Below are 138,863 nucleotides of genomic sequence, written 5' to 3' on the forward strand. Positions count from 1 at the left end.
GATGTTTGGGTTGGCGTTGATGGCTTTGTGAGATTTGGGCTTTGAGTGTTGAAGGGCCCAGGCAGGGGATTTTGATTATGGGCTGGGTGGGCTGGGCTCAGTGAGAGGTCTTTGATTCCTTGGATTTTAGTGAGTAGAAAAATAGTGGGTCTGACTGAGTTTAGCAGGGAATCTTTTGCTAATTTTGTGAGCTCAATTAAAAAAAAAAAAATGTAAGATTAATTGTAAACTCAAACCCACATTCAATGTAAGCTCAATTAAAAAAATATATATATATTCTACCAATTTATACTTGTAGAAATAGAAATCTTTTGTTAATTTTGTGAAGCAGATTGAATTTTTTACGAAACTTTTAAGAAGCAACGCAAGGGTTACTTCTTAAAGAAACTGCAGCATCTCAATATAAATAAATAAAAAGTCATTTATCTTTTAAAAGGCTCAAGCCTCCCAAACTGATCCTTAAACAAAACTACAAAAAAAAAAAAAAAAAAAGAAAAGTCAAGAAGTCACACACATCCATTATCATCTTTGTACAAATACAAAACAATAAGATGTTAATGTCATAAATGTTTCATGTTTGGATTGTTTTTTATCTCCTCACCAACTGTGTATATATACAGAGAAGACAAAAAAAAAAAAAAAAGAAGGAGGAGAAACAAACAAATTGGGGCCGGTTCATTTATTATGAGTGGTCATGGGCTAATAGCCTGTTTAGAAACAGCTTCAAAAGTACGTATTTTTATTAAACACGTAGCCTAAGATTTCATGTAGTACCATATCGTTGACCGACTTATTTAAAGAGCACATGTTCTTGTTTCGTGTATTTGTCGGCAATTAATGCTACTTAATAAATTATTATATAATTATTTTATAATTTGATGATACGATAATAAAAATTATTATTTATATCGGTTAATACTTATATTAAAAAAAATAAAAAATAATAATTTTTACTGTCACATTATTTTAATTACGAACAGTTATACTACTAATATGTCAGATTTAACATTCACTTGGCACGACTTAAGTGGATGGGAAGTGCTGTTTGTGCGTATTCAATGAGTTACGATGCTAGATGTGAATTGTCAACACACCTCACATGGGCATGGTGTGAAAAACAAATCTAATAACAACATTTCACGTGATTTCCTCTTCAGTTTCTCACTTTCTTCCACCACGATATCTTGTACCAAATTTACTTCTCTTTTGTGGTTCCACAAGTTGCATCACTATTTTAATTTTTTTTTAAAGATTCTCTATTAAAATGGAGAAAACCTAATAAATTAGAGAATAACTTTAATAAGGACATGGTGTAAACTAGGTACTTTACAACCACCAATAGTATTAGGCCACATAAGCTTGTTACACCAACATAGTTCAAGTTAAAAACACCGGATCATGAATCTTCTCTCAAGACAACCGACATCTGAAACTCATCAATCAAAAGAACACCGTCTCTCTCTATGTAAGAAACTTCTGCGACTTCGACCAAGCCGCTGTATACTCATTTCTGACATTAAAAAAATTCCCTCATCAAATCCTGGCCTTTCTAATTTCTCCTTTCATGGTCATCTACATAAACGTAAAAAGCATATAGCTTTTCTTGAATCTATTACTATCAATTCCCACCCTTTTCCCTGCAAAATTTCAAGAATCGCTTGAATCCAAAATATAGGTAAATATATTTGATTAAGATTAGATTACACTTGAATAATTTCAAATTTTTTGTAATTAGTTTGTAAGCTTATATTATGTCCTAGTACGTACTTACCAGAAGAAAGACACTAATGGATATATATATATATATATATATATATATATATATATATATTTTTTTTTTTTCTACAAAAAAAGTCTCGTGATGATATAACATAAAAATGAAAAGTGGTTTTATATTTTTAGGAGTGTTTTGAGTTGTTTAATAATGTATTTATCTTGAGAAAAAAAAAAATTCAAACAAACATAATTATTATATCTTGTTAGAACTGTTGGTGGTCGTATTTAAAATAAAAACAAAAAACAAAAAAAAAAAACGTGTTTGTAGTCATTGTTAGAGAATATATTCTCCATATAATTGTGATTGGATATAGTACAAGAATATATGAGATTAATTTTATTGTAATCAGATTTGATGTTAATCTGATTTGATTGCCATACCTATATACCACAATTCTCTTATAAATAAGAGTCTCATTAATTGTAAATATATATATCAAGAGAAATAAAAGTATAATGTAACCATTTATACTTTATCTTGTAGATGCAGGTCATAAACTAAACCACGTAAAATTGTTTATCTCTATTTTATTATTTTAATTTAATTTTCTTTATATTATATTTTCTTTTAGTCGTAAGTACCCGATTCCTTGGTGAGGATCTCAATCTTCATTGTTACTTCTTTATTTTCCTTTTTGTAACGTATTTAATATAAAAAATATATATATTCAACTTTCACCCCTTGTGTATGATTAAGAAAAGGAAGTGTTTTACTTTAAAAGAAAAAAAAATAAAAAAAGGAATTTTTTTTTTGGTTGGTCCAAAGATTCATGTAGCTCCAAGCTTTACCCAAATGGGTCCAAGCTTTCTTGGTAATTTATACTAGATAACTAGAGGGTGTCGAAAAATGCACATGAAGAAAGGGCATTGAATCAGTGTACTCAACCATGTGTCAGATTTTGATTGGGTGGTGCAGTCTCTTTCCTACCAAGCAGAGTATGGCTAACACCAATATTCTTCCTTCTTGGGTTTAGGGAAAACTGAAAAGAGATGGGCATTCAGCTTTCTATAATGTCAACAGATTAGTATTTTATATATTTATACCGATTAATTAGTTGTTTAATTAAGCAGATTATTGTTATAATGATTAATAATTAATTGAGGGAGGGTATAGATGCAGAACCTCAGCCTCGTAGCAGCTGCCCAAAAGTTAGGATCCTATGAACACAGCTTTAACTCTGTGCTTCCAAGGTGTACATAGGCCTCGGATAAAGTCAAATATAATTGGCATTTTCCCACTTCCTGTTGACTTGAAACCCTTCTTCAAAAATCATGGATCTTTCATTCTCCTCCATTGAATCAACTTGCTTCTAAAGTTTGAATGAGAAGAAAATAATTTCTTAATTTTGACCCAAGTAAATTAAAGTAATCCTATAATGAGTTTGAAAAATGCTATATGTACTCAAAATTTTACTCCGTCAGCCCTATACCCTGACGTGACATCAGGTTTACATTGTTTCAACCTAGCAATAAGGGATTAGAAATGACTGCTTGGGATAGTAGAAACTTGACTTGACAGTTGCTACGTTAGGGTGTAAGGACGATGAAGATAAATTTGGCTCTGCCAGCCCTATACCATGACATGACATTAGGTTTCCATTATCCCAAACTAGCGATAAAAGATTAGAAATTGCTACTTTGAATAATAGAAACTTGACTTGACAGTTGCTATGTCAATGTGTAAGGGCGATGGAGACAAATTTGGCTCCGTCAACCCTATACCCTGACGTGACTTCAGGTTTCCATTATCCCAAGCTAATGATAAGGGATAAAAAATTGCTGCTTGGGATAATAGAAACTTGACTTGGCAGTTGCTACGTCAGGGTGTAAGGACGATGGAGATAAATTTGGAATACATGTAGCATTTCTAAATATGTTTTAGAGCGTGTTGTTTTCTAAATAAAAAATAAAAAATATTTTGATGTGATATAAAGGTAAAAAAAAAAAAAAAAATGTGTTTTTAAGAGTTTTTCTATTTAAATTGTTTATTAATACTTTTAAAAAAAAAAATACAGAAACGTTAACAAACAGAGCCAAATGTTTCATTTGAAATCATCCAACAAGAAGATCACTCCAAATGAAAATTCCAAAAATTTAATTGAGCAAACCCAAAATAGTGTCATAATAATAAACATTTTTTCAGTGCCATTAAATACTTCAAAATTTGGACAGGAACATGTACATGGGAACTAGTGAAATCTGGAGCGTATCAACGGCTGTGACATTAAAAGAAGCAGTACAAGATGATCTTGATGTGGACGATGAAAATGATTTGAGGGTCTGCAGGGGAAGAATGGTGTGGTGACATCACAGAGGGACACAAACTTGTACTGTTTGAACGTGCCGGCCTCTACTGTGAATCACAGAGATTAATAATTTTTATAAGGAATGGGCCCTTTTCCGTTTTCCCACTTCGATCCCTACTCTTCTCTCAATGTCACCCTTTTAATTCTTTTTAGGTCACATTTTCTCTTTCTACTTCTACAACTAGGGGCATGCAATTTCCCCTTTACACCCCTTGCCTCTAAGGCTTATTTATTTAGTTATATATTTATTATTACTATTATTATTTGGGTCATTCTATAAGAAGAAGGGCTTTAACAATATTATTGTAGAAGGTGATTTGCATGTTGATTTTTGATTTTTTTTTATTTTTTATATTGTTGGCTCTTCTTAAAACTTCTTTTTATTTGTCAATGAACAATTCTAAATATTGAAACAAGGAATTCTATAAAAAAAAATTCTTTAAATTTTGAAAAATAATCTCGCATTTTCTATTTTGAAGAACCACTTTTTAAAAAAAATACTCTACATCTTATTTTTTATTTTGGAGAATGACTAATTTTTTATTCTTTCTTTATTTTGGAAGATGGGCCTCATGGAATGGGGAATCATTGAGAGATGGGAGGAAGTTTAGCTTTTTATTAGGGTAAATGAGAGAGACATAAATCAAATATGATAGAAATGATGAACAATGATCCTTCATATACGAAAGATTACTATAATATATCCTTTAAAATAAAAGATGGGAAAATTGGATTACCTTAAAAAAAAAAAAAAAAAAAACTAAAAACCAAAAAGAAGTAAGTTTGAAAACAAATTAGAGTTAGTTTTTTTTTAGAAAAAAAATACAAGGAGTGGCTGAAACAATGAGGGTGGTTCAGCTACCCCTTTTGCATTTTAGGGGAGGCTCGAGCACCTCCATAGTCTCCCATAGTTTGTGGGGATGGTTTGACCATCTCATTTGCTTGGATCCGAAAAGATCAATCAATATAGAGTCATAGATTATGAGGGTGGTTTAATTACTCTTATTTTGAATTTTGGAAAGTAATTGAACAACTCTTACAAAATGTGGGAATGCTCGAACCACCCTATTTTTGCTTTTGGATAAGGGTGCTTAGGCCACCCTTTATTTTTTATTTTATTTTATTTTATTTTTTAATTTTGTTTTTGTTTTGTTTAATTTTTATTTTTATTTATGTTTTTTCCTCTAACTATCATTAGGTTAAAAGTAACATATTCAATTAATATTTGGCATTAAAATGGACAAAAAATCCCTCACATACATCACATCGATTCACATGTCACTCTTTTTACATTTAACTTCTTAAAATACCTTTAAAATTATTAAGTAAATAAATAAAGTTGTATTAAAAATAAAAGGAGTGACCAAGAGGTAGTTCAGCTATCCCATAACCTTTGGGGGTGGCTGAGTGAGACTGCCACCTCCTTTTACATAACCTTTGGGGGTGGCTGAGTGAAACATGATATACTCACACACCTTATACATTTCTAAACTTTAAAATTATAATTGCAAAAACGCGGAGTTTGGAGAGTTATAATATCTAATATATAGTTTTCAAGGGATAGCTCAATCGGATGGAGACCACGCCTCATGAAGCGGAGGTTACTAGTTCGAATCTTCCTTCCCTTCTTGTGTGGACATGTAAAAAATAATAATAATAATAATATCTAATATATATAAAAGCAAGGATTCTTTACTAATTGCAAATTGACATTTAGTACGGACATGAAAAGACAAATGGCATTGACGAAATAAAAGCCAAACGGAAGGGCAATTCCACTCACCCCAGCTCCCTCCCTATATATCTCCCATCCTCATTAACACAACCTGGTCTTCCCCACACAAACAACACAATGGACGGCAACAATGGCGAACCCTCGAACCAAGACCCTCCAAATCATACCGATGGCGAAACCCATAACACCCACGAACCCCAACCCACTTTCGAAGACATTGATAGCTCTTGTTCCACTCCCTATGTCAGTGCTCCCTCCAGCCCCGGCCGTGGCCCTGTCACCGGCTTCTTCTACAGCGCCCCGTCAAGCCCAATGCACTTTGCGCTGAGCATAGCTTTAACAAAAACACCACCTCAAACTTCATCAATGGACGACTTTGAGTTCTCTGCGAGGTTCGGGTCAAGTGGGTATGGGACCGGGTCTATGAGCTCCGCGGATGAGCTGTTCTTGAACGGGAAGATCAGGCCCATGAAGCTTTCCACCCACCTGGAGCAGCCTCAGGTTTTAGCGCCATTGCTGGATCTCGTAGCGGAGGTGGATGAGTATGACGCGGATCAGCTGGGCGTGAGAGGCAGAGATCTGAGGCTACGAGATAAGTCTTTGCGCAGAAGAACCAGATCTCTTTCTCCGCTGAGAAACACGGGGTTTGAGTGGGCAGAAAATGAGGGTGGAGATGAAGATATGAGCTTAGCAAACAAGAATGGTTGTTTGGATGTGGAAGATAATGAGAGGGAAAAGATTGAGGGTTTGTGTTCAGATACTACTACTCCTTCGGCTTCTGCTTCGTCTTCAAGATCTTCTTCAGCTGGGAGGAGCTCAAAGAGATGGGTTTTCTTGAAAGATTTTCTCAGGAGCAAAAGCGAAGGAAGAAGCAACAACAAGTTCTGGTCTACAATTTCGTTTGCTCCCACCAAGGAAAAGAAACCCGGAAACCAAACGCTTCCAAACCTCGTTACAAAGGATCATAAGGATAACAAGCTTAACAACTCGGTCTCTGCGCCTTCAGAAGCGGCGAAAGGCAAAGGAAACGCACACGTTTCGACCAAGAAAGCGGCCGGAAAGCCGGCAAATGGGGTCGGAAAGCGGCGGCACGTGCCACGGTCGCCGCATGAGTTGCATTACACGGCTAATAGAGCTCAAGCCGAGGAAATGAAAAAGAAGACTTTTTTGCCTTACAGGCAAGGGTTGCTTGGGTGCTTGGGGTTTAGTTCAAAGGGGTACGGGGCTATGAATGGGTTTGCTAGAGCCTTAAACCCAGTCTCCTCCAGGTAAATATCTTTGTGGGGATTCAAGGAAAATTGTATAGATTTTTTTTTTTTTTTTTTGAGCTTCTTCTATTTAGGACCTGTTGATTATCTATGTATTTATTATCGGGTCTTCTCTTTTCTGTTTAAAAAGAGAAGATGTCCCTGATTTAAATATTGGGGTTGATGAATTATGGGGTGTTCTTTTATCCCCATTTGCAGCTTGACATGCTACTTTCTCTCGGACATAGAGATTGTTGTAAACCATGAGAGAAAGATAAATGGTCAAAATCTTGTTTCTTATGGTTACCCAAGTAACAGCTTCATGAAGTTCAATCAAAGTTAATGTAATTATTGTGCCAATAATCTGCTGCTTATTTTTGGAGTGTTCTTATGAGAAACTAAATTGCATTATTGTGATGCCAATAATGTGATCCTCTCATGTGGTGGACATAGCCAAAATCCTGTTTGGTAATGAAGGCCTCCATAACTACATGCCCCCACAGTACCAACACGTTTGTATCTTCCTGGCTCAATGCATGAAATTCTAGTGGTACTTTTTGCAATTGGATGAGACTGAGGCCAATTTGCCTCTTGTGTTACTAGTTTTGGGGCCACCAGAAGCTACTTGTTCATGTTTATGCAATGATTTTGCTTTGGTTGAGATCTAACTTCAGATGGGGCATGGTGTCGCCTAGATTTGACATAAAAGAGTGTGAGATTATGAAACATTTGACTTGTTTTTGTTAAGTGTTGTTGTCAATCTAATCAAAATAACAGAAGCTGGGAGACATCTCTTTTTGGCTTCTTCTTTCTGGGTCTTTTCCTTTGTTTCCCATATGAACATCAAACTATGTAAATATTACTTAACAAATGTGGTTAATTTTTTTTTTTTTTTTGGTTTATCACCACAAAAGTGAAAGTGTTTTGACTTTTTAGGCATTGTTAAAAGATTGAGAGAGGGCAATGACTACCGGATAAAGATAAGAGGCCCAACATCATTAATTTCAACAAGCGAAAAATAGTGGCAAAAGAAAATTATGGTCCCATTGCCATTATTGTTCATCTGTTCGTATTCAAAATTTTTACGTTATTCCAAAGAATCAACAATAATGATAACATAAAGTTGGTTGTACTATAAAAAGATGCTGTTTGAAAATTCCACACTGTTCGATCAAAGTCTACCTGGTGTTGGAAATGTTGGTTGATAGGGGTCTGGTCCCGTCTCTAACAATCTCTCTTCAAGTTGAAATCAATGACCATTCACCAAGCCCTCCCCCTCTAAAACACAAAAAATTGCCACCTTTTCTCCTCTGATTTTCGCAACTGCCCTAGTGCCCTGCTACATTTTACTAATACACTTCTTAGAACATCTTTAGCATGTCCCTTCTTATGGCTTATAATAACTATATATATAACATCTTCATTCATTTTACCGTATTGAAATTTTACTGTAACACCTTTTAGGTTTTTTTTTTTAAAAAAAAAAATTATTTTCTCCCCTATTTCACCACTCTCAGATTTCACGATAAAAAATACAGTAAAAAAAAATGATATTTAAAGAGAATAGAGAGAAAATTTGTTGGAATTTGTATTGAAAAACCAATAGATAAAATAGAAAAAAAAAAAGTATTTTGAGTAGCTTAAATAACCACTATTGCTAAAGATGCTTTAAGATGGAGAACTTCTAAAATATTGTAGTAATTTTAATAGTGAAAAATAAAAATAAATTGAAAACACTGCGTGTGCTTGGTAAGGTGTTTTACGTGGCTTTTTTCTCTTTTTCTTTTTTTTAGTAATAAGATGTGATCAATGTGATATAAAGTAAAAAGAAATTTTAAATTTTTTGTAAGGAAAAATGAAAAAGTTAAATTTCGTAATAAGTTGTGTTTGAATAGTAATAAAAATTTATTGATGTGATACAAAAATAAAAATTTTAAAATGAACTTTTGAAGAAGAAAGTAAGAGATAATGTGAGGCCGTGAGGGAGGTTTGCCAAAATAGCGTCTTCGATTTTGGTCCTGTTCAGTAACCCTCATCCCTTATTTTTACTTCTTTCAAAAAAAACATAAACTTCAAAACATTTTGAACTTTTTGTACTTTTTATATCATATCAACAATTTTTTATTATTATTTAAATAAAAAAAATTCACTACAATACAAATTTTTTTTATTTTTCTATATAAATTTTTTCTACTTTATATCACATCAATTATTTTTTATTTTCACTTAAAAAAAATTCTCACATAAAAAAAAGGAGAGAGATTATAAACCCGGCTAAAGGAATGTTGCGTATGTACAACAATACAAGACACAAAATAAAAGTCACATCAGTAATTATGAACAGATGTGTGTCAAATCAAAGCCAACTTCATGAAATAAAGGCTCTTCTATTGATATAGGAAAATGTTAGATTTACAACACCAATACAACAACGGTACAACAATCCCTCACATGAAGATGGGTTTCACATACTGAGGCCCACTCTCAAGTGAAGGATTGTTGTGCAATTATTGTATTAGTGTTGTACAAAAATTAAATTTCATATATATATATATATATATATATATATATATATATATATATATAATAAAAATCTAATAAAGCAGGTTACCCATTACCCAACAAAATCATTTTCCTGAACTCCTTGTCCTCTAGGTATTATTATGACACTTGGATGGTTGTTGCTCTGGTTAACCTAAATCGAACCCTCAAATCAGACATTTTTTTTTGATGATTCATAAGGCTGGCTGTACAAGACAAGGAGTCACGGAAGTTTTTCAAAGACGAATTAAGACATTTTTTTCAAAAAGAAATTTATGAGCAAAGATATATGGGGTTTTCAATTCGACTGACTGAAAGGAAAGGAAAGGAAAGGAAGAGGGTGTACGTAATAATAATGTGGAAAGTGAAGAAAGGTGAAATAATGCAGTGGGAGTTTACCAAGGTTTAGGTAAGAGAGAGAGCATAAGAAGTTGTCATAGTTTCGACAGCAATCTACAGGTTTCAGTATTGAATGATAAAGGGAATCTAGCTAGTCGTATATAGGGAGAGAGTAGTAGTAGTAGTAAATTCTCTCCAGCCAGGCATGAGGCAACATCCCCCAAGAACAGTCCCTGTTGCAATCACATCCTCATTTCATCTCCCCCCTCTGTCTCTCTGTCTCTCTCTCTCTCGAGATGGGATGGTGTGAGTGTGAGAGTAACCCTGTTTTGTCTGTTTCCAGATCGATGTGATTAAAAGGCTCACATGAATCACCAAACGCTCCACAGTCCCATACTGCCGCCGTGGGCCTAATGCCAGGGGCCCGGGGCACCACTTTCTGATTGGATTGTTTTAGGTCGTGCGCTATGCCGCGATCCATGTGATACTTTTCAGAGTCCTACCGTACGCATAATGCATGCTATCTTAGACGTTCTACAATTTTTCTGCTAAGTCTTCGTTTTCAAACTATATAAATATATATAGTGTAATGATTAAATATCGTTTAAAGGTACAATTTTTTACTACTGTGCCTATAAGATAAGGTGGTCCTCCGTTATTTTTTGAGTTTTTTTATTTTTTAAAAATAAATTAAGGTAGAGGACCACCTTGCCACATAAGCAAGATGGTGAAAAGTTGTATGTTGTATTTTTGAGTGGTATTCAATCATTACTCATATATATATGAGTAATGATTCACTACCACCTAAATATACAACTTTTCACCACCTTGTCTATGTGGCAAGGTGGTCCCCCACTTTAATTTATTTTTAAAAAATAAAAAAACTCAAAAAGTAGTGGGGAACCACCTTGCCACATAGGCAAGGTGGTGAAAAGTTGTATATTTAGGTGGCATTGAATCATTATTCTATATATATATATATCCTTCATTTTCATTTTAGGGTTAAATGCTTTTCTATTTTTATTATTATTGATAGTAACCGTGGTTTGACTAGTTCGTTTCAAAATTTAATGGCCTCTGACGTCAAACTTACTGGCAACAGTCACATGTTTTATATGCCACATTAGTTTTTTTTTTTTTGGCCTACCCCAATTTTTTTTCTTTATTGTTTTTGTTCTTAATTTTTTTTTTAAAAAAATAATACTAATATGGCATTTGGGACACGTGGCATTTACTGATAGGTTTTTTTTAGACATGACAGCCGTTAAGTGTTTAGACAGAAAATGAAAAAGAGTATCAACTACATTTATAAAATGTCCACACGTACCATTTGTAACACTTTAGCAAATTGAGTCAGCTATTTGATAACGAGGGAAAACACATGTATTAGAAAATTATTTAACCTTCTTTCTAATCCGAATTGTGGCTCATTTTGTTAATACTTTTTATTTTTTTGTTTGAAAAAATATTGTCATATAACATAAAAGTTAAAATAATTTTTAACGATTTGGTGAAGGAGAGTTCTATAACCCCGCAAAAGGGGGTAGGGTAGAACTCCACACTCTCACTAGTCACTAGTCACTACCCTCTGTTGGGATGGATACTAAAGGTAGGGCTAAGAGACTTACCTCCCCCACCTCTCATGAAGGGAAACCAACCTCTACTTTTATCATTTCAATGTTCATCACATGTGACATTTAGAATTCAAATTCTAAAATATCCTTATTTTTCTTTCTAATTCTTTGCATATTACATGTAATAAAATATTAAAACGACAAAATCTTACTTATTTCATTTAAAAACACTCTACACGAGAATTATACACATATTTTAGAAAATCCTTATCCTCCAGAGATACATGATACGGTCCTAAATTGATCATCTGCAACGACTGTATAAAATAATTTTTTGGCAGTGAAATGTGTTATTAGGCTAAGAGAATGGTCGGTATTGAAGCTTGCACATTTTCTATGTACTGTATCTACCACATCTCCAGTTACCTTTCACATCAATTTTTGGCAGTGGTCCTGCATATCTACGTGCCATGCGTGCAAGAGAAAGACAGCACTAGTCATCACGATGTATTGAAAAACAAAAAAATAGTAATAATAATAATAAATAACGGGACAATCATTACGGAAACAGTATTGGAGTTGTACCTTAAGATCCTCTAGGAGGTCTAGTGTAACAAACACTGTCAATGCTTTTAGTGGTCCCAACTATTGTACACAAAGGCACATGAAAGGGTGCACTCTTCGCAGTAGTTTGGCTTGGAGCACACATGAATAAAGTGAATAAGAAATATTCTATAACAGTCCTCAATCTATGTATGCCTTGTTAGGCCAACAGGAACTTACGATGATCACTAGTACTGCCTTTTTTTTTTTTTTTTTCTTTTTTTTTTTTCTCTCTTTCCAAATCAAAAAATTAACCCAAAATAGGAAATACTGAAAACTACTTTCACTTTTATATCTTGTTAACAAAAAAAAACACAATTTAAAAAGCATTAACAAACCGAGCATACTTTTTTTTTTCTTTTCTTTTCTTTTTTTAATTTTATCCTCTACAATTATAACAGTGTAAAAAGTGAAGAAAACCAACCCAGGAACTGCGTTGCTGATATCTCCTAGCCAAATGAATGACTCCTGAGGATCAAGCAAAGGTAGATAGGATATTCTTCTTGAGAGTGAGCTCATCTGACTTTGCTGGGCTGATAGGCTGCACCAACAATACACAAGATACAAGAGAATGTGTTTAAGTTTGTATGCAGATTGTTCGAGGTGCCAACAACGAATGGCTTCCAGGATAGTCCTCGTAACAATCAATAACAGCAAAATAACATTTCACATCTGTTATATCCAGGTATTTACTATTGACAATTTGACAAATATCTGGCTTCCACAACATCTTATCACCATTACAGTAGTAATTTCCTAGACAGATGACCACCAGACTTTCAGGCCTGATGGAAATTTAAGCTTTCTTGAGTTGTTGCATTGAGATTGTCTTATCAAAAAAAAAGAAAAAAAAAAAGATTATTTTGTAACTTTTCCTATCCTATATGAAAGGCATACAACAGCTTAGCATGGATACAGTACTACCAAGCACTTCTTGGCAAGCTTCAAATCAATTTTTTTTTTTTTTTTATATTGGAATGGGTGATTCCATGTTTATAGTTGAAAAGAAAAGGTCCAAAGAAATGCTTAACAGCTAGGTGTTGTAGCCCTCCAGGATGCATGTGATCTGGCTAGTTTTGTAGTGTTCTACATGATTGGTGAAAGAGAGAACGAAAAGAGAAGATATGAAAATGTGATATCTAAGGACAATGACGACACAGAAAATAAGTGTATCATGCAGTTATTAAGAAGTATTTGTTGGTTTACACAAAGCAACCAGAGGGCCAAACTACCCGTAGGAATATGCTAAGGTCTCTCTCTCCCTACCATCATCTTTTTTTCTTTCTTTTCTCTGGAGTGCCAAGTACTATTGAAGAACCACAAGTTTTTCTGAGCTATTACTGTGTAGTCCTAAATATCTGTCTTAACTCTTAAGCTTGTGTTGCTTGGGCAGACAAAATCTGATATCAGATGGAAATGAACCACAAAAAAAAACTTTTGGCCCTTAAAGAAACAGTGAAACGAAGAACAAGTTTTGCAATGTTGCTGCCAAAAAGTTGAGAGTAATTCATACTAGTGTGATATGAAGCAATTATAACATGTAATTTATATAATTAAGAAGCAGTATGGAACAATAGACAAGATTAACACTCATTATCCCAGTATCATCTCTGCAACTTTCAACGATATGATATATGTTTCAAGTATATCTTATCCGCATGAATTTATTGCCAAAATGATGAAAATATTACCTTCTCAAGAATGCGCTCAAGCCGCTGGATTTCATTCTGGGCATAATCCGCACCTTTCTCCATACAGTTCTTTGCAGCTTTCAAGTACATCTTGCCATATCTAAAAAGATAATCAAGAGCTAAGAATTACAAGACAGAAAGTCAACTTTATGAATTTGGATCTCACAAACTTTAGACTTTTACTAAAACAATGTCCTGTGGTTTCATTAAGAAAGTCATACATAGCAACAGCCTGTCACCATTAATCATTTCAATTCTAAAAGATGGTTTGAGTAAATTTTATGCAAAAACTCTTTGACAGAAATACAAAGTCATTGTTATAACCTGGTTGTTGAACCCTTGAGTTTCTCAACTTCATCTTCTATCTGGGTAAATACTGGCTTCTTCTCTTCACTTCCAGCACTCACAAACTCTTTCACCAGGTTACCCAAACTTGCAAGTATACCAGCCTACATCAAGAAATATAAAATTGATCAAGAAAATAATATACGTTATATTGTGATCCTCTTACAAATATAGATATCTCACTAACTTTGGATGTAAGTTGTCCTTTCCCATCACGACTAGTGCCACTTTTCTCATTAATGAAATTTACGAAGTCATCTAAATCTCGGCCAGCATCATAATCTTCACCAGCCTTGTTGCTCTTTGGGAAAAACTTTAATGTGGGATATCCAGTGACACCATACCTGCAAAAGCAGCATAATTGCATCAGGCATATTCAATTTCTTTACAGAATTTTTTTTATTTGGTTTTATTGGATTTCACTTATGAGTCCTATTTAAGTCCATGATTATTAAGCACAGAAATCTGAAAGTTGATAGCACACACTACAAGTAAAAAAAAATAAAAAATCATATTGTACTCCTGGACTCACTTTTCAGCCAAATCCTTGTACTTGTCAGAATCAAGATTAGCAATTACTACATCTTCCTCCCGTTTAAATGCTGTAGCGACCTTTTCATAAGTCTAGAGAACAGACAGCAGACATAGATCAAGATAACCATTGTTTAGGCACAAGATAAAGATCTGCACCAATAATACTATCAAGTAGCAATAATATACTTACCGGAGCAAGGGATTTGCAATGGCCACACCTGCCACACACACGCAGGCCAAAAAGGAAAAGACAATTTAGAGATGCAACATTTCAAGTAAACTAAAAAAATAAAGAAAGCCTTTTCCCCTCATATGGACTGAGAATAGCTTAATGATTTGACAACATTAATATAGCACAGCAAAGGAAGAGAATATTACAGAAGAATTGAACACATAAACTTACCAGGGTGCATAAAACTCAACCAGAACATCTTTTGTTTCATCTAGGACAATCTCATTAAAACTGTCTGCCGTTAGTACCACTACATTTGATGGGGTTGCGGCTATTTTGACATTGGTCCCTGGAACAAAGCAACACTTCGGTGTCAATGTATAAGTTGACTAAAGATACATAACGTGTTCACTAGAGCAGCTAAATTCAGCTCTGAAGTAGTGAAGGTACTTGTTAATTAAGCCATGACTCAATTGTTAACAAAATACGTATGTGATGAGATTACGTTTTTACAACACAAGCTTCATTTGATCTCCATTAGTCAGAGGAAAATGATAGATCTTCAAACCTCACAAGAGCCACCCGTTCCAAAGTGTCTCAAAATTACAAGTTTACACCAACCCATGTCTAGTCAGCAATTAAAAGAGTAAAATTGGAAAGAAATTCTAAACTTGATGAGGTTAGCCAAAAGGCAAAGTTACTGCACCGGCAATATTATGGTCAATCCACTCAAGCAGAATTAATATAAAACATGTGAATATTCCATTGAAAGTTAAAAGGACAATAAGTCAACATAGTCCACTGAAAGTATTCATACTCTCACTGATACATAAACAACAAGAAAGAAGTGGAGCAACCAAAATACAAAGACAACAACCCAAAAAAAAAAGGACGGAGAAAAAAACAGATGGAGCAACCAAAACATCATGCAAGAAATACCAAAAAAAAACTTCTTCGTTCACTAAATTCAATTAAACTAAAAATATATTAATACCTCCTTCTGTGTTTACGAACTCAACAAGGGCTTCGGCAGTACGAGCGCCTTCATACCTAAGACATAGAATTTGATGAAATGTTTCTAAGTTACTATTCTTAATAGCTAAAAGAATGGTCGAAAAATGTTCTACAATGTTTAGACCTTAAAGCGTGCACGTGGATTTGGGAAACGTTCTTATTAGAGAGAAATGGATAGAAGTTTGGGTAATGGACGGCACTCACTTCTTGGGTTCTAGGGACCCTTTAGGAAACCATTGAATTGTGGGGTATCCAGAAACTCCATATTTAGAGCATAGGTCCTTGTGCGAATCACAGTCCACCTACACCAGAAACCATCAGATGAAGGGAAATAACTTGTCATTTGATTGCCATTGGCCATAAAAGTAGAAACGTATTGAAATAAAAAGCCCATTGTCTGATTTGAGATAAGTAGAGACAGTTTTTAAGACCAATGTGAGACCCAAAAGAGCAATAACTCATGATAATGTGATTAAATGGTCCCATTAGTTTGGCAGCCAGAATAATTACTCAAGAATCATACATTGAGCAACACGGAACTATTAGAAATAAAAAGAAACAAAAATAATAATTAAAAAAGTAAGAACTCAAGGAGCTGACCTTCCCAATCATAGTAGATTTTGCTTTCTTAAAACTTGTGCCAAGCTTCTCATACTCTGGAGCAAGCTTTTTACAGTGCCCACACCTGCCATGGGAAAAAAAATAGTTAATATTTTACAACTGACATCCCCCTAAAGTTTTCACAAAAACGGCATTGCAATGATAGAATAAAATCAGGTGTTGCGAACGCAGCGGAACCTAGGTGATAACTCATCAAAAATAGAAAAACAGATATACAGTAGGTAAAGCGCCTAATTGCATTAATGAACCACCAAACATTCATATAATCCAGCAAGAACTGTAGCAAACAGATACCGAAAAACAAAGGTCCTCCGACTACCAAAGTACCATCGTTTGCCGTTCTGATCAATACATGCAACACAAAATAGGTGACAAATGCCTTGATCCAATCAATGTATCACCTGATTATCAATTATGTTGAATTCACAATAACTTTACTTTATAACAAACACAATACGAAGATACCAACGGTACAGATTCCTCATTGCTCAAAATAAGTCAATGTCCAATTTGACCATTACAAAATAAGAAAATGGACAAGCAAGTGATAGGCTAGCTTCAGTCCAAATTAAACCTATTAAAGACTTGGATCAAAGACCAGAAAAATGCACATTAATTTGTAAAATCATTCTAGCAACCTCTTATATTTTAGGATTTAGCAAAATCAATATAATTCTCTACGCCAATCAGATAAATTCTCAGATTTAAATAGACCAATAACGATTCAGATATAGCGCTATCGAGCACCAAAACCACAGATCTCCTATCACGCACAGACAATATCATCAAATTCAGACAAATCAACAGTCTTAATTGGAGCTCATAAAAAACTGAGCTGATCAGTAACACGCCGATTGCTGAAATGAACGTAAAAATATCAATTACATAAAGCAATACGTAACTAACGCTTATGTAGCTCTTGTTTGCTTCCCGGGAAAACTAAAGCTAAAAAAGAAAGGAAACCATAACTCCTACTTAATATTACATTTCCTCAGCCGAGTAACAAGGAATTCAGAGGGGAAAGTACTGATTGAATGATTATTTGTACCAGGGAGCGTAGAACTCGACGAGAGCGCCACGATCTTGGCCGACCTCCTTATCGAAGTTGTCGTCGGTGAGCACAACAACGTCTTCGGCGATAACCGACGAGGCAAAAAGTACCAAAGCTAGGGCGACCGAGGGGAACCAAGTCCTTGACCTCGACATTTCTGTGCTTTTTCTGCTTCGCTGTTTTGCTTTCTTTGCTTGGTTTTGAAAGTGGTGGAAGAGTCGAAGACACTACAGAAAACTCGGAAGAAGGAATTGTAGCATTCCTCTATGTGTATATGTACGCCGACATGCCGTTTGCCTCCTGACTTTTTGTTTAAATGGTGAAATCCACAACTTAAAATAACCCTGCATTTAATTTTTGTCCACCTTTAATATTAAATAAAATGCTATAATAGTCTAAATTATTGTGGATCATTTATATTTTATTTTATTAATTTCTCTTTCTAAACTTTACTTCTCTGTTTAATTATTTGTTCTTTAAGGGTAAATAAAATAAAATAAAATAATTAAAAATACTCATTTTCCAAAATAAATAAATAAAATTATTCTTCAAAATTCGAATAAAATTTTAAAGGATCCAATGTGATGTTTTTATTATTTTTTTGATTAAAATTCATTGTGCAATTCATTTATAGAATCCATAATTAGATTGGTGTTTATGCACTCTGTTAAAACAGTTTTCGGTTTGGCGATACAGGTTCTAAAAATTGGTGATAATCTCCTTCTACAAAATTAGAGAAGCAATAAGAGTGCTTGCTGGGGATGCCAGCTACTTCCGTTCTGATACTTAAATCAGTTTTCTTTTGATATAATGAGGGTATAGTCTTAATAACAATAATTTTAGCTCTATAATACCTAGAGATTGATCTGTATTTATATTGAAGGGTTGAGACGATTAATCCCTTAAAATGAGGGAGAACGTCTTTCTGATCATAGTCTGTGGATTATTGCACGTTGCGAAACGTGTGCCTTTTAATAATCCGGAACGTGGGCCTCTATGTTTGGATTGGGAGCAGCTTTATGGAACATGACCTAAGCATTCGAGATACGCCCGAGTATCGAGGGTTCTCACGGCTTCAGGCATATAACTGGAAATGGGCTAGGCCTTACTTGAATTAGGCTCGATTGACGGGCCTTCTTCTTGTAAGACAATGAGTCTCAGCCGATGAGCATTTTCTTCATTATTTATAAGTTCTGGGTGGGCTCTAATTGGATTTCCAGGCCCATCCGCTATTTATTAGGGACATTTCAGATTCTTAGCATTGTGGAATCGAGTTTATCTGGATTGGGTACATTAAATGTTGTGGGTTTATTTTGGCCGAATAAACTGTTTGAGCTCAAGATTCTGTGACGGGCCTGTTTGGGCCTTCAAGATGATGATTTTTTCCAAAACACCCCTCTAACGGGGGTCCATTTTATGAAATGTTCGCTCGCATGTATATATGTTTGATAGATATTTTTATATGTATATAAGTTTGATTGAAACTTAGTGTGATAGTTGGTGACAATTAATGTACATCTAATTTTTGCACATCCTTCATATTAAAGAAAATGCTACATATAGACTTTTATCTTTATTTTATTAATTTATCTTTCCAATCTCTACATCTCTTTTTAATTATTTTTCTTTAAGCATAAAATAAATAATAAGAAAAGAATAAAGACAGAATAAAAAATGAGTTATTCTCCAAGATAAAGAAATAGAAAAAGTGGGGTTGCTCTTCAAATTTTTAAGAAAAATCTAAAGGATCTAATGTGAATGCCCTTATTATTTTTTGAATAAAATTCATGATCTAATGTGGATGCTCTTATTCTAATGGGTTTGCACATTCCAACTCTAAAATTGTACATGTCTAAACCAAAAATATCAAAATTGGACTTTCAAAATACAGAAATTTGGATGATTACCCAAATGACTCTTGAGGGGGCACCCCTTCTAGCTCTAACTCTTTCCCAAAGTTTTTTAAGGAAAAAAATAGCTTCATTTTAGAGGCTCCTTTCTCCGCCCTATATCTATAGAGAAAATTGATTATTGTATAATCGTAGATATAATTTTTATCCAACTTTACCACGTGACAATTTATTTTTATTTTTTTTCAAAAACGATTAAACCATTATGAAAGAAAATGCTAGATCATTTTTTTTGAAAAAAATAAACAAACTGCCATATAAATAAAATTGAACAAAAATTATGTCTATGATTATACAAAAATCATTTTTTCATTGCCAAACGAGAGATTTTCAAGTAGGGATCGAGCAAGTTAAGAAAAAAAGGCAACATGGGGGCATGGGGCAAAGAGGAATTGACTTTCCAGAAATTGTCAATTTATCAGAAAATATACGAATATAATTTTTTTTTTTAAAAAAATAGTAGGTAAGAAAACTGCTTGGTTTTCTCCCGCGAAGACGGTAGGGGCGTTGCGAGAATCGAACTCGCGACCTCTCGCACCCGAAGCGAGAATCATACCACTAGACCAAACGCCCGCTTGTACAATTTTTTCTAATAATTTATTATTCGTTTATAATGCTTAAGCCCTTGATTAATTTAATAATTCGTCCATCATCGTTCCCTTCGTTTCTTCCCCCTTTTCTTCCACTTCTCCGACTTCAAAATCAAATTGGTTTTTTTCTTCTCAAATTTTTCAATTTTCAGATAATTCAATCACAGTATTGGGGTAGTTTTTGATTGATTCAATAGTTTTAGTTTTATATCAATGGCCCATAACAGCAACGATGTAAGTTCAACTGATTTAATACTACTTTCTAAGCCCTTATAATTTTATCACATTTTTCTGTTTGGTTGCTGAGAAAATACGAGGAAGAGAAAAACTAAATAAACCAAATAAAAACTCGAATCTTATTTTTTCTGTTCACGATTGATTTTTCGAACGTTATATTTATTTATGTATTTTTTTTTTTTTGCACTTGTTTGTGTAGGTTGTTGGGGTTGATAACACATTCAGAAGGAAATTTGATCGGGAAGAGTATTTGGAACGAGCTCGGGAACGTGAAAAACAGGTTTTAGTTTTTTGTTTCCCAAATTTTCTCGTTCTCTTTTTTTTTTTTTGGTGGGTTGTTTGCGTTTTCTGATTGATTTATCCTAGTTGATTCTGCTTATTTATGTTGGGTGACAGGAGGCTGAAGGGCGGGTTAAATCCAAATGTAAGTAACTTATTCTGATCATCCTTATTTTTTTTTTTAATTTTGTTTTTTTCCATTTCTGATTTTTGGGTTTCAGTTTCTCTTTGTATCTGTGTGTGTTGAAACTATGAAATTTGAAGTAATGATTTTTCAGAATTAATATTGGGTGTTGTACTCTGTGTGTGAGCATGTATATTGATGATGATTTAATATTGTGTATTGGTTATAAGTTGAAAGAATTGAATGTGATGAATTTTAGAGTGATGGGAATGAAGAATTAACCTTCTTGGTCGGTTCTGTTGCAGCAAGGGGTCCTCCGGTGCAAAGGAAGCCCTTGAAACATAGGGATTATGAAGTGGATCTTGAATCTCGCTTGGGAAAAACTCAGGTGTGTTGCTCTGTCTTCATTTATTTTCTAGAATTGTATTTCTCCTTAAATTTGTGATTAGCTCACTTTGTAGAGGAGTTATTTAATTTAATTTTTAATTTTTATTTTTTTTATGAATAATAATTTGATTGAAAGAAAAGGGGAAAGTCCTTGTACACGAAAAGTATACAAGAGAGATAAATACCCTAAAAGCGTCTACAATTGAAGATTTAGTAGAGGAGTTCTTGTTTGAGATGTTTATGATGTTTTTCCCGCTTGTGTGGATATCTTTGAAATGCATTGACCAATGACCAAGTTTTAGGAGTACAATCAATTTGCATAAGCAAAAGTCGATTGGATTCCCAGGTTACGTGGACCATTGTAATCCATAGAACTGGACAAAGTTGTGGCCTTTTTTCTTCTTCTTTTTGATAAAATGCAATAGATGGAGATGGAAAGAGCATTACTGTGAATTGACTAATTATTTATTACAGAATAGATATTTTGATGTTATTAATCAAATGTATGATTAGTGTGCATTTCAAATGACGTGGTTAGTCTGTATTGTGCTGGTAGATGTCACTTTGAGACTACTTATCAAAAAAAAGATGTCACTTTGAGACCACTGATTGATCAATTCTGTAGCTTGATGGATTCTGATTTATTGATAAATATGGAGGTTGGCTACTTGGCTAGCTCTGTGCACCAATTCAGTAACACTGACAGTGATATGTCAAACCAGATTCCTCAAGAATGACTAAGCTTTGAGATTGATACTGCTGGTACTAGGTGATTGGGACAATGTTATGAATATTAGGTGTCTTCTATGTTGCTTTATGCTTCTTTAAAGAAGATAATTGTAAAATTTTTCTCTCTCTTAAAGGGGATTCAGTAGATGGAGTGACATCGCACTACCAATATATGGAAATCTCATCCTTGAAGCAAACATGCTTCTAACAGTTGACTATCTTAAAATCAGGCCTTCCAATTTACTTTGGAAGTAGAAATATGGAATGCCCTTTATAGTTAAAGAGACTAAAAAATTAACATCCTAGATGAGTACTATTTTGATACTGGATCGATAAATATGTGGGCCTTAATGATATTAACATGCAAGATACAATGGGCCTGGATATAATGGCCTTAATCAGGTTTCTTTATGGATTTTGGCTTTGGTGTGATGTCTGCCGAGGTCACTAACCCTCTTCTTGGAGATTTACAGTAGAATTTTGCTTGCTGTGCTTGGCTCAGTCTAGATTTGGAATTTATGGAATACAATTTTTCATAGGTTTATACATTTCATGCTCTTATGATGTGGTATATTTGTACACCGCTATTGTTTTCATATCTTTTGATTTGTCCTGTCTGATAAGTTTCTTTACACATACAGCATGAATTTTTATTCCTGATAGTTTCGAAAGTTTGAAACATCTCTAAGCATTTTGTTGAATATTTTTTTGCCCAAATCTTTGCTTGGCATAATTCATGACTATATTGTGCCTTTTTTACTTTTGCAGGTTGTTACTCCTGTGGCACCTTTAAGTCAGCAGGTACACGACTATGTTCTCATGTGTCCGATGTCATCATATGGTTATTGTTGATAGCTACCTTCTCAGTGTAATAGTTTAATTTGAATATGGCCTTAATTTTTCTTTTTTAAGTCTTGGGGTGCTATTTAGATGCTATTTTTTTTTTTTTTTTGATAAGGATGAATGGAGTGTAACTGGTTGGCTGCCAAGGTAAATTTCTACGAAGGGCATGTTTAATTTGATTTTTTAATTGTATTAAATCTTAAAAATTGATTAGTTCTAGCTTTTTTATTTCAAAGTAGTGTTTGGTTAACCAAAGGATATTTTAAACTAAAAAATTGATTATATCACAATCAAACAGGGAAATTGATTATTAAATAAATCAAAATCATTTGGAAAAATCGAAACTGAAGAGGCCTGAATCCTGTCATAGGTCTGTCCTGGCTGGGGCAGGCGAGGACCAAGGTAATTCTAAGAACCAAGCTTAGCTCAAGCTGATCTAGTCCCTGTATCCAATAGACTTTAGTTTAAACTCAACCATGAACTCAACCAATTGGTTGAGTGTAAACGTCAATAATAATCATTAAAGAAACGCCTACATGACCAAAAAATTTGCGTTGCCGAACGGAATGCTTTAACTCATGACTATGAAGGAAAGTTCCATTATGTATATCACTTAATTTTAATTATAAAAAAAGATATCCATATGGTGCATTTAATATAATATATATTAGATGCAGTATTAAGCCCATATCTCATCCTGCATTGCATTATGGTACTTTTTGATAAGTGATTTGTTGATCCAGGGAGATGATTTTCACTGGGTAGCCTTGGGGAATGTTGGAAAAGTCTTGAACCTCGGGGATAGTTTTTATCTCACATGACTGCATTTAATTACTTTATTAAGAATTGAACACACAATCTACATTAAGATCTTGAAGAGATTGAAGTTTTGCTCATGAGGACCGTCCATGGGGTGACTTAAATTTCATAGAGATGGTTGGGAACTGAACTGATTGGCATAGTAAACAAGATGGCCCAGTTATATTTTGTCTGGGACCATTCTTCACGACCAGATATGATTTTTTTTTTCCCTTTATTACACTTATAATGAAAGAACAACACTGGCACCATCATTAAGTTGATCTGAATTGAGTTATTAATTGAATCTTGTTATATTTAGATTGTTTACCATGTCATTTAGTGATTAAATCTGTACTTTTGCAGGCTGGATACTACTGTTCAGTTTGTGAGTGTGTAGTGAAGGATTCTGCAAATTACTTGGATCATATCAATGGAAAGAAACGTATGTGGTTAATATAATTTAATCAATTCTTTTAATGATTTTTTTTTTGAAAGTTTTTTCCTCTCTTCTAATGGTTCTTTTGATTTTGTTTCATAGATCAAAGAGCGTTGGGTATGTCTATGCGGGTTGAACGGGCATCTGTTGAACAGGTACATTTTGGCAAGTACTTTGAAAGGAAGTTTAATTAACACAGCAATAATTAAGTGAAAAGGGACTCAAACTTATAAGTGAAACTTTCTCTAAGCATAGGCTATATGTATGCAAAGATGTATAGAAGTAAACTGCGTAACATATAGAACGTGGAGGCTAGAAACCCCACCGATTTTAGAAGAGGAGATTAACCACCATTCTTTTAAAAATAAAATTTATTGTCTGGCCTGAACATTTCATTTATCACAAAGTACATATTTATCTAGGAATAGTGCATGTGAGCTGCAAATTTAATGGTTTACAGGTCAAAGAGCGATTTGAAAATCTTAAGAAACGGAGAGTTCCTGGCAGCTTCACAGAGCAAGGTAAAGAATTGGAAGGAGGCAGAAAGAAATTGCATATATGTTTTCTCTCTCTCTCTCTCTCTCTCTCTCTCTTTGGTGTGTGAGTGTGTCTGTCTGTCTTTATTAGAGGTTTATCTAATTGGTTGGTAGTATGTGGTTTGGTGGTGGAAAGTTCACATCTCTCTCTCTTTCACTTAGATCTTGATGAGCGAATCTTAAAGCAGCAGCAAGAAGAGGAGGAACGGAAGCGCCAACGTCGAGAAAAGAAAAAAGAGAAGAAGGTGAGACTGTACTACCATGCTCTGCTTATTGCTAATATTCGGGAGTCATAAGATTGTAGGGAGAAACAAAGGCGTATGCTGTTTTCGCCTGTCTCTAGATGCGTATTGCTTAGGTCAAAGCTTTGTAATTCTAAGAACATGTTAGGAAAAACTGCATTTATCTCTCTCATTCTATCAACCAATTTGCAATGTACTTATCAAAAAAAAAAAAAAAAACCAATTTGCAATGTACTACCTTTCAATTCGGTTAATGTATACCCTATTAATCTATCATTGGCGTTGCAATACCTTCCTTTCGCGATCTAAAATGACAAAAACTACCCTGCATAAGATATATATATTCTGTTTTTTTATGCAGGGTATTTTTGTTATTTTGGGGGCAGAAATGAGACATTGCAACCTTAATAGTAGATTGGTAGGATACATTAATCAAATGAGGAATGCTAGACATCCAAACATTTTTTTTCAAAATTTGGTTATACCCTAATGTGTCACAATCCCATGAGATCTATCATTTTGAGAAATGTGTCACAATCTCATAGGATTATGACACATCACGTTGGAACTAAATTCTAGAAGAAAGTGTTGGGATGTCAAGCATTTCTCTAATCAAATTGAATGATTGAAGGGAATATTGCAAATTGAATGGTAAATTGAGTGGGATAAATGTAGTTCCTCAACATATTATCTTTTCATTGTGTAGGTTACCATGATGTTTCCTGATAGTTTTGGTCTATTTATGTATTCAGAAAGAGAAGACGGCAGAAGAGGAAACTGAAATGGATCCGGACATTGCAGCTATGATGGGATTTGGGGGTTTTGCTTCGTCCAAGAAGCCTTGATGTTTGATAATTATGTCCTATATGAGCAGTGAGCTTTGCCATGTAATCGTTGGAGCCTTGTTTTTGAACATGTGACAATAAGGAACAACTTAATTTAGTTACCTTGACCTTTTAGAGACGGTGGTGGGTTTGGTAACATTTTTAGAAAGGGATAAATGTAAAATCGGTCCATGTGGTTGGCTTAAATTATAAATCACTTCATGAAGTATAAAAGTATTGCACAGGTCATCGGGGTAGGTCAAAATAATAATTTAGTTTATGCAGTTAAATTTTGTCAAAAAACTCAAAACATTTAACAGATTCATTAATGTGTCATGTCAGAATCAATATAATGATGACATGTGTCACTCTTACTAAAATTTATAAATATATAAAACTTAAAAATAAAAGGGAAAGAGGGTGGTGGCTTGGGGGAGGAGAGTGGCCACCAAGACCTTCTAGTGCAAAAATCGTAGTGGTAAAGTATAAATTACAGTGATTCTCTCCTTTTTTTTTTATTCTTTTATTTTGGGAGAACACTTCCATTTTTTATTTCTCAAAATCTTACGTTTTCATTTGTGGATCCTATAAGCTACAATTTTTTTTTTTTTTTTTTTTTTTTTTTTCAAGTATGGCCTCTCACCAAATCAACTCTTAATATTTACCCCTTTCAAAAGTATTTTTAAAACTCAAAACCCTTCTCAAATCTTTTACCAAACCGACCCTATGTATTGCTTTTGACACGTTATATCTATGATTCTATAGAGAATCCAAATGCCTGATTCACAGAATTGCTCCACGTTTATAATGATGCAATGGTGATGCCACTGATTTTCATCCTTGTGCATTTCTCCTTGCTGGAGATGCTGAGAGTAAGATTTGAGGCAACCTCATGCACATTTATTCCGACTCTCTTTTGTGGTGAAAGTCTGCATTAGATGGTGGATTTGGAGGAATGCAATCTTAACATCCATGACGCAGTGTGTTTGCGCAACAGAATCCAACAAAACGTCATCAGAAATTCAGAAGATGAACAAAGACACCGCTAATCCTAATAAACGGCATGTCGATCTGGTGCCAGAAGCTCCCAAAGCAACAGTTCTTGTCGTTTTAGGCACCCCATTTTCCGCCAGCCCACCGAACTTTTCAAATTTCAGTTAATTCTATAAAACCCATTTCTCTCTACCACTATCACTAGATTCACTATCACATGAGCAAAGCTTGCCGCGAGGTGGAGCGGCGAGTCCTCCGCCTCCTCCACGGCCACAAAACCCGAACCCAACTCCCTCAAATCCATGCCCACTTCCTCCGCCATGGCCTCGACCAATCCAACCAAGCCCTCGCGCACTTCGTCTCCGTTTGCGGGGCCCTTCACAAAATGGCTTACGCAAATCGCATCTTTTGCCGAACCCACAACCCAAATATCCTCCTCTTTAATTCCATGATTAAAGGGTATTCGCTACGTGGACCCTTTGAGCAATCCCTCCACTTGTTTTCCCGTTTGAAGAGTCGTGCCATTCGGCCTGATGCATATACGTTCGCGCCGTTGCTCAAGTCGTGTTCGGGTCTTTGTGATTTCAAACTCGGGCAAGGTGTTCACGCGGAGATCATTAGGGTCGGGTTTGAGCGTTTTAGTTCCATTCGGATTGGGATTGTTGAGTTGTACGTGACCTGTGAGCGAATGGAGGATGCTAAGAAAGTGTTCGATGCAATGTATCATCGAGATGTGGTTGTTTGGAATTTGATGATTCGAGGGTTTTGTGAGGTGGGTGACATTGATATGGGGTTATATTTTTTTAGGCAGATGAGTGAGCGGAGCATTGTTTCTTGGAACTCGATGATTTCTTCCTTAGCAAAGAGTGGGCGGGATAGTGAGGCTTTGGGACTTTTTAGTGAAATGCGGGACCATGGTTTTGAACCAGACGAGGCAACTGTGGTCATTGTGTTGCCTGTTTGTGCTCGTTTTGGGGACATTGATGTTGGGCAGTGGATACACTCTTACTCTATTTCTAGAGGGCTTCTGCAAGATGCTATTTCTGTGGGTAATTCACTTGTAGATTTTTATTGTAAATGTGGAAATTTGGAAATGGCATGGAATATTTTTAATGAAATGCCTTGCAAAAGTGTTGTTTCATGGAATGTGATGATCTCAGGTCTCGCATTTAATGGGAAAGGTGAGGTTGGGGTCAACTTGTTTGAGGAGATGATGAACAAAGGTGTGAGTCCTAATGGTTCAACTTTTATAGGCGTTTTAGCATGTTGTGTCCATACAGGCCTTGTGGAAAGAGGGCGGGAGTTGTTTGCTTCTATGACAGCGAATCACCAAATCCAGCCAAAAACTGAGCATTATGGGTGTATGGTTGATCTTCTTGGGCGTAGTGGATATGTGAGGGAGGCTCATGGCTTGATTAGAAGCATGCCCATGAAGTCAAATGCTTCTTTATGGGGTGCATTGCTCAGTGCTTGCCGTACTCATGGTGATGTAGAGCATGCAGAAGTTGCAGTTAAAGAGCTGATCAATCTTGAACCATGGAACTCTGGTAATTATGTGCTCTTGTCAAATATATATGCAGAAGAAGGGAGGTGGGATGAGGTTGAGAAGGTCAGAGTTTTAATGAGGGAAAAGTGTGTCAAGAAAGCACCAGGGCAGAGTGTTATTGGATGATTATTGAAATTTTGGTTTGACGAGAAAGTCCTTTTTCTTGACTGGTGTCCTAGATATATCACCTTTCCTTTGTTGTGAGACTTTCCATCTGCAACATGAATGAAGATATATAAGCTGGATGTTTATGGAATGACCTGCAGCAAAAGCAAAGGAGGCTGATTGCTTTGGGCATCTGCCTTGATCCTGGTCATATCTACGAAGAGGATGTTGAGATCACAGGAAAATCGGAGCATGAAGCAGAAAAAGGAAGCCAATTTGCTGATGGGGTAAGGGAACTTAAAACTAGGATTTTTATGGAGAGAATACACAAAGAAATATGTTTAGAGTAAAAGAATATCCCGCTCGGTGTATATCTTCCAGTCAGGTTTGAAATGAAAATATGGGGAATGAGAAAATGAGAATTTTATTGAAGTCAGCAAGAATTGATATAAATCTTCCTGTTAATTACTTTCTCTGTATTTGTTTTTGTACTTCTTTATAATAAAGCTCAAAGCCCAACGAAGCAATGCTTCTTAAATTGAATCATATATCAAAACAGCTCTGTTCCCTCTTCCCCCCCAACTTCTGTTTCTCCGTAGAAAAAAAAAAAAAAAAAAACTATTGGTAACATTCTTTCAAATGAAGTTCATCAAGCCAGCCATCAGATTTCATACGTTAACAACTTCTTAAATGCCACCTGAGGCTGTCATATAAGATAGAAACAACATGCAGTAATCAGCATGAATGTGTAGAAGCTGATCAAGTTTGGCAATCGGTGTGCATTGCTTGCTAGTCCAATATAGTCTCCCACATTGAAATTCCCTGCACAAAACAGAAACTTTTGTTATGAGTTGAAGACTTATTGACATAATCTGTCAATGAGAGAGAGAGAGAGAGAGAGAGAGAGAGAGAGAGAGAGAGAGAGAGAGAGGCTAATGTATTTTCTGAAGAAGCACTAACAAGAAGCTACCTCTTTGGGTGTTGTAGCTGCAGCCAGCATTTAGTGCATATCTAACTTCTGGCATGGTGGCCTTATTGTAGAATATGAAGTTTGATAATGCGTTTTCGATGCAATTGAGAACTTGTTGTGTCTCGGCCAGGCAAGGTCCATTGCAGAACAAGTCTGTAGCCCCAGGAGGTACATTAATGTTCCCACTCGGGTTCAATCTATACGCCTCATCACACCCAATATAGAGCTGTGCCCACATCCCAAAAAAAAAAACCAAAAAAGTAAGAAACAAAGATATTACAGTGGCTTTTAGCTTACAACAGAAGGTAAAAAAATGAAGTTAAATGTTCAGAAGTTTGTCACAACACACGAATATACTTCTCACTCACAAACTTATTGTTGAAACACAACAAAGCGTTTGCTACCATTTGCCCAGGGTTGTCCTCTGCATAACCTGTTGTCATAAGGAAATGAATAAGGATAAGAAAATGTATATGTAGTGTGAAGAAAGGATTGTTAACTTATTGTTGAAACACAACAAAGCGTTTGCTACCATTTGCCCAGGGTTGTCCTCTGCATAACCTGTTGTCGTAAGGATAAGAAAATGTATATATAGTGTGAAGAAAGGATTGTTAACCTGAGGAGAAGCAAAATGTGGCAATGGAAATTAGAGTGAGGATGAAGAATTTCTGCTTTGGCAAGATTGAGAATGCCATTGCAAGAGCTGTGAGGAAGAGGAAGAATTGGGTATAAAGATGAAGGGCTATTTAAACTGATATCAGTAACACAGTATGCCATTTTTTGATGCAGAAGAAGAAATGCAGTAATGAGAGCTGAAAGATTAGGCCACCACGTGGGTGATACAAAAGAGAAAATGAAGATAGGTTAGTTGGTAACTGTTGGGGAAAAATGGACTCAAAAAGAAAGAGTGAAGTTGGTGTGTAAGCCACCAACCAACTTGCAGTTGCTTTCAAACTTTTTGAGGGTTAGAACAGTTGAACAAGTCCTGGCCGGAGTTACATGTCCTTCTTAAAAGCCCCAAAATAGGAAAGAAAGAGGGAAGTTGGTGCGGCAGCCACCAACTTGGAGTTGCTTTCGAACTTTGTGTCTTAGAACTGAGAACTGAGTTTTGTCATCTTTTTAGTGGATTTGCTTCAGATATCCATCAGAGTTCATTGCTTAAGCTGTAAGGCTGTAAGCATTATCTATCCCTGAGAAAGAACGTAAATGTCCAAATGAAGAAATGAGGAAATAATTGGGTAGGAAAAAGTTGAAGGCCCAAAAGAGAGGAGGACAAAAGGGTGAATAAACATGGAGATGCGGGGTATCGATCCCCGTACCTCTCGCATGCTAAGCGAGCGCTCTACCATCTGAGCTACATCCCCTTATGCTTTACACCTTTTTGTTTTATTTAATGTACTTTCAACTCCATTATTCTCCCAACTAGTAATATTTGGACTTCCAAACTCTACTAAAAAGGATAAATACTAATAGCTACAGCCTACAAACCCATTTAATAGTTATAAAAAGCCAAAGCCACCGTTGGTGAGTAAAGACACAATTATGACCTGCAAAAAGAGTTTATGGGTTTTTTTTTTATTTTTTTATTTTTTTTAAGTAATAAACCAAAATGTATATAAATGTAAAATATTTAGCTCGCAAACGCTTTAAATACATTGTTTTATTTGGCTTCCACCTTTTTTATCTTTTTCGGAAGAATCATATTTAATCCAAAAGTTTTTGCCTGATTTGAAATTAGTCATTGAGATTTTAATTTGAAGGATAAAGTTCTTAAGTTAATGATTAAGTTTTAAATTGGTTTCTCTATTATTTTACTGTCAAAGTTATCGATTTTCTATTTGTCACGTGTGTCTCATTTGACACGCCAAGGTCTTTCTCAACGACAAAGTTAATGAATTTTCCTTTAACGTGCAAATCTAAGAGATTACGATGACAAAGAAGATGGTTTTGTTTTTGGAGTTTGGGTCTTTTGTTTTTTATGAATGATTTGACGCTTAATGATATGACTTGATATTAAGTATTGATATAAATACTAGCTTGTCAATTAAGACACATGTGACATATGACAAACCAGTCATTTTTTTATTTTTTATTTTTTAAGGAAAAGAGGTATAGGGACTTATTTAAAATCTAGACAAAACATAAAGATTATATTCTTGAAATTAAAAACCCAAAAAAAACTAAATTCAAATCATATAAAAAAATAGGGGCCAAATATGATTTTTCCCTCTCTTTTTCCTCATACAGAACTTTCAATATCTCCAGTATTTTATATTGATAGCCAAAATGCAGGTTTGGATGTAGAACTACTTGAATCTGATAATTATTAAGCACTAAATAATACACATGTTTATCTTATCAGAGGAGATTTTAAGGCACTTATTTGCAAGTCAGTCTGTTATTTTTCCCACCCGCATGAATCCATCCATCAAGTAGGTTCTTAGTGTATAAAAGGTATCCGATCAAGAGGCTTATTAGTTATTAAGGTTAATAAACCAATTGTAATAAGTATCATTACACCCAAAAGGGATGAATTAATGTACAAAATAGAGAAATTAAGAGCCAACTAGTTGAAGAACAGTAAACATGATTGGCAAAGATAGAGATGCCCAATAATTTTGTTGCCATGATTGTCAGCAATTCGAGCTAATAAATGTGAGAGAACTTCTATGGGGTTTAGTTTGTCCGAATAGATCTCGGACAGCCAACCTACTTATTTAGACAAGTGAGTCCTATATGAACTGTCTCTATCAATCTGAATAGCAAAAGGAATTTGAATTCTGCTAAGCATAAACCACATAGCAGATAAATTAAATGCTGAGTCACTATGTTAAATCATCTTATATGTCCAGTAATCCAGGAAAAGAATTTCACATCCCGGAGCGGCAATCACCATGATTGCCGTAATTGATTCAAGGCAGTCAGCAATAAAGCACAGATTCCTTTTTTTCTTCCACTCCTTCAACCACAAATGACATATGGACTTGAATTTTGGAACCAGGTAAAAAATGACGATTTGTGTTGGTTTTGGTCAGAGTTAAACCAGTAGTGGATTTTTGCTTGATCAGCATGATAAGCTATGAAACTGAAAAAGCTCCATACCGTTGGTTAGATCCACCCCAAATCTGCTCCTGCATTACCCTATTCTTATTCTTGGGGGCGAGGGTATAATGGATTGAGATCCTTGTTATTACACCGTCCGAATAATATTAAAGTTCGAGGTGCCTCAAAGAGGAGGTTGCAGGGTAACCGGCTCCAAAAGGTTAGTGCTACATTCTACACTGGCCGGAGCAGGTAAACCCTGTAATCCATCCCTATCTTAAACTAGTCAAAGTTCTGTGTCATTTGGACAACTCAATAACAGGAAAGATATGTTAGCTGCACAACAATTACACAACAATACTGATATGTCCATATTAACATTGTTGTGCAATTATTGTGTAAAAATTATGTAAATAACATATAACAGGAAAACCTAGTCCAATGCTAATATGCATCACATCGTAAAGAACCTGCCGTGCTTGCAATAAGTGCAAAAAGGAGGTTGAGCAGAATGTGAATGTCTAACTCATCATTCATCACATAAAAAAAATTGGGTTTGACTTGTCCTAGAATGCTCCTCTCCCCTTTCTGTCAGAGTACAAAACATCAATTTCTTTTCGCTCATCATAGAACAGAGTTATCTTTGTCGTTTGACCATAAACAAAAAATCAGAAACGAAACATGTGAAATATCTCCAACAGTAATTTTCGACCTGAAAACACGTCCAGCTCCAATTAGTACCAAATAACATATCGAAATAATAAGGTGCCAAATCTTCACTTCTGAAATCTACTACTTAATGTACTGAGACAGCCACTTGAAGCCTTCTCCATAACCCATTTTCCGGACAATACTACACATGAATACCTCAAGGGGGCGGACATCTGAGCCTGCCAGGGTTACTTTACCCTTGCCTGTGGTGAAGCTGGTCAGGCCCAGGTGGAAACGCAATTCTTCTTCTGAGGCAGCATATGGTATATCAATCTTGTTGCCAAGAATAAGAAATGGAACATTTGCCAAAGCCTCATCAGAGAGGAGAGCATCCAGCTCCTTTTTTGACTCAGCAAATCTCTCATTGTCATACGCATCCACTAAGTAGACAACCGCATCCACCTTCAGAACAAAGATGAAACGTATATAGGAATAGAGCATTAGTGAACAAGGAAATAGGGGCAAGAATCCTGCAGGGTTGTGGGGGAACACAGAATGATGAGCATAAATTGAAATATATTCCTTTGTTTGGCAACCAGGTAGCAACTTGCCAATTCCCAATCCAGAATCTCAAGAGATTCATTTTTTTTTCTTGCTTTGTAATTTAACACATGCAACTAGCAGGATCAGTGTTTCTTTACATTTCCCAAATGCAAAGTATTTTCATCCCCAGAAATTAAAGGCATCTGGTATTAGAAACAACTGCCAACAAACAAGGCCTAATCAAGAAAGAATAATTACCATATACGAAGGCAACGATCACTCACAAAATTATGAAATTATATATTTTACGCAAGAGATTTGCATGTAATATTCAACCTAGATAAATTTGGTAAAATGGCAAAGAGAACTGAATTATGTATGGCAAGATACTATTAGCAGACCTTTTAAGACAAAAAGGTGCTATCAGCGAACTCCCACAATCAATGTCTGCCTCCCATGAATCAGATAAACATTGAAAAGTTTGTCTGGGATTATGAAGGCAGAAGCATCCTATGATTAAGGCTCCGCAGGAAATAACACAAGCCTGAAAACAATTGCACAGGCCGCTGCGGTTGAATTGGGACAGCAAGCTCAATAATATGGATCAGAGATTTTCATCTAGCTACTAGAGAAAAAGATTGGGGGGGGGGGGGGGTTAATTCATGTAGATACATACAAGCAACCAACTTCTCATTTGCTTAGTATTTTGGTAAGAAGTTAATCAAATGAGTTGAACATACATTACAAAGGCTAAGTTTTCCATTCTAAACCAAAATATATAACATTTCCAATTTATGGCATATCCAATCATAACTCAAACTTTATCACTATTCACATCAAAGTGAATCTGGATCTATCTTACCAGTGAAAACTAGTCACAATAATTTAAATCATGTTTCCTATTGTTCGACCTTGAATCATACAATTGATTCTGAACGAATAACAAATATTAAAAATGCAAGTATTTTTTTTGTAAGTTAAAAAATACAAGTATTCTCAAGAGTAACCAAAAAAACAAAATAAATAAATAAATCAAGCATAATCACCATAATTGATAGACAGAGAAATCTACCTTGGCATAGTAATCTTTCCAAACCCTACGAGCTATCTGATGTCCTCCCAAATCAAAAGCCTTAAACTTGATTTTCCCAATACTCAACTCCTCTGATGTCGGATGCTGCGTTGGCTGGTGTTGAACTAATCTCTGCAATGACAATCAAATAAGCAAACTAAACAATACCCAGAGAAGAATATCAAGTCAATTGAAATAAAATTAAACGAAACCTTACCACCATCTTTGCTGAGAATAAAAAAGAATTGGGTTTTCCGCCTTAAATTTGGTTTTGTTTTTGTTTCCAAACGTTAAAAATCTCACATTAACAAATTCTAATAACCATTTTATGCCGAGCCTGCCGGAAATTTCCTTTTCTCTTTTTTCCACACTCTTCCTAATTTTCCTGCCTCTTCCAATCAACCAAGCAGACTTTCCAATGAAAACAGTTACCAAATTTACAAACTCCACCCCCCCACCCCCCCAATAAAAAAGAGAGAAAAAGGGCTAGCTCAAATCAGCTTCCAGTAGAGTCGAGCATGTAGCACTTACTACATAATTTTTAGTATACTCTCTGAGAATCTAACATCCAAATCACTTTGTCTTATTTCCTACATTTTCTCATCAACCAAACACACCATTTAATTACACCATTAAAAGCTCAATACCCAAAATTTCCAATACTATTTAAAAATCCATAAAACTCGAGTCGAATTCTTCTCTTTTCCCTTCTCAGTCAACCTAAACCCACCATTTAAATAAAAAACAAAATTAACCCAAAATTTTGAAAAGTACCTCATCTTTGAGCATATGAAGCAACGTCGTTTTGCCGGCATTATCGAGGCCCAAGAACAAGATCTTGGCCTCCTTTTGCCACAACCCCAGCGACGCTAGAACCCCGTAGAACCAATCGAACAAAAACATCGTTTTGCTAATACGACCCTCCCGAATCCCCTATATTTATCGCGACCGCCACCCGATTGAAACCAGAGAGAGAGAGAGTCGGGTTGGTATAGGAATGAATATATATGTTTATGTTTGATTTGGGATTGTTGTGGGGGGACGTGTTGACCGGTGACTGGCTGGGCCGGTTGGAGGTTTTGGGGTTGGTAGGGGACGAAGCTGAATTGGGGTAGGTGGACCGGGTTACCGGGTGTGGTGTCCTTTGGAGAATCTGGGCCGTTGACTGACAAATGCACGGTGTGGATGCTATTGTAAGATTTTTGGTGTTATGCGGTGCAAGAGAGAAATGTCTTTCGCACAATAATTACTTACGGAGGGGTGCTACACATACACCTCTCATCCATCCTTCATCCTTCATTTACAATAAAAAAATTGATTTTAAATAAAAGAGGTGGACAAAGAGGAGATGAGGGGAGAATTTTTAGCATTTTCCTTACTTACGAGTCTAGAGATATGAGGTGGATCTTATGTAGGACTCATGTGATGGGACCTACCACGTGGAATCTACCTTATATCTCTATACATAACAGTTGAGAGAAATATTTGGTGTCTCACTTTCATCTCACTTCTATTTTACTATTGTCTACGTGGACCAATAATGTGAGAGATATTAAAAAGGCTGTAGTGAGACTCTGATTTTTTAACAAAATTATTAATTTACATAGATAAGAGTGGGATGAAAGTGGGACATTAAGCATTTTTCAGTGTGATACGTGAATTTTTTTGGAAGAAGGCACAATGACGTGGCAGACAGTGGTTAGTGGAGAAGCTTCCTTTTAAAATTTGGGTAAATGTCTAATAAATTTTTGAGTTGGAGCGTTATTTGAATTCGAATTTCTCACTTTTTAAAAGTAAGTATTCAGTGCGTAACTTTTTCGCAAATTTGAAATAGATCATTCAGCCATTTTTTCACCTATTTTTCTAACCATCGTTAATGCCACTAGCATAAAATAATATTATTTTATTTAATTATTAATTTAAAAACTTAATATATATATATATACACACATTTTTAAAAAAAAGTCAGAAAAGTGGGGGTGGTTGCCACTTGGGGCCGTGCGGCCACCCCCAACGACCGAGGGTAGCTGCGCGGCCACTCCCGGAGTTTGGGGTGGCCTTCGAACCAACTCTAGATTCATCTAGCAGCCACCCTCGCTCATTGGAGAGTGGCCGCGCAACTACCTCGGGTCCCTGGGGCGCTCACGCGGGCCAAGGGGGACCGGCAGCCACCCCACTTCCCTGCTTTATTTTCTTTTTTCTTTTTCTTTTTCTTTTTGTTTTTTTTTAAAAAAAATAATATTTTAAGTTTTTAAATTAATAATTAAATAAAAATAATATTATTTTATGCCGACATAGCAAAAAAGCATTCTCTGTACCAATTAGCATTCTTCATAAGCCCTAAAACTCTACCATCGCAGAGCTGCCGAGAGACACGGAGAGATGGCGAAATCGAAGAACCACACGGCCCACAACCAGTCCTACAAGGCACACAAGAACGGCATCAAGAAACCCAGAAGGCACAGGCACATTTCCACCAAAGGCGTATGCTCTTTTTTTCTCTTATCAATTGTTTGGCTGCTGAGAAAACATAGGAAAAGAAAAGAAACGAAAAAAAGCGAAATTCTTAATTTTGTGTCTTTATTTATAATTGTTTCAATTTATAATTGTTTTTCATTATATTCAGATTTCGTTATATTTATGTCTTCTGTTGTTTTGGGCACTTGGGTATTGAAAATATTTGCAAAAGAAAAGAAAAGAAAGGAAAAAAAACCCAACTCAACCAGATCATGCCAAGTAGCTGAATTGGCTTAATTTTATATGAGCATTAAAAAAAAAAAAATTGAAACTTTGTTTAGACTCTCCTTGCAACTAAACAAAGTTTCAATTTTTTTTTTTAAATTTTTACCACATTCATTTAGCCTGGGTTTTACCTTATCGAAATGTAGCCTGGGTTTTATTAGTTATTTTATAATTTCATTAATGAGTTTTGACGACTGTGATTGAACTTTATTATACGTTGTAGATGGATCCGAAGTTTTTGAGAAACCAGAGGTATGCAAGGAAGCACAACAAGAAGGACGGTGGTTCTGCAACTGAGGAAGAGTAAATTAATGATGGTTGGGACAATATCTTGTTGGAGTTTAGATTAGTTAATTTAATTTCCATGTTTTTATCTTGAAGTTTACTTCGTCTTTTTCTGAATTATTGACTACGTGGGTGAGTAACTTTTTTGTGTCCAAGATTAATACTACATCTTGCTGTAGGATTTATCTCCAGAATGTTATTTGCTTGCAATTAGCAGCATTGCCTTTTGAATTTTAATAATTTCTATCATGTTGAAGGATTTGTGGGTTTTACGCATTTTAAATATAACCAGTTTTGCTTGGGTTTGAATCTTATGAGAAGATGAGTCACCCCCTCAAATAGCCAATGCACAACAAGAAGCTATGCATGATCATTTTCCAATCTAGAGGACTGGAAAAGCCTGCAAAGAAATTTGGTCTATTTCTTCCTAGTTCCACTATGCAGCTTAATCTTCAGTTAATCCTTAGCCAATTTAAGTAGCTTGCTAAAATTTATAGTTAATTAAATTGTTCTGAATCACTTTGATTTAAAGTTGAGACCAAGACGTAGTTGGCTAAATTTTGTTCCATTTCTATTGATCTGGCTTGCATTAATTCAGCAAACATATGACCCAAGTTCTTTCACTAAATTCAGCTGCATTGGATATAGGGTTGCAGGTGCTTCTTAAAGTGTGTTCAAAAGTTTGTGATTCAATCACAATTTATCTTGAAAATACTTCCTAGTATATGGACGCCAGTCAGCATGAACTGGTTAGGGGCATCAGCTGCTCTTAGACAGGCAGTTTCATAGAAAAATTCCTTCATAAAATTCACCTGTTTTCAACTCGATTGCCATGGTTGTCTGTATGGATGTACACCCTTTTAGCTTTTGTCTACATGTAAAGAATGGAGAAGCAGTATACGTTGTTGTCCTGGTGAAAGTAATCATTTGAAATGGAAGCCTTGTTCTCATAATATGCTCTACTTTTTCAGACAGATAATTCCTTACAATTGAAGCACCATAAAAGTCATTCCCCCGACAAAGATGCTTTGTGCTTCACTTTGACCACCATGTAGCCACTTGAACCTCTGATACTCTAAGTTCCAAATCTAGATTCATTAATTTTGTAGTGTTTCCCTTATCATGAAGCTTGTTATGGTGCGGATTTAGATATCGTCTAATGAAGCTATCCTATTACATTGCAATGAATAGTCTCATGTGAGAGGTTGCTCGGACCCTACTTGCTCGGGCTCCACCTGCTTGAATTGCCTTGAAACTTGTCCGAGCAGGTAGAGCTCGGACAACCTTTTACATGAGGCAATGTGGCAACCTCGTAGCATTAGATTCTGGTCTAGTGATTAACTTAACCGACACATTTCTAATCTAGACTTTGGCATCCTTTGATTTGACTATTTTCTCTTTTCGTTGGAGAGATTGGTTTTAAATTGCAGAGATCTCTTTTCTTTATGGTGCAATATTCTCAGAATCCATCTATAGAAACAACAGGATGATGCTCAGGATGTCATGTCAACAGCATGACCCTGCGCATAATACATCTAAGTACTAAGATAAGCCATGTTATCTCAGAATTTAAGAATGTAGTAGTGGCCTTAAGTAACTCCAATTTATAGAAAATGCTCTCTTGCTATCTTTTGGAAAATACCCTTTGCTTCTATCGTATTTTGTCAATATTCTGTTACTTGTCTCGTGATGATCTGCATGTTTAATCGTGTTTATTAAATTATTTTAGAAAAAATACACATACTTCTCTCAAACTACCACTTCATTGTATGTGCCTCTAAATTACTAATTGTGTCAATGTCCTCTCTTAAATTACCAAAAAATGTCGGATATAAAACAAACCGGTTTGTAGAAGATTATTTGAATCCATCACTTTGTCCCCTATAGCTCCCATTTTGGTTATCAACATTATATTTTCTTAAACTTGTTTGATTACTCTTAATTCTTAAATATCAAAGACGGTTGTACTTGCAACATAGACCAATTTTTTATTTTTATTTTTTCAATATGGTTGAATTACCATTTATCTAAAAAATTTAAGCTGAAATGAAAATATAGACCTTATTTTTGCGGCATCTGTTGTTGAATCACCATTTATCTTAAAATTTTAAGCAAATAAGAAATTATGAATTTAATTATTTAATTAATATTATATCACTCACTTAATATTCTACTGCTCACCTCCATAAGTAATGCTCAACATAGAATATTTAATTAAAATGAGAGGTGAATTACGAAGAAAAAATTCGAACTCGAGATATTTGCTCTAAAATCATGTTGAATCACTATTTATCTCACAAATTTAAACTGATAAAAATTTAAATTAATTATTTAATTAATATTTTCACATTTGTCGATATAATTACATTTAGCTTCATTTTTTTTTTTAAAAAAAAAAAATACTAAATAGCCATATTTTTTTTTTTACCCTACCAACTTATCACATACTCTGTCCAGATGGCTCGGCTCTCTCAGAACTTTGTCTTTCGTCTCTCCATCATCCTCTTCCTCCTTTATTTTTCTAAAAAAATAAAAAAAATGTATGCAACTTGGAAGCAAATCTACTGCGTCTCCTTCATCTTCATCAACCACCCTCACTTCCCATATCCAGTTGAAGATTTAGATGTGGTGTCCAACAAGCCTATTTGTCCGGGTACCTCCCTCACCAGACGCCACGGCGGTGCTCCTCTTCGGCGAATTCGATTCAGCCAACAACAATGCTCCTCTTCCTGCTGTAGTTCTTAAGGCTACTTGTTTCTGCAATAAGTGTTGTGGCCGGGTAGATTTGCCTCTGAACTATCCCTTGAAACCGCCATTTAAGGCAGCCCCTCTCCATTGAACCAAGAACTCAATTGGCCAGGCCAATCTTTTGACCCATTCCCGATAACTATAAAGTTTTTTTTTTTTTTTTTTTTTGTGTTGTGATGTATTTTTCCCCTCATATTCCCTTGTACCACCTTAATTAATTGTATAATGGCAGTTATGGTGTAACCATTGTTCCAGAAACATCGACATAAAGAAAGTACTTGAAATTCGATTTGCCAATAGGCCCCATCTTGAAGACCAAGACGATAAGTTTGCATCTTCACCGTACTTGACTATATATATTAATACGCCATCAAAGCATTTGTTTTTTCAAATAAATACTTATTATTCACAGTTTAGATTTATTAATAAATCCCAAAACCAGATAATCATAAAAAACTGGCAGACCCACGGACTCACTCAAAAACCACCAAATCCAAACCCAAACCCACAAACCGCCAACAGATTCGCCCGACTCGTTTCCCTCTCCCTATAAATAGTCACTGAACAAACATTTCATTCACATTCACAACCTTGAAAAAGAAAAAGTTTTCTTCAACTGTTCTAACTTTCCGGTCGAACAGAATGGCTGACATGGCAGAAAAGGAGCGGAGGATCCTCGTGGCCGTCGATGAAGGCGAGGAGAGCATGCACGCTCTCTCGTGGTGCCTCAAGAACGTGATCTCCGAGAATTCCAAAGATACCCTCGTCCTCCTCTACGTCAAACCCCCCCGTGTCGTTTACACGACTCTAGATGGCACAGGTAGGAGGGAACACTACTCGAAAGGTATATTTTCTCTGAATCTCATTGGTACTTCGGGAACCTGGGAGATTGATGGTGTTTTCTGTAATTTTCGCATTTTATTCAGGGTATTTGTTTTCGTCGGATATTTTGGCCACTATGGACAGGTACGCTAATGACGTGGCTGACTGCGTCATAGACAAGGCCAAGAGGATGTGCAAAGACCTTAACGATGTGAGTCGTAATTTCTGCTTGTTGAAGAGTAAAATTGTCATGTAAATGACATGTCCTAAATTTCTTCTGGGCGTCAATTGGTCTCTTACAAATTTTACATTAAATTATTCCTTTTAAAAAAACTATTTTAACTATTTTTTTTATTATTGTTATCAATGACCAAATTGATCGGATTTTCCATTTCATCTATGATGTAATCTTGAGCCATGTTACTACTTTTATTGGTAGTTTTTAACGTTTTTTTTTTTTTTTTTTTTTTTTTTAATTTAATTTTTTATTATCAATCAATCAATTACACTCAGCAAAAAAAAAAAATGGTATTTTGTCAAAATTGATTTTTAACTTGGAATTTAAACAATTATTTGGAGCTTAGCATGTAATTTAGTCTATTTTTAATTTTGGTTTTAACAAATTTACCCCTGCTGGATTAGGTTAAGGTGGAGACGAGAGTAGAGCATGGTGATCCGAGGGATGCTATTTGCCAGATGGCAGAGAAGTTGGGTGCTGATGCATTGGTCATGGGGAGCCATGGTTACGGCTTGATCAAGAGGTGTGCCCACTTAAATCTCACGTCAAAATTATTGAATAATATGTAATTACTAATTATCCTACTCATTATATTCTTCACAATTTCTTTATTTTTTTTTTTAAAAAAGAACAATTTTCCTTAACTCCATTTATAAAACTTGTGTTTTCTTAAGAACTAAATACTTTTTTTAATAGATTTTTCCCAACTCTTTTAATGTTATTAAAAAAAAAATGTTCTTTTTACAATTTCAAATGATACATGGAAATTTTATAGAGAATTTGAGAAAAAAAATTCCCACCAATTTATAAGAATTCTCATTCCAAAAAAAAAAAAAAAAAGGACCATTTTTATATATTCTCTATGGGGGTCTATATATGTGAATGGATTGGGTTTGTATTTATTACTCTTCTATTTTGGATCTGTTAAAATAGAATTATTTGAATTTTATTGAGCATGATTGTACCATGTGATTATGCTTTTGGTTTGTCCCTGGTCCAAAGATTAAATCTTTTTTTAACCGTGAAATAAGATGAAGCAATGACCACGTAAAAAAAAAAAGGGGGTAAAAAAGAAGTAATTTTTATTGAATAAATTCATTTTTTATACTCATTTTATCACACTTATTTCACGTCGATCGACACAGCATGAATCGAATGGTCACTTAAAAAAACAAAACCTTATATTTCCGTTCAGGTAAAATGGGCGTGAAAAATAACATTTGATTTCTGTAATTTACTGACCCATTATTCGTGTGGGTGTGGCAGGGCTTTGCTTGGGAGTGTGAGCAACCACTGTGCACAGAACGTCAAGTGCCCCGTTTTGATTGTCAAGAAGCCAAAATCTGCTGGAAATAATTAATCATTTCTCCTCTTTTGTTCTCTCTCGATCTCATTGTAAAAAGATTTTCCCTTCTTGTTTTATTAATCAAGTATATAATGCTTTTCTGGGGATTTTTTTTTTTTAATACTATTATTTAGTGGGGAATTTCCAAAGTGGAAGTGAAAGCTTGGGAAGAAGAAGCAAGTATGGTATCTTGTAAGAAGAAGCAATGACATTTTATTATATATATGGGGAATAAGCATAAAATTTTCTCGGAAAAGTTTATCCTCATAAATCAATTACCAAAGATTTATTCCCCCCAAAAACTAATGCATATTTTAGTTGTCATATAGTAATATTAATTGTTTTATCCTCTCTTTCTCAAAGAAGTTATATTTTATATAGATTTGGCCATAGAATCTATGCTGGCAGACTGAAGAAAGGAATTATAATTTTTGGATTCTTTTATTTAGGATATTTGTGTGCCAGTAAAGTCTTGAATGAATCATGTTTCAGATTATCTGTAACAACAATTCAAATTCAAAGGATTTTTTGTTACACCATAGAAATTTTGAATTTTTTATTAATATTAATTAGGAAAAAGTACACATACTCCTCTTCAAATTTCTACCACTCTATTTTCAATGTGCTCTTCAAACTATCAATTGTGTCAATATACTCTTTAAATTATCAAAAAATGTCAATGTCCCCCTAAAGTCAACAAAAAGACAAAAATAACCCTAAAAAAGTTTTAGTAAGACAAATATATCCTTATAAATTTGAAAAAAAAAAAAACTATAACTCAAAAAAAAAAAAAATTAATTTCTTTTTTTGTTTTATTTTGTTTTTTTAAGAATTTTTATAATTTTACGAAGGGTATTTTTGTCATTGTGGGGCACATTGACATTATTTGATAGTTTCAGGGAGATATTGACATAATTGATAATTTAGAGGGTATATTGACAATTGAGTGGTAGTTTAAGGGTTATGTTTATTTCCCTATAAATTAATATAATCACAATTACCGCATGAACATTTTGAATTCTTAAGGCTACTTCTATCAGCTTGTAGTATTTTCAAATTTATTGTTATCTAGAAATACGGCTTGCACTTTGCAAAGAATACTCTGTAATATAAATTGTTATATATTGTAATACAATTATCGGTCATGGGTTAACCAAACCGAAACAGTTTTCTCTTTGGGATCCCATTCATTTCTTCCAGCTTCTATTGAATCGGAAAAATTGGGTTTTCTTTCTATCTTCTTCCTTTTTTTTAAAAATAATAATAATAGTAATAATAATTTATTGATTTTACTGAGTTGCAAATATTTCCTTAGGGTCTAAAAGTGATTGACAAATAGGAGGTTTATGTGCCAAACTACACTTAAAATTTTGACGAAAAATGTCTGAGTGCCATCTCGACAACAATAATATTGCGACACGTCTCTTATAATAAAAAAATATATTAAAATAGAAGATGTTAAAATCACTACAAAACAATCGCTCATTAGCGTCAACACTTGCCGGAAGCTAAAAGTCCTCAAGTTGACGCTATTGAGTATTAGCGTTCACACGTCGACGCTAATAGGTCGACCCAAAAGCTCCAACCCTGATGATCACCAGCGTCGAGTTAGAGGTCGATGCTGATGATGACCCACCAGCATCGACATATGTCGACGCTAATAATATATGTGGTCGACACTAAAGATTGTTGCACATATACCATAAGTCGACGTTGATAGATCTAAATTTAACATTGACACTAATAGTCTATCATTAGTGTCGATTCTTGTCGACTCTTGAGATACAACATCAACGTCGACCTAAATGTCGACACTGATGGCTACTTATTAACGTCGACAACAGTCGATGCTAATAGTGTAATGTCAAAGCTATTTGTATTCTCACCTTAACCCGCGTGCATCAACATTTTTCGCCAAGTTATTAGCGGCGACATATTAGCGTTGACATTCACGTTTTGTGATGAGAAATAGTATTTTGTACTCTATCAGCTAGGATGACATTCTCAATCTATCATTAAATCAATCTTAATTAAAAAATAAAAAATAAAAATTCAAAGGTCAAATTGAGTATACCACATCAACTGAAATATATTGAAAAAAAAATGCAAAATAACATTTCTGTTTTCACTATTTTGACTGTCACCTAAATATCTTTCCATTTGAAAATTTGAATGGAACCTCGTATTTGTTGTGTGGTAATGCCAATAGCTTTGCAAGTCGATCTGGCGTTGTTTTATTGGTAGATGACCATGTTAGCTAATGAAAAGTCAATTATAAACTTAACGGCTTTTATCCTTAAACCAATAGACAGACGAGGTTTCCTGGTTTTTTCCACACTGGATAAAAGCCCCACTATAGCAGTCCAGAGTCCTTTTTGGATTCTGTTTGTAGGGGATTCACAATATCATTCGTCTCTCTCTCTCACTCTCTATAAACTTTGGCCATTTTCGCCATTTCTGGATTGATTAATGGTCAGTGGCTTTCAAAGTAAGTATGCCACTAAGTGATCTTATATATTGTTAGTGATCATCCTTGATCAGCATTTTTTTTTTTTTTTTTTTATTTTTTTTATTAGGGTATCCCACAGTACCTATAGCTATGATGTACCTCGTTTGCTGAACGACTGGCTCACACAAGGTGGTAGTCGACCCTTCCGAGCGTGGTGACCACTTTGCCAGGAACTGCAGACTAATCCCCAGCCCAATGTCCGACGCCATTCCAGACATTAAGCCTTAAATCGCAAGCTGATGGTCAGAGGCCCAAAGACCCCCTACACACAACTTGGGTGGCTGGTTCCAAGAGGGAGTTTGCACCTATGAAGTTTCGAACTCGTGACCTCATGGTTATCACACCCTAGAAGCCCAAGCCTTAACCACTAGGCCAACCCCTCGGGGTTCTGATCAGCATTTTCTCATTCCTTTATTCTCTTAATCGTTTTTATTTCCTTAATTTTTTCTATATATTGTAATATTTCATTTCATATATTTACTCAAAGTGGTTGTTTAAGAAATATATATATATATTGGTGATCATTCTCCATTTTCCATAAAATGTAGATTCTATAGAGGAGAGGTTTCAGCCATCAAAATGAAATCGGCGTCTTAATTTGGTGAACTTCTGCTCAACAATAATATGGCGGCCAGTTTGTTTTCTCATAATTCTAGTAATTCCCTCGTCAAACTTTTGAAAAAATAATAATAATAAATAATTATTTGATTATTTGGTCTTAGTTTAACTTGTAACATTTTATTATTTAATTGGCATCCAGGGACTTTCAGCTTTCATGTTCTCACGTCTACTTTTAATGAACAAACAAATTGAAAAGACTATAACCACGGAATCACGTGAATCACAAAAGAATTCTACTTTGAGGATTGAAACGACGGCAACATTGCTAGTTCCACTAAATTCATCAGCCATGAATTTTGCAAGAGCTTTAAGCTCCTCTCTAAATGGAACTGATCTCTCATCATTTGATGCCATCCAAACAAAGGTTAGTGGGAGTTATTCCCAAATCTTCCTATTTTATGTTTGCATTAATTTCCAGTGAAAACAGGAAATTCACCAATTCGATCTAAAGGTTTTTCAATCTTACCATCGATTCTTTTTTTATTTCTTCATTTTTATCCAAGAAAGTCAAACATTTCCTTTCAAATAAAAAAAAGAAAAAGAAAGTCAAACATTTACAAACTATTTTCTTTAAACTCATTTTATCTTTACGTCGCATCAAAACATTTTTTTGAGAAAACAAAAAACACATCCTAAAAAGGGTTATCAAACACCACCATTTGTTTTTTAGAAAATTTGAAAGCTTTTTTCTTATTATTTTTTTAAAAAGTATTTTAATTAAATTAAATTGATTCACTTTTGGGATAATCAAAGCAAAGTTTAACCTTAATTCTATAGTTTATCCTCAATTTTAAATAAATATTCTATTTGCTAGGTCTCACTTGTTAAAGAAAGAGGCTTGGGGGCTAACCTCTAACTGTTTCCCTAATGTTTTTTTAAAAAATACCCCATAAGTTTTTGAAAGTAAATTTTTTACACCCTGTTCTTTTTTTTTTTTCCACATCTAAAATATTTTTTTTTTCTTTTTTTTTTTTTTAATTCAAAGATACCTTCCAATATATATAAAAGAGACCAAACAGATTTTCTAATAATTAAGTCGGGTAGAATTTCTTCCATTCAGGCAAAGTCAGATTCAGACCATTATAGATCACAGCTGCTACAAGGTTACTTAAACAATAGAAGATGCCTTTACGTTACAAGAGCCTTGCTTGATCTAAGAGAGGGCACACATTCCTACCCGCTTCAGCTTTTGAGACATTGTAATTGGCTTAATTTGTTAATTGTGTTAATTTTCAGGTTGCACCGACATTGTTTTTAGCACTTTCAACGATTCCATATGTATCACAGGCTTCATATATTGGAACAGATGGATTACTATTCTCGTTTTACAAAGACGAGGATCAAATGGTCGCAGTGTTTTCCAACACATCATCTTCTCCGAACTGGTATACTCAGCCAGTTGACCGGGACAGCGGGGAGTTGTATGGAGCAGCGGTTGCGGCAGACCCAACGGTCACCAGAAACGCAAGCTGGTTTCAACAAGCCTTAAACAGCACAAGAGGCTATTCTTGGTTGGGAAATGCGTTGAACAAAGCTGAAGATAGCTTGTTTCTTAGCGCCGTGGCCATGGATGGCAGAGGTGTGATTTCCCTCGGTCTCCCGGCAAAAGTGGTTGCCCAGTTTTTTGCAGCTTTAGAATTCTTCGACGGTGATTTTCACTTGGCTACAAAAGATGGGGAAGTGATTATACAGTCGAGACTGCCGGAGACCCAGATAACGGTAAGCAACGACACAGTTTTGCTGCAAAAGGTGAGTCCAAATGGTGACCCCAGAGGTCATGTCGGAAACTTCTCATGTGAGCCGTCCGATGATGGCAGTTCGGTGCATTTTGAAAGGGAAGTTTCGGGAATGGAGTACGTCTTTTATTGCTCTATCCTTAACATTGCCGGAGTTCAAACGGTATGATTTTTGTTTAATTACTTTCTCTGCTCATGGCCTCTGCATTTACCATCACACTTCTAGACAATACGAAATTAAAGGGTTGGGTTTAAAAAGATTGACCAGTTTAATTAAATGAGTTGGGTTAGGATTGATCTATATAGTTTTGTACCTGATGTCTCGACACGACCCGAACCCAATACACAACATAACGACAAGTAATTTTTTATATGGCCTGCGAACTTGATACGAACTCAATACAAAATTAGAGGATTAAGGTTAAGATATTTGACCTGTTTAATTAAATGGATTGGGTTAGGGTTGGCTTATATAATCTTGGGATAATTACACCGTTGGTCTTTGGGGTTTGCGATAATTATTTTTCACTTTCTGTGGTTCAAAAAGTTCATGGGAGGTCCTCGTGGTAAATAATAATTACGAATCACTCTCCGAACTTATTTTTCATCCACTAGGTTAACAGGTTTCGTTAGTCAGCTATATCACACACAATAGGAAGCCGACATGTGTTCATTACAATAATAAAAAAAAAATCTAATAAAAATAAAAATAAATATTTGTTTTAAAAAAAATAAAACAAAGGGTGGCCAGGGGTGGGCTTCGGGCCACCCCTTTGTATTTTTTTTTAAAAAAAAACAAATATATATATATTTTAATAGTTTTATTAGATTTTATATTTTTTATTGTAATGAACACGGGTCGGCTTCCTATTAGATGTAACATGGCTAACTAACAGAATTTGTTAACTTTTGAATAAAAAATATGTTCAGGGACTGATTTGTAATTATTGTTTTTCATGATGACCTCCCATGAACTTTTTGAACTACAGGGAATGAAAAATAATTATAGCCAATCCAGAGACTAACGGTGCAATTATTCCTATAATCTTATGTCCATGTTTCGACACGACTCGAACCCAACACATGAACATAAATTGCCACCCCTACTGACCAGGATATGACAAAGTTCGTGTTCTATGGTAATGTAAGACTGCAACCCGCCAACTACTTTGCTCATACAATTTATCTGAAGTTAATTTCCTCTGTAGTCATTTCTTTGAACTCATAAAGGAAACGTCAGAGTTTTCTCTATTTTTGGGAGATTTTTGTATCCAAGACATGAGGATTTGTTATCCGTTTGTCTAATGATGTTCCAATATATATTTCTGAGGTGTATGTTTTGGCTTTTCCCAACAACAGAATAATAAGCCTTATCCAACGAAACAGCAAGATCTCGGTCATGCTTCTTATGATTCTGTTTGTTTTCACGGTTATCTCGCTTTGTGTCTTCTTGTTCTTAATAGTTAGAACAGCAAAGAGAGAAATGTTCTTATGTGCTGCCCTTATTAAACGTACAAATGGATGCAACTCAACAAGCAGAGCGCAAGAGCATGAATAAAAGCCACGCCTTTGCAGGAGCAACTCATGATATTCGTGCTTCAATTCTTTGGCAGCTATCACTGGTTTGATAGAGCTTTGCAGTCGAGATTGTAATCCTGACACAGTTTTAGAGGGAAACTTAGCACAGATCAATACTTGCACAAAAGACCTTCTTGGTAACTGTTATGCTTTGGGTTAGTTTTAATTATTTAATTTATATTCTAACACTTTGTTTATGTGTGAGCTCAAACTCCTCATTAATTAAAGAGACCCAACACGTGTAATATTTAACTAAAGTAGAAGATGAATTGATGGAGAAAATGTTCGAACTTAAGACCTTTAGATATGATACTATATTAAATCATCACTTGTTTTAAAAATTTAAGCTAATAAGAAATGATTAATTTTAAGCATTCAATTTATATACTAAGATTTATGCAACCCAAAAAAGAGAAAGAAAAAGAGAGTAATAATATAAACCAAGGTCATTAAAATAGATTGCTTCCAAGGACAAGTGTTAAATCATCTCAATTTGTGTGAATATTGTAAAAACATGCTCGATCAGTACTTGTGTATATAAGTTTATAACTGTTTAATTTGGAACGACCTTGGGGATTTGTAATTTTGTAGAACCTTTCATTTTCTCATGGAAGTTACTTTTGGAACAAATTACTCTATTGTTAGCCAATCAGACTCACATGACTTGAATTTTCTAGCATTTTTTTAGCCATAAAAGAGGAACTATTTGGGAGTGAGAAATTGCTTATCTTTACAACTGTTTGATTTATATAAATGGTTCAGGCTTATTGAATTCAGTTCTGGATACAAGTAAGATTGAAGCTGGAAAAATGCAACTGGAAGAAGAAGAATTCAACTTGGCTCAGCTCCTTGAGGATGTGGTGGATATGTTCCATCCTATGGCCATGAAGAAAGGTGTTGACGTTGTGCTTGATCCTTGCGATGGCTCAGTTGCCAAATCATGCCATGTTAGAGGGGACAGAGGAAAGCTTAAGCAGATCCTATGCAACTTACTTAGTAATGCTGTGAAGTTTACTTCAGAAGGTCACATCACAGTTCGTGCAACTGTCCAGGAAACAAGTTTGGAAAATGTCATAATGGCTTCTAATTGCAGTACGTTGTTGGATTGTTTGTGCCAGGTTTGTTCCAAAAACAAGAAAGGTTTAAATGATATGGATGCCCTTCGAACAGCTCAACAAGCTCCCAATCTCACTGAATTTGTCATTGAGGTGGATGATACGGGTTTGGGAGTTCCTAAAGACAAGCGAAAATCTGTTTTTGAATTCTATAATCAGGTTGAGGAAACATCTTTTGGCCAAGAAGGATCTGGTTTGGGACTTGGTATTGTTCAATCTTTGGTAAGTAATACAGATAAATATGCAGTTGATGCAATGAAAGACTTTGCCATGTTTGTTTTTGCCTTTGTTTTCTATCTTTCGTTTTGTCGTACGTTAACAAACAATTTGAAATACAAAATGCTCTTCAAAATATAAGAACAGTTTGACATTTATGTCATATCAGAACACTTTATTCAAATAAAAAACAGAGAACACTTCCCAAAAACCAGTTTTCTATCTTTTGCTTCCTTTTGAAAGTGAATGTTGCTTTGATTTGCTAAATCTTGTTGTGTTTATGCTGTAGGTGCGTCTGATGGGTGGAGATATAAGAATCATTGACAAAGAGCCTGGTGAAAGAGGCACCTGCTTCAACATCAGTATCAAACTTCCCACATATGAAGCAGAATCAGCTGACGCTACAGAAGAATTCCCTGGAACGCACAATGATCGCTGCCCTGCAAATGGATTTCAATCTCTTGCATTACTTCGTGGCGGTTCGCCTAAACTGGATAATCTCATGTAGTACTTCTTATAGCAGGTGATGAACGGAGGAAAGTTTTGCTGAAGTACATTGAAAGCTTAAACATAAAGGTGTCATATGTAAAGCAAGGGAAAAATCTACTCCCACAACTGGAGAGAATAAAGCAGAAGCTGGACATCTCCTATTTCAGCTTCTTAGAGAAAACCCAGATGGGTTCACTTGATTTCCTGAACAAAACTGCATCTTTCAACTCTGATTCCGAAGCAAATTATGTGCCTTCATGCAGCAACTCCAAGAGTTCATCTGCCGGCATCATGCTTGTAGTGATTGATGCCGGCGCCGGTCCTTTCTCCGAGCTATCTTCAGCTGTGGTTAACTTCAGGAAAGACATTCAGAATTCAAGGTGTAAGGTTGTCTGGTTGGATCATCCAACCGACCATGTTGCTCATTCAGAAGACCCTCCATATGATCACATTGTGTATAAGCCTTTGCACGGCTCACGCTTATATCAAGTGCTGGGATTAATACCTGAACTGAAGAGATTCAATTTACCGGAGTTAGTAGACAACAATTCTTTGAATGAATTCAGCTGTAAAGTTCTTGAGCTGGGGGAGTCTTCATCTCATCAGATGGTAATACATAGACATGATGAGAGAAGCACTGAATCCACTGATAATAAGCCTTTGGATGGGAAGAAAGTTCTGCTTGTTGAAGATAATCCGGTGTCACGCCGGGTGACTACATGTAATCTCTGTAAACTTGGCGCAAACGTGGAGATCTGTGAGAATGGAAAGGAGGCCTTTGATCAAATCTGCAAACTCTTTAGTGATCAGAGAAAGGAAGGACCCTCCAATTCTCTCCCTTATGACTATGTTTTTATGGATTGTGAGGTAATTTTCCAAACCAAATCTCAACTTTATTTTCATTTTGCAAAAATACAAACTTGCACCTTTAATCACTCATTAGAGAATTTTGGAAGTTTTCCAGTTAACAATAGGATTAACAGATGTCATTATAAAAAGATGTCACTTGCACTAACAAAAATGTCAGTTTAATAGACTCGTTTTTTATTTACAGATTCATAAATGCAGTTCATTTTCTACATAACTAATAATACATAGGGGAAACCCTTTGAATTGTCGCCGCTTTTGCAATTATCCCCTTAAACTTCAAAAACTCTTAATTTAGTGTATCAATATTTTAATTTTTTTTTTCTTAATTTCACCCGTCCGTTAGAATTTTCTCTTAAATTCTATCAAAATTCTCAAAATACTCATATATATATTAAAAAGAACTATTAAAAAATTTCAAAGATTCAAGCATGGATATTTTTGCGAATTCCGTTAAATCTTGACCAATGCTTAAATCTTTGCAATTTTTCTCCTAAAAAAATGGAGGGGTATTTTGAAAATCCTAACGGAGGGAGGAATTGAAAATATTGAAAAATTGATACACTAAATTAAGATTTTCTCTTTTTTTTTTTGTAATTTAGAGTGGTAATTACAATTGTAATAGAAGTTCGGGAGGTTTAAGTGAAGTTTCTCCTTATACATATGATTTATTTTTTGGTGACATTTAATGAATTTAAATTGTATTTGTGAATTCAGATGCCGATAATGAATGGATTTGAAGCAACAAGACTGATACGGATAGAGGAACAAAAGCATGGCACCCATATACCTATTATTGCATTGACAGCCCACATAGACCCAGAGCTAGTAAGCAACATGTTTCAATATGGGATGGATTTACATTTATCAAAGCCATTGCAACAGGACAAGCTGTTGCAAGTAATCCAATCTATCGACAATAAACGATAAACAAAACATTAATTGGATCTATTTTCCTCATTTATTTATTTGTGGGATTAGGTCATTGTCACTAGCAATCATTTTTGCTCAATACATTTAATTTTGTAGGTAGCATAGCATTCAAATAAATTAAAATTTGTGTTTTCTCTAAGTAAAGGTTTTTAAGTCTTTTCTTCTTGGCCTATTGTTTATTTTCTGTTTTGTATTTGTTAGAATGTCAATTAAATGATTTAGGATCTATTTGAAATTGCGTTGGGAAATACAGCTTTTGTCTACAAAGCCCCGCTATTGAAAAGCTATTACATACCTGTTTGATAACTACATGTCTAAAGTGCTTTTTGAATATTATTGATGTTTGGTAACAAAACTAAAAAAGTGCTTTTAGTTGCAAAAATGAGCTCCTAGGCAGCCTCAGCTTGGGTCTCCCTCCCTCTGAAGCAACTCCAACCACAGCAACAAGAAAGACAGAACGAAGGGTTGGGTAAAGATGTTTCTAAAGGGGCACGGTTGTAATTATGTGAAACTGGTATGGATATTTTTGTCAGTTAATAAGTTTAATTTTAATGAAAACTACGGCGTGCATTTTCTCTAGGAAGTCGTTTAAGCAAAATCCTCGTTTATTTTTGAGCTTTCAGCAAAACGTGGTTCCAAGGTTTCTGGATCTCAAAAGCTCTTTGAGGTTTTTTTACCAAACAGGCACAAAGTTCTTGAAACGGGCTTTTGGGGTATTAAACGCACTTTTAGGCTCATCAAACGCACATTCAAATAGTTATTTAACATGTTATTAGATCGAGATATGATATATTATCACTTCAAGATATAATTTTTTTGTCTACCTTTGTTCAAAGTGATCAAGAGTTGTGTCTTGAAGTGACAAAAGATCATATCTCTATTAGAGCGGGAAAAATGATTCTTTCACAACTCTTTTGCACAACTTCCACACAACCAAAACACATTGATGGAACTCATGTATGGTTGTGTCTTGATTGTATGAAAGTTGTGTAAAATGAGTTATACAAGAATCACCCCATTAAAGCAGAGATCGTAAATTCGAAGTCCGACATTCGAACTAAACTACCCAACAAAAGGACTCTAGAGACATATAGAGATAAGATCTTCAATGGACTTCCCCAGAAACTGTGTCTAGATGTGCTCTGTCTCGTGTGATTATTGGAAAGAAGGATGACACTCCTCACCTACCTTGTGCCAAACGCTTCACCTAACTTCCATGGAGTGTCACACTCCCTTTGACACACTGTATGTGTTCTGCCTAATATATAGATTTTCCTGACATAAAGGGCAAAGTTTGGAAATGTGTGCTAATATCAGTTAGAATGCTTGTGGATTATTTGCAATGTTCGGAAATGTATACTAACGGTAATGGAGTTGTTAGAGTAACAAAGAAAGTTATTTGAAAACCTTCATTTACCTCTTAATTTTTTTTATCACTTTTGTAATCATACTTTTAAACTTTAAAAATTGTCAATTTAGTGTATCAAATTTTAAATTTTAACATTTCGTTAGAATTTTCTGTTAAATCTGGCCAAAATTCTCAATATATATATATATATATATATATATATAAATATATTAATTTTTTTCAAAGATTCCGGCGTTAGTATTTTTGCGAATTCCGTTAAATCCTAACGTAACGCTTAAATCTTAACAATTTTTTCCTTTTTTTCACTAAAAAATGGGTATTTTGAAATTTTGACACCACTCCGTTTGGATTTAACGGAAAATCTTAACAGAATGTTGAAACTGAAAAAATTTAAAATTTAAAAATTTAAAATAAAAATTGAAAGATGAATACACTAAATTAACACTTTTTAAAGTTTGTTGGAAGTAGCCCATTTGACTTTGTGAAAGGGCACTAATATGGCGTTTGGATGGAAGAAATTTAACATTTCTTTCGGCATTCACATTCTCAGGAATGTGTTGCTTGATTTTGAGGAATGTGATTAGTCTTAACTTTCACGGTTAGGGTTAATTAGGAATCTAATAGGATTCTTGGAAATATGAGATTTTTCATGTTTAGTTTGCTCTTAAGCATTCTGAATGAATTATTATTATACCCAAATTTGGCGTAAAGATTCGAGAAGCCACTCTCGACATGTGATGCTCGTTTTGTCCAAGGTAATTCAATCCTTATCAATTGTCTAATTAAAATTTTAAAAGAATAATGTAACAATCTGTATTCATACAGCAAACCATTCGTACCTCAAAAGTAAAATAAGTAAAGCTAATGTTTAAAAACTTTTCAAAATTTGAATAAGCTGATAATGTAACAATCTGTACATGTTGGGATTTTAGAAGTTGTTCATGAAGGAAAACTACTTGAGCTGCTCTAATCACTGTGTTATTAGAAGTCGTATTAGAGTAGAATAATGTTAAATAATGATAGATATTTATTTAAGTTAATCTTTTAATTATTTGTAGCACTATAGTGCAGAAGTCATTTAGTAGTATGTTTCTATTGTTGTTTATAGGAGTTTATTTCAAAGTTAAGAGTAGGAGTTATCTCCAAGTAGCTTATTTGTATTAATAGTTTATCTTCGGGTAAATGTAGGAATTCACCTCATATTCTATGTCTTTGTAATTTTCTTAATTTATATGTGTGAGTGATTAATAAAAAATAAAAAGTATTAAGCTCAAGTTTTGTGTTTGAAAATGTCTAGTTCTCTTAGAACTTCAAATCTATCTCGTTATGTGTTTATAAAATCATTCACGTGACACAATGCATATACGAATTAAATGCCTTGATCCAGCATGTGATAGGCTGGCTTTCGAATGGGGAGGGGTCAAAAGGCCATTTCCATTTGAAACTGCGCCATAGAATTCTGGTGCAACCCAATCAAACATGCTGAATTGTACGTCTCACAGTAGGATTGGCATAAAGGGCAGAGGAGGTCTTCCTGAGATGCATGGTGAGGGTATTTGAAGATGTTAGCCCCAACTCTCTGGAAGGGAGTTCCAAGCAATTCAATTCTCCAGGCCAAACTGCCTGAGCCTATAGATTGAGTTTTTAGGCTCCATATATAGTTTCTTCCAAAGCTCTGGAACTAGGGCATTAGGATAGCCTGCTGTCAGGCTAAGAAGTAGTTCATGGGCAGTTTTGAAATAGAACTGACCTGAGGAAGAGGGTGTCCAAACCCATGTATCTTGGCCAGGGTTAATAATGCTCAGGTGGATTTTTTCGGTTCTGATGGACAGAATTGGAACAAATAATCTGGTTTAATCTGTAAAGTGATCATATTAGCTAAAATATTAGACTTTTAACTAATTTGCTGGAGATGCTCAACAGATTGGCCCGAGTCACAAGGTCCCGCTTCGCCATCAGTAGTTGTTGCCTCAGGGTCAGGGCCTGGAATTTGACTTTATTTGTAATTCTATTCTATGCTCAACAGTCGACAATGATTCTACTCTGAAAACAGTCGTGTATCTCTACACTTTTTTGTAAAATTGACTTTCATGATGATAAATGGCTTTCTATAGAAGGCAAGAATCATTTAGTCGTGTGTTGTAAGTAAGACCCATGATTGTCCAAATATGATCATTGCAAGCACACTTGTTCCACGACAGACCTGATCATTGCAACCACATTCTCCTTAAAAGGCATCGTAAACCTGAGGCTAGTGAAGGTTGCTACCATTTGAAGAAGATATCGCGTCACCTCAAAATTACCAAAGCGTTAAAGTTTGGTGGAAAATTAACTCAAAAAGTATTCTAGTGCTGAACGTCGCAGCAAAATCAACAAAGCGTTTGCCTTGCGAAACATCTTCCTAGAGATTCATATATGCATGCTTTTTACCAACGGACGGAAACTAAAATCATGGAAAATTCAAAATTTCATAGGCAAAAAATAAATAACAATCAACAAGAAGCCAAAATCCACTGGGACATTTTTGCCATCAAAAGCACAGCTTTAATGTCTAAAATTACTTCATAATTGTGATGTTATCGAACGGATGCATATCCTCTTTGTTCTAATGGCTCAAGTAGTTTGAAAAGACATTAAAGCAATCAGTCGCGCAGAGTTCTGCATGACGCCCAACCGTTTCTGAGAAAAACTTCTACTACTACAAATAGAAAAAAGGAAAAAATTTTAGGAGCACTTGGCAGTCAACTTTATCTCCAGGTTCTCTGTCCCTTACAGTTCATCCTACAAACACAGAGCACGAGGAAAGAAAAAGATCAATGAACAGTATAAAAACAAAAATGGTACACTTCAATCAAGAGGAAAGAAAACCTACGTGTTTCTCTTCTTCCTTGGTTTCAGCGTCGTCTGTGCTTTCATCTAGTTTGGCTTCAGAGTCAGAGTCTTCTGCTGAGTCATCATCGTCTTCATCCTCAGCCTGAAAAACAGGTCAGCAGAATTAGGAAAACAGTAAACACCGCAAAACATATAATTTACAGAAATCTGCTCGTAGGCTTACATCAGAATCAATTGGATCATCCTTCGCTTCCTGGTAAATAACCAAATTCAGGAGTTAGAAAGGAGCAAATAAATAATGAGTAACAAAAAGACCTAATAAAACCAGTATTGTTGAAAGACTCTTCAGCATTCAGTAAGTACTGCCATGAGTAAAGTTTTCCTATAGGACAGACAGATGATATGGGCAAAGAGAGTAAGTACCTCTTCCTCTATCTTCTTCTCTGCCTCCTCAAATGCTGCCTTCTCAGCCTGCATAATCAATTGATCAATCAGATATCACCTCCAACCGAACAGTTTCTTCTATAGATTCAAAGATTAGAGGAAACGTCGAACTTACATCCTTGTGCTTGCCCCACGTTTCTTCTGCCAGCTGCTTGGCATATTCCGGATCATCAGTAATCAAGACATTGTCAAACAAGGTACCGGATTTCACCTGAAAATTACACATCTTGCTTGTCAGAATTTAACTTGCATGGAAAAATAACAGTGCCCAAAACAAAAAAAAAAAAAGTCAAAGCATCATAACCTGCCACAGTTCAATGCCGACATACTTCAATTTGGGGTAGACATGGAGATCTGGGTCATCCTTGAAATCTGTTTACATTAAAACCAACTAGTGTCATTGAACACCATTATCAACTCAACCTCCTATCTGAACTAATAAGGTGTCACAGCATACAAAACAAAGAATCGTTGATATTATATTATGCTAATGTTCATGACAAGCAACGAACCTGGGTTGTCAATCATTGGTGCCTTCCACTTGCCCTTGTAGTTGGGGTTCTTAATTTTCTACAAGTAGGTAGAGAAAAGTTAAGAAATAGGGGATTCTAAATCACAACATGCGTCATAACTTGTACTAGAATTCTACAGACCTTTGGCGTCCATTCGCCCTTGTACTCAGGGTTGGGGATGGTTGGGGCTGTCCACTCACCATCTTCCTCGTCATCCCAGTCCTCAGGCTGAAACAACAAATTCATCTTATCAGTAACTATACTACTATTTTCTGCCAAGTAAAATGCACTCAGTAACTACATCATCATCAGAGACGTGTAAAATTTTGAAAAAAGAGGGAGTTCAGTGAGTACCTTCTTGGCATCAGAGTCAGGAATTTCCTTAGGGATGTCATCGTAGCCCTATAATACATCAAAGTGTCAGATTCCATGTACTTTTTAAAAAACTATATAGAACAAAAGGGTTTTAAGAATTAGGATACGCTACCTCTGGCTTCTTGTCTTCAGGATCAGGAATATACTCTTTGTCATCCCAATCTTCTGGCTGTCAGCATTAATATAGTTGGGGCAACATCAATATCCAACACCTAATAAGATAAAGCTAAAATAAAATTTATCAGACTGTGAATGGATAAGTAGTTACTTTCTTGGCCTCAGGATCCTTGATTTTCTTGGGAGGAAGGATACTCCAGTCGCTGTAGACACTCCCAGATTGCTTCTCCACATTGTCAATTAGGATGCTGTATGAGGCATCTGGGTTGAGAATGAATGTATAAACATGAGTGAGTTGGTCAGTCTCACACGGAACATCCTTCTTGATCAAGTGATTTGTGTCATTGTAGTGGAGAATAGTATGGACTTTCTTGGTGCTGTAGCCACAGATATCTGGTCCAAACATGATACTGCAGAACAACCAATTATCCAATACCAGATCAGCAACTTTCAACAAGAATATAGTTCACAGTGAAAGACAAAATGTCAAATTGCAAGGGAATATGGTATAGACCTGTAAGGGGTATCACCACCAAATTTCTTCTGATCAGTTTCACCACTGAGTAATTTCATGTAGCCACCACCACAGTCAAGCTTCTGCTCATGCTTGACAGAAAACTGGAAGACTAGTGTCTTATCCTTGTTGCTGAATTCAGGGAACTCAGCTGAAATAGCATAGAATCTGTAGTCTTCACTTGTCTGGATACCTGTTTAGAAATCAAATGTCAACATCAAAAGCTTCATATTTTTTATTTAGAAACCCAAGAACGAAGCATAATACAAAGATGCCAAAATCAATTCAATGCATCAAGTTGTACTTGTACATATACAAATATCATACAGTTCAGAAGGGTACCTTTGTCATTAGGGTCTCCATGCCATTTACCCGCGGTGTAGTTCCATTCCCCAGCCACATTTTCATCTTTCTTCCAATCAGATTTAACCCACCGACTTTCCCATCCATCTTTAGCATTTAACCAATGATACATGCACAAAGAACACTTAGTCAGATTTAAAGTTGAATACTGAAGTTGGTTTACAAAAACGAAAAACTCACATTGACTAAGCCAGATAGTTGCATCTGATTCAGTCAAAGTGTCAAGCATCCATGAAACAGGTATATATCCCTGCCCCTTAGATAGATTTGGGGGACCACCCATGGACCCGTATATCTAAACCCCATATGTACATGAGTGGGCGCCATATACACACACACACACACACACAAGATACCTTCTCCAGTTTAACTGCAGGTCCACGTTTTCTCTTATGTCAAAGAATGGAATGTACAAGATTCAACAGTTTTACTTTTTCTTATCCTTCCTTTAACTACTTGGAATTATTCAAAGTGCAATTCAATTCTAAAGAATAGCTGCAAATTGATCAGCATAATAATGAATACACCTTGAGGAAATGTCACCAAGATATGATACTAAAATCTCTGGTATAATTTTCTTTTTCATTCAAGAAGCACATGCCCATAGTTCTTCAAAATGCAAGTATTTCTATTCTCATGATTTTATATCATTTCCATGTATTTCTATAGCCGAATCCATTATTGCACGCGCGCAATAAACATCTATTTGGAATCCATTATGAGCGTACATGACCTAAGCAATTTTTTTCAATGGTTATCGAACACCGAAACAATAAAAAGAAATGATATAATCACAAATAAACTAACGATTAAGCTCACAAAACATAATTTTATACAAATCTAAAACAAAATCAATCAAATCCAATTCCACACATTTTCACATTACGATCCCCGATCGTGAACGAAACCACTATTTGACCATTTCCACGACGAGAAAATTCAAAACCAAACACGAAAATGTCAAAGTTTTCACAGATCCAGTCCAAATTATCACATTCACACCAAAACCATCAGATCGAACCGCAAATCCAGACAAAACTCCGATCCTTCACGAATCGTATGTACTTCTACATTAATTTGAGCATATAGAACCACCAAAATCTTAATCCGTTAAAATGCAAGCGAATTGCAATGGCATAAAGCACGATCCAAGCACATACATAAACACACACACACACACAAAGAGACTAGAGAGGAAGATATATATACCCTCAAAGCGTTCTTCGAAGAAAACTTTGGCGGAGGCGATCGCAAGGAGAGAGAGAAGGAACACAGAGAGAAGGCTAGGGTTTCGAGCCCTAAACGCCATGGCTTCTGTGAGAGTGAGGGAGAGAGAGTTGGAGCTACAGAGATAAAATGTGAGAGCTGGGACTATTATAGGTGGTCTACTTCGTTGCCCTCTACGGTGAGGGCTAAAAATGGTAAATGCTGAGGTAGATCAATTGGGTGACGTGGACGAGTGACAGAGTGACAGGTAAGTTTGGCTTGTCACTGCTGTGACATGGCTGAGTGTGATTCGCCCGTGCTCGAGTTGTGGAGGTTCTAATTGGATGTAACACGTGGGTAGAACGTATGTGACGCGTCTACGTAACTGCCCTCGACTACGTAGGATTTAAGTGGACATCCTATACCCGAAGAAGGATGGACACGTGGCACGTGGATACTGGTTGGTGGACTGAAAGTAGGCCCCACTTGAATGTTCACCGCGCCAGGGCCCAGCGGATAACCTTTATTTTTTTATTTTTTTATTTTTGAAGTCGGATAACCTTTATTTAGGTTGTTTTAAATGTTGTATTCGACTTCTTTTATTTGGTCCCAAATGGGTTGAGATTGTGTAGATGCTGTAAAGAATATTCCCAACTTGAAAAAGTTAATGATAAAGTTTTGTTTTAAATTGGATTTTAGAAATTTTAATTTAATTTGTTAAATTAATATTTATATTTAGAATATATAATTATTATATGTTCTAAAAATATGTGTCAATTTAATAGATTATAGAGCCAAAAAAAAAAAAAAATTCTCTAATTTAATTTGGTTAAAGTTCTATCCAAATCAATTGATTTAGCTCAAATTTTTCCACCAAATTTGTATCTTAAACATAATTTCATGGTAGACAGCCAAGCGATTGCTGATGATACGACATGTCATATGAATGGTACAAAGGCAATGGGTAACAAGGTGAAAATGACACCAACAAGTGCCAAGTAACCTAAAGAGCCATGCTTGAGACATGGAGATTTTAAAAGGATAGCAGTTGGAATGGATATCCATTTAACCCATGGAATGGTGTTTGAGCTTATTTATTGTTTGGCTCAAAAAGGTTAAAAAAAAAAAAAAAAAAAAAAAAAAAAAAAAAAAAAAAAACTCAATTGAGATTCTATTTGCTTGAAATGAACACCCAATTGAGATTCCTTATTCAATAATACTTACGTATTATATCGGGTGCAATACATTTTACTTAGGTCGTATATTTTGTAACAGCAAAATTACAAATAATTAAAAAAAAAAAGTGATTTGAATATATTATGTTAAGGTAGCCTAACCATTTCAATAATCGAACTTAGAATCCATTTCAAATTGACCGCTAAGTTTCTGACCATAAAAATTTCCTTGGCGGAGAAAATCAGGATCCTTGGCTGGTGGCTTGTGGTAAAGGTGTAGTCTGTAGATGAAAATGTAGGAAAAAGAAAAAGGATCTTTCGAGCATTCTAAAATGTAGAGAGGGAAACAATGTGGAATAGGTCATCCTATTCTTAAGGGTACGGGTGACGAGTAAAACAGCTTTTTTGGTGCAACGACTATAATTGTTTAAAAATAGTGGAATCGTGATAGGCACTCTCAACCACATCATTGTAAAAGACAAACTTTTAGGAAGGTTACCAAAATCATCCAAGTGGGCCGGCCCTGCCCTCGTGTATTCCTGTTTATTTTGTAGAGGACGCTTAGAAAAGATCAACGAAGTTTTAGTAATAGAATATGGAGACAGGTTTTGGGTGAGTTATTCTGTAATTTTTTTTTTTTTCTTTAAAAAAAATAATGTGCCTTTTAAAATTACAATTTAATCGATATGATACGATTACGATTACGATTTCTGTACAACTCTAACAGCTTTTTTTAAAATCAACCATTAGATATGTAAGACTCATATGTAGAAAAACAAAACTCATATGTAAGAAAGCAAATCCAATGATTAATTGTATAAAAATTGTAAACGTATCATATTTCTTTAAATAATATAAATGACCCTATTGATGTAGATAACTGTTTCGTAGACAGATAACTACCACTACACTGTTATTGACTCCCAACATTAGACTACTACTACTAACTCTCAACACGAGAGTACTTTATTTAAATAAAATTTGCTACTTGTCCTCTCAAATTGAGAGGTCTTTTATTCTACTAACTACTATCCTGATACGGTTTAAGAACCCCATAATTTATGATTAGATCAAAAAGCTAATGAAGTGTGTAATAGTCTATTCAACATCGGGAAGAAAAGACCTATCATCGTTCAAGGAATCCGTTCTAATACTATGTAAAAGTCCATGGACCTTATTCACTCTCAAAAGACGCCTTGAAAGAGGAGGGGACACCATTGCTTATAAAGTTTTTAAGTTATGTATCTCTTGGCGATGTGTGAAACCTTAACAAAGTGAAGCAAAATTCAGTACAGTAATATAGATACAGCACAGTTTTTATTAAGTGGAAAATTTTCGAGGAAGTAGAGCCGAATAGTTTTTCATTTACACGAGGAAAGTTACTAATTACAACAAGAAGTCCACTAAGTTTAGTGATCCAGTAGTGGACATAAATAGCAGGGTTAAACCGAGCACACAGCAGCTCCATTTTAAAACCACTTGAAGATTAAGCCCCCATGAGTTGCAAAGAATGGAGCAAACACCAAGGACTCGACTGCCATGAGCTTAATGAGGATGTTGAGTGAAGGACCAGAGGTGTCCTTGAGAGGATCTCCAATTGTGTCGCCTATCACAGCTGCCTTGTGACAATCTGATCCCTTAGGGCCTAGTGATTTTGCATGTTCGTTCCCACCAGCCTGCAAGTGTACGAAATCAAAATCCTAACTCAAAGTTTGATGCAAAGAGAGATCCCCTAAAAACTGAGTGCCAAATGAAATCTTCTTCTGAAATATTGTAGGCCACAGAGAAATTGTTATGACAATAAGAATTCGAGCAAGCAGAACGGTTCAGCAAACGTCAGCTAAAACGTTGCAGATATTTAGCTGACAAACGCTCTGCTTGCTCGAATTCTTATCTGCATTAACAGAAGTATATAATTAAATGTTATAAGAGCAAAGAACTTACCTCTATGTATTTCTTTGCATTATCCCATGCGCCACCGGTGTTGGAAGCTGAGATGGCAACCTAGGAAGAAAATCATAAAATAGAATGCTTGTTAAATACTGAGAATTCACTGGAGGGAAAATGACAAGCATATAAAAGACACTCTTGGGATGAGTCTCAGAGTCTGCTGTCATCACAAACTTAAGTGCTATACAAAAACAAGAATAGATGAAGTAAACAAATTAGTGAAACAGACAAATATGAAAAACCAGAAAAGAAACTGACAAATTTGTGAAGTAATCGAAGTAGGAGCGGCAGCAAAACAATGATTATATATTAAAACAAATTATTATCAACAGCTGAAATCAAATATTTTCTGTATTTTTAAGGGAGATGGTAAGGCAGGTGGACTAAGACAAACAAAATGCCTCCACCCTAGTAGGAGGAAAAAATATCATAGCATACCTGCACACCAGAAACAAGTGAACCAGCAAGAACCCCAGAAAGAGTCTCCACTCCAAAGAAGGTTCCAGCAATAAGTGGAGTAAGCATGACCAAAGCACCAGGTGGGATCATTTCCCTTAGTGAAGCATCAGTAGAGATCTTGACACAAGTTGCATAGTCTGGTTTTGCTCTTCCTTCCATAAGGCCGGGAATGGTATTGAACTGTCGGCGAACTTCTTCAACCATTTTGAGAGCTGCACTTCCCACACTCTTCATTGTCATGGCTGAAAACCAGTATGGCAGCATGGCTCCCACAAGCAACCCAATGAAGACCTTTGGGCTCAACACATCAACAGAATTGATGCCTGCTCTGCTCACAAAGGCACCAAACAAAGCAAGGGAAACAAGAGCAGCTGATCCAATAGCAAAACCCTGACACATAAAGGCGTAACGGAAAAGAATTTAATTGAGGTTGACTTGAGACCTTAAAATGGAAGCAGGACTTGTGGAAAACTCAAGAGTTGAAGCTATGACACAACACTTTGTTAGCAGAAGCATAAGGGCATATGTCGTCATGATCATTATTAGCTGTGAAAATACAACTTATTACTCACTTCTTAATTTTCTTTTTCAAATTAAACAAGTTGAACAAACAGTCCATGTGAATTCATTAGCCCACTGGTTATGGAAAACCCAAGACCGATGGAAAGAAACAGGGTTATTTTATTTTCCAGAGTAGACAGGCTTGGAGGGGAGTAATATAAACCTCGCCAGGTACACTTTCTGAGCTAAGTTAGAGTTACACGTGCGGATAGTAGGGGGGAAGGGCAAGCTTAGTCCATGGCAAAAGAGAGGCTCTCAAACAGCCTCTATGCAGCAAATCGAGGGTTTTGGTGTCACTAAATCATGGGCATTTCCCCTCCGTGTGATAGAGATATTTACACTCCATTTTCGGAACTATCTAATTTTTGGGAAATATCGAGGGTTACTGTAATAATCAACATCTTTGATGTTGCACTAAACAGTTCTAGGCAGTCACATTCCTCAAGATTGATTTCTGTATTTTCTCCTCGCCATTACTTTTGTTATCTTTAACTGGTATTCTAAAAGTTGACAGAAGCTTTGTCCAAATTAGCAAGTTCTCAGGACAATATGCTTGAAACTCTACTTGGTTGAAACTAGTGCCAAGATTTACTGATCCGTAGCATGGTCATGATGACCCTACAATAACTAATTGTGTCTACCAGCATATCAATATTGTGCTAAAGTACTTAATAAAAAAGTATAGAACCAGAAAAGAAAAAATTCACCTTCCCAATAGCAGCAGTAGTATTTCCAGCAGCATCTAGAGCATCAGTTCTTTCACGTATCTCATGGCTCATACCAGCCATTTCTGCAATACCTCCAGCATTGTCACTTATGGGGCCGTATGCATCAATTGCAAGACCAGTGGCAATAGTGCTGAGCATCCCTAAAGCAGCAACAGAAATTCCATACATAGCAGCCAAGCTAAAGCTCACATAAATGGCAATGGCAATAGAAAATATGGGAATGATGACAGATTTGTAACCCAGAGCCAATCCAAAAATCACATTTGTTGCAGCACCCGTCCTGCAAGAATCTGCCACATCCCGCACTGGGCTGCAATATTTGAACATGGTAATAAGCATCACAATTGCGAGTTGATGGTTATAAAGCATACAAGTATACACAAAAGCATTTAAGCTATTAGACAGTGTTGCACAGCGCATAGTAGCAAATTGCTGGGATTGAACGAGGTCATTTAAACTCGTTAGAATAGTTAATGCTCTCATTGCCAGTTATAAATAGAAGGAACAGGTCACAAAGTGATGCAGGGATCACATTTATCTACAAACTACATGCCATAAATCGTTTTTGCACAAGACCCATAAACATTTAACAAATTTTGATATTTCATTTTGATTCCGAGCCACTATGAGTTAACCTCTAGGCATGTGCAATTCTAAGGACTGCTATGACATCTTAATTACGTCTAAAGAACGTTGGGGATATACGACTTTCAAAGAGCGTAATATCTTTGTTGGAACAAAAATCTGAAACGCCTGCATAATGAAGGAGTTTGATTGGCAACTGCAAAGCATAGAATGACACATGCCAGTAGCAGAGGCAGGAAGACTAGATCAAATTATCACCAAATGGAAATGAATCAATATTAAGATCATATGCAGCAGTGCAGAAGAAAGTCTACGCATTAAATTATAATCTGAAGAAGATAACAAACCTGTAAGCATTGCTAGTATAATACTCTGTAGTGTATCCAATAACAAGTCCTGCCCACAAGCCAATTGAAACACAGAAGAAAAGATGCCTGCAGTCACAAATAATTTAATAAATGAGACAAAATCTCTCGAGGAATACACCAATTATGCCTAAGGACAGAATAAGGGGCACTGCTGGGAGGAGGCATACCAGTTTTTTACGGCCTTGGCGGTCCCAAAATTATATAGAGTAAATTCTGATGGCAAAGCAAAGAAGCTGACCGTGGCAATACCAGCAGTCATCAGGACAGTTGAGATAAGAAGTTGTCTCTTCAAGGATGGCTCAATCTCACTCACATGCTTAATCTCAGACAGATCAGTTGCAAAAATCGTTGTTATTAAGCAAACCACAATCCCCATTGAACTTATAATCAGAGGATAGGACATGGCTGTGTAGTCATGACCGATACCAAAGGATGATATTGATGCAACAAAGAGTGCTGCACAGGATGATTCAGCATAAGATCCAAACAGGTCAGAACCCATCCCAGCAATGTCTCCTACATTGTCACCCACATTGTCCGCAATAACCTAAAAGAAAGTTACATAAAATTTATTCAAACTGACCAATAATGACTGTTCTAAGTATGATCAACAGGTAAGGAATCTGGAAACTATATGCCTCTGGAATTTGGGAAGTTATTGCTAAATAAGTAAAGATACAAGAATTGATATGTGGAAAAAAAAATAAACATCTTAGGGACCAGGAAAAAAGCATATGTGTTGACACTTCACTCATCCTGAGATTCTGATAATTCTATCTGCATTTTGAATAAGTTGGGAAACAAAAACTATGCATGTTAAGATCATGTAATGCACATCAATAAAGGAAGACATTTAAAGAAATAATCATTCAAACAAAGAGAACAGAAGAATAGAAATTTACAGCTGGGTTACGTGGATCATCTTCAGGAATATTCCTCTCAACTTTTCCGACAAGGTCAGCGCCAACATCAGCTGCCTTTGTATATATACCCCCCCCAACTCTTCCAAAAAGTGCCATTGAAGAACCTCCAAGTCCATAACCAGTGATAGATTCATAAAGTCCTTCCCAGTCATCCCCATAGTACAGCTTAAATAAATTGATGGAGACCCACAGCACCAAAAGGCCGTTGGCAGCAAGAAGGAAACCCATCACAGCACCAGAGCGAAAAGCTGTAATGAATGCCTTTCCAACACCCTTCCTTGCTTCCAGAGTTGTTCTAGCATTGGCATAGGTAGCAATCTTCATCCCAAAAAAACCAGAAAGAACTGACGTAAGAGCCCCAAGCAAGAATGCGACAGTGCTAAAGAAGGCATTAGCCAAGGCTGGTTTACAAATATTCCCTGTGTTGTAAGTGCAAGGTTCACTTTTGGTGCTGAATCCCTTAACTGAACCAAGGAAGAGGAAAATGATGACACCAAATGCTCCCGTGAAGATACCAAGATACCTATACTCCGTGAACAGAAACGAGGTCGCCCCTGAGAACATGAGACAGATCCAAGTAAGATCAAATTATACAAGGATATGGTGACATTATCCATGTCCAACAAAATGGCAGACCAATTTTTTCATACTCTTACGATAACTTGAAATTCAAGATTGCTACTGCATTCTATATGTGTCAATTATATCATGTCGCTCAAGTGCATCAACATAAGAAGGGTCCAAACTCCAGAGTACAGCATGATGTTTGAGAGAAAAATACAGTAGCGAATCAACATATCACATATCATAAAATTACAGATATTTCATGAGTGCCTTTCTCCTTTTATGTTTACTCACACATGCCTCTTGCTTGCATCTAGCTATGTACATGCTTTTCACATGCAAGTAGTTGCGTTTTCGTGCCTATCCAAGACTATTTTGTCGTATGAAACTTGAGTTTTAGAGAGAGAGAGAGAGAACCCCAAAAAGTTTTGAAACTTAGGAGAAAACAAATACATTGTATCATTATCATCTTTTTTGTGATCATGAACATCAAAAAGAAGACAAATTAGAAAATTTCCTCTCGAAAGAAATGTGTACGGTTTTTATAAATTTTATTGGACCATCTCAGATATATATAATCCAAATGACAGTATGGCAACGGCCTTTTAAAAAACTAGTCATTCTTGGCATTTGCATCACGGGGGAAGACAAAAAAGGTTTATCAGCGCATAGTGTTGGAATAGAATTTTCAAAACCATAAAAGCTACGAGAATAATCTGATGGATAACACATAAGAATTTTACAGACATTTGATAATAGGAGCAACAGTGAAACGAATATCATCACCCAGCCATAGGCTCTTGCTTCTAGGTGTTAAAGTTATACTTAGAAAGCCTACATGTTAATAACATCAAATGATGGACAACCAGAAAAAAACAAAAACAACAACAACCCATCAAATGATGGATTCAACCCTGTTCAACAGTGACAAATGAATCTGCATGATTACCATCATGAAAATAGAAAATCACTAAATTTTGAACTTATTTTAAACCCTTATATTTAAACACACTTTGATTGATTGTTTGATTCATCCAAAAAAGAAAAGAAAAGAAAATTTTAAAAAGCTGCCACAAACAACATATCATAATTCTAGTATTTGCTTTGATAGACATAGCTCGATGACTAAAGATCTGCTTAAATTCTAGTTCCAAATTTTCCTTTAATTGCTTGTTGTGAGTTGTGAGGCTTGTATGCACTTTCAAATGAATTCGCTTAGCCTCAATGATCAGTTCAACAAAGGTGACATATATAGGTGATAAAAGAGATGAAAAGATAAAAAAAGAAGTCCAGAATTTTAAAACTTAATATGTCAATCACAAAAAATTCCAAATAAGTGGACAGTAAAAAGCTCCTGAGTTCAGCTAAACATTCCCAATGTATAAACAGACAAGAAGAGATAGAATAAACAACTTAAAATAGAAATTCACATATACCAACACTATAAAACCTTTCTCCTTTTTTTTCTTCCCCTCTTACATAACGAAACTCATCATCTTCAATAAAATAACATAATCACACAAAAAAAAATAAACACAAGGATATCTTTGTCCCATAATACAGCGCCAAAAAAATATTACAAGCAAAAAGACAACCAGAGATCTCAATCATCAAGAGCTCAACCAGAACATAACACAAAACCCAATAAGGAGTCAGCAAAAAAAAAAAATAGAAAGATACAATGAGAGAGAGAGAGCTCACCAACAGATATTGCATTCTGAATTTCAGCAACCTTGATGGAAACCTCAAAGTTGTCAACACCCTCCTCAAACTCTCCTGCATCAATCAAACTATCTTTATACCCATCATAATCACTAGCTTCACCAGAAACCCTGACCTTGGAGACCAAGTACCACTGAACCAAAGCAAACCCAAGCCCAATCAAGGCAGCCACAGGTATCAGAACCTGTGTAAGACCCTCAGTCAGCAAAGCCATAACAAAAAACAAATTGCCCAAATGACTTCCTGAGTTGTCTTGGCAAATATAGCAAAAACCAGTACTGGGTTTTGAAGTACAGCCTCTGAGCTCCAACCTATAAATCCAGAAAGTGCATTATCCTCAAGTTATCCTAGTGGCCATGCATGGCCTTTGGCATGTATGGACGAATATGGCTTTGAATGACTGTTGGGACTCAGGAAGATTTTTCCTTACCTCTGGATTTAGTAAACTGGTTGTTTTGATTAACAGGTAGGAGTTATGTCGATGCAATCTTTATCCAAAGGGACTATTATTTCACATTGATGGATGTAGTTGGACAAGTCAGCATTAGAGAGATGGGACAAAGACAAAACCAATAATTTCTTCTCAATTAAGGCTTCACATGTTATAGGAAATTTGAATAATTCTTACTGCAGATATTTTTCTATTATTACTTATATAAATAAACTTTCATTAACCCCAAGTTAGAGGAGTAATTCTAAACGTCATACCCATGTTCCTCTTGTGTCCCTTTAAAAATAATGTGGCTTTTAAAATTACCATGTGATCAAAATTCAATTTTGATCAATCACAAGCTCGATGGTGATTTTAAAAGCCACCTCATTTTTAGAGGGACACAAGAGGGACATGGGTATGACATGTAGCATTACTCAAGTTACAGCATAAACTTCTCAGTGTTGGCAAAACGGGTTATCATATTTGGGTTGGCCCATCAACTTGTTTAGGCTAATTCAAATCCGACACAATTAGCTAAACGGGTTGACGGATCGATCCGTTTAGCTGATCGTGTCATAAATAGGTTGACTCGTCAACATGTTTATAAACGTGTTAATAAATGGGTTAACCCATTAACTCGTTTAGCCTAAACCATAACCCTATAATTTCATGTCGTCTTCGTGTCAAACTCGAGGGTCATGTTAAAAATTATCAACATTATTGTCTTTATGTGTTTTGAAAGTTGTGTTATGATCCTTATGTAGAGAAACATGGAGTTTAGGTCAAATTCAACTATTTCTAAAACATCGGCGATCGAGCACTACGGTTTCAAAAATAAAAATTACACTGAACTACCTCAATCGACTGGCTCTTTCGAATTTTTGTATGGAGCATGATGTATCATCTCAATCATTTAAGCATCAACCGAGCCCCTCCAAACTTTAGTTTTTGTTTTTTAATTTTTTTTTATTTCTTTAACCGCAATTTTATTCCGATTTAACCGTAAACCTAATGCTTACAACAAACATGTTCTGACATTATTGATACTAAAAACCTAACAAAAAATTTTTGTAGCATCTATTCACGAAAATTGCTACCTTTTATGGTTTATTGAGAAGTGTTGAATGTAAAATCTAATGTATTAATCCACGCTGTACATATTCTTTAATAGTTTATCTATTTATATCATACCTACCAATTGCATGCTGTTCTTAGGGGATAGATCTACCTTCAAAACTTCCAAAATATAATATATATATATATATTTTTTAAAATAGCATGCTGTTCTTAGGGGATAGATCTACATTCAAAACTTCCAAAATATATATGTATATATATATATATATGTACGTCGAGTCAGTCAATAGCTCTACCTAAAACGTTTCTTTTTTTCATTTCTGATATCAAATCAGAATGGAACATTTTAATTTTTTTAATACGGAAAATTAAGCCTGTGGCCATTCCATAAGATTGGCTCTAAAACTATCACCGTCTGAGAATAATTCAAAATTAAATTAAGGTTGTGTTATGTAAATCGTGTATTTTGGCAGAAAATATTTTAATTTAATTGACTTTGCAAATAATTTATTTTGACTATTTTTTTTTTTTTTTTCCGTCTACACCCACCATTCAAAAAAATGTGAAAAATATTTTCCAAAATATATTTTATGTCAAAACAAATGCAGCCTAAAAAGGAGATATTTTTTTTTTATGGGCTTGAGTGTTTATTACGCTTACTTATCTCACTTTTTTTGGCCCTTAATTATGTTGCCCGGTTCAAGTCCGGGCAGAAGAGTTAGAATATTCTATATTGAAAGCAAGTGCCCAAGAATCAAATTCCTTGTCTTTTTCCTATGTAGATCTAGATCTAGATATAGATATAGATAAATACATTTATGGTTGAAAATAATTCAACATAAATAGATATATGTATGGTTGGAAAAATTCTATTATTATTTTGTGAGACAATCCACATCGAAAATGAAAATAAGTATATTATTTTGTGGCGAAAGCTATATACAGATTCGATTTTAATTGGAGTATGTATGGGGATCTCATCGCTGATATCCAAGGTATTCTTCAGGCTTTCCAAAATTGCATTAGGACAATCGTTTTATCAGAGTTTCATCCCTAATTGTGTTTTAGAGTTTTAATGCTCTATGTTTATTTATATTATGAATGAGATCAGTGTTATTTTAAAAAAAAAAAATATGAAATAACCAACCGTTTACGGAGGAAATTAGGTACTAAACTCAATATATATATATTTTCACCATCTCTACGGTGTATGAGATAAAATGTATGATTAGGATCGGATTCTATGATTTTATATGTACATATAAAGACATAGATAATATAAGTACATATATATATTCTTGAAACAGTCTGTCAATTTATTCATTCGGATTCAAAGTGGTGAAGATCCTCCAATATAACATTTTTTTCTCATTTTATTAGAAAAATAAAAAAGAAAAGCAAATGTAAAGCGAAAGATTTAATTAATAAAAAATTCTCATAATTGCCGTCCACTTTTAATATGGGCAAAGTTTTATTTTAAATTGGGTTAGAGAAATTTGTTTTATAAAACACATTTCAATTTAGGGTCCGTTTCGGTCTGTGGTTTCAAAACGTACAATTATTTTTTATAAAAAAAATAGCAATTTGAAAATGCAATCTTTAAATTCGTAATTAAGTTTTTGGTAAAATCATAATTTGATATTTAAAATCACAGTTTAGCCTTTAAAATCATGCATTTTTAAAAACGTATCTCCTTATCTGTAATTTGAAAATGCATATTTTTTCTTTTAATGTTTTTCAATTTGTAATTTTTTAAAGAGTAATGCTATATACTACACCCCTATCTTACTGTGTTGGATCAACCTTTATTTAAAAATAAAATAAAATTAATGAGTATTGTCACATTAACTTAATGAGATTAATAGTACTAGCATTATTCTTTTTTAAAAGAGGAAAGTTAGAAACCATATTTTATCCTACAACTCTTTTATTGTACAGATGTTACACTGCTACATTGGATTAACCATTGTTTAAACAAAAAAAAATAGTAAATTGGCAATTCCACGTCATCAATGTATTTTAAAAACACATTCACAAATAATATATATATATATATATATATATATATATATATATATATATATTAAAAAAAAAAAAAAAAACTGCAAGCCAATAGTCTATTCCTTCAAACACAATATTTTTTCACAATTACACTATTCCTTCAGAGACAATTTAATGTGAACCCATTTTCCCCACATTGAATAGAAAAAATAAAAAAATAATGTAAATCTTTGCAAGTTGCATGGAAAAGTGTGGTGCAGACTGCGGACCCCAGTCTACGCTAATGTTGGTTGAATTTCCAAAACCACCACGTTTACAGCATTTATTGGAGCTCAGCTAACCACTTCAAAGTCGTCGCTTTTTTGTTTTTAATAATATCTTCCTCTTTGTTAAAAAATTTAAAATTAATAATAATATCTTCTTCTTCTTTCATCATTATTATTATTATTATTTTGGGTATCTTCACTATCTTGTTCTGAAAGTGATAATATGAAAAAGATAGTGAAGATACCCAAAATAATAATAATAAGAGTAATGTTTCTTACACAACTCTCACACAACTTTTGCACAACTCTAACTACTTTTTGTTATGATCAACCATTGGATTTGTTTTCCAACATGTGGGTCCTAAATATTCAATGGCTGATTTTAAAAGAAAGTTGTTAGAGTTGTATAAAAGTTGTACAAAAATTGTGTAAGAAACATTCTTTCCCAACACGCATTCTTTCCCAACACGCTGCCCGTCCCTCGAGATCCCAACTTCCCAACTCCCCAACCTACCAACAGCAAAATTCCACAAGGCTGAATTATATTTCATTTTTTTTAGACGAATAATGTTAAAAATTATATTTTTATTTTATAATTATTCGATAATTTTGATAATGCAGTCTCAATTAACTCTTGTTAAAAAAAAAAAAAAAAACTCAAAAATGAAATGAAACCACCACTTTTGTATTATGAGATAGCTGTATAATAAAAAAGCGGTATATAATATTACCATAATCATTTCTTAAAGTCTTTTCTATTAGGTTCTTTTCTTTTAGGTATCCATAATTCTTAATTTTTATGGTCATAGCTTTATGCTTTGGTGTTCTCACATGCTCAAAGGATCAATGATAAATTTTTTTTTTTTAAAAAAATAAAAATAATAGACTAAATTAGAGGAATTTCTTCCAATTTAATTCGAAAGAAAATTTTGTCCTTCATATAATCATTGAGATCCTTCTGTATAACATCAAAAATAATTATTAGCAAGGGAATAAGAGGAGAAAAAAATATACATAAAAACATTAATAATCTATAAAACCATAGTTTTGCATCTTATTATTCGTTTGAAAAGATTCTATTATTTATTTATTTAATAGGTTTATTCTTCATTAAGCTTGTCTCTCTTTACTTGGTCACAAATTATGTTAGACTGATCAAATCTATAGGCCAAGTGGACATTCTAAATTGAAAGTAAATGCCGGAACCATGAATCACGCATTAGTTGACATTAAATTTTTTGTCCTCTTACTTCAAGCCTAAAGTTTCTTCTATTAAGGGCACATTTGGCATTGTAATTTCGTAAACAAAAAGTGCGATTTTAAATCAAATCGCAAAAAATAAATTGTTTGGGATTGAATTTTTAAAAAATTGTGATTTGAAAACACAAATAAACCGTATACAAAATGGTGTCCCACCAACCTCCACCTCACGGGAAATAAATAAAGGCCAGCATGATTTTGTTTGCCTAACTTTATCTTTGCGTAGCAATGAAGATTTGACACGATCAAAGATTTATGTGGCTTCTACATAGTCAAGGAAATGCAAAGGAATAAGATTGAATGGATAAATATTCTCAATTCTCTTCCCCTCTTAGAATATTGCAATGAAATCAAGTATCTATTGGCATATGCATTATGCATATACCTATTTTCATTGCACGTTTATTAGAGTAAGGCTTGTATTCTATGTCTGGTGTGTATATGACACAAACCGGGAATGCCACAACAATAATTAAAGACGCATAACACTCTCGACTTGCATCCCGTGCGCATAGACGCATAACATAAACGAAAGCCAATTTACAAAGTCTTATATCATAGTTTTGCAAGGATTATAGTAATAAGAGTTTGTGTGGTGCACTCTATGGTAAATTGCCTTCTATATATTATATATTTAATAGGAGACTAGGAGTAATAAAAAAAATGTTCAATGAATTAATATTTTCAAAACCAGCATGTTTACCGCATTTTTGTCTAACTCAAACAATCCCCATCAAAGTCCTCCCTCTTTTTATTTATTTATTTTTTATTTTTTTATTATATTTTTCTAAAAGTAATAGAATGAAAAAGTACACCACATATAATATTTCATCAAGATGAGCTTGCCACGGCATTTCCCATTTACATGCCTTGACTTGTCCTTGGAGTTCACCCTCTGAACCTACAAATCATTACAATATTTAATTAGGTTATGTACCTTTTTTTTTTCCTCATAGAAAACAGAAAACGTACTGGTGTAAACGAGGACTTTACTTACAGCTTAAGGAACCACAGGTATAACATAGAACTGAAAGAAGTAGGGAAAGTGTACGGACTCGTTTGATAATGTTTTTAAGCGAAAAATTAAAAGTATTAACAAACAACTCAAAATATAAAAGTGTTAAAGGTCACTCCTTTTTTGAGAATAATTTTAGTTCTCGTATTTGGCACTCATGTATGCAAAGATGTCCTGGTTTGGCCAGTATTCTTGTTTGGCAGGATGTGCTGAATGAGAGATGCAAAAATTGGAAGAAGAAGATCATGTTCAGGGTTCTTAGCAGACTTATATTTGGTTCTACTATGTATAGTATACGGCGAGCTAAGAATATGAAATTTGGTTTCATGGTCATCCAAAATTTAAAGAGCAGATTCTCAAATTGATTTTTTGAGAAGTTAGAACCCGAATCTTTGGTAAAGGAAAGTTCAAGAAGATAATGGAAAATGTTAGAATTTTTTTGACTCGGGAATTTAGCTGATTTTGTTTTGGACTAATTCTAGTATGGGGTTGTTAAATTGTTTTTTGTATTGTAACAGTCTGTTTTATTTAAGTAAAACCCTGCACAGTAATCCAATACAATACATAGGCATATTGGATGAACCTCAGGTTTCTACTGTAACAGACATGTAACAATGTCATCTCAATCACTTTCTGTTTATCTCATTACCCTAAAGTGGAAGCTAGGTCCTCATCCTTATAGAGTTTGCATGGGGCTGCAACAAGCAAGACCACCGTTGAATAACCCACAAACAAGGAACGCTTATCAACCTCGGCTTTCCCACAAATCCATTATAATCTTTGTCCCTAACTACTTAAACAGATGAATCAGTGACTTTCCACCTTTCAGCTTATAAAGTGAACAAAACTTTGTTAATCTCAGACAGTGCAACTTCAACAATTCAGCTCACAAATATAGGAATTACATAATATCAAGCTGCTTCATACAATTGTCCAAGCAGACAGATGTTTAACAGAAAAAGAAAGCGTACCATTATTCAAAATTATGTGCACAAATTTGGATAACATATTTAAATTCGGCATTTCTTCCATACTTTGTGGTTGAGAGCTCATGCCCAAAAATCAGGAAAAAAAATTAAATTGCTATAGGAAATTGATCCAATATTTCCATATGAATTAATTTTTTCAAATGAGAAAAGTGACCTCATGATGTTGATAATTTCAGCATGCGCTCTTTATGCATATGACGTCCTAAAACACTTGTCACAACATCTTCTGAAGCAACATCAGGGTAAGTGAAGCCTAAATGAAGATGTTTTTGGCAGCTTTCTGCGACAGCTGACAGAGAAGTGATGGCGAGGAAAGTGCTGCACTTGCAACAGGAGGGATTGTGCTTGAAGCCCTTGCCTTTTGCTTTTAGCAAAATACCTTTTACATAGAGAACAATCTGGGAATTGAAAGAGTGAAAAAACCAACGCCATCAACATGAATTGGCTATACTTGACAGTTGACATCCGCCTAAAATCTATAGCATCATGTCCATGGATAAAATTTCCAGTTTGCACCTCAGAAAAGCAAACTGTCTAATATCAGTTTTCCTCATTATGTTGGGAGAATCCTCCCCAGCCATAGAAGTCCACACAGTAAACAAGGAGGCCATTTTGATATTAGTGCTGCACTGCCTGCCTGGCCCATGAAGGCACAGGTGCTTGAAACATGATTGGAAGACCAGTAACAGGGTGCTCAAACGACAAGCTCTCTGCATGAAGTTCGTGGCCATCATAAATTCTCCCTTTCCACTCATAGATGCCCTCATATTTCACATCTCCTCTAATAGAAATTCCAAGATACTGACAATGCAAGCGAATTTGATGTGTTCTTCCACTCCGAGGATAAGCTCTTATCAATATCTCATCCTTGTTCACATCACTCTCTGGTACCGCTTTCTCTTCAACTACTATAGTATTTTCTTCATCTTTCCTAAATTCAGATAGCTCTTTGAAGCTCCCTTGTCCATTTATTGATAATACTTCAAATGATGTTTCCATGTCCTTGACTAGTGACCCACCAGGTAGCGTCCGACCCACATCTGACGCAGCATACACACGCCAGACCCCAAACTTCGACCGGCCATGACCTGATTTGATGGTTATTTTTTCCCATCTTGGAGCTGGACCAACACAGAGTGCAATGTATGTTTTGGTAACCTTGTGATCAGTGAATGCCTTGACAAGCTTAGAAGCTACTTTGTGGGACTTTGTTATCATCATAACACCACTGGTGTCACGATCAAGTCGATTAGCAAGATGAAGCTCTGGAAAGTTGACCTTGGTCCCTGACATATTGAAACATTTTAACTCAGTTCCACATTCAAGAAAGAGATTGAATTAATCAATCAGAAAGTACCCTTAATCTTTCCTCTTCATTATAGAGTTTAAGGCTGCATTCAGTATTCTCAAACCCAATCAACTCAATTGGTTCCAGCTTACAGATTCTGGTTACAGATATCACTATATCAGAGATATCAAAGTTCACGTGTCGTTGCCTAGTGAGCTAGTGACTCGAAACATCTAATATTCATGATAATCTCGAGCAAATTGAATTCAACCTTATCACTGATCAACAAGTTCTGCATAAGTTGAATTAATTGGAACCCAATTAACATTCTAGGTCACAGAACAGATCTCTAGATACCCCATCCAGCTTTCCCCAAAAAGCACACATGAAGACGTCATCTTTCCTCCTAGAAAATTTACAATTTGCCATTTATGGGATTTACTTGACATAAATAAACAACTTTATTTTTGGTTATATCCCAGATGAACTCTAGACAAATGATCAGAAACTGCTTGAAAAAAGGCACATTTAATTGAGAAGCGAATTTGAAATGCAGTATAGCAATTAAAAAAATTGTATGAGTCAACTTAGCTCTATCAATTATCAAGAATCAAAATACATACTTTGTACCGTCCCCTTGTTGTATTTGATATGTCATTGAATTGATAACAGCCTTATATATAACAGATAAAGATGATGGTTTTGTTACCTAGTACTGATAAAAAAAAGAAATGGTTTTGTTCCCTAACAATCACATAAACTTAGATAAAACAAATTTCAGCATGAAAAGAACAACAAGACTGGTCCAGCAGTTGGTAGACTTTTCGTGAAATTACCAAGCCTTTGAAAACCAAAAGCCAATATACTAGGATGTCCATTTCATAGATATCAATCGAGCAATTGAAGAAGCTTCATACGACAATACTCAAGCTATCAAGCAAATGAGCACCTTGCTATTCTTCATTTTAGTAGTCTAATAATAATTGTTTTATTTTGATTCGTCAAAATCTATCTAAGTTCAACATTTCCCTATCTCTCCCCTCCATGTGGTCGCCAAGAAAAGTAAAAACCACCTCACAGAATTTGAAACTATTCACAAATTTTGAATTTCATGCGATTATGCTCTATGTTGCCTCTAATTTAAAAGAAAAAACCAAAGGTCCTAAAAATTTATATTAAGCTAATGAGCAGCCTTGCATTCAATATTATCAAACTAGTCCTCTTTTCCTAATATCTCTGGGCAAACTTATCAATTTTATGTAGAAATAGCGGCTACTACACCATAAGAATTAAACACAATTTACATAAACAACATTAACCACATTTCTTTGCAAGCAAGCAAAACCGCGGTCAACTCGGATCGACCCAGATGGCCGAGTCATCAGGCCGTCCGAGTCAAAACCGACCCACAAAGCAAAAAATGGAGAACAAGCCAAGCAGACCTTCCGAGTCGGCCGAGTCACAGAGAAGCTGAGGTACCGAGGCGAGTACGGTCTCACAGTAGACCCCCTGAGGCTTGTTCACAGCAATGAGCCACTCATCGTGGTACAGCACATGGGTTGGTGACAGAGTGAAGAGGCCGGAATTAGAAGAGGCCGACGTGGCTCTGGTGAGCTCTATGTTCTTGGAGATGGGAGGGAGTGGGGGGGAGAGTGGCACAGGGTAGTTTTGTGGGGTTTGGAGGGTGTTTTGGGAAGTTGGTTTTGTTGGGTCAGCCTCGTTTGACATGGTGGCGGTGAAGTAGCAGAGTGGGGAGAGGGGTTTGGGGAATTTGGTGAGGAAGAGGGTCGTAGGTTGGAGATGGAAAGGGAGTGCCATTTGTTGTGGCGGACTCCGAAGCAACGAAATCGTCGCCGTTTCTAAATCCAGATTGGTTTGTAAAGGCGGACGTTTCAGTTCGTAAAGCGACAATAATCGCCACGACCAATTTCTATGCAATTTTTAAAACAAGTACCTTTATTTGTTTCCTTTAATTGTTCATTTGAGAAACAAAATAAAAAAATTATGTATATTGTGAAATCTACGAAAAGGGAAAAAAAATAAAAATCGGAGAATAAAAAGAAGGAAAAAATGGCTAATATGTCATAAATATTAAGTAAACTAGCGAACTGTGAAGTACATTTTTAAGTCATGTCAGATAAATTTTGAAGCTTAAAGCGAAAAATTTAAGTGAAGTATATATATATATATATAATAATAATAAAATTATAGAAAACCACAATAGATAATACTGCAATAGCAAACGAAAGATTGAAAACCACAAATTATTTGATCTGACGTGACAATCAAACGAATTCTGTTAAGTTGTGGATAAAAATTGACTCCAAGGAATAAATTGCCATTTTCCCCTACCGCAGAGACCTCTTAATTATTTTTGATACCACATGAAAAGAATTGTAAATTATGCCAATTACAATGATCAATTTTGCATTTCTTTTTTAGTTGTAGTAAGAAGTGATTGATGTGATATAAAATATAATTTTTATAGAAAAGTGAAAAAAATTAGTTTTGTAGTGAGTTTTTTTATTTAAATAGTTGTAACGAATTATTAATGTGATATAAAAAGTGAAAAAGTTTTGAAGTTTAATTTTTTTTGAGAGAAGTTAAAATAAGGGGAGAGGAGAGGTAGATGGGCAACCAAGAGAGTCAAGAGACCCATTATATTTCCATTAGATCAAGCAAGCCAACCCCATTAGCATTTCTCTTTCATACATGGCTCAAGTTCAAAGTGAGAAAGAAACCATTAGTGGTGGTGGTGGTTCGGTAACCTCAAGGTAATTTTCATGTGATGGACAAATATTAGGATGAGGGTTCGACCCTTACGGTGAAAATTTTCAAACTTGGCTAGTATTAGTTGCATTGGACTCCACTGATATTTTGATAAAGTTGAGTTAGGTCATGACTCAATTGAACTTTAGAGAATGCTTGTAGTTCCTACCGTCTAGATTCTTTTTGTGTGGTTTTCACTTGCCAATAGACAAATAAGTAAAGTAGTCATTCTGATATTCCTCTTGACTTTTTAAATTAGAAAACAAAATAGGTTCAAAGTGAGAAGATTATAAAAAAGAAAAAAGAAAAAAGAAAAAAGAAATGAAAAATGAAAAAAGAAGGGGTTAAATTCAAATTTACATCTTAAAATTAAAAGAAAAAAAATATTAGACGTAGGTCTGGTTTATAATTTACCGACACTGTTCGGAGGGTGTTGTTTATTTATGGGATAATTGCATCGTTGGTCCCTGTGGTATGCCATAATTATTTTTCACTCATTATGATTTAAAAAGTTCATGAGAGGTCAATGTGGTATGCAATAATTACGTTTTACTCCTTGGGTCGATTTTTCGTCCACAATTTTGACAGAATCTGTTAGCTCTACACGTCAGCGACACGTGTCGCCATCTTATTGGCGACACGTGTCCATCTTAATAAAAAAAATATAAATTTATTAAAAAATAAATAAATATAAATTTAATTTTTTTAAAAAAATAAGTATTTTTATTTATTTTTTAATAAATTTATATTATTTTATTAAGATTGGACACGTCAGCGCCATGTGTCATTATCTTATTGGTGACACGTAGCGCTGACGTGGCATTTGACGGAATTTGTTAAAAATTTTAACAGAATTTTACGTCAGTGATCGATTTGTAATTATTGCATACTACAAAGACCTCCCATGTACTTTTTAAACTATAAGAAATGAAAAATAATTATGACATACCACGTGGACCAACAGTACAATTATCCTTTTATTTATTTTTATCCCTGATCTGATTTCAAATTGGCCTACGATCTTTTGCATTCAACATGATCAAACCCGTTTCGTCTGTCCAATAGGTCCCGGAATAGTCGTAAATATACGACGACACGTCGTCGTTTCATGGACGGGTTTCGTCGTCTTGGAGCTCTAAACCCTGAGATTGAGAGTCCCAAACGTTCAATCTCGCTTAAACCCTGAACGTTCCAATCCATCAAAAAGGAAAGGAAAAAAGAAAAGAAAAGAAGATCAATCTTTATTTTCCCATTCATCATACAAATCCCAAAAAAATGTCATTTCTCATACTCAGAAAATCATTTAGAAGCTCCAAAATTTCTACGCAAACCCCTAGAATTTCCTTCCTATTCTCTTATGCGTCTCACAAAACCACAGAAACCCCATCTGGGTCTCGTCGATTCTCGCATTCGATAGCAGAAAACCCTAGTTCTACACCTGGATATCCCATTTACAGGCATAGCTTTTCTGGGATTTACTCCAATTCACTTCCAAGCATAAAAAACTCTAATGGGTTTCACCAAACTCCTTTCCTTTCAACACCTGCGGAATCCGAGAAGCTTATTTCAGGTTCTGGGTCTCCCATTTTTAGGCGTAACTTTTCTGTGTTTTGCCCCAATTCACTTCCAAGCATAAAAAACCTTTGCCAATTTCGCCAAAGTCTAGTAATTTTGACGCCGTTTCGATATTTTGGCACCGAAGCTGCTGTACAGCCCTCAACTGCGGACGGACTCACGGTCGAGGGGATCATAGCTAGTAATTGGACAATTCTTGATGAGAGTGAGAGTGATTGGAAGAGTCATGCTGCTGCAATTGCTCAATCCATTCATCTTATCAAGAAGCGTTTGAGGGTATGACATGTAATGTATCTGGGTCTAGGTTTAAGACTCGGGTACTTATGTTTAAAGCTCAACAATTCTTGGTCATATTTTTGATTGAGGTCCGATACTGTAGTATGTTGGTGTTCGAGTGAGTTCGTTTTAAGTTTGAATTATGATTGTTGTAGTTCTTTTGATCATAAGAGGTTAAACAAACATCAATTTGGGTTATCCTGTTATCATTTTGACTATATTTGATTTTCACAAAATTTTAGTTGAGTTTAGTTTAGTTGTTCATCAAAGAAAAATTATATATTTAAGAATAGTTGAAGCATAATTTGTATATATATTGAGATTTTCACTATTTACTATGTAATTGTATTGGAATGGTTTTCAGCTGTCTGAAATCTCGAAGAATAATTTTGCTTTACTTTGTCTGATTATAAGAACTGAAACAGGTTTTGGTTTTGGTTTGTGTATGACCTATTTTATGGAAATGTGTGTCTTTTTTTGGTATGCTGGCAGTGGAATAAATTGGTGGTTAGGTTGGATTTGTTATCAATGGAGCTGAATAAGCCAGATCTTTGGGATGATCCTGTGCATGCGGGGAAGATTAGCCGTGAACATGGTTCTCTCATGGGTAAAATGAAACAGGTGAGGGCATTTGAGCGAGAATTGCTAGAGCATATTGACATGATAAAGCTTGCTCGTGAGGAGAACGATGCGGACATGGAATCGGTGGGCACTCACTTCTTTATCTAGGCATGTATTCGTTAGAATTATTACTTGTATATTAAAGAATTTGGCAAAATTTGATCCCTTCTTTTTTTTTTTTTTTTTTTTTTACTTTTGTGAACTAATTTAACATTTTGAAAGCAAACTACACAGATAACCATTGGTTCTTTGCGTGTTAGATCCTTATCTTAATGTTCAACCTTTTCTTTTAAGGTAGAAGGTAATACTTGGCAATCTTCTCTTATTACCTGGATACCAACTTTTATACATGTCGCTTGCCTTCACTTTGCAGGAATCAATGAAAGCTTTGCTTAGGATGAGAAGAAACTCAAAAGAGAAAGAGCTTCAAGCTATGTTAGCTGGGGAGCAGGATTCTTGCTCTTGTTACATAGAGGTTAATTTTATTTTATCGTTGCAACAGCGATTAGGTTCATTGCATCTTTTTTGCATTAAATATTTGTACGTTTCCTGAAGTCCCCTGTCTGATCGTGTTAACTTGAAATTGCCCCATAGTTCGCTTATATATATCTTCTTTCTTCTCCTTGATTACCAGTAACAATAGCTGTGGTAATATGTGCGTGATATAGGTTCAAGCTGGAGCTGGGGGTACTGAGAGCATGGATTGGGCAGCAATGGTCATGCAGATGTATAAAATGTGGGCTCAGCGACGTGGATATAAAGTAGCCGTTGTGGATGAAATGCCTGGTGAGATTGCCGGAATCAAGGTTCATCTTCTTACTAGTTTGCGCTCATCCTTATTTTCAATTGAATTTATTCTTGGTGATAGATCACATGCCCTGTAAAGAAGGAAATCAGCACACCCACTCTAAGCAACCTATCTGTGCTACTATTCAACAGTGGATAGTGCTTTCATTTGTTTATTTCTGAATTTTAAATGCCTGTCAATCCTGCTTGATCTGAAAGTTTGGTCTGCATTTTAGTTATTACTAAGCATCGTTGTTAAATACAACTAGTTTTCTGATTTTAAATTAATGTGTTCTTTCAGCGGGCAACAATCAAAGTGGATGGTGAATACGCTTTTGGATACGCTAAAGCAGAAGTAGGAGTCCACAGGTTGGTACGTATCTCACCTTTTGACAGTAATAAGCGCCGGCATACATCATTTGCTGCTGTTGCTGTAATTCCAATCACGGGTGATGGATCTACCCGTGTACAAATCAATGAATCTGATCTCCGTATTGAGCGGTTTCGTGCTGGGGGTCCTGGCGGCCAGCATGCTAATACAACTGACAGTGCTGTGAGGATAGTTCACATTCCCACAGGAATTACTGCCACTTGTCAAAATGAAAGGTATGAAATTTGTGTGCGCAAAAGATTAGAGGAAAAAAGAAATATGCCTTCATGCTTTCTTTTTGGTATTAGTGGATTTAGAAGTAACGGTTTTCTAACTTTTCTTAATTCCAAAAGATACATTTTTGTTGTAAACACAGATCACAACATCAAAACAAGGCTTCAGCGATGGCTGTGCTTCAGTGTCGAGTGGACCAGCTTGAGATGGCTCGCCAGGCTCAGATGAATGCACAACATACTCAATCTCTCACTGACATAACTTGGGGCAGCCAGATTCGTAGTTATGTGCTTCATGTATGCTCTGGAGTCTTGGACCTTACTTCTTTCACTAACTTATTTGGATCCATCGATCACTAACTTCCATTGATATTTTTGATGCAGCCTTACCGCATGGTGAAAGATCTGCGAACTAGCTATGAAGTTTCGGATCCTGATTCTGTTCTTGAAGGAGATCTGGATGGCTTCATATTGAGCTATTTATCAGCTTCCATTGATAAAGATGAAGGTCACCAATGAACTTATTAGTTACCGGATTTCATAGGCATTATGCATATTGTCACAAAGCTGAATCCATGCAAGGTGTACATCTGACTGATGACGATTAGCCATAAGACTTGACTAACAAGCCAATCAGCTGCAACGATGTTCCCAGTCAGGCATGGGCTTTTGAATTTTGATAGTCATGTAGAGCTGATATAGTTAAAATTTAGAGAGGGCATGGCATTTATAATTTTAGTAGTAGGATTGAAAAAAGGTCCTTCAAATATTTATTTTTGGTGATACAATCAATCATGTGCTTTTTCTTCTCTTGGATAGTAGCCCGTCAAGTGACTAGGGGTGGACAAAACCTGCCCAATCCGACCGCCTGCCCCGCCCCGCAAAAGCCGGATTTTAGGCTAAAAAATGCGGATCTGGGTTTAAAATTCCAGGATCCGTACAGAGCGGGGCAAGTCACAGGTTTTAGTTTTTAAAAACTCCAGGTATCCGCCCCGCCCCGCATGCCTAACCTAAAGACCTCAAAACTAAAAAATCCTAAAAGTTCTAAACATGCTGCGCCGCTCATCCCTACCCAGAGGTCTCAGATCAGTCTGAACTCAAGGCTGAAATCCTGAGTCCCCTGTGCTGCAGCTGCCGCTCACCGGCTCACCCTTCTCCTCTGATTGTCCCTTCCTTTGAAATCTTGAGTTCCCTTGTGCCGCTCACCCTCTCGTCCCTCTAAATTCCCAGGCAAGATTGATCTAAGCTTGACCCCATTAAATCTCAAGTATTTCTTCCACTCTTCGGTCTTCGCTTTCCACTTTCATGTTTCTTTTTTGTCGTGAAATATGGGATTTCAACTAACCTAACCAAGCCAAGTTGTTGTATAACGCTCGACTGAATGTGTCTTTCTTGATTTCTCAAGCTCCAAGCTTTCTCCCACTCAATTTTTCTGTTGACCATTGTTAGTGTTAGTCTGATTTAACAATACCTGATTTGCCCCGCCCAACCCGCAAAAGGTTTATTTATTAATTATTATGATTATAAATTTATAGATGAGATGAGTACAATGAACATTACAAACCATTATATATTACAAGGTCGGTCCTTTTCACTATCTAGAGAAAGATTAAGGAGAAAATACTATCGAATATGCTACAAGAGAATTTGGTTAAAGTGATTGAGCAAGATTGTCGGCACGAGAATTTGCATTCCTAAAGGGAGGATTTGATGGATGGAGTGTGGAATTCCAAGCCCTAAGATGCTCTCATCACTCATAATGTTTTTAGTACATAAAAAGTTGTGTTAGATCGAAAATCGTTAGTTTGGTAAAAGTATTGAAAAAAATATTTATTTGACTTTTTTGCTATAAAAATGCCCAAGGCAAAGTAGTGAAGATTCAAATCCAGATGGGTCATGAACATTGACAAATTAGAGACATTTGGAGATTGATCCTTCAAAGTAATCATTTGAACGCTTAATAATAGTTAATATTAGTAGCCGAAGGAGATATCATTTTGGAGCTTGGGTTCCAAAACTAAAAAGCGAGACGACGTAACTTTTGTAAACCCGTCCTCATAGAAATAAGGCACAGCTTTGCGCAGGTTAAAAAGTCGACGGCGAACTTCGAAATATTGAGAAAGCCACAAGCGCTGTGACTAAAAACGATTTAAGGTACGAGGCCGTCTCAGTTATCTTACTCTATCGCTCTTTTTAATTTCTTTAATTTTGTGACCGAAAACAAAAAAGTTAAAATTTTCATCTAGAAAAGTTGAAATAAAATAAAATGAGAGAGAGAGAGAGAGAGCACTAATGGATTCATACAATCAACGCGTTCAGATTGAAGATCATCAATTAGTTCAAAGCCATTGTAAATATATGTCCCTTCCCCTCTATTTTTGGGAGGGCTAACAAACTTAGAGAGAGAGAGAGAGAGGGAGCAGCACTGAAGGAAAGAGAAAGAGAAAGAGGCAGAAAAGTATTGGTTTCCTCCAATATCTTACCATTTCGTCTCTATTTTTTAGTTTGTATATTGAAATAGACATGATCATAAAGGTGGGTTGGAGTCCTTTTAATATGGATTGAGCCACAATTCCAATGTTCACTTTGATGAGCATCTTTCTTGCTTTCTGACACAATTTGTATGTCTCATGTAATAATCATGACCAAAGAAATCATGCAATATTTATGCAAATCATATTGTAAGAAACAAGTTGGGAAAGGAAATGGAAAGTTATCAATATCGCATTTTGTTCCTATATATGTTTTGAGATATAATTTAATTTACTGATATATATACTTAATTACAAGACAAAAAGCATGGACACTTACTGAAGCAAGAAACAAACATCCTGCACCAAACCATTTTCTATGTCTAACTAAGGAAAGAAAGTGAGCTCTATGGAAATGTTTCCTTCCTTCAAACCAAAAAGGAATAATTTTACTAACATTCTTCAGTCTTTCAATAGACATACAATAAAATCAAATAACAAAGTAGCTAACAATAAGCCTCTTCTTTTTTTAATTTTAATTTTAATTTTTTTTATTGAACAGAATAAGCTTCTTCTTAAAATGAGTCAAATGACAATGCCAAAACTAACCCTTATTGGATAAGGCTCGACTTTATCACAACACTATTAAATGTAGCAAAATCTATATAGAAATTGCAGTCATTGAAAAATGGACAGAAATTTCTTACAAACCGATTTGTAGGAAATTTCATACAACCTATATATAAGAATGATATATGTCTCTTCGCATGTGGGAAGTACATGTTGTTTTATTAATACTATTAAAAAATCATGTGAGAATCACTTGCTATTAAAACATGTACTTCTCATATGCCAAGTGACACATGTCACTCTTATATGTGGGTGGTATGAAATTTCTTACAAATTGGTTTATAGGAAATATTTGTCATTAAAAAGTTAATCTATATATATAAAAAAATAAAAAATAAAATAAAATTGTGTCACCAGAAATTTCGGATGTTGAATATGAGCCAATGCAAGGTGTTAGATTTCTTAGCTTCACAGCAGAAATTAGATAGATATGGTAGTTGACATAAGAAGAATAACAGCATATGTTGCTGTTTTCCCTCCCTAATTTGAGGAAAAACGCAGATCTGGGTTTAAAATTCCAGATCCGTGCGGGGCGGGAGGGTCACGGGTTTTATTTTTTAAAAGCCCCGGGTACCCGCCCCGCATGCCTGACCGACCTAAAGACCTCAAAACTAAAAAATCCCCTACCCCGAGGTCCGAGACCAGTCCGAACTCAAGGCTGAAATCCCGAGTCCCCCGTGCCGCACCAGCTGCTCACCGGCTCACCCCCTCTCGTCCGGTCGTCCCTCCCTCTGAAATCCCGAGTCCCCCTGCGCCGCTCACCCCTCTCGTCCGGTCGTCCCTCTGAATTCCCAGGAGAGATTGATCTGAGCCTGACCTCGTTGAATCTCAGGTATTTCTTCCACTCTTCAGTCTTCCCTCTCCACTTTTATGTTTCTTTTTTTTGTCGTGGAATATGAGATTTCAATTTTCAACTAACCTAACCAAGCCAAGTTGTTGTATAAAGCTCAACTGAATCTGGCTTTCTTGATTTCTCAAGCTCCAAACTTTCCCCCTCTCAATTTTTCTGTTTACCATTGCTAGTGTTAGTCTGATTAGACAGCACCCGCCCTGCCCAACCCGCAAAACCCGCCCCGCCCAACCCGCAAAACCCGCCCCGCCCAACCCGCGACCCTGTGAACAGTTGCCGGGCCACGGGTAGGGTTTTTCGAACCCGCAGAGAGTGCGGGTTTAGGTGCCAAAATGGCGGAAATCCACCCTGCCCCGCCCCGTGCCCACCCCTTAGTAGGAAGGATCCGCCCTCGGCCCTTGTATCCTTTCTTTTCCTTATTTCACTGCAAAAAAAAAAAAACTCAGACTCACCATTTGAGTTTTACTTGGTAAATCCTGTATGCATAGAATTATATATCTTATTTTTTTCTTCAAATTCTACCCCCTATTAATGAGAGAAAATTAGAATAAGTAGGATCATTATTGGATAATGACCTTTTTTAGTGATTAATAAGTTAAAATTAGGCGCAAAAAATAATTTGGGATGTGTCAAGAAAACAAAATTAATTAGTTAAATGTGGGATATTGAAATACATATTTCTCTATAATGTTTAAGATTTCGTAACATGTATAATTTTTTCAGATAACCATTATTTTTAAATCACAAGCATTTTCCACTTTAATATTTATTATTATTATTATTATTATTATTATTTTTTATCACATTTTATTAGGAAGTCTTGATATGTAAAATCTTAATTATTAAAATTTGAAATTAGAATTCGAAATACCCACGACTTGTAAAAAAGAAAGAACTTTATGATACAATGCCTACGAATTGTAGAAGGTTTATTTATTAATTATTATGATTATTAATTTATAGATGAGACTTGTACAATGAACATTACAAACCATTATATATTACAAGGTCGGTCATTTTCACTATCTAGAGAAATATCAAGTAAGGAGAAAATACTATCGGAAATGCTACAAGAGAATTTGGTTGAAGTGATTGAGCAAGATTGTGATCTCGAGAATTCCAAGCCCTATGATGCTCTCATCACTCATAGCGTTTTTAGTACATAAAAAGTTGTGTCAGATCGAAAATCGTCAGTTTGGTAAAAGACTTAGAAAAATATTTATTTGACTTTATTGCTATCAAAAAGCCCAAAGCAAAGTAGTAGTGAAGATTCAAACCCGGATAGGTCATGATCAGTGATATGATTGATAGAAGGGATATGTCATGTGTACAAGGTCATGGTTGACAAATTAGAGACATTTGGAGATTGATCCTTCAAAGTAATCATTTAAGCATTCACAACAGCTTTCTTATAAAGGGTTATGTTCTCTAAATTTTAGGGAAAATTTTCAGAAAGTCATAAAAAGTTACCCACAGCATCTTCCTGAAAGAGATACCATTTTGGAGCTTGGGTTCCAAAACTAAAAAGCGATACGACGTTGCTTTTGTAAACTCGTCCTCACGGAAATAAGGCACAGCTTTGCGTAGGTTAAAAAGTTGATGGTGAACTTCGATAGATTGAGAAAACCACAAGCGCTGTGACTGAAAACAATTTAAGGTACGAGGCTGTCTTCTGGATTTTTAATTTCTTTAATACCCAAAAAAAAAGAAATTAATTAATATATATATTTTTTTTGCAGGTGGTTTTCGAATTTGGAATAGAGAATTTTCATCTGGAAAAGTTGAAATAGAATAAAAATAAGAGAGAGAGAGCGCGCGCGCTAATGGATTCATCTTCATCAATGATAACTCCAGAGGATGTGTTGGAATCGCTGATGAATGACGGTACAATCGACACGCTCAGATTGAAGATCATTAACCAGCTCAAAGCCAATGTAAATATATGTCCCTTCCCCTCTATTTTCTTTGCTTTGGTTTTCTCTCTCTTTCTCTCGATTTTGTGGGTAAAATCTGAATTGTGGGTTTTTTTTTTTAATTTTATATTCTGAGAGCTAATGGAGCAGTGAACTTGTCAAGTTTAATGGTTTTTGGTGGTTTATTTGTGTGCTAATTGCCTGTATTGTTTGTTTGTATAGCTTCACTCATTAGTCACTCATGAGTTACACAAGCATATACATATACACACACATGTATGTATATATTTATTTATAGAGCAGTTCTATAGATACCAATGAATCATACAAAAGTATTTTGAATGATGGGGTTAGTGGCAGAGCCAGGGATTTTTACTTGTAGGGCTGAATATTGTTGCAAGGCAGAAGAGGGAGGAGGTTTGAAAGGCGACTTGGAAGTTGAGAAGAAGAGACAAAGCAGAGGAGGGGGAGGGAGGAGTTGAGGGGAGGATGGATGAAAGGATCACGTGTAGGTTTTGGAAAAAGAAATCTTTTGGTTTATAGAAACCTTTTAAGGGTTAAATTTTTTGATTTAAAAAAGAGCTAAAATGTTTTATCATATTTTTGAGGAGAGGACTTTTAGATTTTAAAAAGAAAAGAAACCCAAATATATTTTGTGATGGTGCATTTTGTAAGAAAAGAATTTCCTATGTCTGTGTTAGTGTGTGTGTGTGGTTGTTCTTGATGAGGAGTTGCATATATTTACATTGTGCATGTATTTTAATGAGTTGGTATGAGCTATTTGTTAGTTAAAGTCCTAGTGTCGGTATCATTGATTCTAATTTGGGAACTAATATGCAATTCATGTGGTTGAATATAAGAATTTGTGGGTTCAACTGTTTGCTCCAGTAGATCTTTGTAAATTGTTGACAGTATCGGTAGACTAGCACGGGTTCCTCCTCCAGAAGTTCAAATCAGTGAATTTTGAAATTTTTTGAGTTTGAGCACAATCAAGTTTGCTGCTCTTGTTGATTCTCACTTTGGCCAACTAGTTGTCTATGGTTATTCAATTTTCGGATATAAGTGACATATTGTCAGTTAATAATTCTGAAGCTCTGATGGCACTTGCGTGAGTGCAATCTTGGATCTCATTTGAGTTTCTGGCCTCTACCAGAAGTGTACCTTTTCACTTAGTCCAAGGGTTGTCAAACATTTGAATGCTTAAGGAAGTACTAGTTTATTTTTCTCTAAAAGGGAATAATACTTATGTCTGTGCTCCTTGTTGCAGGAGGAGCTTAAGAATACCACTATCAAAATGGCAGAACAGAGCAAAGTTCTTAACACTCCTGGAGCAGAGAAACAGACGAAAAGAGAGCTGTTTGATGCACTAAGGCAGGAACTTGAGTAAGTGTTGGTGTTTCTTAACTGTTTTCATTTGTTTCTTAAGATAGAATAGCCTCCCAGGTTCGCACTAAACGCTCTTGCTTACTTTTGAGAAAACTCATAGCTTATATGCAGTATTGGAAGGGGTTTTGATCATCTATTGGACAGTTTTCATTATCTTGAAGTTGTCTTGGCTGTATCAAATGTTAATAGTGACAGAGTTTTAAATATCACGAGATGAAAAAGTAAATAAGATGGCCCATCCTGTGTAAATTGTGAAGATTGCTTTGGAAAGATAGAAGCAACTTATAAGTGGGTGTTTGAGCAATTGTGAAGCTGAATCCATGTCTAAAATGGCCTTATCCATATTTACTGCCTCTTAGGTGGTGCAAAGTTTACATGCACTCTCTAAAATTTTAGTAATGCACAAAGTTATAGAGCTTTCTTAATCCCGTTTTCCACCCTCTCTTTTTCTTCTTCTTCTTTTATTTATTTATATTTTCGGTCATCATATTGATATTGATAATGATCCTTTAGCCAGTTTTTCCATTCATTAATTACAGAATTTTGAAGGTTCTTATGTTGTCTTAATTCGGAATAAACTATTTCTTGCGTTCCAACAAAATACTCTTTTATTTCCTTCTTAATAAAAAAAGATGTTCTGTAATATTTAAAGACAGATCTTAACTTATATAAGTTATTGACTTGGGTTTGTGATAATTTGTAGAATACATATGCTTGTGACAAGTAAGATCAGTCCAATAAAGTATGTGAATTCTTATTAATACAAAGTGACCTTTTTATAGTTGAAATAAAGTTAATTATACTTTGATTTGTTTTATCAATTCTTTCTTGATTTGCTTCATTATTGTAAATGTATTTATTAATAATCTGAAACTGACACATTATGTTAATTTATTGCTCCTATCTCTATGTGAATCTTGAAGAACGTCCCACATGGTTTGTTACTTGTCTTGGTTTAGAAGGGTTTTCTGATGTGTCACAATACTAATTTTTTTATGTCACTTGTTTACTACAGCAGTTTCTGTTCTTTACAATTTTCATATTGATTTCATGCAGAGCTCCAGTGCTTGAGAAGGCTTCTAAATCAGTTTGGGACCTTATTTTAGACAATAATGGGCTGGGGAAGGAAATTAATGAGATGGTTGAAAAAGTATTTTGTCGACTGAGCGGCCGGGAACCTCCTTTGTTTCCTTTGCCAGATGGTGAGACTCGGCCTAATAAAGAAACTCAGAATGAGAAAGGAAAAGGAAAAGAATTTGCAAATGAAGACAACCCGGAGAAGGAGAATTCTCCCTCTTTATCAAAGAAAAGGAGTTTTAGTGAAATGAATGCAGAAGGAGGTGAATATGAATCTGCAAGCAGATCCGGTGATCCTCCTGCCATGCTGGAAGAGTCTAGTAAATCACCTCAAGCAAGTTTGAAGACATGAGTCAGTATGTCAATCGAGTTAGGTATGGCAGAAGTGGCTTCTGCAAGTCTGGATCTTGAGTCTAGATTTTGATTTTAGTTAGTTTCTGAATTTCCTTTTAATGGATTAAAATCAACATTATTAGGATCTGACTAGAATAGAAGTTAATTGTAGCTACTGAGGTCTGAAACAGTGTTTGCACAACCCACATGTTTTATGCTGGAAAATTTGATTGATGCAGTTTACTTACTATTGTGTATTGTCAATATTTGTGCGAGGGATAGTTGTATTTGTTGCTTGAATTTGTTATGATAGAATGTAGATAGACTTACTTTTTACATGCCCGCAGTTGAGCATATCTTCTGTCTCATTTTGACTACTATAATGAAAACCCGTTTCTGATTTTTACTGCTGTTATCTGGGCTGCAAAGTTGCAGCAGAAAATGATATTATTATTATGATGTCTTATTCTTAGTTGATTGAATTGAATGGGAAAATTTTCTGATTGTTTAGCTTAACCTCATTGCACAAAAAACTAAAAGAGAGTCAGCTGTCATAAACCAGTTGTGATAGTTTGAATAGCGTAGTGTTGCCTTTATCTGAAGATTTGTGATTCAATCTGTAAGTCCAAGGTCGATCGAGCTGGAGGGATTTTGACATGCATCCTATGTCAGTATGCGATAATCCTCAAAGTGTGGTTGGCAAAGTGTTTCTGGATAAAATCAGAGCAGGTACAGGTTCTTTTGAGGCAGAAGCAAGTTCTTTTCCATAATCATGGAACCTGTTTCTGATTCTTTTGTTTGACAGATTATACAATCTTGCAGGTTAGAACATTCTCGGTAAAGGGGCATACTTTATTGCTAGGGATGGTAATTCTGTTATTATCTGGAAGATTAATTGGATTGTGGGGAGGATCAGGGTATATTCTGCGAGGAGCTTGCATGTTTTCCCGTCTTGAAGAGCTATTTGACCTAAATGTCAAAAACCTGTAGTTTTTTGGGATGCTATAGCTGATGATAGTTTAAAGTTAGAACTTTATTTTTGTTCTCGTCAATGAATCATATCCAAGAACCCTATTTTTGATAAGAACTGTTTGTATTGAATGTTGGATAAGATTGGAAATGGTGATGAGGATGGTAATTGATAGTAGGGAAAATTTGTAGAGATGGATGGATTGTGATGATGGAATTCTATAAAAGAAAGAAATGGAAAGAACCCAAGTAAAAATGGGATAATTCGAGGTTAGCCCAACCCCCAAACAGTAAAACTGTGTTTTGATATTTTTCCTCAATGGATCATACAAACTCCAGATGGTTTAACATTCTAACTAACCTTTTCTAATTGTGGGTTGTGTTCTACTTTCTTCTCTGTAGTGACTACATTTTGTCTCATTTTTTGTAGTTAAAATAAAATTTTAGCTTTTAATTTTTTGCAAGCAATCATAATCAGATATTCTCCCTAACCAAACAAAATGGATATGTAAGATTTGCAAGTTTGAATATTTGATGCGGTTTTAAAAGATTGACAAGTATAGGTGCTTGCCTTTCAGTACAACAAATATTGAATATTTCCTAATAATTGCTGTACTTCACAAGCCACGATAATTTATTGATTAGATGTATAGAAACAGTGTATGATTTCAAGAAAAAAAAAGTTGGGAAAATCTAGAGATATTGTAGGCAAAGCCATCTTGAGTTTTTAATGCTTGTATAAAGTTTTGTTTTGGGTTTTTTTTTTTTTTTTTTTTTTTTTTTTTTTTTTTTTTAATTGAATAAAGAAAAGGGTTACAAGGGAGGATCCTTGTTACTCCTGATCCGGATGGAAGAGAGAATGAGGGATCCTATGGGAATGCTTCCAAACATATGGTTGGAAGCGGCCCACTTAGCTAACACATGTGCACGAAAGTTTGCACATCTAGAAACTTTCAAAGCATACCATCTTTGAAAGGAGATTAAATCTAAACTAATATCCGAAATTACATTAGCAAAAGACCAAGAAGAAAAGAGTGAAGGCTGAATTATGGCCAGGATCACAAGAACTAGAAGAAGCAAGCCTATCTTTAGTTGTTTTTGTCCTCTTTGGGCAATTCATTATTCAAATACCAAAAATAAATTATCTAATCACTTTATACATTTTTTTTTTTTTTAAAAAAAAAAATAAAAAAATTATCAGTTCTTTTAAAGAGAACAGATACCAAAGCAATAAAACTTTCCAAAACCTTAAACCAGAAACAACACTCTAAATGCATCTTTAGCAGCCGAATTTTTTGGCAAATTCCTAGTCCCATCTCTATTCTAGGAGAACTGTCTCTCATAAATAAAGATGTGGATTTACAGAAATTGAAGAAAGCAAAAAAAAAAAAATTGTATGGAAAAAACTGAACTCTTTGACAGTAAGACGAAAATTAATCTGTCTCTTAGACAAATATTGTTTCACACTTAAACAATAAGTTTTGCAAAAGAAAATACAATAATTATGTCCTTAGGATACAATACTGCTCGAATGTAGTGTGTAGATTGCAAATTCAGAACACTATTCTGAATAAGAAATTCTGTAACAGCAGAAAAGAAGATGAAGAAGAGAAGGAAAAAGATTAACCAAAATATGCTGAAAAAATATATTTTAATCTAAATTGCAGAAACAGTTTATAGTAGTTTCTAACTGTTGAAAAAACAGCTCCTGACTGTTGAAAAAGCAGTTAGAAAATATAATTTCTAACGGTTAAGAAAATAGTTAATTATTCAAAAAATATTACTGTTAGAAAAGCAGTTGAAATGAGTTAATTATTTAAAAAATATAACTGTTAAAAAAGCAGTTGTATACATCAGAAAACAATAAACTTGTGTGCGACAATGTGCTCGTGCTATGTGCATCTAAAGCGACTAAGCGACACGCGTGGGTGCGACGACCAATGCTTCGTATTGGGTGACACAACTAGCACGTGTACTCAAAATCTTATCTAGTATAATAGCAAGATAATTGATTATAAAGCACTCAAAAAACTCATAGCTTTTCAATGTGGGACAAAAAGTAAAGCTACTGTTGCCTCTTGTAAGAGTTTGGGTTGTGTCTTAGTCTCAGTGTGGCTGATCATTATCTTGGACCAGCTACTGATCATTGCCTTGGCAAGTTATTACCTTACCAACTAGCTAATCAAACGTAGTAATTGAAAAAATAAAGGGAAAGTTGAAATATTCAAATTGAAGGAAAACTTAAATTTTCATGAAATAATTTTCAACACTGTCCTATATCCAATACTATAGGAGGATGACATTTTCTTGTTTTTGTTTGTTGAATCCTTTACCCTTTGAACTCCTCCTCGATATCCCAAGCATAAAGCCAACAAACAGAAGGAGAAATAGAGAGGGAGCGGGACCGAAAGAAAGAGAAAGAGAAAGAGGCAGAAAAGTATTGGCTTCCTCCAATATCTTACCATTTCTTCTCTCTTTTTTTTTTTTTTAGTTTGTATATTGAAATAGACATGATCATAAAGGTGGGTTGAAGTCCTTTTAATATGGATTGAGCCACAATTCCAATGTTCACTTTGATGAGCATGTTTCTTGCTTTCTGACACAATTTGTATGTCTCATATGTAATAATCATGGCCAAAAGCATCATGCAATATTTATGCAAATCATATTGAAAGAAACAAGTTGGGAAAGGAAAAGGGAAGCAAGGAAATGAAAAGTTTATCAATATCGCATTTTGTATTAAGGAAATGCTAAAGAAAGAAGTTCTCACTTCCTATGTGTTTTGAGATATAATTTAATTTACTGATATATATACTTAATTACAAGACAAAAAGCATGCACACTTACGGAAGCAAGAAACAAAAATCCTTCCTTCAAACTAAATTACACCATTGGTTCCTTTAGTTGGCTTAAATTACAAATTTCTCCACGTGGTATTAACATGAATTCAGAGATCCCTGTGGTTGGCTTAATTTACAAATTGATCCTTGGAGTCACATTTCGTTAAAAATTTTGACAGATTTTGTTAAACACCACATAAGCACCAATAAAATGACGACATGTGTCTATCTTAATAAAAAAATATAAATATTTTAAAAAAATTAAAATGAAAAAAAAAAAGAGCAAAGGCGTGGCTACCACCCCCAGATGCGTTTAACAGAATCTGTTAAAATTTTTAACGGAATATAACTCTTGAGATCGATTTGTAAATTAAGCTAACCACATGGATTTTTGAATTCATATTGATACCACATGGAGTACTGATTTGTAATTTAGACCAACCATAGGAACTAATAATGCAATTATCTCTAATTTTATTACCATTCTTCAGTCTTTAAATAGACATCCAATAACAAACAAACTAACAATAAGCCTCATCTTGACATGAGTCAAATGACAATGCTAAAACTAATCTTAAAACAATTTGTGTCACCAGAAATTTCGGCTGTTGAATATGAGCCAATGCAAGGTGTAGACTGTAGAGTGGCTGCTTTCTTCGATCTTGGTGTTAATTGAGCTTGAGCTAATAAATCCCTCCAAGATGGTTGCATTATTTATATAACAAGTTTAATAATTAAAACAATTAGAGATTCTGCTCACAAAACGACGTCGATCAGCGCGCTGAAGTTCTACCCCGACCACCAGGATGAAGCTCCAAGAACACTGTCGTTCTTGCCATTCTCTTCGTTTGGTGAATCAGTGAAGTCACCCAATGACATAATCTGATCAATGTTTGGAAGTCCTTGGTCGCTCATGATCCATTGGTTCATAGTGTTATTATGTACTTGAGGGTCTAAAATAGGCGTTCCTGCTCCATCGTCATCACCACAAGGAGCTGCTGATGACACAATATCGTAGTTTTGAAAACTTGTTGCTGGATTCACTTGGGATGATGATGCTAAAGCAAAATAAAATGGCTCTTGAATCTGCTCTCCCACGTGGGTTTCTACACCAGAAGAAAATGGCTGTTGAATTTGATCATCTGTCCCAAGAACTTCTGCATAATCAATCATCCCTTGAGTAGTACTCCACATATTTGCCATCCGTGGATTATTATCTCCTAATCGGTTGCTAACGACATCATGCAGGGGCGAAGAGAAGCCCATAGCTATGTTATCACAAAACAAAGGGATCAGGAGTACATTCTTCATTTCTTTGAAGTCGAAACTTTAAGAGAAAAATTCATTTATCACTTTTGCAATCATATTCTTTAACTTAAAAAAGTGTCAATTTAGTGTATCTACCTTTCAATATATATATGTATATATTTTTGAATTTCACTACTCCATTAAGATTAAGATTCTCCGTTAAATCTTGTCAAATTTTTTAAAATACCCATGTTTATAATAAATAAATAAATAAATAAAAAATTCAAAGATTTAGTCACATGTATTTTTGCAAATTCTGTTAAATCCTGGCCAATGCCTGAATTTAATTTTCTTTTTCCTTTTTATTTTTTTTCACTAAAAAAATGAGGGGTATTTTAAGAATTTGGACACAACTCCGTTAGAATTTAATGAAAGGGTGAAATTGAAAAAAAATTAGAAGATGGATAAATTAAATTGACACTTTTTAAAGTTTATGGGTATGATTAAAAAAATAATAAAAGATTAGGGATGGTGAGTGAAGTTTACCCAAACTTTAAAAAGAAATGCTACACAAACTTCCAAGTTTACACTCTTAATTAAATGCCACGTCAAAGACAAAGAGTAAGCATTTGAGAGTACTGTAAATTTGAGAATTTGTATGGCATTTCTCAACCTTAAAATAGTTATGGATGAGTAGGAAGAGACAGTGCAATACCTGTTGAATCCTCAATACTAAGGTATGGTTGGTTGATTTGGTCGTGTGCCTGAACATGTTGCATAGGCCCAGGGAAGCTTGAGAAAGGCAGCTGCAAACCGGATCCGGAGATGTTTGACCCATATTGTCCACCAGTACTCAAATCCAAAGAAGTTTCTGTAATCCCATTATTGTAGTAAACAGAAGGGAAATAAGGAGAACATGGCAAGGTTGGGAATGGTGTTTTTTGGCTCAACATAAACAACCTGCTATCGCATTGCAGGAGCTTCTCATAGTGTTTATCAAGGGCTCCTGGAGGAAATTCAAGATAGTGCCTCCTGAAAATGGTATATCAACACAATTCAAAATTTGGATTGAAAAAATGTGGTAGATAACAAGTGTATATAGTAACTAACATTTTACTAAGTGGTCTACGTAATATATATTTAGTTCCAAATTTTATAGTTTGTCAAACTAAGGCTACGTTTGGTACACTGGAATGATAATTTCCTAGGAATAGAAATGTGTATTATTAGGAATACAAGAAACTGGAATTGAATTATCATTCATATTATTTCGTTTGGTGACAACACATACCATATTTCTTAACTGGAATTGAATCATATTTTGCCAAAATTTCCTAAATTACCTTAACTCTAAAAATTGTTTTCCCAAAAAGCTTTTTTTTTTTTGAAACAAAAAAAATAAAATTGAATTTATCCCCCGTGGGTCGGGGTGGTCAACTACCCCATTAGAAGCTCCGGGGGTTTTCACACCACCCCCCGGAGGCTGGAGACCCTCATGGTGGACACCGAGGAGCTGCAAGGGTGGTGTGACTACACTCGATACCATTCAGGGTAGTCATGACTGTTGAAATTTATCCAATATCGATTGTAGAATGGGCTGAGTGGTCAGTTTGTAAGTGTGAGGAAAAATCTTATCTCATGAGGTGGTTTTTGGGGTTAAGAGAGGCTTAAGACCATTCAATAACAATCAACCCTAATGCGTCATGGGGGTGGTTGCGACCACACCTGAGGGTTTTCAAGGTTGGTGCAACAACACTTGGTGCTTCTGTTGAGGTGGTCGCCTCCCACAGAGACGATTAATTTTATTTTATGTTCTTTTTTGTTTGCCCAAACAAAAAGAGGAAAAAGAAAGAAAGATATATAATGGGTTTTTGGGAAAAAAAAATAAAAAATTATTTCAAGGCTATTCCATTCCCGAAAGAATAGTCATTCTTCCTATTTTTTTTTTAAAGAATAACTATTTCTCATTTTGAGGAGTAATCATTTTCTGTGTACCAAATTTGACCTTAACGTATATGCACGCTTAAAATATTGTCCATAAAGATGAACACTAGACTGAGCTATTTTATGATTAGAAAACCTAATGTAAACAATAAAATTTAAAAAATAAAATACAAACCTGTTAATTAAAGCTTGCCCATTAGTAAAGTCTCCGCTGACTTTCCATAGGGTATGCTTTCGCGGCATTGGATCAGTCTCTTGATAGAACGCAGGTGGAGTGTCAAGCTGAAACAAATTTCACCACCTTAAACTCCAAGAAGAAATAAACATTAATTGCACTTCAATGAATCTCAATCTCATTTTATTTTCTTTTTTTAATTTAAAAAAATAAAAAGAAAAATAAAAAGAACCTCAATTTCAAGAATTCCAGGCTCATTTGCCACCGTTGAAGCTCTAATTGATAAAATATCAGACCACTGTATTTCAATCTTGCTTTTCAAGCTCTCCTTCATGATCTCCCACACAAGTTTTTTCTTTGCGTAGTAACACTTGGCCACCAAGGCACCTTCACGTTTAGAAACTTCCTGCAAAATTTCTAGGAAAAAAAACCATGAAGAACAAGAACCCTTTTTCTCATCTTCGTTATTTACTACAACTTTTTCGGATTAATGTTGATTATTTTACCTTCCATGAGCCTATTCTAATTAACGATGCACCGAAGTTTGAAGCCTTGCACTTCTCAGCATCATAAATAAGCTTTGCCTGGACTGCACCAGGAACTGGTTTTCGATTAGTCCCAGAAACAGTACTTTTTGTGCTGTTCTTTGCATGAAAAATGCTCTTCTTCTCCACTGAGTCCACGAAAGAGTCTGTATTCGAAAATGTTAAACCGATAGGACCTAAGTTCAATAGAATTTCACTCAAGTAATTACCCTGCAAATTAGTACAATATGGAAGCAATGTTAAAAAATTGACCACAAAACTGAAAAATTGGGAAATCAATGATAACTAAACTACCATGCTAGGGAGATTTTCTCCTGCCTTTACCACACTGCTACACTCCCCTCAAACGGAGGTTCTTTTTTTTTTTTAATCAATATTATGGACCAACTGGGTTGCTCGTACCATGCACCTTTGTTCCTACTTCGGATATCCTTGTTCGTGTTTACGCCATTCCACCATTATCTTTGATTATTGGGGAGTCTTTTAGTGAGCCTATAATATAGCAAGTTGAGACACCACTCAATCCGAAAGCTTAAACTTATGGGTTTAAGCTCAATTATGCTATAGAGATAGAGAGGGACCAATGTGCTAAGATGATACCCAAGAGAGGAAAAGAAATTTGGCTGAAATGGGACGAGCTCTTGTTGATCTGATCGTTAGATTGATGTCTGCAGCTATTTTTTATGTATAAGATTTTGTTTTGGTTAGAACTAGCCTATCTTTAGTTGTTTTTGTCCGCTTTGGGCAATTCATTATTCAAATAACAAAAATAAATTATCTAATCACTTTATACATTAAAAAAAAAAAAAAAAATCCGTTCTTTTTAAGGAGAGTCCGCAAATAACAAAGCAACGGAAGTACGAAACCTTCCTTGAACCAAGAACACTTTAACTTAGCAGTCTTTTTTTGTTCTTTTCTCTGGCGGATTCCTAGTTCTAGTTCTAAACTAGGAGAACAGTCATGCTTACGTTTTCATGTTTTTATTTGTTGAATCTTTACACTCTAAACTCTTTCTGGATATCCCATGCATAATAAAGCCAACAAACAGTTGAATGATAGAACCTGAAAAAACAAAGAGAAATGAAAAGAAAGAAGAAAAAAAAGATTTTGAATCCACCTTTTCCCCACTTTCTGCTGATGTTTGTTTCAGCCTCTTGTTTACAGCTTCTGAGATGCGGAAATCACAAGCAGGGCTTCTGTTCATGTCCACAGGCTCAAAACGAGAGTTCTGAAACTGCTCAGAAGTAGAGTTCTCGCAAAACCCCATTCTTTCAATCCTTAATCCTATTAAGATATCCACATCAAAGAGGTTTATATGAGAATGTGCCGCGGCATAAGCGAGCAAATGAAATATCGCCGGAAACAGAGGAAACAGGGGAAGTAGGGAAGTAGCAGCACAATGTGATTTACTCGTGATTTATAATGGGAAGGAGTCTTTTTGACGCGGGACTGATGATGTTATAATTAGATAGGTCCCAGTCCCACTCCTCCTGCGCATTTTTAGGGCTGGTAGATTTCTTTTTTAGCTTCATAACAGAAATTAGAAAGATCCATTCAAAAAAAAAAAAAAAAACCAGAAATTAGATAGATACTTTAGTTACTTAGTTAGTTGACATAACAAAAATGGAATTGACTTTTGGAAGAGCTTCACTTAAGGGTATTGATTTTAAAACGTTTTAAACTAGGGTATTCAATTTTTAAAACGTCTCAATAACAGGAATTCCGTTAAGATTTTCAAAATCCTACCAAAAATTGAATTTTGGCAGGATTTAACAGTAAATCTTAATGGAGTACCTATTATTAAGACGTTTTGAAAATTGGATACCTAGTTTGAGATGTTTTGAAGTTCAGTACCCTTAAGTCAAATAGACCGATAGTTTGGTACTCTTAAGTGAAGTTATCCCTTGATTTTTTTAGCTTCTATCATTGGTTGATTTTGGCTGTGACAAAGTTTTTGTTTAAAGCAATTTCTATATACTGCACTTTTATATCGCTTTGCTGATGTGGCACCGTCAACTAATTCTTAGATCGATCCTCATTTAAAAATAAAAAATTTAGTGGTAATTACATTTTTCCTCTATCAACTACCAAAAAATGTACGATGCCCTCACAAATTACCAACTCGGCCAAAATAGAGCATCTAACTATCAACTTTACACATTTTGCCCCATTCCTTCAATCAAATCCGTTAACATGGATGGAATATGCCGGTTTTGGACGTTAATTTTGATTAAAAGACAAAAATGCCATCAATTGATAAAAAAAATAATAAAAATTTTGGTTTATTAATTTGGTTTAAATTTATTAATAAAAAATATTAAAAATAATATATTTAATAAAAAAAAAGAAAGGAAATATATTTAATATGTTAATTTGGGGGAGGGGGTGACGCACGAGCCACACTCAGAGGTGGCTTTGGCCACCCCAGCTTTTTCCTGGGGTGGCTGTGAGCCAACCTTTAGGGGTGGTTCGCAGGCCACCCTAGAGCAAAACTTGGGTGGCCGCGCAGCCCCATAGGTTGCGGGGTGGCCGTGAGTCACAGGCCACCCCCTTTTCCTTTGGTTATTTATTTATTTAATTATTTATTTGTTTAAGTTGAGGATATTTAGATATTTTTGAAATTGAATTAGGGTATTTAAGTATTTTCACGAGTTAGGTTGACAGAAATGGGCAAAACATGTAGCTGTGGTAGTTGAATACTATTTTTTGGTCGAGTTGATAGTTCATAGAGACATTGCACATTTTTTGGTAGTTGATAGGGGGAAAAAGTAATTGCCCAAAAATTTAAGAACTGATTGATAAATGTAGTATATAACATTGAACAATGTTTTTTGCATAACAAATGTACACGCTTTGTACAACAACGCTGATGTGGAAATGATTTTCACAATAAAAAAATAGTATGTTTTCTGCACACATAAAAAGTAAAAAATCATTTCCACGTTAGCGTTATTGTACAAAGCGTGTATATTTGTTGTACATGAAACTTTACTTTATACCATTAAATTGGTTGGATAAAGACTTCTTGCCTTTATTTTGAACTTTTTACTATTAAAAAGGTTACTGTTTTTACTTATTTTTGTGTTTTGGGCACATATTTTCATTTCAAAATTCTAGTATAAATATTTTTTTTCTAGCTTAATTTATATGGTTTTCACAATAGTTCAAATCAATCCAAATGAGTTGCAATGCTTTGTTATATTGTTTTCAATTATTGTGATATTAAAGAATCCTAACTTTATAGAATACATTTGCCAAAATATTGAATTACCCCACACAAAAAGAGAAGAGAATTTGAGGTGAAGATAAATTTTTGAATATTTGTTACTTACTTTAAACTATTAAGAACACTGAGATGTGACATTTGAGAATGTCTTAAGGTTTTATTAACACCACTTTTATAATAACTTAATGTTTCCATAAAAAAGTGTGGTATGTTACAATTTATTTGAGCACTGACATGGTTTAGCCAAATCAGCCATTAAACAAATTACAGGTGTTGTCTAGATAAAAGAAATTCATATTTGTATGTGTGATATAGTTTTGTTAGAACAACATGCTCTTATCTTTTTTTTTGTTGTTATTTTATGAATGAAATCATTACTCCTTTCTAAAAAAAAAGAAAGAAAGATACGTTGATTAAATTGAATGAAGTATATATTACTATAAACACTAAGTCAAAATGATACGTGAACCCATTTTAGCATGTAGTTATTGTGGAAGAACATTTTAATATTGACATATATATATTTATGATGAATAATCTCAATCGCGAATTATACATGGTTCAGATTAAATTTTATAGATTTAATGGTATATATTTTGTCACATCATTTAAAATTTTAAATAACGTGATAACTTGTATATTGTTAATTGTAAATAAAATTTAGACTATAAAATAGATCCTCTCCACCTCAATGAGTAAGAGAATTTCAATGGCAGATTCATCCTATTAGTAGAATCATAAGACGACACATAGCTTAGCTCAGGTTGTCATTAGACAATTCATAGATCAAGTTTGAATGAAAGAAATTTATGAATGTATTTGTAATATTGTTTTGTTAGCTATGCTCTGTTTCTATAAAAATTAAAAAAAAAAAAAAAAAGAAAGAAAAAAGAAAGAGAATTTCAATTCTTAAATCAATATAAATACCGTTATCTTTTACTAGTACTCTATTACTTATGTATTCAACTATTGAGATCAATTAAAGTCTGTTATCAATTTATTCTAAGAAATGTAGAATATTTCCATCCATCCATTAATACAGGAGAGAAATAATTACTGTACAACTTTGTACAACTCCAACAACTTTTTTATTTTTTTTTTTTTTTTTTTTTTTTTCAAACTAACTAACTATTGGATCTGTTTTTTTTACATGTGGGTCATACATATTTAACGGTTGATTTTAAAAAAAGTTGTTGGAGCTGTATAAAAGTTGTAAACGAATCATATCTTAATACATAAACATGTATATACTATGGAGGAAACAATATATTAACAACTTCATTTTTTTTTTTTGGAGGAAAGATTAATTTTCATTAATTAAGAGAAGAGTACATAACAAGCCACCATAAAGGTGTACACAAGAACCATCATAGAGGTGTACATAAGTCACCACCATAAAGGTGTATACCCCAAACCTGAGCCAACAAACGACTCAAACCATTACAGAAAGAATGCTACAAATAAAACTTAGCCAACCAAAATGATGCCGCTGCGTTAACATAAAACTCTACTTGTACAGGGAGTCGGTCATACATTTTGGGCAACAGTTCGTTGTCATCACGACCAACTCAGAACAGAAACCACCCAAGCACGTGATAACCACGCCCAGACCACAGGGACTAAGTACGGCCGTGGAAAGCGGTTGAAGCACCAGAAAGCGACAGCGAACAAGCCTGGAGGGCGTGTGTCTAATAGAAAACGACGGAAAATCGCAGATCTGACCTCCAAGAAAACTAATGTTTGAAAACTCAGCCAAGATCTCTGTCGTTGGCACGCACGGGACGACCACTCCCCTCTGGCACCTTCTTCAGTGAGTTTACCTGCCAAAAACAAACTAAAAACAAGAAAAATAAACCTCCATTAGTCCAAAAGGACTAGGAGGACCAAAACCACCAATGGATCTAGTCCGTGGGGACTGGAGAAAGGAAGGGGGGTGGGAGAAAGGAATCGGGGAAGGGGGAGGGGGGCTAGGGTTTCGGTGAGAGGTTTCCTACCTCCGCACCAGCCCGAAGGGAGAAAAAAGTTGATTTCTTCTCTTTCTTTTTTTAACTAATTAATAAGAAGCTCATATATAACAACTTCATTTTAACAATATATTAACAAGTTAAGGAAAGAGTCATCTTTCAATTAACTCATATTTGATATATGTATGATATTCCACGTGTATGAAAACATATCTAATGATTAATTTGGAAAAAAATAAATAAATAATTGTTAGAGTTATACAGGAATATAAAGTTGTAAACGTATCATTTCTCTTGATTTTTACTGTCAAGTTATCCAGTTGTATAACAGTTCTAAATTTTAACTTAGAAACTCATAGGTTATACAACGAGAAAGTAATGATATTTAGTCGTTTGTTATATGACTACCATACAACTAGAACGACATGACAATGACAATTAGCCTTTAGATCAACAAGGGTTTATAAGAAGAAAAGAATCAATGGCCAATTATTCTATTTGTATAATAATAGTGTAAGCGTCTACTAAATAACATTTATCTTATACAATTGACTTACTTCATACTTATAGTTTCAAAGTCTTTATTCTCCGATTTAATTAGATAACGCCTACTTGTTAGGGTTTTAAATTTTAAACAACCATTAAATCGCTACATTTTCACTCTTTTAAATCGACGTGTTTTATCTTCCCAGAGTTTTTAAATCTCATTTTCTCACTCTTATAAGCTGCCGCAACGGCATCACGCACAACAAAAGTTTTTGTATTGAGGTTCCCATTTGCCAAATTCATCCCAAATTCCAATTTCAAAATAAAAGTCTGTGCATCAGCCAATTACTCCAAAGTATTTAAACTATTAAATTATTGAGAAAATTTATTTAGTCTATGGAGTTTGTAGTTATGTGAAACTAATTTGAGTACAAAAAGTATTTCAAGATCTTTGGAATAAGATATCTATTCAAAATGTTCTATGTCGATGTTCGACAAAAACTGTTAAATGCATATGAATCTACATTACAATTAATCGTTGATTAGCACGTGACATAATCAATAACTTACTCTACTGTAAAATTTTAACTTTACTATAAAATAAAAAATAAAAAAATAAAAATTTGGGGGGGGGGGGGCGGGGTGTCCTTCCCCATGTGGAGGGCAACCTCCCCTCACCATATGAGGAGGGATCGGCCGCCCACTCTAAGGGGAGGTCACCCTTCCCTAGGTGAGGGGCAGTCAACCCCTTTGATGGGAGGCCGCCCCCATAGGTGAGGGGTGGTTGGCTATCTCTCATATGGTTGCTCCTCATTTGATGAAGGGTGGTCCTTTTTTCTTAAAAAAAAAAAAAAAAAATGTTGTGGATCCACATGTGCATCTAACGGTTTTCGTCAAATGCTCACGACAGAGATCATTTTAAACAAAGAATCTCTAAGATACTTTTTGATGCCCTAGGACCAGTTTGATACAATTGTAAGTTCTTGAGACCAAATAAGTACTTTTTTCCTAAATTATTAAGGATTTGTTTTGGTTTACGATTTCAAAAAGTGTGATTTTAAAATAGCAATTTTCAAATAAACGATTTGAAAACATGATTTTTAAAAACATAGTTAAGTGTTTAGCAAATTTGTAATTTACCCTTTAAAATTGCACGTTTTCAAAAAAACACCATTTTGCCTATGATTTGAAAACGCAGATTTTCTACATTTCCAAATCTTAATTTTTTTAAAAACACAATATATCCTAAACGATCAATTTTCTACAGATCTGTTTAAAATCGCATTTTCTATGTATAAAATCGCAATGCAAAATGTACCTAGCAAGCAGTGATTCTAGGAGGGCCTTGCACATAGACAAATGTTATACCATAAATGAATAGGAACACGTGGTTGATTTTAAAATTTGATATTTGGGTAATATTATTATATAGTTAGGTTAATGCTCCAATAAGATCAATTAGCACTAAACGTGGTAGAGGGATTTCATATGCATGGGTTTGATTGTAAGGAAAGTTGGGAACACATTTCCTGTGTTTTTGTCCTCATGCAAACCATATCTAATGGCATCAAAAAAAAAATTTATAAATAGGAAAATAAGATTGAGTAAGTCACTCTTATTGATTGATAAAAATAAAACCATTTTTGACACAAAGAAATAGGAATTATAGTGAGAGATTATAGATGAGAATAAAATGTTAATGAGTTGGAAGCCTTGTGCTGATAATATATTCTACACAAATTGATTGTGTACATGGGATATATTAGGCTAATGACAAGCAAGCCATTGGCCAGGTGAAAAATCGATCGAGAGGTCAATTTTTGGACTTACCTTTTCCACTTCTTTGGAAGCAAAACGACAAAGTGGCCGGTCCCCAAACTATTAGCTTCTAGGTAAACTATGAAGTAAGCCTCTTTGATCAGGATCGAGATCTTTGTAATGATGCTATTTATTGTAAGGTGAAATGAACAATCTCACATGAGAAGTTGTTCGGGTTTCACTTGTTTAGATAGCTCGATTCTATAGGATTTAAGCTGTCCATACAAGGCGAGACTCAAATATTCTTGCACATGAAACTTCATATTGCAATGAGCAGTTTCAATGCATCATATCCATGACCCTTTGATCGATTGCTCTAATAAAAAGTGAATTCTACTCTATGCATAGACCTTGTTGATATGTGATGGACATTGCAATGGACAGCCTCATGTGTAAGTTTGTCTGCATCCCACTTTTGTTCGAACAGGTAAGGTTCGAATTGTTCAAACAAGGTGAGATTCAAGTATCCTCTCGCGTGAGATTGTCCATTGAAATGTACAAGTTTATTGCACCTTATACCGATCCCTTTCATCACTTGATCTAACTAAAAGTAAATTGTATTTTCTGATTAGGGTTTGTTGTTGAGAGCCCATTCTTTTTTCGGTGTTTCGACTTTTGGTAACTATTTCTCAAGTTGTTTAGGAATTTTTTTTAAAAAAAAAAAAAAAAATGAATAGGAAAAAAGAAAAAGTAAAGTATACTGTATGCATCGTCAGAGCTGATCGATGTCACTTTTTAAGTAGCTCTAGGTGTAGTCTACTAAACATTGAAATGAATCAAAATAATGATTTCTTTTTGGAGGCCAGCGGAACTAAACCAATGTTTAATCATAATTAGTTTAATGTTGCTTCCACTGCTTTGGAAGGCCACAATAAATGGATAAAGTTAATCTTTATCACAATTATCATGGGTTTTTCAATTTTCTCGAGTTGTAGACCTAAGAAAAAGGATGAAAAATCTTCACCAAATCCTCCATGAAAGCGTGTGCAATCAACTTTATATCGTAAAGGATGTAGCACTCATGCCCTCCATCCATGAATCTCTTTGAAAATATTTTTACATATAAAAGAGCATTAACTGATTCAACTTGATTGGATTTTCTTATACAAGCATAGAATGTGATTAATTAGTTAATATTGAGAAGACTATACCAATCTTATAATTACTATAAATAATCCAAAAATTAAGTTTGAACCTTCTTGTACTTTTTGCCTCTTTGATTTTCAAACCTTGATTTTCACATTTAAGTTCGATAGATTTGAGATCTGAGTTTAGACTTATACTAAAATTGAGCTCGATTATGGTTTTTCCGACAATATGTAATAAAAATGAAAGTAAAAAAGGGTAATGCTCCTTTAATATTTTTATTTTTATTTTTTTTAAAAAAAAAAACAAAAAAACCAACCGGTGTTGCTCGTGGCCATCTCCTAATTGATCAAGGGAGTGGTGCGCAGCCATTTTTGCATTTTTTTTTTTATTTAGGGGGGCGGAATTTTATTTTTGTATTCATTTATATTACCTATTTGATGAAAAACTTAACAAAGTCTTGAATTTATAATAGATCTAAACTCAGACCTCAAATTTATAAAATTGAAGAAAAAAAAATTGAAAAATCCAACCAGACTGTTCTTTTCAATCCTGACGTGGCTATTGAAAAAATTGAAGAACATTTTAATATTGACATATATATATTTATGGTGAATAATCTCAATAGCGAATTATACATGGTTCAGATTAAATTTTATTGATTTAATGGTATATATGTTGTCACATCATTTAAAATTTGAAATAACGTAATACCATGTATATTGTTAATTGCAAATAAAATTTAGACCATAAATAGATCCTCTCCACCTTAATGAGTATAAGAATTTCAATGGCAGATTCATCCTATTAGTAGAATCACTAATAAGACGACACATAGCTTCGTTCAGATTGTCATTAGATGGTTCATAAATCAAGTTTGGATGAAAAAAATTCATGAACGTATTTGTAATATTGTTTTGTTAGAATATACTATGCTCTATTTCTATAAAAATTAAAAAAGGAAAAAAAAAAAAAAAAAAAAAAGATAAAAGAAAGAGAATTTCAATTCTTAAATCAATATAAATACGGTTATCTTTTGCTAGTACTCTAATATTTATGTATTCAACTATTGAGATCAATTAAAGTCTTATCAATTTATTCTAAGAAATGTAGAATATTTCCACCCATCCATTAATACAGGAGCGAAATAATTATTGTACAACTTTTGACACAATATTTGTACAATTTCAACAACTTTTTTTTTCAAATTAATCATTAGGTCTTTTTTTTACATGTGGGTCCTACATATCCAACGGTTGATTTTAAAAAAAGATGTTGAAATTGTATAGAAGTTGTAAACGGATCATATCTCAGTACATAAACATGTATAAACTTTGAAGGAAACAATATATTAACAACTTCATTTTAACAATATATTAACACGTTAAGGAAAGAGTCATCTTTCGATTAACTCATATTTGATATATGTAGGATATTCCATATGTAGGAAAACATATCCAATGGTTAGTTTAAAAAATAAAAATAAAATAAAAAAGTTTTTGGAGTTATACAGTAGTATAAAGTTGCAAATGTATCATTTTTCTTGATTTTTACTGTCAAGTTATCCAGTTCTATAACAGTTCTAAATTTTAACTTAGAAACTCGTAGGATTATACAACGAGAAAGTAATGATATTTAGTCGTTTGTTATACAACTAGGATGACATGACAGTGACAATTAGCCTTTAAATCAACAAGGGCTTATAAGAAGAAAAAATTAATGACTAATTTTTACTGTCACGTCATTCTATTTGTATAATAATAGTATAAGCGTCTACTAAAAATACCATTTATCTTATACAATTGACTTACTTCATATTTATAGTTTCAAAGTCTTTATTCTCCGATTCAATTAGATAACGTCTACTTGTTAGAGTTTTAAATTTTAAACAACCATTAAATCGCTACATTTTCACTCTTTTAAATCGACGTGTTTTATCTTCCCAGAGTTTTTAAATCTCATTTTCTCACTCTTATAAGCTGCGGCAACGGCATCACGCACAGCAAAAGTTTTTGTATCGAGGTTCCCATTTGCCAAATTCATCCCAAATTCCAATTTCAAAATAAAAGTTTGTGCATCAGCCAATTATTCCAAAGTATTTAAACTATTAAATTATTGAGAAAATTTATTTAGTCTATGGAGTTTGTAGTTATGTGAAACTGATTTGAGGACTAAAAGTATTTCAAGATCTTTGGAATGGGATATCTATTCAAAATGTTCTATGTCCTTGTTCGACCAAAACCGTTAAATGCATATGGATTCACATTACAATTAATCGTTGATTAACACGTGACATAATTAATAACTTACCCTATTGTAAAATTATAACTTTACCATTAAAAAAAATAAAAAAAATTGGGGGGACGGGTTGTCCATCCCCATGTGGAGGGCAACCTCCACTCACCATATGAGGAGGGATTGGCCGCCCACTCCAAGGGGAGGTCACCCTTCCCTAGGTGAGGGGCAGTCAACCCCTTTGATGGGCGGTCACCCCTCATAGGTAAGGGGTGGTTGGTCATCTCTCATCTGGTTGCTCCTCATTTGGTGAAGGGTGGTCCCTTTCTCCAAAAAAAAAAAAAAAAAAAAAATGTTGTGGATCCACATGTGCATTTAACGGTTTCCGTCAAATGCTGACGACAGAGATCATTTTAGACAGATAGTTTACTATTTATCCTAAGAATATTTAAGATACTTTTTTATGCCCTCGGGACCAATTTGATACAATTGTAAGTTCTTGAGATCAAATAAGTACTTTTTTCCTAAATTATTAAGGATTTGTTTTGATTTATGATTTCAAAAGGGTGATTTTAAAAATAACGATTTTCAAATAAATGATTTAAAAACGTTATTTTTAAAAACGTAGTTAAGCGTTTGAAAAAATTGTAATTTACCCTTTAAAATTGCACGCTTTCAAAAAAGCATAATTTTGCCTATGATTTGAAAACGCAAATTTTCTACATTTTTAAATCTTAATTGTTTTAAAAACACTATCCTAGATGATCAATTTTCTACAAATTTGTTTAAAATTATATTTTTTGTGTACGAAATCGCAATGCAAAATGCTCTTTCCTCAACTTCAAATTTTTATGTTTACCATTACTTTTTTGGACCCAATTTTCCATCCAAGTTATCGATTGAATGGTTCCAAATTCCAATATAAAAGGTGATTCTAGGAGGGCCTTACACATAGCAAATGTTATACCATAAATGAATAGGAACACGTGGTTGATTTTAAAATTTGATATTTGGGTAATATTATTATATAGTTAGGTTAATGTTCCAATAAGATTAATTAGCACTAAACGTGGTAGAGGGATTTCAAATGCATCGGTTTGATAGTAAGAAAAGTTAGGAATTCCTCTCTCTTGTGTGGACATATCTAAAAAAAAAAAAGAAGGAAAAGTTGGGAACACATTTCCTATGTTTTTGTCCACTCGCAAACCATATCTAATGGCATCAAAAAAAATTTATAAATAGGAAAATAAGATTTAGTAAGTCACTCTTATTGATTGATAAAAATAAAACCATTTTTGACACAAAGAAATAGGAATTATAGTGACTCCGTTTGTTAAGATTTTTAATTTTTCTTTTCTCTTAACAATAATATTAACAAATAACTCAAGCACAAAACATTTATAAAAACACAAAAAAAGAAAAGAAAGAAGTTTTACTTTAATGTCATATCAAAATATTTTTTTAAAAAATAATAAAAAAAAGGAGAGACAAAACACTATCAAAACATATTAACAAACCGAGCCGGCATGCCCCTTAATTAAGTTGTGAATTAACGAGAAAAAGTTGACTTGTGATCCCTTTTTTGTTACTTATTTTTAGTGATCTTAACGTCATCAAAGTTTTTCTTAATTGTTTAATGCTTTTGAGTCATGAGATTAAGATGCAAATACTCAAGGCTGCTTTCAAATTGTGCCTTTACATGTTGGGAAAAGTAAATAAATACATGAAAATGTCTTAGTTGGGTGAATGTTTGTAACAAGGAAGTAGAAGGTGATGGTTCTTTAATTGGAACAAAGTTTATTATTTTCTTTTCTTTTTTCTAATTGAAGCAGGGTGCTTCTTATTCAAATTCATATGGAACTGAGAGATTATAGATGAGAATAAAATGTTAATGAGTTGGAAGCCTTGTGCTGATAATATATTCTACACAAATTGATTGTGTACATGGGATATATTAGGCTAATGACAAGCAAGCCATTGGCCAGGTGAAAAATCGATCGAGAGGTCAATTTTTGGACTTACCTTTTCCACTTCTTTGGAAGCAAAACGACAAAGTGGCCGGTCCCCAAACTATTAGCTTCTAGGTAAACTATATATGAAGTAAGCCTCTTTGATCAGGATCGAGATCTTTGTAATGAGGCTATTTATTGTAAGGTGAAATGAATAATCTTATATGAGAGGTTGTTCGGGCTTCGCTTGTTTAAATAGCTCGATTCTATAAGATTTAAGTTGTCCTTACAAGGTGAGACTCAAATATTCTAGCACATGAAACTTCATATTGCAATAAGCAGTTTCATTGCATCATATCCATGACCCTTTGATGGACATTGCAATGGACAGCATCATATGTAAGTTTGTCTGCATCCCACTTTTATTCGAACAGGTAAGGTCCGAATTGTTCAGACAAGGTGAGAATCAAGTATCCTCTTGTGTGAGATTGTCCATTGATATGTACAAGTTCACTGCACCTTATATCAATCACTTTCATCACTTGATCTAACTAAAAGTAAATTGTATTTTTCGATTAGGGTTTGTTGTTGAGAGCCCATTCTATTTTTGGTGTTTCGATTTTCGGTAACTATTTCTCAATTTGTTTAGGAATTGTTTTTTACAAAAAAGAAAAAAGTAAAATATACTGTATGCATCATCAAAGCTGATGTCACTTTTTAAATAGAGCTGCAGGTGTAATCTCCCAAACATTAAAATGAATCAAAATAATGATTTCTTTTTGGAGGCCGGTGGAACTAGACCAAAGTTTAATCATAATTAGTTTAATGTTGCTTCTACTGCTTTGGAAGGCCAGAATAAATGGATAAGGTTAATCTTTATCACAATTATCATGGGTTTAACAATTTTCTCGAGCTGTAGACCTAAGAAAAAGGATGAAAAATCTTCACCAAATCCTCCATGAAAGCGTGTGCAATCAACTTTATATCATAAAGGATGTAGCACTCATGCCCTCCATCCATGAATCTCTTTGAAAATATTTTAGCATATAAAAGAGCATCAACTGATTCAATTTTTGATTGGATTTTCTTATACAAGCATAGAATGTGATTAATTAGTTAATATTGAGCAGGCTGTACCAATCTTATAATTACTATAAATAATCCGAAAATTAAGTTTGAACCTTCTTGTATTTTTTATTTAAACAAAAAAACAAAAAAATTAACTCGTGTTGCTCTTGGCCATCTCCTATATGATCGAGGGAGTGGTGCACAGCCACCTCAACATTTTTTTATTATTATTCAGGGGACGGAATTGTATTTTTGTATTCATTTATATTACCTATTTGATGAAAAACTTAACAAAGTCCTGAATTTATAATAGATCTAAACTCAGATCTCAACTTTATAAAATTGAAAAAAAAAAAAAAAAAATTGAAAAATCCAACCAGACTGTTCTTTTCAATACCGACGTGGCTCCTTCGTCAAAAGTCGCACGTGGGATTTAATAATCCATGGATTGGCTGCTAAAGCTGTTAAAGTGGATAATGGTGGTCAGGCGCCTACTATTTTAGAAAGCAAAATAAAAGGTACTGCTCTCATTTTCCACTTTGCATTCCTTTCATAGGAAGGAAAAATAAATAAATAAATATATAAAAGGAATGATCCACTTTTGAGGAGTACCACTTGCACGTCCTCTAATCATCATCCTTTTTAGAATAGCAATCACAGGCTCTGACAGTGACGGTTTCAACAAAGAAAAAATGGTCCAACATTCTCCTCTCAATTCCTTGGTGGAAAAATTGCCTAAAATGGCCGCCCCAATCTCCATCTCTCTCATCCATTGGTGATTCTCAGCTCTTAAAGTTGCATTGGATTTGATTGGATTGGATTGGATTGTGATCGTGGCATTTTAGTGAATGAAAACCCACGTGGGTTTTCTCCTATATATATATAAAGTACAAATGCTAGCTGAGGATGAGCCAAGCATGAAATCTTTGTAGGGTCAATCAAGTTTGAAAGTTAAGGACAGTATATAATGATATTTAATAGAGTATTATTATACGAAAGTCATGCAGCTGAGATGACGTGAAAATCAGTTTTTAGATCAACAAAAACTGATTTTCATTGTTACGTCATTCCGGTCGTATGATAGTTATATAACAGTCTGCTAAATATCATTTATGTGACGTCTCGCATCGCCTGAATATGGGAATGAGGATGCATGCTTATATGTATATTTACACATTTTTTGACACAAAACGATTTAAAGTCGTGATGACCATAAATTCATCAAAACTCAACAATTAAGCTAGCGTGCTTCTACGAGAACAATATTATAATAGACCTCCTAAGAAGTCTGGTTTAAAGAAATAAAAAAACAGACAATATTATGTCATTGGGTTGAATCATTACAATTTATCTCGATCCTTAAACATGACTATAATTTCTCTTTAGAAAATCCAATCAACTATCTCTCTATTTCTCTCTCAGGTTCATGCATTAAATCTTAGTGGGGTCAATGCAATCGTCACCCTAATAAACCATAAAGTGTTAAAAGATCTTATTAGTGTTTTTCTTTCATCCTTCAACTGTTTAGTCACGCTAGGGATCATACAAAAAGAGCTAGCTAGCTTCCAAGTAGACTTGTGATCTCAGGATCATGATTAGTGACAATGATTCCATGATGATGAATACATCGAAACTACTACTTTTTATGCAGCCCATCTGCACGCGTAGCCGCATGACACACAAAATGTCAATCAAATAAAGACATTATGGAGGATTTCTCTTCATGTATGACATGTTCAAATCATTTGAAGAGGAGGTAAATAATTAATACCAAGGATTATTAATTCCCCATCTTAAGGTTTGTTTTAGGGTAAATTCTATTTAACGTATGATTACAAACCATCAAACCTCAACTTTTTATAGTGGATATTAATATTGGGATACATTAATATTTGAGCATTGTTTAGAAAATAAAATAAAATAAAAATTATCAATTTTCCTTTGGTCCTCCTTTCTCAATATCATAATTAACATAAAAGTTTTCAATTCTTTGATTTTTTTTTTTTTTAAGGAAGAAATATACATTCTGTTCTCAAACTACCGTGCAATTTGTAATGTTTTCCTCAAACTATGAATTAAAGCAACATTCTCCACAAATTACTATAAAATACCGACCCACTTTATTCCAGTTTCAATGAAGGATTAGGATCTTACAAAATTGAGTGAGTGTCCTGTCAAGTGGCACTTGGGGCTTCCATTCTCTAGGCAACCCACTTTATTCTACCAATAAATTATTATTATACGATTTTTGTCCAACTTTGCCTACGAAGTATTTTATTTTTATTTCTTTTTTTATTTTATTTCAAAAACGATGAAACCATTGTGGGGAAAAATGATAGGTCATTTTCTTAAAATAAAAAAAATAAAAATAATATGTCACGTAGGTAAAGTTGGACAAGAGTTGTACAATAATTATTTTTCTATTTTACCCGTGTATGAGTTGGACTTTTAGCACGTGCCATTGGGGATGGTACGGTCATTAATTTCTACTTTCTCTTCTGATTTTAACTCTAAATTCATATACATTAAAGTGCAGATTCTTATTTTTAATTCCAATAAGTGAGATTTGAGATTCTAATGAGATTGCAATCACCATCACCATCACCATCACTGCCTTCAGTCCTCAACACCATTATTGCTGCTGCCATCGCCACCCCAAGCTTTTGATGCGAACATTTTTTTTTTTTACTTGAATTGTTATTTACAATTCCAAACCTGAGTCAATATCTACTCATTTTTATGTTTTAATAGCCATTAATTATTAAAGAGTAAATTAGTAGTGTTATTTAGTCAACTATTATACGACTGTTATACAACTTGATAATGTAGCAATAAAAATCAACGTTATTCCAGTTGTATGACAATTGTATAACAACCTACTAAATAGTATAACTCTTTATTAAATCAATCATTTTACTAGTACTTTGGAGAGAAGAGTAAGTGTTAATAATCATATTTTTCCAAATCAAAATATTTAGTTAAGCTCTCCTTTGGTTTACAATCTTTAACTACATTTTTACTTTTAATTTCATTAACTTTTTTTTTTTTTTCATTTTTCTGGCATCATTAAACCCTCCAATAAAAAGGCCATTCGAGTGAATTATTTGTGTTAGAATATACCCCAAAAAGTTGTTCAAAACTCCCACCAAGGAGAAGATATTATGAAATTTTTTGTCTAAAATGAAAAAAAATAACTTTCCTGATTTGTAACTTCAGCCCATTCACATAATGGATAACCAAGAACTTTCAAAATGTCCGAAAGAAAGAGGTAAATGACACATCTTGGTTTGTAAAAATTTTCTACAAACTAATTTGTAAGTATCTTTTTTTTTTATGAATAATTGAACTATATTGACATCAAAACAACTGTACAAGCTCCAAAACCACAAACAGAAACAAAAGAGCAAACAAACTCTAAAACTTCTCAAACAAACCCAGCAAAACAAGCTGGAAACCAAACCGCAACCAAAACAAACAGTCAACAAGACAAGAAAACAAAAGAAAACAAACAAGCAGCTGGAACTAAAGATACAAAAGACTCATCAATATTCCAGCTCTTACATAGACTAATGTTTTCCTTCGTCTTTTGAAACTTTCCTTATCCTGCAATCCGAGTTCTCACCTCCCAGATGATCAACTTCAAAATTTGCATTTCTGTATGAGGATGGCCAGCATGTTTAATCTCATTTCTAGCTCTCCAAATCCCATAGACAATAGAACTAATAGCCAATCTACAAATAACACCAAACATAGATTTGGTTTTTCAGCTTCGACAACCTTCCATAATCAAATCCTGCCAATCAAAACAAGGACTTGGAACATTGCAACGCTTCATACACTCCTTCCATATTCTAGCACTGAAACTGCATAGGAAGAATAAATGATCCCGACTTTCAGTACAATTTCTATAAAACACACACTGCATATCTCCATTAAAACCCCCAAGATAACAACCTATCTCCAGTTGTTAGTCTATTGCGAAGAGTAAGCCAAAGAAGAAAGGCCTGCTTTGGGATGGCATAGGGAAACCAAACAAGAGACCACCACTCCACAACATTCTTCTTCTTACGCAGGAAATCCCAAGTATCAGAACTGGAATAAGAGCCACTCCTGAAAATTGTCCAGATCGGTTTATCTGCAACACGAAACTGAATTTCAAAAAGTTTGCTTTGAATTTCTACAAGAGAATCAGAGCGAGCAGGTTTCCAGCAACAATTACCATTTTGAATAACTGAATCCAACCTAGAATCCAACCTACTCTGAGAATCATATACAATTCTATAACCATATCTCTCCACCAACACACCAGATGGATGCCAATTATCAGTCCACAAGTGTATGCTCTTACCATCACCAATTTCATGTTTGAGAAAGCCCCTAGCAATCCCATGCAACTTCAAGATCTTTCTCCAACACCAGGAGCAGTTTTGGGGAATTTTCACGTACCAAAAACTATTCCCCTTCAACATGTAATTATGAATCTAGGCCACCCAAAGTGAACCAGAACGAGCAAATAAGATCCAAACATGTCTCATCATAGAAGACTTGTTCCAAACATCCAGATCTTTAAGCCCCAGACCACCCTCTTTTTTCGGATAACAAGGATCACTCCAAGCCACTTTGGCTTTAGCATAAGAGCTCTCATTTCCATTCCACAAAAACCTATTGAATCTGTGGTTTATGTCTTTCAAAGTCTTCTTAGGAAGGGTGGAAATACCCGTCCAATAGACTTGAAGACTATATAAGATAGAAGAGAGCAATTGCAATCTGCCTTCTGTCATCTGCAATTTGTAAGTATCTTTAACTTCAATAATCAACAAGGTTCAAAGAGAGGATGGGCTATTGATAAAGAATCACTTCCAAAATGACAGTTTAAGGAGACGTTCAAAAAGAAGGAAGCTGAAATATTCTGCAACATACACATTAACCCCGATGACAAGATAGATCATATGTATTGGGACTTTTCGGGGTCAACAGCCAAAAATTCTAGACTTTACCAACAAATTTGGTAGACGAAGACAATTTCAAAATTCTTATAAATGGAACTTACAAATATCAAGAATGTTCAGAGTGTAAAAACTTACATAAGAACCTCAATGGAAGACAGCAAATTACTTTGCACTGGAGGGTTTTTATTCCCCCTGGTTCAAGAACACAGGTATTTCGGGTATTTTTAACATAAATTTTGTTGTCTGTGATGTTTTCCACTCATATGCTATAATCCCAGTTCCAAAAAAGGGATCCCAAAAGGCTACAAACAAAATATATTAATCAACAACAGGCGAAGAATAAATCAATCTGCCATTAGCTTCTTTGGCCGCCACTTACCTCAGATAATTTCATACTTCTTACAAATGGGCGATGTCAATTTTACATGAATGAAAACAAGTAAATAATGGTGCATCATGTCATACCGAGCGATGAACAGTCTTGAGATCATCCGGATAAAAAAATGTAGTACAAAACTGGGATCGACTCTTATAGCTTGGGTTAAAAAAAGAACTCAACCCAGAATCCCAGAGAAAAAAAGGGGAGTTGTATGTCAAGAACGTACTGGCGGGCACAACCAGCTTATTTTCCCGTATTCTGGTCATTACCGAAAGCCAAATCAAATATCTGATCATAATCATCTACAAAGTGAACATCAAGGCCTTCTTTCACATTAGCTGCAAGCTCATCGAAATCCCTCCTGTTAGCCGAAGGGAATATGATGGTCCTTACTTCGCTCCTTCTTGCTGCTATAGTTTTTTCCTTAACCTGATTTTGCCCACAAGATGAAAGTTTCGTTAGATAAGATGAACAAAAATGTGCACAAAACACAGTACACCATAAGACATGGACAATGCAGCATGTCAATTGGTATTGGATCACAGAAATGATAAAAAACCCAAAGTTGGGATGAGAACCTGCAAGTCTCCATTTTAATATTTAAAGTTACAATTAGCCTTTGAGTTTGTTTTCAGACAAGTCTGAAAACAAACAAAAATGAAGCAGCCAAATTCAGGCCTTCCACGGACATCAGTTTTATGCCACATATATACATGAACTAAAATAATTAGACTAACTTACGAGTAAACATCCATCCCATTGGTTAAAATGTTAGGAGGTTTCTAAGGAAATGCACCAATAAAAAATACAAAAAGAGTATACAGAAACTTTTTAGGATGGCAGAATGTTAAGGACAGAAGACGACATATATATGGAGGTTTCTTTATCTTACCCCACCAATTGGAAGAATCTTCCCTGTTAGTGTAACTTCTCCAGTCATTGCTAGATCCCTCTTGACAGGCTTCTTCAGGGCAAGAGACAGCAAGGATGTGATCATGGTGCAACCAGCGCTAGGCCCGTCCTTGGGGGTGGCCCCTGAAGGAACATGAAGATGAAGCTTGGAATTTGCAAAGTAATGGCTATCTGGCTCTTTCTCAAGCAATATCGCTCTGGCAACGGTGTGAGCAATTTGAGCACTTTCTTTCATTACATCTCCAAGTTGGCCGGTGAGATTCAGGGCCCCTTTCCCCTCTCCTTGTTCAATTTGAGAGGTCTCTATATACAGGGTGGAGCCCCCCATGGCAGTCCAAGCAAGACCCATCACAACTCCAATTGGAGTCTGCTCATAGATCCGCTCAGCATGGAAAACAGGTTTTCCAACGAAATCAGATAGGTTTGATGCTTCGACCAAAACTTTCTTGTTAGTCTTAGTTGCTTCACTTTCCTGGATCTTTTTGGTATCTGTCACATCCTGTGAAGAGATTACAAATACAAAAGTTTTGAATTATTGAACATTATGAATCCACGATAAGGTAGCTTAATAGGTATTGGACCACAGTAGAAAAGAGTCAGAAAGTGCAATTTAACAAGTTAACCCAAAAACTACAGTGGACTTGCACACCTTCCCAGGTTTGCTATCAAATGTTTTTCCTTATTGAAACCTTTTCACATTATTCACTATAAAAGCAAAAATCTAGTAAATTTCCCCAAATAGGTCTGTGAAGTTCTCTTGCAACGGATTCCAGATAGGATAAAAACATATTCAGGTCAGAACACAACTTTTTTTCAAACGGAACCTTTTTCGTTTCTAAGTTTCAACTCAACTAAATTCAAAGAACAATATTCCTTTTACGGATATCCAGATTCCAAGAGTCTGTAATTTCTCTCATACCTCTGAATCCGAAGGTTGAGCAGCAGGGCACTGAGATTGATCAGCTGGGAGGTCCATTGCCACTGTGCCAGCTTCTGCAGAGATTTCAGTAGTTTGTCCATGGCTGCTATGTTCTACGGGGTCAGCTATAGTCTCACTTCCAACCACTTTTTCACTCGATCCATTAGCATATTCCACTTGAGCTTCCTCAGGTTCTGCAACCTGAACTACAGCATGTTCCACTTGAGCTTCCTCAGGTTCTGCAACCTGAACTCCAGCAACTGCCGGTTCGTTTGACGCTCGTTGTCTAACAAGTTGGAGAGCTATCTGCCAGTCCATAGTAGAAAGTTAAGCTACAACAGTCTGATGCAATTTAAGTAAAACAGTAGGGTTTGAAGCCATGTATCCCACTTGGTATTTTGGAAAAAATAATTGAAAATTGGTGTTTAAATGATGCATTCTGTGCTGTTATGGGTCATTATCACTAGATTGGTCATCTCAATATCATATAATTCCTGTGTTTATGATCTAGAAGTGATAGTTTAACAAACCTTGCGGTAAATCTTTTCTATGTGCTTCTGGAGATTCCGAACTCCTGCTTCTCGGCAATAATTTTCTATCAGAGCAAGAAGAGCTGCATCGGTCACTTCAACCTGGAATTAATTTTAGATATTCTCTTTTAGTGAAAAATGTCGTGTGCTTCCTCCATTATTTCTATGAGTACATTCATGCATGCAGGGCAGAGGGACAGAGTGATCTACACCTGCTCAGGTTTGATTCCACATGCTTCACGCGTAGTCTTCTCCAAATAGTCTCTTGCAATGTGCATTTTCTCGTCAGTAATATATCCAGCAATAGCAATGACCTCCATTCTATCCAAAAGAGGACTGGGTATCATTTCCACAACATTTGCTGTGCAGACAAACAGAACCTGCAACATGAGGCATCAAGGTAAGAAGATTTTCAGATACCCCAAATATCATGTAAATGACAAGTAAACTATCCCTATTGTCTGACAAACATGTACAAGGACACTATAAAATGTGTGAAGTACCCCTGCCAGCCACAACCCCAGTACAGGATGTGTTTCAAAATATGCCTATTGTCTGACACATAACTAACACACGTGCAACAAAGAGAGGAACATGTCACAACTTACCACAAGTACCCTCATCTATCTTCCCTTAGCTCATTTGTTGCATGCATATTACGGAATATGTAAAGGACCTACGTTGTGCATGCTGCACAACACATATACATCATCTCAGACAAAGTTCAAGAATAACAACAACGTAACGCTTCAATAATACAGCCACCCCGGAATCTTGTATCAAAGTCCATTTAACACGGAAATTTACCACTTAATAGAACAACACAGAAACCTAGTTGTAAGACAAAGCTTGCAGAAATACAATCTCAAAGGTCTCCACATCACAACATAACTAACCTTTGATAGGTCAATTGGGACATCAAGATAGTGGTCTAGAAAATTAGCATTTTGCTCAGGATCAAGAAGCTCCAACATTGCACTTGCTGGATCACCAGCATGTCCCCTTCCCAACTGCCACAAAACACATCATATTTGAAGATTGAACTTTTTTTTTGGTAAGTTATTTGAAGATTAAACTCATTCCATTAATTATATATATATATATATATATATATATATATATATAGTAACTTAGTTGTAATCAGAATAGAGCATCCATGTGCTAACGAACAAGTCAAAAAGTAATCATTTCATAGTGTTAACGGAAACCAGAAAACAAAGCTATTCAGGTCTAAGATTAATAAAGCCAACCAGAAATATCTTTACCTTGTCAACCTCATCAATCAGAACAAGAGGATTTGCTGTTCCTACATTTTTTAGGCACTGCACCATCTTTCCTGGCATAGCACCAATATAGGTTCGGCGATGCCCCTGCAAATAAGGTTAGGAGTTAATGGAACAAGAAATATTTGCATAATATCACTGTACAAGCATGCATTTATTTTTGTCCAAATATAAATAAATGTTTAACTACCTTGATTTCAGCAACATCAGATAATCCTCCAACGGAAAATCGGAAGAAGTTACGGTTCAAGGCACGGGCAATAGAACGACCTATGCTGGTTTTGCCCACCCCAGGTGGTCCAGAGAGACAGATTATTTTTCCTGTGATGCATTAAAAAAAAAAAAAATCAAGAATGATGAACTACTGTTGATTAGCAGAAATATGCAACACAATCACAATATTAAAAGGACTAAGTTCAAAAGTAACACAGAGATCAGTGTCTGAAAATAAAGGGCTGCTACAGCCACTGTAGAATATAGTGTCTTTGATACTTGAGCAATGGAGCAGGATTGAGAACTTAAAGCCTTTACAAAATAAGTACTTTGTGCCCAATATTGACCTCACGAATTAATGTAGATTTATTTCTACATCTTTTATTTGCTCCATTCCAAATACACCCTGAATAAATTACCTTTGAACCACACCAAAAGACAGTTATCTGGCAGATGACATCAAGCAATCATGCCACTTATGTTTAGTATTACTTTGAAAATGACAAGTACATAGTGAGCAGTATCATATGCTGAATGTATGAACTCATGAAAAGGACAAAACCATCACTGTTCAGGAAATACGGCAATAGGCAGGCAATAAAACTTTTAATTTATTATGGAATCATAAAAAACAAAGAAAGCTATAACAACCTTGGGAGGTTCCTCTGAGATTTCCAACAGCTATGAATTCCAATATCCTTTCCTTTACATCAGCTAATCCATAATGGTCTTCATCAAGAATTTTATGTGCCCGAAGGACATCAAAGTTCTCATCGCTGCAATTGGCAATCCCAAATAAAATAAATTATTATTCTCATATTATGCATAAATTCCATTATAAAAGGATAAAAAACTTTAGGACCATATTTTAATGGGGTTAAAAACAGTTATCCATTCCATTCTGTAGTTGAACTGAATGACAACAAATATAAAATTTCATCAGCCTCGGCATAGATATGAATAGGACAGCTTTGGCAACTTAAAAACATGACTTAGTTGAAGGAGGAAACAAACCTATAATTTCCCCAAGGAAGAGCAGTCAACCAATCCAAATAGTTACGTGTTACATTAAATTCACTCGAACTGGCTTCTAAAAGCTGCAGCTTCGTTAGCTCTTCTTCTATAACTTGCAAAACATGAGGTGGGCATTTCTCCCTGTTTGGTTCAAGCCTTTCCCTAAACTTTGCTGCAGCACAGTAGTAAAGTGATGCCAAAAGTCAAACTGATGAAATAAACAACTTAAATTGGACAAACATATTACTTCTCTTTTTCCACCAAAGGGCTGCACAAAGGTTCAATCAGATCCATGGATAGCCCTTGATTCATATGACATCATACAATCACACAAATCAATAAAAAGGTCACAACAGTTAGAATCATCCAATTACAAGCGGATCCTGCTTCTGTTCTTAAGACTAAAGGGAGTAGAGAGGTTAAGAACTTAGAATGTTTGATTAATTTTGACGCTATGGGTGTTCGTTCTAGCCGGGGTAAAGGCAAAAGGACTATTGATGTAATGTAGTCTAGGGTGTTTTTGGCGGGTTTAGGGCTTGGGCTTTGGGTCTTGGTTTCTCGGCTGATTGTGGGTTTTGTGGGTTTTCTCTTTTTTCTTTTTTCTTTTTTTGGCTTGCTCATATTTGGTTTCCTTTGTATACTTCATGTATGCTTAGGGGCGCCATACGCTTTTTTAATATATTTCTTTGCTTACCTATCAAAAAAAAATCATCCAATTAGGTCAATAGTATGAACTTCAAGTTTCTATATATACTCCCATGGGAACCTTTTTTTTTGATGAATTATACTCCCTTGGGAACTAACCATGTCAAACCTTGAAAATACAGCTTTCAGTTACCAATGGACTTTCAATGAAGTTACCAAGTGAAACTTTTTGAGAAGGAAACCAGCTACTTAATCCTGTTTCAAAGAAGAGATAAGAGATAGAACTAACCAGAAAGTGCTGTTTTGTCATCCGTCTCCAATCCCAATTCCTGCATCAATGCGAGTGATGTAAATTACAATATGGGCCAAGGTTAAAACAAGGGAAATGGATACTCTTTAAAGCTGCCAGCAATGAAAGGATATCACAAATGAGAAATAAGATACATGTGTGTGTGTGTGTGTGTAGACACAATATAGTGGAGCCTACCTTCTTTATGGCCTTAAGCTGTTCATTCAACAAGTAGCGTCGCTGCTCACCACTGATCTTTTCTTCAATTGCCTTCGCAATTGATTCCTAATTATGGGCCCAGGGAGGAAAAAAAAAGAATAAGAATCAAATTATGATCAAGAATTTAAAAAGAGAAGAGTAATTCATAAACAATGGCATGAGGTACCTGGATCTTGCTGATTTCCATTTCTTTCTTCACTAATTCAAGTGTAAGTTTTAAACGTTTATACACCTGAGTCAGCAAATGATACAGAGTCACAAAAGCAGTTTGACTGTAGCAACCTCAAATATAAAGATTTAAAAGTGCATGTTTTAGATGCTAGATAACAGAAGGTTTTGAAGGTTCACATCTCCTGCATCATAATTGCTTTTATGAGTGTTTCTAATTATACTCCACAAAAATACCAAGCTCTTGAAGATCAGTCATCAAGACTAAGATTGCCGATTTTTACGTACATCTAGCTCTTCAAGCACTAGCTGGCATTGCAATTTGTTCGCACCAGATATTGCAGCTCCAAAATCTGCTAACCTTGGAAAATTAAAATCACCTATATGCTGCAGATTTCAAGAGAAAACAGAAAAGTCAATGCCACCAAACGTAGCTATGCGGTTGAATTGATCACAGACTGCAGCGACAAAATATGACAAAATATATCAATGAGCGAAGACATTTTCATTAAACATTTTCTAGCTACATCATTCATTATTGTAAAAATATTATTAACCCAACTCATTATTGACAAAGCAAAGAAAAAGAGGGGAAAAACACAATCTTTCCCTATCAATCAAAGATTAGCTTGTATGGATCATAACAGATGGCCAACAACTGAACCCAATCAAACCAGAGATTTTATCTTAGTTCATATATTCAGAAACACTCAATTCAATTTGGAACTGATTGACTTGAAGATGGAAAGCAAGTAGTCATCTTCTGCATAGAAGCTATATCACAACACTGAGATAACAAGAAACTAGGACCAAATCAAAGGTTGCCACAATAATAGCAAAACCGAATATCATCAACATATATAAATTATTATAAGAAAGTTACTTTAAACAAACGTGATAGGTGATAGGCCCCACCTTTTCTGTGTAACCTTAATCAAAGGAGGAAAAGGCATATTGAACCCAAGCAATCATTGTCATGTTTGTCTTTAACGTCAGTGTTCTTTGATGCATATAATTCTCAATATGCATATAAATAGTACATTCTGCTGCACACAGCCCATTATTGGCAGTATAATGTAACTCTGTGTTTATACATCCCTCTGACCAGATGGTAAAGTCCAATTTACACTACTTTTTGTTCCCCTTTTTGATAGGTTAATATAACTTAAGCACCCATCAGAAATTTCAACTGAAATATTATTCAATAAAGTGATTATTCAAACAAGCTGGCTTAAAACCAATATCTTTTTGGATTGACAATGAACAAACAAGCTTTTTATGTTGAAGACATGGTTCTTGGTTTGTGTCATTAGCAACATTGTTATGCAGGCCGATGAATTCTGTGGCTTTGAAGATTGTATACTTGAAATACAACATCAAGAAGGGTGCATTAGGGGGCTAGATAATCCATAACAGGGCTAGGTTAAAGTCACTTAAGAAATTTTACGAGTGCTTTTTCTAGATGGTAAAATGGAGAAGCATCTTTGAAATAGTTCGAGCATTAAAAATTACATAAGAAAGAAAAGATTTAAATCCTCATTCAATGGATTATATGGCTTTCAATCATTTTATCAGAGAAAGATGATCTTCAACTTTTTAATCAAATCCAGTAGTGGTGACGCATATTCTTCATTTAAGTGAATAAGATCATCAAGCTACCACACAATTTACCCATACTTTCCCAAAATTGTTCCTTCCTCTTTCATTTCTTCCCTCTTCCTCTATTAGAAGACTGGCAATAGAATTCTTACAAAGCTTGGATTAAACCAAAGTTTTGGAATTTAAGGAGCCACATAGAGACCAAGGCAAAAAAGCACTATTACCTAGGTACCAAACATAAGAGCATTTGCATGGAAAAGATGAGGAAAAGATGAGGAAAATCTGTAGACCTAATAAATGTAACAATACTATAAAGCCTCAATGCAGCTGTATGAGTTATGAGACAAATTACGAATGACGCAACCTTCCCAGAGTGAAGAAAAGGAAAAAAAAAATTAACGATGAAGCTCACAAGCATACAACACCCCTGAAAACCAGAAAGAAAATAATAAAAAAGGACAGACCTGAGTGTAAGTTTGAACATGATCTCTCCAAAGGGAACTAGTCTTCAGGACATCTCTTAAGGTTGATATAACCTCAAATGATGTTGCTTTTATGACATCATCATCCTTGTTATATGGTTTATCCTGAAATATAAAATAGAAACCATTGAAATAGTTTTACTATATATATATATAATGCGTATGGAACCTTTAATCTACAAATAAATTGATTGTTGAATTGAGAACATTTAAGGTGGGCGTGCCTTGAGATGGTCAACTTTTACAGTAAGCGGATCCTCGCTAGCCTGAACAAAAGCCATAAATTATTCAGCTCAGAGATGTTCACATATTACATTTTTAAAATAAAAAATAAAAAAACTTAAGCTTATGCATGTTGTGGTGACTTCATCCCGTACTTGGAACATTTTGATCAATTCATTAAAATCACATAAATGCATCTACGCCATACACATTGAAATCAAAAGGAGGAGCAGCAAATATGCTTAATAAAGAAACCAAGAAATATTGCAGTGATTTTGGTTCCTTCATACTCACCATTTCTGTGATTCGAAGCCGTCTATGACCAATAAGGATTACTTGATCGCCTTGTATACTTGAAATCTGGTACATTAAGATATAAATTAACACAGCATTATCAGTTATAAGCTTTTCTCATCAATACGAACTTTTTGAGAGCATTACAAAAATTCCAACCTACAAGGTACCTGGGCAAGTGTACCAACTTCGTGAAGACGATTCAACAAATCTTTTCCCTTTAATTCATATATGCTTTTCTCGGATTCAGAACCAGATACCACACTAGGATCAGTCCCTGGCTCATCTTTAAGAAGGAAAGCACCAGCATATGGGGCTTGCCGTTTTCGACTTTCATTTAAAGCTGCTAATACTTTACGATCCTGCATTAGAGGTATTAAATTTGTTAGAGATCCAAAGTTCTGAATTATGAGCCCTGCTCCACCAAAAAGTTGATAAAGTTTATATACTGGTTAGAAAATACAGTTATGTATACTTCAAACATTACAATTAACTTGAACTCAGACATTACAATTAACTTGTACGAACATTGCAACAACAGCAGCTTGGGAAATTGACCCCAGTAGATTATGAGACATGCCAGCACTAAAAATAAGGATTCAGAGAGAAAATTAGTTTTGACTTAATTCAGGAGCCTGACAAACCTTAACAGAAATTGGCATGTAGAATCCTGGGAAAAGTGGTCTATGTGGCAACGGTAAGGCCAAAACCTGCACCCAAAAAATGAATTTTTTGTCATTTAGGGGAAAAAATTGAAGGAACATCATTGACAGATTGACACCAAGAAACGATTGGTCAGTTATCTCAAAGTTCTCCCAAAGGAGGAATTTAGTTTGGATAGAACTAACTTGCATGGGAATCAAAGAAAATATCAACTTCATAAAAGTAAAATCTCTAAACAACACTTTCTGCCAAAGTTGAAAACATAGCAAAAGCACATTACAAAATCCATTACAATATAACAATCACGCAAGCAGCAGAGCGGTGCACAATAATGCTATTGACATCTAGATGACTTGTGGCATATCTGATATAAGATTGCAAGTACAGTAATACTACACACTCTCATTCTCACACTTCCTGACATCGTTTTTAAAATCAGCATTGGATTTTTTGATCCATAGGTAATTTTAAAAGCCACATCAGGGAGTGTAAAAGTGGGAGTGTGTGTAGCATTCCTCTTGCTAGTATAGTTAATTACCAGCATTTTCTTTCTTGAGACTTTTACCTAGGTTAGCCAAAAAATGTGTGACCAACTGCGGACTGTGGTTCCCCCTTAACATTTTCTAAAATATGCTATTCATAAAAAAATTAAAAATTAATTACACTTAAATGTTCTACCATAATCAAACGATCTACAATCCTCCAAAACAATATTTCAAGGAGTTTTACACCACAGTGCTTGAAGAAACGGACCCATAATTAAATTTAAGTTTCATTGTACTTGGACCCACCTCATTTCCTGGAGCGTGCTGAACGACACCATTCCTAAAAACCAAGAATTTGACTATCAAACTATGAATAACCAACCTGAAACACAATCGGGCTGCTTTAATTTAAACAACAAAAGAAAAAACATGTCTATCCAAAGTAATGCACCCGAAGTCAACGGCTTCAACCCCAAAACCCACGATTACTAGCATGACTTAAAGTTAAACTTGCTACATGAATGTACGTGAAATTTAACACTCTCTTCTCACTAAGAAAACGTACAAAAATACAAACTTATCACACAAATCGCAATTCGCAAAACAGCTACTTTTTTGTTTTCATATGATAAATTCCCAAACTCGACTTCGTTTAATTCGCCAATGAAAACCAACCCACATAAACAAATAAAATGCACAAAACCAACATCAACTTTTACATTATATCTATCCAATTCAACCATTTGGCTTAGTTTAATTACAATTTCCATTTTCCTAACCCAGAAAGAAAGTTATTAAAACCGAAAACAAAATCAATTTTTTTTTTTCTTTTCTTTCACTTTCCTATCAACCAAACAAAAACTTTTCGACGAAACCAACCGTGAGGTAGTCCTCGGGCCTCGGATACGTGGGCACAATGGCCGAGGAGGACTTGGGCTCGACCTCCTCGGCGTCAGACTCGGCCGCCTTGACCTCGATGTGGACCACCTGGTCCGACCCGTCGCCCGAAGAGTCCGAGCAGAAGAACGCTCTCGGACCCAACGAATTGGGGCTTCTCCGAGTCAGTCCCCCAATCGAACTCAGCGCCCTGAGCAGAGGACTCGACCACTCGGCGGGCCCGGGTCGGATCGCTGGTAGGATGTGGAGCTTGCCGCGGAGGGCCGAGGAGGAGGAGAGGAGCTTCAACATTGGTGGTGGAGAAGGTAAATAGATTGGGATTGAGGGGTAAAGTTGGGATTTTGAATGGGTTTTCCTTGCCCTAGTTTGGGTGGGAAAGGAGCGCCATTGGTGGAGCTTGAAGGAGAGAGAGAAGGGAGGGGTTGGGTTTTCTGTGTTTAAGAATTTGTTAAAACCCTACGTAAACCCTTGTGGAGATGTAGATTGACAAAAATGGCCTTTCGTTCACAAAAATGGGATTTTGTCCCTTTCTTTTCTGTATTGGTATGAGGGCTGAGGCATTGAGGCCGCGTGAGACATTTTCAAAGGTTCTTCAAAAAAAAAAAAAAAAAAAACATTTTAAAAGGTTAATTATGGAACAAGAAATGGTGGACCCTCTATGTCGTTTCTTCCATTCTGATGGCCAAACGCTGCGTCTTAAGCTTCGTTTACTTGTTTCTCGGCCATCTCTCTTCTCTGCTCTTTCTCTCTCTAACAGCTTCAGGATTTCTTGATGCATCGAAGATCCGAGCTCTTCTCGGGAAAATTTGTACATGGTTTTTTCCCGAGAAACAAACAGATCCTTAGGCCTTTCTGTTCTTCAGAATCCACTGCAACGAGACCCACCTCAGACTCCCTCAACATCCCATTTCTCTCAGACCTCATATCAAAGCAACACTGGTCAGAGCTGAAGACCCATCTCAAAACCACAATCCCCACCACGCTTCTCCACCAGTTGCTCGGCTCAGAGGCCGACCCAGAGCTCACTCTCAGGTACTTTAACTGGTCCCAGAAGGTTCTCAAACTCTCACACCCTCTTGAACTCTCTTGTAAGCTCTTATACTCACTGGCCAATGCCAAAAAGTACTCCAAAATCAGGGCTTTCTTAAACAATTTTGTTAAAGATGAGAATTTGCATTCGAATTCTTCGATTTTTCATGCGCTTTCTATGTTTGGCAATAAGTTTTGTGCTAATTCGTTAATAGTTGATATGCTAGTGTTAGCGTATGTGAGAAATTCGAAGACCCATTTGGGTTTTGAGGCGTTTAAGCGAGCTGGGGATTACGGGTTCAGGTTATCCGTGTTTTCGTGTAATCCACTATTGAGTGCTTTGGTGAAGGAGAGTGCAATTGGGGATGTGGAGTATGTGTATAAGGAGATGATGAGAAGGAGGATTGAGCCTAATGTGATTACGTTTAATGTTGTAGTTAATGGGTTATGTAAGGTTGGGAAGTTGAATAAGGCTGGGGATGTTATCGAGGACATGAAGGCGAGGGGGATTTCACCAAATGTAGTCACATATAATACTCTCATTGTTGGGTATTGCAAGATGGGTAGGGTGGGAAAGATGTATAAGGCTGATGCCATTTTGAAGGAGATGCTGGCGAATAAAATTTGCCCGAATGAGGTTACTTATAATACTTTGATTGATGGGTTCTGTAAGGATGAGAATGTATCGGCTGCAAAAAAGGTGTTTGAGGAATTGCAGAGGCAGGGCTTGAAACCCAATGTGTTAACGTATAACTCGCTGATTAATGGGCTGTGTTGCGATGGGAAGCTTGACGAGGCCATTGGCTTGCTGGATGAAATGTTGGGTTTGGGTTTGAAACCGAATGTTGTTACTTATAATGTGCTTATAAATGGGTTTTGTAAGAGGAAGATGATAAAGGAAGCTAGAGAGTTGTTTGATGATATAATGGGAAAACGGTTGGCTCCTAATGCTATAACATTTAATACATTGATTGATGCTTATTGTAAGAATGGGATGATGGAGGAAGCATTTGTGCTGCAAACTTTAATGTTAGAGAAGGGGATTTTCCCCCTCGCTTCAACCTATAATTGCTTAATTGGCGGCTTGTGTAGAAAGGGGGATATAGAAGCAGCCAGGAAGCTTATAATTGAAATGGAGCATAAGGGGCTCAGAGCTGATCTTGTAACATATAATATCTTGGTAGATTCATTATGCAGGGGAGGGGAGTCAAGAAAGGCAGCAAGACTCTTGAATGTGATGTTTAAGTTGGGTTTGAGCCCGAGTCATGTGACATACAATACTTTGATGGATGGCTATTGTACGGAAGGTAACCTCAAGGCAGCCTTAAATGTGAGGATGCAGATGGAGAAGGAAGGGAAGCGGGCGAATGTGGTGACCTATAATGTGTTGATTAAAGGTTTTTGTAAGAAGGGCAGGCTAGAAGATGCAAATGGACTTCTTAATGAGATGTTGGAAAGGGGTTTGATCCCAAATCGGACCACTTACGATGTGGTAAGAGTGGAAATGATGGAGAAAGGTTTTATTCCTGACATAGAAGGGCATCTGTATAATGTATCTATCAGCTCTTGACCTTTGAAATGAGAAATGGAATTGTTATCACAATTGCCAATGAATCTTGGGGAACACAAGTGCATGAAAATTGCAGAACGAGTCCTCATGTCACAAGTTATACATGTCTAGTTCGATCTGATATGTTTAGATTGTTGCAGTTCAAGATCACAGTACACGGCTCATGAGGAGTATTTTCCCACACTGTTAAAAGTCTTTGGAGCTTGTCATCCCTTTCCAATTCAGGTGCATTTTTCTGAACCTCTAGCTGAAATGCCTGTGTAATAAAATCCTCTAAGAAATTATTGATGATGTTAAGGGTCCGTAATTAGTTACTCTCATTTTACGTATAAACTCAATGGTGGCCATCTGTATCCTTTGCATTCAACTTACAAAAAGAAAAATTTAGAGGATTGCATTGCTGTTGATTTTTGTCATTCTTAGTTCTATCATCTGTTAATAGGTGCTTTCCAATAGTGAATCTGCTAGGCGGTCAAGAATCAACAAGCAGAAGTGCATCAAGGATCTGACAAATGATATCAGCTGGTTGCCAAAATCAATATAATATGAGCTGGGGAACAAATTACTGCCAAGATGCAGTACTAAGACAGTTGTATGCTTAAAATGTAAATACAGTTTGTCGTGGTCATTTCCAATTTCTCTAATCCTAGGTCACAACCTTAAATGTTGGGTCTTCATGAGTTTAGTACAAGTGTGTTGGTAAAGTTCCCGGTTAGGCGACACGAGCTGTTATAAAGTGTTTCTGATCTCCTTCTGTAAAACAGTATAGCAATAAGAGTGCTTGCTGGGGGTGCCAGCTGGTCCCACTTCGATACTTAAGTCAATTTCTTTGGTAAAATAACAACAATACTTTGATAATAATAATCTTAACCTTTTGATACCTGGAGGTTGGTATGTATTTATATTGAAGGGTTGAGACGATTAACCCTTTGAAACGAGGGAGAACGTATCTCTGATCGTGGTTTCCGAAATGTGGGTTACTGCTTGTCTCGGAATGTAAGTCTTTTGATAATTCGGAACATGTACAATGACGTGATGTCGCGAGCACCCAAAAATAAAACCTTACTTCTAAAAATATAAATGTAGTAGTGTAAGTAAGGGTCGATCCCACGGAGAATAATTAGCCGGATTTTATGCTACGTGAACAAGGATGGGGGGTTTTAAGTATGAAAATAATTTTAAGAAAAATAACAAAGAAACAATTTAAAATATCAATCAAGTAAGAAAACATTGGTCTAAGTCAACTTCCACCGTCGGAATTTTACAACTGATCATCGATGCAAATATATATCAATTCATACTTGAATATTCACCGTTGGAACTATTTTCCTATTTCTCCTTAGTCGTAGTTAATTAGAAGACAAGCGCTCTAATTAACCCTAACTACTAAACAACCTAAGACAAGCGCTATAGGTTTAATCTAGTAGCAGCCTTAAGAATTAGAGAGATCGATGAAGCGAAACAACACAAGCACAAGCGGTTGCATTTAATTTCGTCGGATGTTCTTCCTAAGATTTAATAATCACTGAGAAGCAGCAAATCATTAAATCTTAGTTGCTTCACATATTGGAGGGATCAAACAATTACGGATTTGATATCCATCCTAGCAATAGATTGCAACGAATAATAAACTAGTAGTACTCCTAGCAATTAAACGAGACAATCATGGAATTAGGCAAAGAATAACATCCGATACTCAAAGCATAAATCGAACAATAAAAACAAATTAGATCTCACAGTTTTATTGATTCCGAGACTTCCGTTTCCTTCGACCAATTATGAAAGTTTAGCCACGCAGGGCCATGACTCAAAGAAGTTAGAGAAGAGGGGAGAAGATGTAAGGTAGAAGGTGTGTGTTGTGTGTCATGGTTCCCCCCTTTTATACATGTTTCATCCCATATGCTAGAAACCTAGGAAATCTCCTAAAGAAAGATATTGTAAATACTATCCTAAAATAACAATACACAAATCTACTAATTAAGGAAAATATTAAACATAAAATAAAGGCTAGGATAACTAGGATAACTAGGAAGGTGATGATTTCAATGGGGACTTTTGTTGCCATATGCTTTATCGATTCTTTCCTTGTTTAAGTCCCCACAAATCAGCCAAGTATGGAGAGAAAATCAATTTGCCTTGTCATGGAAAGAGATGCTCCTTTCATGTTGTCTTCTTCCACGTGGTCTCACAAATCTCTTCTTTATTTCCATGGTCCTCCACGCATCTTTTCTCTCCTTTTCTTCCTTTTGCTTTAACTTTTTATTTATTGCTTGGCTTGGCTGGAATTGATTGGATGATTATGAAAAGGCTCAAAGGAAATAAATTTTCATATCTGAAAACTTCCTAAAATAAATCACATCAGATCCACATCAGAACGTTAACTTCAAGCCCGATTACGACCTTGATTCATCAGGTATCTCTCAAAACGCAAAACATAAAAGTTGTAGATCTTTTTCTTGGCGTTCCACATCATCTTGAATCATCTCAATCGGAGCTTTTATGAGAGAGTTATGCCCATATTACAAACTGATGTCAAATCTGTCCAAAATCGCTCAATTAGCTTTATTTTGCATTTAATGCCTCAATTTGCATCTTAAATCAAAATATAAGAATAATGAGTACATTTAGGCATTAAATAAGTATAAGAGATTAAATATTAAGGGGAAAAATACGACATTTTACATTCTCATCATACACCCACAACCGGATTGGAGGCATCTTTGTGGAACGTGGCCGAGTATCTCGGATTCTCGCGGCTTCTCGTTCTTTGACAAGAAGTGGGCCGAGCACTGCATTGCACTCGGCTGACAGGCCTTCTTTTTGGATTAGGGGTGGGCCTTAGTTGGACTTTTAGGCCCACTTTCCTTTTGATAGGGGCTTCCTGAATTTCAGGCTTGTGGAACTAGGTTCATTCAGGCCGGGCAGACTGGCTGGGCCCAAACTTTTGTAATGGACCTGTTTGAGCTTTGGGGATGATAATTCCCCAACAAAGTGGATGGCAGACTTTGTGTTGAGAATTTGTGGACTTTCTTGGCTAAAGCATACAAAACTTGGACAACTTGTTTAGCCGATATGTTTAGTAGTCGACAATTATTAGCTGTTTCTAACTCTCATTTCAAGGGCTTAATGTGAAACATAAAACTTTGAGGACATGGCCTTGATGTCATGTAGAAGTATCATGAGGGTTTTGATAAGATTGTGACCATATCATAACAAATACAGTTTTCAAGCCGTATACTTATTTTGTTTTAGGAATACTTTGACAAAATAGGTACTTAACTTTTGCAGGGGCAGCGCAAAAACTTAGAATGAGGCCTTTTAAATTTTAAAATATTAGTATTATAAATTTTTATATTAAATATCAAAAAAATAATTTATAAGTTAATCTTTTAGCTTTTTGAGATATAAAATTATTAATCAATTTTTCATGTTCAAGTTTTGATAATATATTATTCTCAATAAATAATATGGCTAATTCATTTGATCTGTTTTGTAAGATGGTCCATTGTATTTAGGATTTAATTAGTTATATACTAAAATTAACGACATGATGATGATAAGCGATCTAAACTCGTAATAATGATCGACTAAAATCAACAACCTTTAATATTAAGTATAAAATATAAAATATCAAAGAAATACTGAATGATAGAACTAAGAACTAAGAAGTAAAAGATTAGACTTGATAAAAGGAAAAAAAAAAAAAAAAAGTGGGTCATGGCAGTCATGCTTTAGTTTGGAATCTTAAAAACACACCAACTAATTTTTCTCTCTTTTTTTTTTCTTCTTCTAATCCCTCGTTGCATGTCAAATGGCCTCTTCTCATATTATTTTTCTTGAGACCTTTTCATTTTTTTAGGACAAGTTTAATTTAAATGCCTTTTAGGGGGCCTTTTGTAAATTAGGAGCTTAGGCTGAGGCCTAATTTGCCTTATTATTGAGCAAACATTGAACTTTTGGATAGAAGATAACTTTTTTAAAAAAAAGAAGAAAAAAAAAAACACTTAAGCAGGGATGGAACTATAAGCTCTTATGGGCATGGGTCAAAAAAAATTATAGATAAGGACTAGTAAGTTTTTTTTTTTTCTTTTTTTAAGTGGGGAGGCCATGGCCCCTACCAACCTCCCCTAGTTCTGTCCCTGCACTTAAGACTTTAAGAGTGGCAGTGCATCACATTCGTGGCAACCTCTTCAATTTTTTTAAAAAGTAATAATTATTAAAAACTTTAATAAATAAGGTACTACATTTATTTAAGTGTTTTCAAAATAATTAGGTGTGAACCTTACCGAAATATACTCCTAAAAAAAATGCATTTTTATGTCACGATAAGACACTTTTTCAAATAAGAAACTCAAATCACTTCCAAAATATGTTCACAAACATAGTCAACGACTCAACATTATCAATTAGCAACTTTGACTTATAAAAATAGAATTACCTAAATGTTGACAAATAAGCTTTTGTGTATATATATATTTTGAACTTCCCTTTAAAAAAAAAAGGAAAACTTGTATCGTTGGTCCCTGTGGTATGTCATAATTATTTTTTACTCCCTATGGTTTAAAAAGTTCATAGGAGGTCCTCGTGGTATGTAATAATTACAAATCGATCCCTGACGTCAAATTCTGTTAAATTTTTTAACAGATTCTGTCAAAATGTCACGTCAGCGACACGTGTCGCCAATAAGATGGCGACACGTGTCCATCTTAATAAAAAAATATAAATTTATTAAAAAATAAATAAAAATACTTATTTTTTTTTTTAAAAAAAAAAAAAAAAAAAAACAAAAAAAAAAGGGCTGAAAGGGGTGGCCAAGCCATCCGTTCAGTTTTTGAATTTTTTTTTTTAAAAAAATAAGTATTTTTATTTATTTTTTAATAAATTTATATTTTTTTATTAAGATGGACACGTGTCGCCATCTTATTGGCGACACGTGTCGCTGACGTGGCATTTTGACAGAATCTGTTAAAAAATTTAACAGAATTTGACGTCAGGGATCAATTTGAAATTATTGCATACCACGAGGACCTTCCATGAACTTTTTAAACCATAGGGAGTAAAAAATAATCATGACATACCACAGGGACCAACGGTGCAATTTTCCCAAAAAAGAATAAATACGAGCTTTGCTTTTCAAGTTGTTGAAGAATTAGATTTAGGAGAGAATAATTAAAAACAAAATAATAATAATAATAATAATAAATGTTGATGCGACAAATTGGAGAGGATATGTGTTATTTATGAACAGTTTAAAAATTGCGATTTGAAAACGCAGAAAAGTGTTTATTCAAATTGCAGGTATTTTGATACTTTTTTGAAAACGCAGTATTTTAAAAGGCTAACCTGCGATTTTAAAGGTCAAACTGCGATTTTGTCAAACGCTTAACTGCGTTTTTAAAAATTACTTTTTTAAATCGCATATTTTAAAATTGCTATTTTAAAATTTCACTTTTTGAAATTGCAAATCCAAACGGACCTTTATACAAAAACGACACCGCTTGAGTGATATA

The 138,863-nt window shown here is 35.0% G+C and overlaps 17 protein-coding genes, 3 non-coding genes and 1 pseudogene across 27 annotated transcripts; 9 read left to right on the forward strand and 12 right to left on the reverse strand.

The window, feature by feature from the left end:
* The first annotated feature begins 5,893 nt into the window (after positions 1-5,893).
* Positions 5,894-7,364, forward strand: LOC133851711 (uncharacterized). Its single transcript, XM_062288259.1, has one exon. The coding sequence runs from the start codon at positions 5,935-5,937 to the stop codon at positions 7,087-7,089; it is 1,155 nt and encodes a 384-aa protein (XP_062144243.1). The 5' UTR covers positions 5,894-5,934; the 3' UTR covers positions 7,090-7,364.
* A 4,346-nt stretch (positions 7,365-11,710) lies between these two features.
* LOC133851548 (probable protein disulfide-isomerase A6) lies at positions 11,711-17,806 on the reverse strand. Of its 2 annotated transcripts, none has more exons than XM_062287990.1 (12): positions 17,547-17,806; positions 16,478-16,562; positions 16,082-16,179; positions 15,858-15,913; positions 15,095-15,212; positions 14,882-14,909; positions 14,690-14,781; positions 14,345-14,501; positions 14,137-14,261; positions 13,813-13,912; positions 12,546-12,662; positions 11,711-11,979 (listed from the first exon to the last, which is right to left on the reverse strand). In XM_062287990.1, exons 1-11 carry the CDS (start codon positions 17,702-17,704, stop codon positions 12,597-12,599), a joined length of 1,083 nt encoding a protein of 360 aa, XP_062143974.1. In that variant the 5' UTR covers positions 17,705-17,806; the 3' UTR covers positions 11,711-11,979; positions 12,546-12,596. The 2 variants fall into 2 exon arrangements, with proteins under 2 accessions (XP_062143974.1, XP_062143972.1); XM_062287988.1 differs by having other exon boundaries at positions 12,104-12,662.
* A 2,154-nt stretch (positions 17,807-19,960) lies between these two features.
* TRNAP-CGG (transfer RNA proline (anticodon CGG)) lies at positions 19,961-20,032 on the reverse strand. Its single transcript has one exon. It is a non-coding gene; the product is annotated as a tRNA-Pro (tRNA).
* An 86-nt stretch (positions 20,033-20,118) lies between these two features.
* LOC133851578 (uncharacterized) lies at positions 20,119-25,721 on the forward strand. The gene is made up of 10 exons (XM_062288048.1): positions 20,119-20,283; positions 20,486-20,566; positions 20,683-20,710; positions 20,995-21,077; positions 22,574-22,606; positions 23,813-23,891; positions 23,988-24,040; positions 24,346-24,406; positions 24,584-24,666; positions 25,416-25,721. The coding sequence occupies exons 1-10, from the start codon at positions 20,263-20,265 to the stop codon at positions 25,506-25,508; spliced, it is 615 nt and encodes a 204-aa protein (XP_062144032.1). The 5' UTR covers positions 20,119-20,262; the 3' UTR covers positions 25,509-25,721.
* Positions 25,722-26,279: 558 nt separating this feature from the next.
* LOC133851992 (pentatricopeptide repeat-containing protein At1g09190) lies at positions 26,280-28,622 on the forward strand. Its single transcript, XM_062288641.1, has one exon. The coding sequence runs from the start codon at positions 26,698-26,700 to the stop codon at positions 28,150-28,152; it is 1,455 nt and encodes a 484-aa protein (XP_062144625.1). The 5' UTR covers positions 26,280-26,697; the 3' UTR covers positions 28,153-28,622.
* A 49-nt stretch (positions 28,623-28,671) lies between these two features.
* On the reverse strand, positions 28,672-29,878 carry LOC133852667 (uncharacterized). The gene is made up of 5 exons (XM_062289432.1): positions 29,718-29,878; positions 29,634-29,662; positions 29,470-29,534; positions 29,102-29,327; positions 28,672-28,953 (listed from the first exon to the last, which is right to left on the reverse strand). The coding sequence occupies exons 1-5, from the start codon at positions 29,876-29,878 to the stop codon at positions 28,838-28,840; spliced, it is 597 nt and encodes a 198-aa protein (XP_062145416.1). The 3' UTR covers positions 28,672-28,837.
* Positions 29,879-30,392: 514 nt separating this feature from the next.
* TRNAA-AGC (transfer RNA alanine (anticodon AGC)) lies at positions 30,393-30,465 on the reverse strand. Its single transcript has one exon. It is a non-coding gene; the product is annotated as a tRNA-Ala (tRNA).
* Positions 30,466-32,645: 2,180 nt separating this feature from the next.
* LOC133852202 (GTP-binding protein SAR1B) lies at positions 32,646-35,399 on the reverse strand. Its single transcript, XM_062288904.1, has 3 exons — positions 35,184-35,399; positions 34,410-34,541; positions 32,646-33,256 (listed from the first exon to the last, which is right to left on the reverse strand). Exons 1-3 carry the CDS (start codon positions 35,310-35,312, stop codon positions 32,936-32,938), a joined length of 582 nt encoding a protein of 193 aa, XP_062144888.1. The 5' UTR covers positions 35,313-35,399; the 3' UTR covers positions 32,646-32,935.
* On the reverse strand, positions 33,710-33,829 carry LOC133853108 (small nucleolar RNA snoR83). Its single transcript, XR_009896224.1, has one exon. It is a non-coding gene; the product is annotated as a small nucleolar RNA snoR83 (small nucleolar RNA).
* A 1,323-nt stretch (positions 35,400-36,722) lies between the features above and the next one.
* On the forward strand, positions 36,723-37,692 carry LOC133851981 (large ribosomal subunit protein eL29z-like). The gene is made up of 2 exons (XM_062288621.1): positions 36,723-36,893; positions 37,375-37,692. Exons 1-2 carry the CDS (start codon positions 36,792-36,794, stop codon positions 37,456-37,458), a joined length of 186 nt encoding a protein of 61 aa, XP_062144605.1. The 5' UTR covers positions 36,723-36,791; the 3' UTR covers positions 37,459-37,692.
* Positions 37,693-40,646: 2,954 nt separating this feature from the next.
* On the forward strand, positions 40,647-42,845 carry LOC133851896 (universal stress protein PHOS32-like). 2 transcript variants are annotated; one of them, XM_062288521.1, is made up of 4 exons: positions 40,647-41,028; positions 41,111-41,217; positions 41,649-41,767; positions 42,511-42,845. In XM_062288521.1, the coding sequence occupies exons 1-4, from the start codon at positions 40,827-40,829 to the stop codon at positions 42,602-42,604; spliced, it is 522 nt and encodes a 173-aa protein (XP_062144505.1). In that variant the 5' UTR covers positions 40,647-40,826; the 3' UTR covers positions 42,605-42,845. The 2 variants fall into 2 exon arrangements, with proteins under 2 accessions (XP_062144505.1, XP_062144506.1); XM_062288522.1 differs by having other exon boundaries at positions 40,677-41,004.
* A 3,049-nt stretch (positions 42,846-45,894) lies between these two features.
* LOC133852668 (histidine kinase CKI1-like) lies at positions 45,895-52,650 on the forward strand (annotated as a pseudogene).
* A 3,824-nt stretch (positions 52,651-56,474) lies between these two features.
* Positions 56,475-60,548, reverse strand: LOC133851437 (calreticulin). Its single transcript, XM_062287871.1, has 14 exons — positions 60,389-60,548; positions 59,159-59,266; positions 58,817-59,009; positions 58,454-58,712; positions 58,298-58,354; positions 58,165-58,212; positions 57,952-58,038; positions 57,811-57,868; positions 57,603-57,670; positions 57,414-57,509; positions 57,278-57,325; positions 57,078-57,107; positions 56,895-56,996; positions 56,475-56,803 (listed from the first exon to the last, which is right to left on the reverse strand). The coding sequence occupies exons 1-14, from the start codon at positions 60,486-60,488 to the stop codon at positions 56,792-56,794; spliced, it is 1,266 nt and encodes a 421-aa protein (XP_062143855.1). The 5' UTR covers positions 60,489-60,548; the 3' UTR covers positions 56,475-56,791.
* A 2,297-nt stretch (positions 60,549-62,845) lies between these two features.
* Positions 62,846-69,886, reverse strand: LOC133852443 (pyrophosphate-energized vacuolar membrane proton pump-like). Its single transcript, XM_062289202.1, has 8 exons — positions 69,400-69,886; positions 67,114-67,688; positions 66,379-66,758; positions 66,191-66,277; positions 65,238-65,568; positions 63,949-64,359; positions 63,505-63,564; positions 62,846-63,236 (listed from the first exon to the last, which is right to left on the reverse strand). Exons 1-8 carry the CDS (start codon positions 69,632-69,634, stop codon positions 63,030-63,032), a joined length of 2,286 nt encoding a protein of 761 aa, XP_062145186.1. The 5' UTR covers positions 69,635-69,886; the 3' UTR covers positions 62,846-63,029.
* Positions 69,887-76,420: 6,534 nt separating this feature from the next.
* Positions 76,421-79,626, reverse strand: LOC133883063 (RNA pseudouridine synthase 1). Its single transcript, XM_062322256.1, has 2 exons — positions 79,192-79,626; positions 76,421-77,747 (listed from the first exon to the last, which is right to left on the reverse strand). The coding sequence occupies exons 1-2, from the start codon at positions 79,565-79,567 to the stop codon at positions 77,080-77,082; spliced, it is 1,044 nt and encodes a 347-aa protein (XP_062178240.1). The 5' UTR covers positions 79,568-79,626; the 3' UTR covers positions 76,421-77,079.
* Positions 79,627-81,574: 1,948 nt separating this feature from the next.
* On the forward strand, positions 81,575-85,189 carry LOC133851781 (peptide chain release factor PrfB2, chloroplastic). The gene is made up of 7 exons (XM_062288356.1): positions 81,575-82,369; positions 82,862-83,074; positions 83,364-83,465; positions 83,659-83,796; positions 84,078-84,382; positions 84,523-84,676; positions 84,764-85,189. The coding sequence occupies exons 1-7, from the start codon at positions 81,794-81,796 to the stop codon at positions 84,896-84,898; spliced, it is 1,623 nt and encodes a 540-aa protein (XP_062144340.1). The 5' UTR covers positions 81,575-81,793; the 3' UTR covers positions 84,899-85,189.
* Positions 85,190-88,069: 2,880 nt separating this feature from the next.
* LOC133852393 (uncharacterized) lies at positions 88,070-94,178 on the forward strand. Of its 5 annotated transcripts, XR_009895930.1 has the most exons (7): positions 88,070-88,312; positions 89,770-89,987; positions 90,070-90,264; positions 91,511-91,626; positions 92,686-93,080; positions 93,664-93,768; positions 93,862-94,178. XR_009895930.1 is itself a non-coding variant. In XM_062289140.1 (6 exons), exons 3-5 carry the CDS (start codon positions 90,154-90,156, stop codon positions 93,056-93,058), a joined length of 600 nt encoding a protein of 199 aa, XP_062145124.1. In that variant the 5' UTR covers positions 88,070-88,312; positions 89,770-89,987; positions 90,070-90,153; the 3' UTR covers positions 93,059-93,080; positions 93,551-93,570. The 5 variants fall into 5 exon arrangements, 4 of the variants coding, with proteins under 4 accessions (XP_062145124.1, XP_062145123.1, XP_062145126.1 ...); XM_062289140.1 differs by lacking the exons at positions 93,664-93,768; positions 93,862-94,178 and adding an exon at positions 93,551-93,570; XM_062289139.1 differs by lacking the exons at positions 93,664-93,768; positions 93,862-94,178 and having other exon boundaries at positions 88,072-88,312; positions 92,686-93,445.
* Positions 94,179-97,381: 3,203 nt separating this feature from the next.
* On the reverse strand, positions 97,382-102,249 carry LOC133852449 (uncharacterized). The gene is made up of 6 exons (XM_062289209.1): positions 101,878-102,249; positions 100,722-100,970; positions 100,448-100,621; positions 100,216-100,322; positions 98,812-99,128; positions 97,382-98,116 (listed from the first exon to the last, which is right to left on the reverse strand). The coding sequence occupies exons 1-6, from the start codon at positions 102,025-102,027 to the stop codon at positions 97,638-97,640; spliced, it is 1,476 nt and encodes a 491-aa protein (XP_062145193.1). The 5' UTR covers positions 102,028-102,249; the 3' UTR covers positions 97,382-97,637.
* Positions 102,250-118,190: 15,941 nt separating this feature from the next.
* On the reverse strand, positions 118,191-119,061 carry LOC133852669 (uncharacterized). Its single transcript, XM_062289433.1, has 2 exons — positions 118,547-119,061; positions 118,191-118,323 (listed from the first exon to the last, which is right to left on the reverse strand). Exons 1-2 carry the CDS (start codon positions 119,059-119,061, stop codon positions 118,191-118,193), a joined length of 648 nt encoding a protein of 215 aa, XP_062145417.1.
* A 561-nt stretch (positions 119,062-119,622) lies between these two features.
* On the reverse strand, positions 119,623-131,249 carry LOC133851642 (lon protease homolog 1, mitochondrial). Its single transcript, XM_062288155.1, has 20 exons — positions 130,737-131,249; positions 129,354-129,419; positions 128,880-129,071; positions 128,710-128,775; positions 128,418-128,459; positions 128,176-128,298; positions 126,401-126,499; positions 126,111-126,176; positions 125,924-126,010; positions 125,726-125,765; positions 124,792-124,963; positions 124,429-124,553; positions 123,755-123,885; positions 123,547-123,651; positions 123,178-123,291; positions 122,494-122,661; positions 122,282-122,383; positions 121,752-122,057; positions 120,813-121,331; positions 119,623-120,349 (listed from the first exon to the last, which is right to left on the reverse strand). The coding sequence occupies exons 1-20, from the start codon at positions 131,043-131,045 to the stop codon at positions 120,164-120,166; spliced, it is 3,018 nt and encodes a 1,005-aa protein (XP_062144139.1). The 5' UTR covers positions 131,046-131,249; the 3' UTR covers positions 119,623-120,163.
* A 197-nt stretch (positions 131,250-131,446) lies between these two features.
* LOC133851042 (pentatricopeptide repeat-containing protein At1g09820) lies at positions 131,447-134,374 on the forward strand. 2 transcript variants are annotated; one of them, XM_062287337.1, is made up of 2 exons: positions 131,447-133,578; positions 133,796-134,374. In XM_062287337.1, exon 1 carries the CDS (start codon positions 131,527-131,529, stop codon positions 133,351-133,353), a length of 1,827 nt encoding a protein of 608 aa, XP_062143321.1. In that variant the 5' UTR covers positions 131,447-131,526; the 3' UTR covers positions 133,354-133,578; positions 133,796-134,374. The 2 variants fall into 2 exon arrangements, with proteins under 2 accessions (XP_062143321.1, XP_062143322.1); XM_062287338.1 differs by having other exon boundaries at positions 133,810-134,374.
* Positions 134,375-138,863: the final 4,489 nt, after the last annotated feature.

Source organism: Alnus glutinosa, chromosome 12, assembly GCF_958979055.1.
Source record: "Alnus glutinosa chromosome 12, dhAlnGlut1.1, whole genome shotgun sequence".
Classification (NCBI taxonomy): domain Eukaryota; kingdom Viridiplantae; phylum Streptophyta; class Magnoliopsida; order Fagales; family Betulaceae; genus Alnus; species Alnus glutinosa.

Excerpts from the sequence above, each read along its gene's own strand:
- LOC133852667 (XM_062289432.1), bottom strand. The coding sequence starts at position 29,878 with ATGGCATACTGTGTTACTGATATCAGTTTAAATAGCCCTTCATCTTTA. Across the intron at positions 29,663-29,717 it reads CACATTTTGCTTCTCCTCAG|GTTATGCAGAGGACAACCCT; the intron begins GTTAACAATCCT and ends TTACGACAACAG. Across the intron at positions 29,328-29,469 it reads TGTGTTTCAACAATAAGTTT|CTCTATATTGGGTGTGATGA; the intron begins GTGAGTGAGAAG and ends ATGTGGGCACAG.
- LOC133851896 (XM_062288521.1), top strand. The coding sequence starts at position 40,827 with ATGGCTGACATGGCAGAAAAGGAGCGGAGGATCCTCGTGGCCGTCGAT. Across the intron at positions 41,029-41,110 it reads GAGGGAACACTACTCGAAAG|GGTATTTGTTTTCGTCGGAT; the intron begins GTATATTTTCTC and ends CATTTTATTCAG. Across the intron at positions 41,768-42,510 it reads GGTTACGGCTTGATCAAGAG|GGCTTTGCTTGGGAGTGTGA; the intron begins GTGTGCCCACTT and ends TGGGTGTGGCAG.
- LOC133883063 (XM_062322256.1), bottom strand. The coding sequence starts at position 79,567 with ATGGCACTCCCTTTCCATCTCCAACCTACGACCCTCTTCCTCACCAAA. Across the intron at positions 77,748-79,191 it reads TGACTCGGCCGACTCGGAAG|GGACCAAGGTCAACTTTCCA; the intron begins GTCTGCTTGGCT and ends TCAATATGTCAG.
- LOC133851711 (XM_062288259.1), top strand. The coding sequence starts at position 5,935 with ATGGACGGCAACAATGGCGAACCCTCGAACCAAGACCCTCCAAATCAT.
- LOC133852443 (XM_062289202.1), bottom strand. The coding sequence starts at position 69,634 with ATGGCTTTGCTGACTGAGGGTCTTACACAGGTTCTGATACCTGTGGCT. Across the intron at positions 64,360-65,237 it reads CTACTGCTGCTATTGGGAAG|GGTTTTGCTATTGGATCAGC; the intron begins GTGAATTTTTTC and ends TTTATGTGTCAG. Across the intron at positions 63,237-63,504 it reads ATGCAAAGAAATACATAGAG|GCTGGTGGGAACGAACATGC; the intron begins GTAAGTTCTTTG and ends GTACACTTGCAG.
- LOC133852202 (XM_062288904.1), bottom strand. The coding sequence starts at position 35,312 with ATGTTTTTGTTCGATTGGTTCTACGGGGTTCTAGCGTCGCTGGGGTTG. Across the intron at positions 34,542-35,183 it reads TTCATATGCTCAAAGATGAG|AGATTAGTTCAACACCAGCC; the intron begins GTACTTTTCAAA and ends TTGTCATTGCAG. Across the intron at positions 33,257-34,409 it reads GGAAAGATTACTATGCCAAG|GTGGATGCGGTTGTCTACTT; the intron begins GTAGATTTCTCT and ends TTTGTTCTGAAG.
- LOC133852393 (XM_062289140.1), top strand. The coding sequence starts at position 90,154 with ATGGATTCATCTTCATCAATGATAACTCCAGAGGATGTGTTGGAATCG. Across the intron at positions 90,265-91,510 it reads TTAACCAGCTCAAAGCCAAT|GAGGAGCTTAAGAATACCAC; the intron begins GTAAATATATGT and ends TCCTTGTTGCAG. Across the intron at positions 91,627-92,685 it reads GCACTAAGGCAGGAACTTGA|AGCTCCAGTGCTTGAGAAGG; the intron begins GTAAGTGTTGGT and ends GATTTCATGCAG.
- LOC133851548 (XM_062287990.1), bottom strand. The coding sequence starts at position 17,704 with ATGTCGAGGTCAAGGACTTGGTTCCCCTCGGTCGCCCTAGCTTTGGTA. Across the intron at positions 15,213-15,857 it reads GTTCGTAAACACAGAAGGAG|GGACCAATGTCAAAATAGCC; the intron begins GTATTAATATAT and ends GCTTTGTTCCAG. Across the intron at positions 12,663-13,812 it reads TTGAGCGCATTCTTGAGAAG|CCTATCAGCCCAGCAAAGTC; the intron begins GTAATATTTTCA and ends TTGTTGGTGCAG.
- LOC133852449 (XM_062289209.1), bottom strand. The coding sequence starts at position 102,027 with ATGGGGTTTTGCGAGAACTCTACTTCTGAGCAGTTTCAGAACTCTCGT. Across the intron at positions 100,971-101,877 it reads CAGCAGAAAGTGGGGAAAAG|GGTAATTACTTGAGTGAAAT; the intron begins GTGGATTCAAAA and ends ACTAATTTGCAG. Across the intron at positions 100,622-100,721 it reads TTAGAATAGGCTCATGGAAG|GAAGTTTCTAAACGTGAAGG; the intron begins GTAAAATAATCA and ends GAAATTTTGCAG.
- LOC133851781 (XM_062288356.1), top strand. The coding sequence starts at position 81,794 with ATGTCATTTCTCATACTCAGAAAATCATTTAGAAGCTCCAAAATTTCT. Across the intron at positions 83,797-84,077 it reads GTGAGATTGCCGGAATCAAG|CGGGCAACAATCAAAGTGGA; the intron begins GTTCATCTTCTT and ends GTGTTCTTTCAG. Across the intron at positions 84,677-84,763 it reads TTCGTAGTTATGTGCTTCAT|CCTTACCGCATGGTGAAAGA; the intron begins GTATGCTCTGGA and ends TTTTTGATGCAG.
- LOC133851437 (XM_062287871.1), bottom strand. The coding sequence starts at position 60,488 with ATGGCGTTTAGGGCTCGAAACCCTAGCCTTCTCTCTGTGTTCCTTCTC. Across the intron at positions 59,267-60,388 it reads CTTCGAAGAACGCTTTGAGG|ATGGATGGGAAAGTCGGTGG; the intron begins GTATATATATCT and ends TAAATGCTAAAG. Across the intron at positions 57,869-57,951 it reads AGGGCGAATGGACGCCAAAG|AAAATTAAGAACCCCAACTA; the intron begins GTCTGTAGAATT and ends ACCTACTTGTAG.
- LOC133852669 (XM_062289433.1), bottom strand. The coding sequence starts at position 119,061 with ATGTTGAAGGGGAATAGTTTTTGGTACGTGAAAATTCCCCAAAACTGC. Across the intron at positions 118,324-118,546 it reads AGACTAACAACTGGAGATAG|ATTGGCTATTAGTTCTATTG; the intron begins GTTGTTATCTTG and ends TGTTATTTGTAG.
- LOC133851992 (XM_062288641.1), top strand. The coding sequence starts at position 26,698 with ATGAGCAAAGCTTGCCGCGAGGTGGAGCGGCGAGTCCTCCGCCTCCTC.
- LOC133851642 (XM_062288155.1), bottom strand. The coding sequence starts at position 131,045 with ATGTTGAAGCTCCTCTCCTCCTCCTCGGCCCTCCGCGGCAAGCTCCAC. Across the intron at positions 122,662-123,177 it reads TCCCAATTGACCTATCAAAG|GTTCTGTTTGTCTGCACAGC; the intron begins GTTAGTTATGTT and ends CTCATGTTGCAG. Across the intron at positions 122,058-122,281 it reads TAGAAAAGATTTACCGCAAG|ATAGCTCTCCAACTTGTTAG; the intron begins GTTTGTTAAACT and ends ATGGACTGGCAG.
- LOC133851578 (XM_062288048.1), top strand. The coding sequence starts at position 20,263 with ATGGCCCATAACAGCAACGAT. Across the intron at positions 22,607-23,812 it reads TGGCACCTTTAAGTCAGCAG|GCTGGATACTACTGTTCAGT; the intron begins GTACACGACTAT and ends GTACTTTTGCAG. Across the intron at positions 23,892-23,987 it reads TCATATCAATGGAAAGAAAC|ATCAAAGAGCGTTGGGTATG; the intron begins GTATGTGGTTAA and ends TTTGTTTCATAG.
- LOC133851042 (XM_062287337.1), top strand. The coding sequence starts at position 131,527 with ATGCATCGAAGATCCGAGCTCTTCTCGGGAAAATTTGTACATGGTTTT.
- LOC133851981 (XM_062288621.1), top strand. The coding sequence starts at position 36,792 with ATGGCGAAATCGAAGAACCACACGGCCCACAACCAGTCCTACAAGGCA. Across the intron at positions 36,894-37,374 it reads GGCACATTTCCACCAAAGGC|ATGGATCCGAAGTTTTTGAG; the intron begins GTATGCTCTTTT and ends TATACGTTGTAG.